Source organism: Haliotis rufescens, unplaced genomic scaffold, assembly GCF_023055435.1.
Source record: "Haliotis rufescens isolate VD_foot unplaced genomic scaffold, xgHalRufe1.0.p SCAF_7, whole genome shotgun sequence".
Classification (NCBI taxonomy): Eukaryota; Metazoa; Mollusca; class Gastropoda; order Lepetellida; family Haliotidae; genus Haliotis; species Haliotis rufescens.
The window spans coordinates 38,352,285-38,496,463 of NW_025964361.1; the positions used below are offsets into that span (position 1 = coordinate 38,352,285).

At 40.8% G+C, this 144,179-nt stretch overlaps 6 protein-coding genes across 12 annotated transcripts; 3 read left to right on the forward strand and 3 right to left on the reverse strand.

Annotated features, from left to right (window-relative positions):
- The first annotated feature begins 364 nt into the window (after positions 1-364).
- LOC124144163 (pirin-like) lies at positions 365-17,468 on the forward strand. Of its 4 annotated transcripts, XM_046513424.2 has the most exons (10): positions 365-488; positions 5,152-5,370; positions 6,166-6,258; positions 7,173-7,253; positions 8,553-8,762; positions 9,676-9,805; positions 10,037-10,110; positions 10,479-10,545; positions 14,764-14,913; positions 16,091-16,228. In XM_046513424.2, exons 1-9 carry the CDS (start codon positions 483-485, stop codon positions 14,883-14,885), a joined length of 1,002 nt encoding a protein of 333 aa, XP_046369380.1. In that variant the 5' UTR covers positions 365-482; the 3' UTR covers positions 14,886-14,913; positions 16,091-16,228. The 4 variants fall into 4 exon arrangements, with proteins under 4 accessions (XP_046369380.1, XP_048243762.1, XP_048243764.1 ...); XM_048387805.1 differs by lacking the exon at positions 14,764-14,913 and having other exon boundaries at positions 16,091-17,468; XM_048387807.1 differs by lacking the exons at positions 365-488; positions 14,764-14,913 and adding an exon at positions 2,351-2,439 and having other exon boundaries at positions 16,091-17,468.
- Positions 17,469-23,476: 6,008 nt separating this feature from the next.
- Positions 23,477-35,273, reverse strand: LOC124144164 (F-box only protein 8-like). Its single transcript, XM_046513427.2, has 6 exons — positions 35,140-35,273; positions 34,369-34,655; positions 33,171-33,300; positions 32,734-32,852; positions 31,494-31,678; positions 23,477-30,241 (listed from the first exon to the last, which is right to left on the reverse strand). Exons 2-6 carry the CDS (start codon positions 34,581-34,583, stop codon positions 30,036-30,038), a joined length of 855 nt encoding a protein of 284 aa, XP_046369383.1. The 5' UTR covers positions 34,584-34,655; positions 35,140-35,273; the 3' UTR covers positions 23,477-30,035.
- Positions 35,274-38,525: 3,252 nt separating this feature from the next.
- LOC124144166 (small integral membrane protein 20-like) lies at positions 38,526-43,078 on the reverse strand. Its single transcript, XM_046513431.2, has 3 exons — positions 42,777-43,078; positions 41,286-41,342; positions 38,526-38,758 (listed from the first exon to the last, which is right to left on the reverse strand). The coding sequence occupies exons 1-3, from the start codon at positions 42,934-42,936 to the stop codon at positions 38,718-38,720; spliced, it is 258 nt and encodes an 85-aa protein (XP_046369387.1). The 5' UTR covers positions 42,937-43,078; the 3' UTR covers positions 38,526-38,717.
- A 21-nt stretch (positions 43,079-43,099) lies between these two features.
- On the forward strand, positions 43,100-69,969 carry LOC124144165 (probable protein phosphatase 2C T23F11.1). 2 transcript variants are annotated; one of them, XM_048387668.1, is made up of 10 exons: positions 43,100-43,377; positions 50,400-50,504; positions 52,455-52,538; positions 53,014-53,079; positions 54,839-54,904; positions 56,127-56,200; positions 58,226-58,367; positions 58,743-58,826; positions 60,063-60,208; positions 61,483-69,969. In XM_048387668.1, the coding sequence occupies exons 2-10, from the start codon at positions 50,402-50,404 to the stop codon at positions 61,678-61,680; spliced, it is 963 nt and encodes a 320-aa protein (XP_048243625.1). In that variant the 5' UTR covers positions 43,100-43,377; positions 50,400-50,401; the 3' UTR covers positions 61,681-69,969. The 2 variants fall into 2 exon arrangements, with proteins under 2 accessions (XP_048243625.1, XP_048243624.1); XM_048387667.1 differs by lacking the exon at positions 43,100-43,377 and adding an exon at positions 48,140-48,260.
- Positions 69,970-74,577: 4,608 nt separating this feature from the next.
- On the reverse strand, positions 74,578-87,223 carry LOC124144168 (GH3 domain-containing protein-like). Of its 3 annotated transcripts, none has more exons than XM_048387670.1 (7): positions 86,793-87,093; positions 86,475-86,524; positions 82,798-84,008; positions 77,767-77,894; positions 76,790-76,944; positions 75,973-76,070; positions 74,578-75,182 (listed from the first exon to the last, which is right to left on the reverse strand). In XM_048387670.1, exons 2-7 carry the CDS (start codon positions 86,500-86,502, stop codon positions 74,961-74,963), a joined length of 1,842 nt encoding a protein of 613 aa, XP_048243627.1. In that variant the 5' UTR covers positions 86,503-86,524; positions 86,793-87,093; the 3' UTR covers positions 74,578-74,960. The 3 variants fall into 3 exon arrangements, with proteins under 3 accessions (XP_048243627.1, XP_048243626.1, XP_048243628.1); XM_048387669.1 differs by having other exon boundaries at positions 82,798-84,071; positions 86,793-87,089; XM_048387671.1 differs by lacking the exons at positions 86,475-86,524; positions 86,793-87,093 and adding an exon at positions 87,139-87,223.
- On the forward strand, positions 87,156-102,149 carry LOC124144169 (fucose-1-phosphate guanylyltransferase-like). The gene is made up of 3 exons (XM_046513435.2): positions 87,156-87,260; positions 98,296-98,469; positions 100,004-102,149. The coding sequence occupies exons 1-3, from the start codon at positions 87,194-87,196 to the stop codon at positions 101,578-101,580; spliced, it is 1,818 nt and encodes a 605-aa protein (XP_046369391.2). The 5' UTR covers positions 87,156-87,193; the 3' UTR covers positions 101,581-102,149.
- The last annotated feature ends 42,030 nt before the right edge of the window (positions 102,150-144,179 follow it).

Sequence of the window (144,179 nt, forward strand, 5' to 3'; positions counted from 1 at the left end):
ATCGCAGAATTAAGGCACATGTGTCATTCATCAACTGTCTTAATCTGTGAGATCAGGCGTAGCCTATAGTGGTTAAAACGTCCGCTCGTCGATTCCCTACATCGGTAAAACGTGTGGTACCCATTTCTGGTGTCCCCCGTCGTGGTTTTTGCTGGAATATTGCTAAAAGCGGCGTAAAACCGTTAGTCCCTCACTAAATCTATGACGCATTTTGAAATATCGCTGCATTTCGCTATTTACGCTTAAAGAAACTTACAAACTTACAATGCGAAGTGTGTGTAATTAATAGTCCCCTATACGCTCCCTGTAGGATGCCACAACATAGTTGAAAGTTCACTGTTCGTCCTAGCTGTACAAACGTGGACAATGACTGGTCCCTGTAATCAATACGCCAGGACCCCAGTACCTTGTAAACACTGCACCGTTCACATGCAGGTTGTGTCTACCGCTGTGACAAGTATATTGTAGCTGTTCTGTGTCTCATGCAGGTCAGTACAAGGTTATTAATGTTATTATACTGTCTGTCATCCCTGCTACACGTGCACCAACAATGACAGGTATTTACTGTATCAGTGTGTTTGTGTGAATGCGCAGTGGACGGGAACGCCTACAAATATGGATACCTGTTTTCGGCAAAATACCCGCTCGCCTCGCGTACCAACGCAGTTATAAATCGTTCAGTTCTACACATATAGCGAAAAGTCCACAATTACATAAACAAAAGCCATTTAGTGCGATATATATAATGCCTCCGCTGTTAGCACGAAAACAGATATGTATACATGTGTTGCCATGGTAACTTAATAGTGAACTATAGGTCTTCTTCAGGGATGCTAGTGGGTGTCGATCCAATGACAAGGGATCGAACATCTGCCCATCGATGAGTAAGGTTTTACACCGCTGATGACAATTTCACAGTGATATAACGTACCGCGAGGCACACAAAGAATGAGTGAATGAGAGAGTGAGTGAGTATGGTTTTACGCAGCGTTTGGCAATATTCCAGCAATATCACGGCGGGGAACACCAAAAATGGGCTTCACACTTTGTACCCATGTCGGGAATCGAATCCGGGTCTTCGGCGTGACGAGCGAACGATTTAACCACTAGGCTACCCGACCGCCCCCACATAAAGAATGAGCCAAACACATTGTAACTAGATGAGGAATTGAATCGTGGTCCTCGATGGGATGAGCGAACACCCGACCCACTGGGCTAATCTATGTCAACCCTCGTTAAGAACAAGCACGTGTTGGTATTTTACGCGAGCCCTGATCGAGTATTTGAATGAAAGACAACATTGGTATCACTGTTCGGGATAATTTACAGTATACATATAACATATAACATACATGTATAATAAACATATGAACAGTAAAACTGGAATCCATGTTCTGATATCACAAGCACGGCGATGACTGGAGACATACATGAGGTGAGGTAGCCCCAGGTCAAAGTTCGGGAGTATCCTTCGTGCAGCACATCCTGCTCGCTTCGTGCAGCACATCCTGCTCGCGGTCGTCCGACCACAGTCGGAATACCGGACTGACTGACGATCCACATGACGTTGGACACTTACTTCAGTTACACAACGACAACACGTGGACATAAATGTTACAATTGCTTATTCAACGAGTGAGGATTACGAGGATGAATTATGGGGATTGGTTGGTTGGTTGGTTGGTTGTTTTACGCTGCACTCAGCAACATACAAGCTTTATGACGGCGGTCTGTAAATAATCGAGTCTGGACCAGACAATCCAGTGATTGATATCATGAGCATCGATCCACCCAATTGGGATCGATGACATGCTTTAACCAAGTCAGCGAGCCTGACCACCCGATTTCAGATCAGAATTTATATGGCAATTACAATATCTTATACAAATAAGTCGAACATAGGCAATCTCTCAACAAAAATGTGTGTTACATGCACTGAGACACAATGTAACATTCGAAAATATGAAATTGACACAAGCATCATGAAAATACTCAATGTTTATTAGTCATTCAGTTCTAAATTTTATCAAATTAGAATGCTTACTTTTTCCACTTCAAAGGATATTTTGGGGGTTTTAAAAGTTATGTCGACCTATATTTAGATCAGTTTCCTGTACGCTTGCAACAATAATATAGATAAAACCACCTTTACGCCCTTTCAACATCGGGGAGTCCTTGGTATGACACGAATGTGTTTTATCTCATCGACAATAGATAAGATAGTTTAAGATATTAAAAGTTACTTGTATTACCTGTAAACTGTGTAAAACAACTTACAGAAAGCTTTGACGAGCTTGGCGAAACGCCAGATATATGTCCCTATCGGAATTCCATACTTGTAATTTCAAAACATGCTGAGTCATTGCTGTTACTAGTTGGTTGTATTTATGTGTTCCCTAAGTCCTGTGGCTATAAGCTGCGGAGTTTGTTTGACACAAGGTAAGTCCGCCATACACCTGGCTTGCTGGAAAACGCATTTACATGACAGCTGCACACGGACAGACAGGTACCCTCATTAACGACTGTCTGCATGGTTTTGGCTTGTTAAAATCCGTACTCAGCTATGTTGTTACGTACTTATTATATGTAATGGTCCGAATGGTGTGAGTGTGTGTGTGTGTGTGTGTGTGTGTGTGTGCTCCGAAGCCTATTACTATTTTGTTGTGGCATTTCTCCTTTTAACACTTAATTGATAATTGATAATCCAATCCCCCCAATCTCGGATGTGTACAGACAACAGCTCATACCTGCCGTATGTCAGATGTATCTGATATGCACCACTCTGTGTAAAACCATACATGTTTCTGTATTTTGCCATGTACCGTACATTTTCTGTACATTTTCTGAACATTTTGCCATGTGAGCGGTTTGATTGATCGAGAAAGATTATAGGTCGCATGTGACATAATGACTGTGGACGTCACCGCCTTGTCAGACATCAGTGAAGCATAACGAAGCCCTTACCCTTCCGTAGTGCTGGGCTGCTTTGTATCATTATGTTTCACAATGTAGAGGCTCGACTACCTGCAGTGTAGCTCAATGGACCGATTTGTGTGTGTCTGTCATATATCAACTGCGAAGCTATTATACTATTACTGTTGTTGTATAATGTATAACAATACATTAATCCTTAAAGGCGATTGGATGGCCAATTGATATGAAATGCCTTTAAAACACTGTCCTTACACGTACGATGATATATTAATGCACATATACTTGATACACACAATCATAACTGCATAACATACTTTATAATGTTAAAAATAGTATCTTGGAGCAATATTTCATTTTGAGAATGGAAAAAGTGGTTTCCGAAAGTTACCAGGGTCTCAAACTGAACATGTACATCTTCTTCATCATTATCCAGTCAACAACGGTTTCAGGGGAAATACAGTAATGTTTTTATTCCACTTCCAACAACATGTATGTAATGCTGTGAGTATTGAGGTAAACTTGTTTACCTAAAGAGCAACACTGTCGTGTATTTGTTCAAGGCAAGGTTCCCACATTGCAGTCTGGTCAGGTATATTTGCTGAATCATTCTCAACTAGCCATTAAACTGGCACAACCAGCACTCATCGCTTGTCCCATCAGGGGTAGACCCTGACACATGCCTGCTAGCCTGAGTCCATCTACCCTGACACATGCCTGCTAGTCTGAGTCCATCTACCCTGACACATGCCCGCTAGTCTGAGTCCATCTACCCTGACACATGCCCGCTAGTCTGAGTCCATCTACCCTGACACATGCCCGCTAGTCTGAGTCCATCTACCCTGACACATGCCTGCTAGTCTGAGTCCATCTACCCTGACACATGCCTGCTAGTCTGAGTCCATCTATCCTGACACATGCCCGCTAGTCTGAGTCCATCTACCCTGACACATGCCCGCTAATCTGAGTCCATCTACCCTGACACATGCCCGCTAGTCTGAGTCCTTCTACCCTGACACATGCCCGCTAGTCTGAGTCCATCTACCCAGACACATGCCTGCTAGTCTGAGTCCATCTACCCTGACACATGCCCGCTAGTCTGAGTCCATCTACCCTGACACATGCCCGCTAATCTGAGTCCATCTACCCTGACACATGCCCGCTAGTCTGAGTCCTTCTACCCTGACACATGCCCGCTAGTCTGAGTCCATCTACCCAGACACATGCCTGCTAGTCTGAGTCCATCTACCCTGACACATGCCCGCTAGTCTGAGTCCATCTACCCTGACACATGCCCGCTTGCCTGAGTCCATCTAACGTTAATAGTATCCTGGGTGCTGGGAGAATGTTTAGCTCACCTGACTAAACGCATCATGCATGTTTGTCTATCGTCCATCCTGCGTCGTGTGTCGTAAACTTCTTCTCAGACACCGCTGGACCAATGAAGCTGAAACTTAACGTATTTGTTCCCATCAATGATAACAGCCCACATTGATCAGGAGGTTCGGTCCGATTTTCAAAGGCAGGCATATTGAAACAGCTCTGTATGTTATTACTTGGACATTTGTGTTAAAAATGTCGATAACATGTGGTACGTGGCCTTTTTAGTAGGGAGGCTCAACAAAATGTATGTTCCGTTTGTATCCGATATTTTTGTCTTTACACATTAACCGTACTCAAAGCTTAAACACCTTATGGCCCTTACTCAGCCATTTTCCTCCAAACTGTCATGTCATACTAGCGAGGCTAGTAGCGGGGCTCCTCAGCTGCTCTCACTGAAAACATCATCTCCTCAGAAACCACTTAACCAGTGAAGCTGACACTTCACGTACTTTTTCCTACTAATGATGACAACTGAATTAGTTCAAGAGGCTCGAATGTGATTTTCAATATGGCCACTACGGCATTTCCTGTCCATGAGTCAACAGTGGTTTGATTGTTTTGGTTTGGTTTTGTTTGTGTTGTTTTTTTGTTGTTGTTTTTTTTTGGGGGGGGGTAAATTTTGCAAAAAATAATTTAATTTGGTACATGTGTAGTTAGCTCAAAATATGTACCGTTTGTTTTCAATATTTTATTTTTGGCCTTGTTTGACCATGCTCTTGTATTCTCCCAAAATGGATATTTGCCTCTGTAAATTTCTCCTCGGAAATTGCCATATTGAGGGAGTTGAATTTTGGCATGTTTGATTTTCCTTATGATAACATCGTGTTTTCATTTCAGATTGCTGTTTGTGTTAGCCCTCCTGCCTGTCTGATCATCTCCCTTCTCCCTGTGATCTTGGCGCATAGTGACCATTTTCAGTCAGGTCAAGGTCACTCGTTCATGTTCGCGTCCAACGTAACTTCCGGTATGTCAAGGAAGGTCATCCTTGGCGTGCTGAGCGTGGAGCAAGATGAGGGCGTGGGAGCGCGTGTACGGAGAAGCGTCGGAAGGAGCGAGGTGGGGGAACTTTCAATTTCTGTCACTGGAGGTCGTAAGGTTATGACCCTTTGGGAATTCCGGGTCAAAACAAGTCCACAGTACCCCGTGCGTGCCGTAAGAGGCGGCTAAAAGAAGGATCGGTGTTGTCAGATTTGGTTGCTGTTTTATTGTAACGCTATGGCGTGGATCGTTGTTCATGCTTTCATTGGCTTTCCGGGTCCACACTCGATTACTTGCAGCTCTCTTGACATGTCTGGAATACCGATGATTGGCGCTAAACAGCATTCCCTCACTCACTCACACAGTCGTCTCGTTACGTCACAAGTTCAAATGTTTCTGTAGGTTTGTTTATTTGTTTGTTGTTTAACGCCGCACTCAGCAATATCCCAGCTATATGGTGGCGGTCTGTAAATAATCGAGACTGGACCAGATAATCCAGTGACTGACATCATGAGCATCGATCCACGCAACTTGGATACGATGACATGCATCAACCAAGTCAGCGCGCATTACCACCCGATGCCGTTAGTCGCCTCTTACGACAAGCATAGTCGCCTTTTATAGCAAGCATGGGTTGCTGAAGACCTAATCTACCCCGGATCTTCACGGGTCTGATTCTGTAGGGAATACGTTGACATGTTTATGTCAAATGGACATGAGTCATTTGTTCTTGAGTTTCGATCAGGAAGATGTTACGATACTTATGACATAAAAACACTACGAATGGTAATGGGTTATGGCCGACAAGAAGGAAAGCAGCGAACAGGAAATGTTTGGAGTTGTTGATAGTTTGACCTTTACATGTTTCCACAGCTTCGGAACCTTGACCCCTTCCTGATGCTGGACGAGTTCAAAGTTGGCGCCCCTGCCGGTTTTCCAGATCACCCCCACCGAGGCTTTGAGACGGTCAGTGTCATGAGTAGTTTAAACACTATCTACTTAAAGTGGGTCTGTGCTCAACAGTGTTATGCCCATATAAGGTCAAGGTCAACATGTTTTAATCAGCGCCATCTGTACAACTGATGCATTGTATATAAGGTATTTACATCACGTGTGGCCCGGTCACCTTAGGCGATATAGATCCTTGACGCAGGATCTTATGGTAGTAAGTTGAAATCTCGTTTTCGACCAGCTCCGTGGTTTGTCGGTGCTATGTTCTCTGTGCGTCATCATTTTGGTAAACATCTAACACATGCATTTCTCCAACAATAGGATTCTACATGTTCAAAGGGGCTAAAGGTCGCGCAGTCATCAACCGAACTTCTAGATTGATATTTGAGTACAGAGCTACATATAAGCAGCGTATTTGCGTAAAATACCCCCCAAAAATATTCAAAACACAATTACTTTCAATTGACTTGCGTACAAAAACGCAAGCATTAAATTAAAAACTCAAATGTACAAAAACAGCACGCGTAAAAACCCAATGAACCTTTTAGCATGGGTACAACGGAGCTAATTTCAGGAACACAATTACGAGCTAATTTATTTACCGAGTTAAGTCTATATTTAGAACTGTTATCATGGTGAAATACATCTAAAACATTATTTCATATTTATTGAAATTTAAGAATGTTCACTCATTTGGGGAAATACCCAATAGAGTGATGAATAGATCAGTGAAAAAATATTGGTTACCCAATGAAAAATGTAATAACCCAATTAAAATAGAAACTTTTGAGTGAAAACTCAAGTGCTAAAAAAGTTATCTGGAGCTCTGGGAGTAGGTTTGTGTGACTTTGATAAACTGATCGGACTTGTAATAACTGTTCGAGCCCTGTCATGTTTGAACTAATGACTGTTTCTTTGTGGCTCCACAGGTGACATATATGTTGTCTGGCTCCTTCCGCCATGAAGATTTCTGTGGTCACAAGGGCACCATCAACGCTGGGGATCTGCAGGTGGGTGTCTCCAGGAGCACTGGGAGGAATCGCTCAGCGCATCTCCATCCAATAGGTCATCGTGGCCAGCATTCGGAGGAATCCATATTGGAATGAGATTCATTAGTTTCACTATTTCACGTGACTATTATTCAAGACAATATTCGTATTCTAAATATCGATAGACATCTAATTGTATGCCTTATTTCTATTAAACATAAGGAGTTCTAATTCAAAATCGGCGTTAACTTTGAACGAACTATTTGCGGAAGGATCGGAAGGATCGAAATTATGCAATATCACTACTCCCTTGCTTCCCATGGTAATTATGTTTGGAGCCGAATAAGCCGAGGGTAGCCGTCAATATACAACAGCAGACATGTGCAAGTCAGTAAGCAACAATGTTATGTAATGGGGCGGTGGGGTAGCCTCGTGGTTCAAGCGTGCACACGTCACGCCGAAGGTACATGTTCGATTCCCCACATGGGTACAATGTGTGAAGCCCATTTCTGGTGTCCCCCGCGCGATATTGCTAAAAGCGTCTTGAAACCATACTCACTCACTGTACAAAGAGTAATAATTTAATCTACCGCAGTCTAGGTCCGTGTTTCTGTAACATAGTTTTACCAAAGAGGTAAACGACTACGACCTGACAAAATATGTTAGTTGCAAGACGCATGCAATAATCCTCGGTGTCACCCTTTTAGAGTAGATCAGTAATGTAAACTCAGATCTATATATTTCATATACAACTAGCAATTGCTGTGGATGAAATGCCGTGATATAACAGAAATAGGCTTTAGGCGTTAAACTCAACACACTCACTCACAAGAGTCTAAATGAGTTAGAATCTTATGTCTGAGCTCTGTTAAAATGATTATTTCATGGATAACATTATTTCTTATAAAACCTGTGTATCGTGTTTACGGGTTGTTTTTACTCTCCCGTTGAAGATACCACTGTATAACAACTAGCTGGTATTACACAGTGTTTAATACCAAAGCACCTGCTCGGGTACTGTGGGAAGTAGATTTTCCAACAAAAATTTAAATCTCTGAACATACCTGGTCTTGCGTGTAGAGATGATAGATCACAGAGAGGAGCTTATCCACACTCTGTTGCTAGGCTGACGTCACATGGCATTGTTTCGCCGGTGTATCTTGCAACAAAGTTTCACAAATTTCGCTCGTGGGATACCAGAAATATTCACTCGTTTCATATATTGGTATCACATGGGAGCGAGTTTAGTACTCTATTTTTATACCTATATTTTACTTTACGAATTAGTTGTTTTTTGTGATGTTTGTATTGCCCGGGTAGTGGATGACGGCGGGCCGGGGTGTTGTGCACTGTGAGATGCCACACGGGGAACATGAAGGTCACGGACTGCAGCTGTGGGTCAATCTTGCCGCCAAGGACAAAATGGTGGAACCTGCATACCAAGAACTCCTGGACAAGGACATCCCAAGGTCAACCACAGATGGGGTCACGGTCAAGGTCATCGCCGGAGAATCTTACAACGGTATAAAGGTTGGTGTAAATCATGAATATTCCATTTAACACTCGAAGTTAAACATAAATTAAATGATCACAGAATCTTGGTTGTGTTTGATGTACGTCGTCAGTGACACCTGCAGTTTATGTAAGCTGTAAGGGGATCTGCCATACCATTTCTGATTCTAAATTTGCCTTGGATTTGATTGAACAGCCAATCCAAGTTTATATTTAGTTCATCTTGTTTGCATTCTTTAGTTTGACTTGTTATGAATGTCTTACCGTTTGCCGATTTCAATAAATTAATATCCAATTTACACGTTTAAGAAGAAGGCCTCATGTGCAAATTATTGTAGCTAAGTGTTAGCTACGATTTGTGAGTGAATATGATTTCACACAGCAATCATTAATAAACTGTAAATAATCACGTTTGGACCAGACAAACCAGTGACTAAAAGCATGACCAGCGGCCCACGCCCCCGGGGTATGAAGTCACGTTATCAGCAAGTAAAAGAGTCTGACCGCCCTGTGCCGACTTAAGTCGACACTTACGGGGTACTTGGGTCATATTCGGCCGAAGTCCCAACACTGGAGATGCCCTGGATGCCGCTGTACAAAGCAATCTTAGCGCCAGGGTGATCGTAACTCCCATACCTTAACATAGACTGATGTTGTTTAGTACAACGGCACCCTGACATTGTTTCCCTGTCACTTTATCTGCTGTGGTTTGGGTAGACCAGCCTTCAGAGTCAGAGGCCTATGATCTTGAGTTCGAATCCCGATTCGCCCTGAATATGTTAGCCAGGAATAATACCCATGCTCGTGGGTTTAACCAAACGACCATGACTTGCATCACCTCCGGCTTTCCTCCCACGTGAAGCTGAAACGCCGTGATATAACTGAAATATTGATCAAAGCATCGTAAAATCAAACTCACTCACTCTTGTAGTCACCGGTGTACACCCGCACCCCCACCCTCTACCTGGACTTCAAGCTGGACCCTGGGGCTTCAGTGAGCCAACCCCTCCCCTCCGGGTGGACAGCCTTTGCGTATATCCTGTCTGGTCAGGCGATCTTTGGTGAGGCTTTGGGTATTTGTATCTATTTTCTATCCATTCAGACAACGACTAGAGATTTATTGTCATTGTTATTAACATATTTATAAATGTATTCAGATGACAGTGCGTATTGTGCTATTGTCATCAACATAGCATTACAGTCACTATGTGGGTATAATGTAATATGTGTAATGATGCGCTTATCGTTACATATACCATGGTGATATATTATTCAGTAAATCTACCTTACAGGTGGGTCGGAGGGATTGCCTCATCACACCCTGGTTCTTGGCGCGGAAGGAGACAGAATTGATGTTGAAAACAAGGTGTGACTATTTACAACTGGTAAACCTGTCTCACTTAAGAAAGAATATACACTATGTTTCGCTTTAATTGTAACTTGTAACCTATTGAAAAATAGGCAACTGGTGTAATGTATGTTTAGGATATTAAATTTTCCAAACCAGCATGTGGTTAACATCCTTGGCCATATTTTTACATCACTATATAATATAAATATACTACTAAAAAAAAAGTTAAAGAGCAATAACCACCAGCCATGACAGACTAACTATAGTCATAAACCGGGTATTCTTTATTTTTGTTAAGTAGTTTATATGGAGGTTAATTGGTTTCAAGAAGGCAATTGATGGTAATACATTTGTTACATCTGTTTATTTCTGACATTTCCCAGGGCTCTGAAACTTGTCACTTTGTGCTGATCGGAGGCAGGCCTCTCAACGAGCCCATCGTGCAACACGGTACGTAGACCATCGTGCAACAGTGTAATAGACCATCACATGTTACGGAGACCATCATGCAACAGTGTAGTAGACCATCAAATGTTACGTAGACCATCATGCAACACGGTACGTAGACCATCACATGTTACGTAGACCATCGTGCAACAGTGTAGTAGACCATCACATGTTACGTAGACCATCATGCAACATGGTACGTAGACCATCACATGTTACGTAGACCATTGTGCAACACGGTATGTAGACCTTCACATGTTACGTAGACCATCGTGCAACACGGTACGTAGACCATCGTGCAACACTGTAGTAGACCCTCACATGTTACGTAGACCATTGTGCAACACGGTACGTAGACCATCACATGTTACGTAGGCCATCGTGCAACACGGTACGTAGACCATCACCTGTTACGTAGACCATTGTGCAACAAGGTACGTAGACCATCACCTGTTACGTAGACCATTGTGCAACAAGGTACGTAGACCATCACATGTTACATAGACCATCGTGCAACACGGTACGTAGACCATCACATGTTACGTAGACAATCGTGCAACACGGTATGTAGACCACCACACATTACATAGACCATCGTGCAACACTTACATAGACTATCGTGCAACACTTACATAGACCATATTGCAACAGGGTACATAGACCATCACATGTTACGTAGACCATCGTGCTACACAGTATGTGGACCTTCCTGCAAAACGGTATGTTGACCATCGTATGTTATGTTGACCATCGTGCAACACGGTACGTAGACCATCGTGCAACATGATATGTTGCCCATCGTGCAACATGGTGCATTGACCATCGTGCAACAACGTACATTAACCATTGTGCAACACGGTATGTAGCCAATCCTGCAACATGGTATGTAGCCCATTGTGCAACACGGTAAGTAGACCATCGTGCAACACGGCGCGAAGACCATCGTGCAACACCATACATTAACCATTGTGCAACACGGTACGTAGCCCATCTTGCAACATGGTTGTAGCCCATTGTGCAACACGGTAAGTAGACCATCGTGCAACAAGGCGCGAAGACCATGGTGCAACACCGTACATTAACCATTGTGCAACACGGTACGTAGCCCATCCTGCAACACAGCGCGAAGACCATCGTGCAACACCTTACATTAACCATTGTGCAACACGGTACGTAGCCCATCCTGCAACACGGCACGAAGACCATCGTGCAACACCGTACATTAACCATTGTGCAACACGGTATGTAGCCCATCCTGCAACATGGTATGTAGCCCTTTGTGCAACACGGTAAGTAGACCATTGGCAACACGGTACCTTGACCATCATGCAACAGGTTATGTAGACCATCGTGCAACACAGTACGTAGCCCATTGTGCAACACGGTACCTTGACCATCATGCAACATGTTATGTAGACCATCGAGCAACATGGTATGTAGCCCATTGTGCAACACGCTACATAGCCCATCGTCAACATGGTACGTAGACCATCGTGCAACATGGTACATAGACCATCGTGCAACACGGTACATAGACCATCATGCAACATGGTATGTAGCCCATTGTGCAACACGCTACATAGCCCATCGTCAACATGGTACGTAGACCATCGTGCAACACGGTACATAGACCATCGTGCAACACGGTAAGTAGACCATCATGCAACACGTTATGTAGACCATCGAGCAACATGGTATGTAGACAATTGTGCAACACAGTACCTTGACCATCATGCAACATCGTGCAACACGGTAAGTAGACCATCATGCAACACGTTATGTAGACCATCGAGCAACATGGTATGTAGCCAATTGTGCAACACAGTACCTTGACCATCATGCAACATCGTGCAACACGGTAAGTAGACCATCGAGCAACATGGTATGTAGCCCATTGTGCAACACGCTACATAGACCATCATGCAACACGGTACATAGATCATCGTGCAACACGGTACATAGACCATCGTGCAACACGGTACATAGACCATCGAGCAACATGGTATGTAGCCCATTGTGCAACACGCTACATAGACCATCATGCAACACGGTACATAGATCATCGTGCAACACGGTACATAGACCATCGTGCAACACGGTACGTAGACCATCGTGCAACACGGTACATAGACCATCGTGCAACACGGTACATAGACCATCATGCAACACGGTACATAGATCATCGTGCAACACGGTAAGTAGACCATCGTGCAACACGTTACGTAGACCATCGAGCAACATGGTATGTAGCCCATTGTGCAACACGCTACATAGACCATCATGCAACACGGTACATAGATCATCGTGCAACACGGTACATAGACCATCGTGCAACACGGTACGTAGACCATCGTGCAACACGGTACATAGACCATCGTGCAACACGGTACATAGACCATCATGCAACACGGTACATAGATCATCGTGCAACACGGTACATAGACCATCGTGCAACACGGTACGTAGACCATCGTGCAACACGGTACATAGACCATCGTGCAACACGGTACATAGACCATCATGCAACACGGTACATAGATCATCGTGCAACACGGTAAGTAGACCATCGTGCAACACGTTACGTAGACCATCGAGCAACATGGTATGTAGCCCATTGTGCAACACGCTACATAGACCATCATGCAACACGGTACATAGATCATCGTGCAACACGGTACATAGACCATCGTGCAACACGGTACGTAGACCATCGTGCAACACGGTACATAGACCATCGTGCAACATGGTATGTAGCCCATTGTGCAACACGCTACATAGACCATCATGCAACACGGTACATAGATCATCGTGCAACACGGTACATAGACCATCGTGCAACACGGTACATAGACCATCGAGCAACATGGTATGTAGCCCATTGTGCAACACGCTACATAGACCATCATGCAACACGGTACATAGATCATCGTGCAACACGGTACATAGACCATCGTGCAACACGGTACGTAGACCATCGTGCAACACGGTACATAGACCATCGTGCAACACGGTACATAGACCATCATGCAACACGGTACATAGATCATCGTGCAACACGGTAAGTAGACCATCGTGCAACACGTTACGTAGACCATCGAGCAACATGGTATGTAGCCCATTGTGCAACACGCTACATAGACCATCATGCAACACGGTACATAGATCATCGTGCAACACGGTACATAGACCATCGTGCAACACGGTACGTAGACCATCGTGCAACACGGTACATAGACCATCGTGCAACACGGTACATAGACCATCATGCAACACGGTACATAGATCATCGTGCAACACGGTACATAGACCATCGTGCAACACGGTACGTAGACCATCGTGCAACACGGTACATAGACCATCGTGCAACACGGTACATAGACCATCATGCAACACGGTACATAGATCATCGTGCAACACGGTAAGTAGACCATCGTGCAACACGTTACGTAGACCATCGAGCAACATGGTATGTAGCCCATTGTGCAACACGCTACATAGACCATCATGCAACACGGTACATAGATCATCGTGCAACACGGTACATAGACCATCGTGCAACACGGTACGTAGACCATCGTGCAACACGGTACATAGACCATCGTGCAACACGGTACATAGACCATCATGCAACACGGTACATAGATCATCGTGCAACACGGTACATAGACCATCGTGCAACATGGTACATAGACCATCGTGCAACACGGTACGTAGACCATCGTGCAACACGGTACATAGACCATCGTGCAACATGGTACGTAGACCATCGTGCAACACGGTACGTAGACCATCGTGCAACACGGTACGTAGACCATCATGCAACACGGTACGTAGACCATCATGCAACACGGTACGTAGACCATCATGCAACACGGTACGTAGACATAGACCATCGTGCAACACGGTACGTAGACCATCGTGCAACACGGTACGTAGACCATCGTGCAACACGGTACATAGACCATCATGCAACACGGTACATAGACAATCGTGCAACACGGTACGTAGCCCATCGTGCAATATTATTGATGTCATTGATTACACTAACGATAATCTACGATACACATCCCTTGTAAGAGAACCTGTGCTGCTCACCAGCCAGACTGTACACCTTGTGTTGTGAGCGCTCCAACTGTGAAGTCTCATTATTTGGTTTATGGATGACGTTTTGCTTTGAAGGAGGCCACATTTCATATTGAGGCAATGACCTTCACCTTTCAGGGCCATTCGTGATGTCGTCCCAGTCTGAGATTCGGCAGGCTATCACTGACTACCAGACAAGCCAGAATGGCTTTGAGAAGGCCGCTTCCTGGAACTCAGATTATGTCAAGAACAGAACATAGCTTACTAACAACACATCATGTCTACCTGGTACATGTAACACTCATTCATCTTGTTCCATCACGTCATCACTGTATACAGAATTGTACCCTAGCCAAATTAAAAATACAGAAACGTACCCCATGGTGAGTCCATTCCGCCGCGTGTAACCGGTTCATTGGGTATTCGTCACTTCCTGTATGTCAAACCGCAGTTAAATTCAACATGTCAGTTCTATCATACCGTTCAATGAGATTCATTCAAGAATATCATATAGGAAACGATCATTCACAGTGATGTTCGTACATTAATCTAATATTCCGGCAATATTCCGCGATGCAGTATGCACTCGTAGTCAGGAGAACCGGAACTGCAACATGAACCGGTTTCGGTTTCGGATTGGCGAATATGGACTCGTCCGCCGTTTAGGGTACCAGGTACGTTTCTGTATTCTAATTTTGGCTACGGTACATTTCTGTATACAGAAACGTACCTGGGGTACGTATCTGTAGTACCCGTGGCGACAACGACCCCTTCGGCATCACTGAGCTACTATCTTCCTTACATTCGCTCGTCACGCCGAAGACCCCGGTTCGATTCCCGACATGAGTACAATGTGTGAAGCCCATTTCTGGTGTCCCCCGCCGTGATATTGCTGGAATATTGCTAAAAGCGGCGTAAAACCATACTCACTCACTCACTCTTCCTTACACATTTCTGTTCAATTTAAGTGAGTGAGTGATTGATTTGGGTTGAATGCCGCTACGAACATTTTCCAGTCATATTACGGCGAATCAGCTTATTGTGGTGGGAAAGCTTGTAGCTCTTTGAGAACATTTCATGCATTTCTTTGATGACAATCCCAACCCTGGGGATTTCAAAGAAATCGGAGAAAATCGCCTGTTTATTGCATACAGATGATCACAAATAGGTGAAATAAATGTTTTAGTTTTAGCCATTAGTTTATCTCTCAGTTCATGATATGAAGAAACACTGCTTCACAAGCTACAGTAAGATAACAGGAGTCAGTAGAGTTGCATGGTCTGTAACTCATGACTGGCTAATGACTAAGTAGATACTCAAATCGCGAATTATGGGTAAGGATATTTAGTGTGTATTTTCCCAGGTCCAGTAAACTGTTTTCAGAATGTTCCAACCTCTGTACCAGAAAACGCTCGAATTTGAAAATGAATACATGTTCGTCCCACAGTTCCCGGTGTATTTACAGGGCCGTTCGTCATGAACACCGAGGACCAGATCCAGCAGGCCAAGGCAGACTACTTCCACGAGAGACATGGGTTTGAGGGAGCACGGAGCTGGAACTCATTTGTTGCGGAAGAAGACCCAATTACGTACTGATGACAAGTACTAACTAGCTCGAGATGGGCTGTCCTTATCGCTAAATATTAACCAGCAAATCTGACACTGAACATTGAACCATGACGTTTTTAACATCAGGACAATTCTCACAGTGTTCTTGGATACTTTTTGTCTTAAGGTTTTTGCACATTGCCTGATACATAACTAAAAGGCTATGAGTGAGTGAGTGAGTGTGGTTTTACGCCGATTTTAGCAATATTCCAGCAATATCACGGCGGGTGACACAAGAAAGGGGCTTCACACATTGTACCCATGTCGGGAATCGAACCCGGGTTTTCGGCGTGACGAGCGAACACTTTAACCACTAGGTTACCCGACCTCCCTAAAAGGCTATGAATGATCGGATGTAAATATATATGGAATAAAAGTAAATTTGCAAATATATATATTAGGCTTCTAAAATGTTACTTTCAAAGAAACATTACATTTTTTAGCAAAACAAATTCTACATTGTTGTTTATTTGTAGAAATTATTATTGTAATTATTATGTAGAGCATGTGTGTACGTGTGTAACATAATCAGAACACTAGTGCGCGTGAAGTGATATTTGCACTCGTTCTAATACGATTCTTTTGAACAGTTACTGTGTTATTTCGAGGTGGTGAGGTGAAATTGGGTTTAACGTCGTGTCCAAGATTGTTGCACTTATATAGCGACGTGCATGTCAGTGTGGCTGCTTGTACTAGTCCGGACTGATGCCGATTTATAGTGCTAGCTCACTGAGATACCATGCCGCACAGTAAACTGACTCAACAATGTTTGTTCCACGATTGTAGGATTGTAGTACCCGCACGACGATCCCTTTAAGCACCCGTGACACATGCATGTATATAGAGAGAGTAGGAAGGCAGACAGTTTCGTTACTTTAATCAAAACTTCGGATTTCTCTGATTCGATTCAGACTGTGACATTGCCTTCATGCAAAGTCTTTAACATGGGAGTTTCAATAGTCAATGCTTTTCGAACGAGACAGCTGAACAATTTGTCCGACCAAAAATAATCAAATCTTGACGACTAAAATGTGATAATTTTATTTTGAAATGAATTGTTAACCAGGCTTTTTATACGTGATGGACCTTACATTGTCGGTGAAAACACAATAGAACCATATCAGGTATCATCAGACTGATATTACAACTGTTAATTTTGATTTAATCTTTCCTTGATATGTTTGGACCTTTGATCTGAATGTGAATATGTATGCTAATAAATTATTTTTGTTATATTTAGTTTCTTACATGTTGTATCTTATATTGCCACGGTTACTCTGTACGTACACATCCAATGAACCAAGTACAGTGCTTCCAGCTGCAATCGGGGATAGAATGGTCCTAAGTACAGTATTTCTTGTAAAAGGCGACTAAATTGGCTCGGTGACTTGAAACATATATGTATCATCGTACCTCGACGATATCGACAACTGGTTTGTTTGGGACAGTCTACATTATTTGCAGGATGAGGTGATACGAGGGCTGTTAAAAAAGTTTAGGCCTGACGAACTTTCAACTATGGGCCATAACAAAGTGAACTAGTCAATGTAAGTACATTGTTTTAGTAGTTCATTGCAAGTGTATTTGGTCTGTTGAGGCCGTTTGTATAGTAGTGACAGCCAGTGAACGTGACAGGGGTCAACATGGACACAGAAATGGAAAAGAACGAGTACCAAGCAGTCATCAAGTTTTTGACTTGTTAGAAAAGTACTCCCCAAGAAATTCATGACCGAATGTCACAAGTGTATTGGGATAAGTGCCCTAGCTAGTCCACTGTTAAGCGTTGGGCAGCTATATATGTTTAAGGCTGGGAGAAGCCTTGATGATGACCCTAGGTCTGGACGTCCCTCAACTTCCATTAATCAAGATTGAATCAAGGAGATAGAAAAAACTACTGTCAGATAGATGTATTACCACTGCTCAACTTGAAGAAGACACAGATCAAAGCCATGGATCCACTGAAACTATTATTCATGAACATTTACAGATGAATAAGATATCCGCTCGTTGGGTGCCAAAGTTTCTCAATTCTGATCTTAAGAAAAAAAGAACTGACATTGCCAGAGAAAATTTAGATGCAAAGGGTGAGATCCTTGATGATAATGACTTAGAAAGTCAAAAGGTGAGGTGAAATTGGTTTAACGTCGCGTCCAAGATTTTTGCACTTATATAGCGACGTGTGTGTGTGTGTGTGTGTGTGTGTGTGTGTGTGTGTGTGTGTGTGTGAGGTTGTACTAGTCTGGACTAATGCCGATTATATAGTGCTAGCTTACTGAGATACCATGCCACAGTTTAACATGAATACCCCACTCAGACACAGTATACTGACTCCGAACCGACCAGTCCTTGTTTTAGCCCCATAATACTGATTTGCTTCATTCCCTGAGAGATTCTAGCAAAGAAAAGCGGCGATGAATGCTGACTGCAGGAGTTCTAATACTTCATGACAATGCTTCTTCTCACACCTCTGTCTTGTAAAGGGTTTTGTTCGATACTGGGTGTCCTCACTCTCCATACACGCCAGAGCTGGCACCAAGTGATTTCCACCTGTTTCCTAAACTGAAAGAACATAACTTCGAGGAAAGCGCTATGACGACCTGAAAGCTGCCGGGTTGGCTACAGAAAACTTCTTCCTGACTGGAATTTAGTTTGCTTCATTATCGATAAGAGAAGTTTATTAAAAAGGCAGGGAGATTATGTTGAAAAATAAAATTAAAAGCACTTTCACAATTCTTGGTTTTGTTTGTTAGACTTGCGTATAGCTGGAATATCCCTGTCGCAAAACAACAGACAACGTCAACAAACTAACAGACAACTATAAAACCCTTCTTGAGAGTGAATTAGGTTCAATGACCTACCTATATCAGGTCGAACCCACATTCGAACCCCTGGTCATAGGCAAGCTCACGGTGATAGCCCGTTCGCGGATTTGTCTATAGTATCGCTACCACCAGTCAAAACTCCCCAATGTGATAGGCGACCACAACCATGCTTGGAGGTGAACTCATCCGAATGACCTTTATGTTTTAACGAAGGTTGGCTGAACTACGAAGGTTGTACAGTACACCCACAACAGGATGCATGCAAGTATTAAACACAATACGTTCCATGCGTAATGCTGCGTTTGAACGAAGTACACAACCAGGCAGCATATTACTGAAGGCACCAAAGTGACTAGGTAGTATGGATAAAATTGGCTACTGTGCTGTCATCAAGTATCGCCAACTGAAAGGGCTAACACTAACGGCCGTCCATACTTCTTCCTTTGTCACTGATAAGCGTTTTGCAGCGGGGTGCAAAGGGGGAATGAAGAACCTACCACTAAGCAAATGTAGATAAAGACACATCATTATGGGTGATCAATGACTCACCACGCGTTACTTCGCAAATAGAGTAGGCGTCTCTCATCAGAGAGTTGAGAACATTCCGAGGAATGAGCTGGGGATGACAAAGATTTATGCACGTTGGGTTCCAAAGATTCTGATTCCTGATTATAAACGCTCCAAGTTCATCATCTCTCGTGAGAATGTACGTCGTTTTGAAGCAAACCCAGCTGATTTTGTTGAGCGATTTGTAACCATGGATGTGTCTTGGATTTACCACTAAGAGACTAAACAACAGTGGAAATATCTGAAGTCCCCTCCTCCGAAGAAGGCAAAGTCTTCGGGTTTCCTGGTATTCGAAACGAATACTACGGACGGACTACCTCCAGGGGTTTTCACAACCAGGAGGAAGCCTACGTCATTGGGATTCAGGAACCCCATTATTGTTGGACCAAGGACGAGATTATACCAAAGCAAAGTTAGGTTCAGCTTTGTTATAGTTTTCAGCCACTCCCAGGTCTTAAATGTTGTGCGGTGAATGTGGAAATAGGTGGGACATACAGGTCTTCATTGTTGTGTGGTGTATGTGGAACAAGGTGGGACATACAGGTCTTCATTGTTGTGTGGTGTATGTGGAACAAGTTGGGACATACAGGTCTTCATTGTTGTGTGGTGACTGTGAAACAAGGTGGTACATACATGCCTTGATTGTTGTGGGATGAATGTGGAACAAGGTGATACATATAGGCCTTGATTGTTGTGTGGTGTATGTGGAACAAGGTGGGACATACAGGCCTTGATTGTTGTGTGGTGTATGTGGAACAAGGTGGTACATACAGGCCTTGATTGTTGTGTGATGAATGTGGAACAAGGTGGGACATACAGGTCTTGATTGTTGTGTGGTGTATGTGGAACAAGGTGGGACATACAGGCCTTGATTGTTGTGTGGTGTATGTGGAACAAGGTGGGGCATACAGGCCTTGATTGTTGTGTGATGAATGTGGAACAAGGTGGGACATAGAGGTCTTGATTGTTGTGTGGTGTATGTGGAACAAGGTGGGGCATACAGGCATTGATTGGTGTGTGGTGTATGTGGAACAAGGTGGGGCATACAGGCCTTGATTGTTGTGTTGTGTATGTGGAACAAGGTGGGACATACATGTCTTGATTGTTGTGTTGTGTATGTGGAACAAGGTGGGACATAGAGGCCTTGATTGTTTTGTGGTGAATGTGGAACATGGTGGGGCATGAAGGTCTTGATTGTTGTGTGGTGTATATAGAACCACGTGTTACATACAGGTCTTGATTGGTGTGTGGTGAATGTGGAACAAGGTGGGGCATACAGGCCTTGATTGTTGTGTGGTGTATGTGGAACAAAGTGGGACATACAGGTATTGATTGTTGTGTGGTGAATGTGGAACAAGGTGGGACATACAGGTCTTGATTGTTGTGTGATGTCTATGGAACAAGGTGGTACATACAGGTCTTGATTGTTGTGTTGTGAATGTGGAACAAGGTGGGGCATACAGGTCTTGATTGGTGAGTGGTAAATGTGGAACAAGGTGGGACATACAGGTCTTGATTGGTGTGTGGTGTATATAGAACCACGTGTTACATACAGGTCTTGATTGGTGTGTGGTGAATGTGGAACAAGGTGGGACATACATGTCTTGATTGTTGTGAGGTGTATATAGAACCATGTGTTACATACAGGTCTTGATTGTTGTGTGGTGTATGTGGAACAAGGTGGGACATACAGGTCTTCATTGTTGTGTGGTATATATAGAACCACGTGTTACATACAGGTCTTGATTGTTGTGTGGTGAATGTGGAACAAGGTGGGACATACAGGTCTTGATTGTTGTGTGATGCATATGGAACAAGGTGGTACATACAGGCCTTGATTGTTGTGTTGTGAATGTGGAACAAGGTGGGGCATACAGGTCTTGATTGGTGAGTGGTGAATGTGGAACAAGGTGGTACATACAGGTCTTGATTGGTGTGTGGTGAATGTGGAACAAGGTGGGGCATACAGGCCTTGATTGTTGTGTGGTGTATGTTGAACAAGGTGGGGCATAAAGGCCTTGATTGGTGTGTGGTGTATGTTGAACAAGGTGGGGCATAAAGGCCTTGATTGGTGTGTGGTGTATGTTGAACAAGGTGGGGCATAAAGTCCTTGATTGGTGTGTGGTGTATTCGGAACATGGTGGGACACACAGGCCTTGATTGGTGTGTGGTGAATGTGGAACAAGATGGGGCATACAGGCCTTGATTGGTGTGTGGTGAATGTGGAACAAGGTGGGACATTCAGGCCTTGATTGTTGTGTGGTGTATGTGGAACAAGGTGGGGCATACAGGCCTTGATTGTTGTGTGGTGTATGTGGAACAAGATGGGACATACAGGCCTTGATTGGTGTGTGGTGTATATAGAACCACGTGTTACATACAGGTCTTGATTGTTGTGTGGTGTATATAGAACCACGTGTTACATACAGGTCTTGATTGGTGTGTGGTGAATGTGGAACAAGGTGGGACATACAGGTCTTGATTGTTGTGTGGTGTATATAGAACCATGTGTTACATACAGGTCTTGATTGGTGTGTGGTGTATGTGGAACAAGGTGGGGCATACAGGTCTTGATTGTTGTGTAGTGTATATAGAACAATGTGTTACATACAGGTCTTGATTGGTGTGTGGTGTATGTGGAACAAGGTGGGGCATACAGGTCTTCATTGTTGTGTGGTGAATGTGGAACAAAGTGGGGCATACAGGCCTTGATTGTTGTGTGGTGTATGTGGAACAAGGTGGGGCATACAGGTCTTCATTGTTGTTTGGTGACAGTGGAGCGTGAGCTGTATATGCCATGATCGTCATCGGGAGTATGTGAAATAACATAGGATATAAAGACCTAGATTGTCATCGGCAGTATGTTGAATAACATAGGGTATAAAGACCTAGATTGTCATCAGGAGGATGTGGAACAACATTGGATATGAAGACCTAGATTCTCATCAGGAGGATGTGGAACAACATTGGATATGAAGACCTGGATTGCCATCAGGAGTATGTGGAACAACATTGGATATGAAGACCTGGATTGTCATCAGGTGGATGTGGAACAACATCGGATATGAAGACCTGGATTGCCATCAGGAGGATGTGGAACAACATTGGATATGAAGACCTGGATTGTCATCAGGTGGATGTGGAACAACATCGGATATGAAGACCTGGATTGCCATCAGGAGTATGTGGAACAACATTGGATATGAAGACCTGGATTGTCATCAGGTGGATGTGGAACAACATTGGATATGAAGACCTGGATTGCCATCAGGAGGATGTGGAACAACATTGGATATGAAGATCTTGATTGTCATCAGGATGTGGAACAACTTTGGATATGAAGACCTGGATTGCCATCAGGATGTGGAACAACATCGGATATGAAGACCTGGATTGTCATCAGGATGTGGAACAACATTGTATATGAAGATCTTGATTGTCATCAGGATGTTGAACAACATCGGATATGAAGACCTGGATTGTCATCAGGAGTATGTGGAACATTGGATATGAAGATCTTGATTGTCATCAGGATTTGGAACAACATCGGATATGAAGACTTGGATTGTAACTGGATGTATGTGGAAAAGCATGGAATATGAACATGGGTTGTCATGGGTCATGTGTAGATCAACTTAAGATATATAGACATAGATGTGGTGCTGAGTTACCATAGTTCATATTGGGGGCATATCTGGGATTTGAACCCACAACCATCTGATCCTGGCATGGCAAAGGGATGTAACTCTGCACAGCAAACACCAATCACCTTGCCACCATATTTTCACTCAATAATTCCTTCCCGAGTAACTAATGAGCTATAACAATGTTACAACAGACAATAAACTATTACACAGTGTTAATTTTATTTTTATTATAAAAATATATTTACAAAATTTTGATCACAGCCTCTATTGAATACATTATATAACGTCTTTATATCATAAGAGCACTTCAACAATGTTAGAGAAGTCCATTACTCCAACCGTCGCCATGTCCACACACAAAGTCAAAGGAAGTGTGCATACCGATTTGGTCACACATCCAACCCAGCTGGCCTCATTTCGTTTTATTTTGTTTGCAGCATCATGCCACAGCATAAATATTGTTTACCCATTTAAATAAACCATATTAAATGTCTATATACGAGTGTAATTAAATATCTGGAAGTTTCTTAACCCAATAACATTTTTAAAAGATTATTTCCGAAGAAAACAACAAACTTGACTTTTCATACATGCTCCCAAGAAATAATTGGATGCAAAAATTAACCAAAGTTAACACAAATATGTTAGATGTTAAATATGTAAAACAAGAAATAAATGTAAAATGTCAAATCACAACATTCCAGCTCTGAGAACAACATCATGAAACAAATAAATAATTTAGAGATCTCGTACATGTGTGGGTCAAACTTCATATCAAAATGACAATGCTTCTTTATTCTTTGAAGCATGCAGCGTTAGAAACTAACAGTTTTAGTCCACTCGTCCTTATAATGATAGCATATAGCAAAACCCTTAATAATGGCTAATGTCTACTAGTCCTAATGATACCTTAACTATTGGGCAGTTTGGCAAGGACTACAGGACTAGTGCTAATTTCTAATGCTGGCATGTCAGCTCTGTAACAACTTGTGTCCTCGGCCGTCCTCACAACCAACACAAGATAGGAGCATTGGTCAGCATGGAGCCCTGGATTAGCCTTGTTCATGTCGCCAGACAAGAGAATCGGATCACCTCAACTGTTGTTTTATCTGAGGCTCAATACAATATCTCCTGCATAAATGCATTTGTTACATATACTGAGTGGGTGAGTTGGATTTAATGCTGCTTTTTACTCTATTCCAGTTATATCACGGCATGTCAGCTTAATGCAGGAGGAAAGCCCGAGGTGATCCAGGCCTAGGACGTTAACCACTTCGGTAAAACTCATGAGCAAGAGTATGCTGCTGACAAACCTAGAAACATATAATCGGGGTGAACCCGGATTCGAATCTACGAGCATAGGTTTCTGACATGTGCAAGGGATGCAACTCCACACAACGAACTGCGGCGCCTTAGACAACTGGGCCACCTGTGCCGCCTGTGCCCTGCTACCTATAGCAGTTATTATCCTTACTGCCACTGAACAGGGTCAGCAGTGGAGTTTAACATTGTGCAAGTGAAGTTTATCCTCTGTGTATTCATCAATTCTCCAAACTAACTCGACACATGTACTGTAGCCAGTGACCAAACCACACCGCCCGGCTCATGTTATTGACTGCACGAATTATGCAGATCTGCAGGTTCAACTGTCAGGTCATGTTGAATCAGTACAATTATTTTCCCCTCATAACATCTTCCCGAGGCAAGGAAGTTAACTGAGTATAAAAGTCCAGTTTCCAACCTTGCCGAAATAGGCTGGAATTACAAAGTTATATTTCATCTGGATTAACAAATCTATGCATAGTCCGATCAAAATCGTGTAATGAAATCAACATTCAGTTCATAAACATGAATTTCAACGGGTAGATTTCGGTGAACTGCAGGATTGCCAAAGGATGTGAACCGTCAACTGGGCATTGACAGATATTTTCCAAATCTTTTCATGTTTTTAATCAAGGTGCTCATATGATTTGATGCTCTTCACGAGGTAAGACACATTTTTTTACAAAATAGATCTTGATCATCGATCAGATCATCATGACTGGGCGCCGCCATTTTCTTTGAAGCAAATGCACGTGATATGAGAGGTGGAATCTGATTGTCAATAGGAAGGGCATAGAAGGGACATAACTTGTAATAGCCACTGGTGGTGCAACAATCGAGCCCAGAAACTGGACTTTTAGAGTTAACTCCCTTGCCTCAGGAAGATGCCCTCAAAGGGGAAGGTTGCCAAATTCTCTTTTACTTGAAACTTCATCAATATATTACCAGATGTTCCCTGGACAGTTTCTTAAGGCATGCTTGAAGAAAGATTTTAGTTTTCACCAATGCATGCCATGACAGTGTAACTATAGTAATATGAAAGAATTGGGTGGTCCTTAACTTCTTTTAAATAGTATACAAAGTTTCTGTAGCTGTTGTTATTTTACATGAAGACACTACTTGTTTTGGTATTGTCTCTACACATTGAGTAGTATACATCAGAAAATAGTAATTAATTATCATTTCCATACCACATTGTCCATTTAATATGCATGAATAACTATGCACCGATGATTTTCCATATGGAAACAGTATCATGGCATAAAGTGCAGATACTTTGGAAATTTCTTACAGCATTCTAACATTCTTAGCCATATTTCTTTTTGCTCATGACAGGGTATCATTATCAAGTGAATTGCATACTGTTGCACAAAGCAATGTGATGCTGCTATAATTTGGTGAATCATTACAGTCGAAGGATAAATTGTGAAATACTGTTAGCCTTATTTTCCCCAGTTCATTGCAGTAGGGAAACATTGTATGGCAATCTGAGGAACCAAACAGGTGACATAGCTTATAAGCCTTCTTAGAGCTCAAATGGATAGAATTATAATTAAACTGCCTGCATGTTATCAGAAATTAGCGGGCCACTGTAACCTGATAACGCCCTCATATTGCTTGACGACTAGCCATTATCACACCCTTTATTAGGTGACGTCATAGGGAGTCAGCTTTTGACGTCATCTGGTTTGTTCTATGACGTTTCCATGCTCGTAAAACTTTGGCAGTTACATTCGTTGTGTGTTGATTGCAGTAAATGTTTCAAAACCAATATTGTTGTTTAGTTTTATTTGATAACCAATTCTATCCTTTTTAGCTATAATAACGGTAACTCTATTTTTGCAGAAACCCTTGGTCTTTTCAACTGCCTTCCTTTGTTGGGCAGTCAATGGAAGACCTCGGGCTTTTGCAAATGATAATGCCCTGAAAAATAGTGTTACCCTTATATTATTTCAACAAAACCAGTGCCACAGTGTCAACAAAACAAGAGGATAAAATCCCTGTGTGTACATCTTAAACATACTAGACAACACCTTCTTTTGAAGAAAGCTGTGTCCGAAAACAGCACAAAACGCTAACAACATTTGCAAACATTCCATATAAATTAGTAATCAACAAAAACAAATTATCCACACCGGATAAGGTTTTAGGTTTGCATTTCACAACAATTAGCTGAGCTTATATCAGTATTAAATACATCTGGAATATACACAACTATGGGTGTGATTACGAAAGGTATCTAATGCTAGCATGGTAGCATAAACAACAAAGTAGTACATGAGGTCAAACCTATTAACTTTGGTTACATCAGTTCCAAACTCTTACAATGTACCATTTTCATCAAAACATTTCATAGAAACATGTGCATTTTCTTACAGAAAACTTATGGTGCCAAATTGCCTGGATTTTCTCTGCATGCATATGACCCAGTACACGATTCTTCAGCTACGTGGTAAAAGAAATAGGTAGAGGAATCAGAAAAAAACCCAGAAATATCAAGGCACAGGACTTACAAGTAAATTCATGCATATTCATCAACCAAACCTATGAGGCCTCGAAGGGTGGTTGGGCCCATGAATATGCATGATTTTCACTAAAAAGTCTTGTGATCAAGGCAATTTTCATACTTTACATGAAAATGCATTTGAGCCTTGATAACTGTGTCACGTGCTCCCAGCATTTTCTAGGGCTGCTAGATTACATCATTAACCCTGTTTAAATATGCATATCAAGCAAACATGAGACAAGAAATTGAAAGTCACACCTATTCCTCGGTCCTTCAAGGCTTTCTTTATAAAACAACATAAATTAATTATCATTCATGAAAGGCAAGATTTGACACAGATCCTCAACGAAATGCTTGGAAAGTATCACACGATTACAACACAGGTATGGAGGGCTCTTGACAGAATAAGACAAGATGTTCCATCAGTTGCATAGCACAAACTTGTAAGGTGTAGACAAGTAGTGTTGACATGTGGTGTTGTGTCAGTATCTCAACATCAGTGCCAAAGTGGCTGTTACAGAGGGGGGTGTATTCAAGATTCAAGCCCAGCAAGGGACCAACCATTTTAAGTTTCCGTCACAATAATTCGTCAGTTACACTTTAAACGCAAGCAATAATTTTCCCCTCATATGGGAAGATTGATGAATTATCTTTTAGATAAAATGTCATCAACATATATCTAAATGTTCATCGGACAGTTTCTTAAGGCATGCTTGACACAAAATTGCTTTTCACCTATTCATATGCTGGAATATTATTTGCCTGTGAGTATGGTTTTATGCCGCTTTTAGCAATATTCCTGTAATAACACAGCAACGACTGCTACACAGATGACAATAGCATGAAATTTTAGTCTCCAAGCATCTGTGTGATTGGTGCTGACTCATCACATATCCTAGGATATACCCAGTAGAAAGGTAGGTCAAAAGCTTGCAATCTATCACTATATCACAGCCTATCACAAAATGCACCATGTGAACACATGACTAGTTGTACTTTCGAAACGCAGGGATCTGTTCGTGTGCCAAATGACAAATCTTAAATGGTAAGGTTTAGTTTCTTCCTAAATGCGACGGGTACAATGTGTGAAGCCCATTTCTGGTGTCCCCCGACGTGATATTGCTGGAATATTGCTAAAAGCGGCGTAAAACCATACTCACTCACTCCTAAATGCAAGTTCATGCTATATCTGACACAAGTATACTACCCATTGAATTGAGATACTGTCCAACACAAACACATTATCAAAAAGTGTCTTGTGACCATACTCTCAACATAAAATGATTCTGGTCCTCCAAATTGCATATCTATCTATTTTCAGGGCATTGATGAATAATTCAAGGAATATTCTTCAATCAAACCACTTTGTCCATGATGAAAATATATATTTTGTGACCTTCACTGTAAGCGTGTTTGGTTAAATGTCACTTTGAACAGTATTTCAGTTCTATCGCGATGACCATCACTGTCATGGGCCCTGACCATGTTTCCATTATTATGTCCATAAATCTATCACGTATAGCTCTATTTTATCACCAACTTGTGAATTCTAATTAATATCTCATTCATGACCAGTATGTACTAACATGGTAATGATGAACTGACAAACAAAATGTTTACTTGACTCTCTACAACTCTAGATCTTACTTTAAGACACATTTGTAATTTTTTACAATATGTTTTTCTATACCCCCAAAAAGGCAGTAGGCAAAATTGAAAAAAATACCATTTGCTGTCAAGGTTCATTTTAGGTAAATATAAAAAACTCTAAAAATATAAGTTTTAATAATTATAATAGAAAGAGGCATTTTCAATCAAACACAGCATTATTTTTGTTTTATCGTGTACTTTTGCAAAATGTATCACAGACTTGTCCATGAAACAAGAAAATCTATAAGCCTGTCCTGAATATCTTATGGTTTGGTTGGTTGTGTAACGCCGCACTCAGCAATATTCCAGCTATACAACGGCGGTCTGTAACTAATCGAGTCTGGACCAGACAATCCAGTGATTGACATCGTGAGCATCGATGCATGCAATTTGGATTGATGACAGGCATTAACCAAGTCAGCGAGCCTGACCACCCGATCCCGTTCGTTGCCTCTTATCTAATGGATGAGACTTGAGTACACAAGCTAAACATAACAAGCACTTTAGTATACAAAATACTTCTTTTCCATAACAATTAAACAAGTATGAAAACCAAAAATACAAACAAAGAGCCACTCAAACAAAAAATGTGGTGGCCAACACAATCAGCAGAAATTAACTACACTAAAGAAATGTAAAATGGCACTGTTAACAGCTGGGTCTCAGCACTAAGTGGGTGACACAGCTTGAGAGGGAGGGTTGCCAAAATGTATCACAATGATATGGTTGAGGCCAGGAAACAATGGTACAGTTGAACAATATTTAGGGACAGGTCATTTCAAATAGGGAGAGGGAGGGTCATGAAAAAAAGCTCCAACAAGTGCCCCCTGACCTACTTCTTGACCAATCTGTAAGTTGTCTTTATATACGACCTCATATGAGACTGAAAGTTTACAAGACCATATTTTCTTGTGTATATTACACATCTCTCACAGAAAACATCAGCCCAGGAGTGCACAACAGCCAATATATAAAAAAGTTTGTTCTCTACTGCTTGATCGCTGAAGAGATATTTAACTTGTTGTGTATATGGTTTCATAAGCACCTGTGGTGCTTATTACAGCTTATGTGTTAACTGAATAGCCCAGATTGTTCCGTCAAAATTAAACGTTATGATTAATTAATAGTAATCAGTGATATTCTAATGTGAAAACACTTTAAATAACCACCCCTCCAAAAGAAACAGAAACAGAAGAGTAGCGATTCCTCTTGACGTCCTCACAAACTTGACGAAGGTACCGGTATTTGAAAGCTCTGTTGAGTATGTAGTGTTAGTATAAATCCCATCTATACTTCACAGTGTGAGGAAGGTGCCACATGACCTGCCAGATATATGTTGTCATAGAGATGACCTGCCAAGTCATTACTCACTTCGCCTGCAGCTCGACATGTGTTTTTGATAAACTCACGCTTGGACATCTTGTTCTTGATGTGCGGTGATGCTAAGTCCACAGACAGCATTATGAGAGAGAAACACAACATGAACACCGTGTCTGCAATGAAACATACAATGATTACAGTGAGTGAGTGAGTGAGTTGGGTTTAACACTGCTTTGAATAGTATTCCAGCTATATCATGGTGTGTCAGCTGTATGTGGGAGGAAAGCCAGAAGTGATGCAGGTCTCAGACGTTTACCACTTCGGTGAAACCCACGAGCACACAGGATAGCGCTGACAAACCTAGAAACATAATCGGAGCCAACATGAATTCAAACCAACAAAAATAGGTTTCTGGTGTGCACAAAGGAACGCGACAAAATGTGGTATCTTAGAAAACAGGGCCACCTAGGCCCACCAAGTATTACAAAGGAACAATAAGTTAATAAACCTACTGTATGACAAAACTATAAACCATATAAACATTGGTACATATATAAGATTATTGCACTTATATAGCGACGTGTGTGTGGTGCGTGTGTGCGTGTGTGTGTGTGTGTCTCTCTCCCTTGTTTTAGACCCTTAATGCCAAGCACCTGACAGGGTAACAACAAGTACCATCTTTTAATAACTTTTGGTATCGGGATCGATCCACAGACCTTTTCTTCTCCGGGTGGATGCTCCACTACTAGACAACGGAGGCGGTCAGCTTGAGCAGGGAGTAAAGCCCGAGGTGATGCAGGTCTTAGATGTTTAGAACTAGACCATGCTTGTTGTAAGAGGCGACTAATATGATCAGCTGGTCAGGGTCATAGCGATTTGGTTGATGCATGTAACAGTATCACAAATGTGTAGATAGATGATCATGATGTTAATCACTGGATTGTCAGGTCCAGACTCGATGACTAGTATTTACATAACACTGTCATACAGCTGTGAGAATGCTGAGTCCAGCATTAACAAACAAACAAACAAGCATGTATAAGAACTTTGTATTGCTGAAATTTGATTTCTCTGGTCCAAAGAGATGCATGATTAAGCAAGTGGTCATTGAGGTCAGAAAATCCATCAGAAATACAGGGCAAAACAATAATATTGTTATCTGACCTAAAATTTGATAAGCAACAAAACCTGAAGGTTTTTTGTTTGTTTGTCATTTAATGCCAGAGTCAACAATATTCCAGCTGTATCACGGGGGCCTATGGATCATAGAAACTAGTGATTGACATTTTGAGCAACATCCCATGCCATCAGGGTACGATGATCCAAACCCATATACACGTAGTCACCTCTAACAACGGGCAATGTTGATAGGCACCCACACCAAACGGTGAAACCTGACCTCCCACAGAGTAGAGAATTGTTTACCTTGACTGAGTCCGATCTGAGGGTTGCAGGCAAGAAACTGTTGGGAGAATTTCTCAATGACTTCTGTCAGGTAGTTCCCGCGCTGAGTAGGGGCAGAGAACTCTGTGAAGAACTTCCTTAAAGCATTGGGTAAAAACTGGCCTTGGAAATTCTGTAGTTTTAGTAAATTATCCAGAACATCTCTCCTGAAATACGAGTTGAAGGAAAATATTATGTTAGCTCAGGATCACAAGAACAAATGAATATTTTCTTGAAGCAATTTAAATGCACACACAAGCACAGGCACCTGTTGAACAATATAGAATATTATGAAAACAATACATTTCCTGTCTAGACTAACACCTATACAAGTCATGACAATAGATTAACAAAAAGTGTCCGAAATGAAAATCTTTTGAATCTTTCCTTTTTCAATAGTCTTTTAATACATAACAGAAAAGAGCCCAGAGAATCTCATCATTTTCTGAGATCAAAGAAATCTAGACTTGCTGACGGATTGTAGACTTGATGGAGTTTTTGGATATTTTGTTTTTGAGTCTGTACGAGAGATTACCATACAAATAAGGCTCTAATTTGCCAACCACTCACTTCCAAAGAATTTTTACAAAATTCTTTCCCAGTCCGGAGAAACAAATAAGTAAGCTATGATGAAAACAGGAGACAGGATACTCATAGGCTATTCTCTACCTCATTTCACAAAACTTGTAAGAACAAGATATTAAATTTACATTTAATACATAGAGGATATTATATGAGTGTTCATGTCATAATATGTTCATTACATAAGTGTCTAAATTCCGGTATTTTCAGAGCAAGAGCGAGTGTCATAAATGTGTATGTATAGTATGACATGAACACTCATATAATGTTCTATTTAGTACCGAAGAAGATGTCAACATACAGAGAAGAATTTTAGTGTTTACCCTATAAGGACAGCAAGTCGCAACAGCAGTGGAACCAATCAATGTCAGCAATCTTCAGCTATGACGTCTTTTCTATTGTGACGTCATTCAGACCTTATGTCACAATAAGATTTTAATGACGTCAACAGTGACGTCCAGATGACAGAAACAATACACTGATGTCTCGTGACACGATATGACCCTAGGGCACATATGATTTTTATGAACCCTGATATGTTTGCCCTCGTAGGTAACAAATATGTATATTTGTAATTGTACACAGTAGTCAGAAGCCGACACTTGCAACTCTTGGGAGCAAACAAGAACATAGTACTGACCTGCCATTGAGAAACTGGCGCTTTCGGACTGGCCATAGTTTCTTTGTGGTGTGAAGGAACCGGGCTATCTCTTCAGGGTCATCATCTAGAATCTCATGCTCAAACAAGTAGTTCATTCCCTGGTAACACAAAACATGAGTAACTTTAACAAGATGGGTCCTATCACATACAGTAATGTCATTCTGCAGTTGGTCAGCCCCCAAATAGGTGTTTTGGAAGCCGATTATGGAGCGTGTGAGTTCAGCACTTTCACTTGGACATTTAAATACTGTCTATGAATATTAGGAATTTTTCTCTCTCTCTCGGATATTGACTTAATGTATTTCGGAATATTGATATTCGCAACAAAATCGCCATCATGTTTTTCACCTGACTTGCACTTTAACAAACATGACAAACAGTCGTCACAGCTCTAAAGAAATGTTAATATAACTGACCTCATAAGGCTCCCCATTAAAAGTGAGAGAGGCTTCATCCAGCAGAAGAAATAATCTCTTAAATGAAAAGTCTGGAATGTTGCGAGCCCGCCTGTATACACTGGTGTATCCCCACTGACCCTTGCATAGGCTGAAAACAAACATTGTAAATGATCATCAGATACCGACATCACTAACTTGAAATCATTACAATATCTAGCATATTGATGATACAGATGTTTCATCCCAGGGACTGCCTGCAATAGATGGAACATTGAATGGTTTGTCTCGTGTGCTCAAACTGAGACAAAGACGATCATGAAATAACAACACCACAATAATAATTCACTTGTAAAGCACATAACTCCACATGCAATGTGTGCTTAAAGCACTACATCATGTACATTATTATTACCCCGGTCAACAGGATCAATGTGCACTTGACTTTCACTCTCATCTTCCTGGGGAGTATACAGCCCAAGCTGCCTGTAACTTATATCATTGATATCTTCATCAAAACTGTGTTCACTTTCATGTTTAAGTTACAACATTTCACCTTCATCTATGTAATATCTTATGCTTGTGTACAGTTTATGTTAAGACTGTTTTATTCAAGCCTGACTCTCTCATCTGTTTTTAATGATGATGTATTGCTTGATTAAATTGGAAAATCAGATTGGAATTCGGTTTCCACACATGTATAATGGCATTTGAAGATCTTAAATTTCCCAGATCAATAAATCAGTTGTGTCATCCAGTATCACAAGTTTGTCGTCATTGATGCTCTATGTACAAACTCTGCTACTTGTTAGTGTAACCGTCAATGATGTGAGCCTTGCCTAATTTAACTTATACAATGACAGAGGGCAAACAATATTCACTAGCCAAACACATCAGACATTAAGGCTGAGACAGGTAGAAAAACAAAGTTTAAAAAAGTGATGAGTGGTCATATTTTGATCTAAACAGCACACAAGAATGAAGTCATTTCTTTTTAACAGTTATCATTTTTAATATACACACATTAGCTAGCGTAAATGTACAGACTAATCATGAAGCCAATATATGCTCTAGTGAGGTTGCTGATTGGCTATATCACTACATGTACCATACAGTATGCAGTAACATCATGTCTTCATGTTCCAAGTAATCTGGTCACCTGACCCAGCCCTAGTCATTGCTTGTAAACATTGTAGAAATTATGTTATTCCATGCTTACCCTTGCCATAAGAAATCATCATTTCCAAGGTGTCCCCAAACACAAGAGGCTAAACAGAGATCAGTCGGGTTCAGGTAGGACAGAACAGCCAGCCCCAGTTCAGGAGGTAATGAGGCAAGGTCTGGGAACCCCTCACATTTCAAGATGCTCCGTCTCTTCACCCCGGCACAATCAAACTGATTCACCTCATTCAGGCGCCTGAGCATCTGACCCATGTCGGCTATCAGTGGACCTGTCTATTTGCCGAGACAATGAGTCAAGAGCATTAACACTTGTTAGGATTCCATCTGAAAATAATGGCAAAGTTAATGAAGTTGCCACTGAAAGAAACAGAATATAGGGTGGGTAGATTGTACTTTGAGATCCCTAACTTTGTCTATGCTACGTTACGACATGGCCTATATGATATTTTCTTATGGATTTAATCAATATATTTGTCTATGACTGGGATGAACTATGTACGGTAATGGGGTACATGGGGTATACTAGAGACATGGGGTACACTGGAGACAGGTAACATTTATACTTTTTACACATAGTCATAGCGTCATAGTTATCAAGTGCAGAGATCATGATATGCGCACACGAGACTTCATACACAAATAACATTTCTATAGAGCAATCTCTAAAATCAATCGATAGAGGTGTGTGGAATTCCAGACAAACTGTCAGACGGTTACAAAAATTTTCACAGTTCTTACACCGTTAGTAATCGTTTTTCGGGAAGATAAGCTTGGACAAGACACGACAGCGCTTCAGAAGTTTACATACTTTCCTAATCTTTTCGTTCCATGACTGCTAAGAGTAGCTGTGTTTGTAGAAATGCACACGATTCATGATTTATTTCCAGCTTTTGGTTTGTAAACATTTCCAACAACCTCAAATTGACGTGGAACAGTTCCGAAGTCGTAGGTAATACGTTTTTCCCATTGGTCAAAATTGAAGGGAGCAGTCATTGTTACTCCTGGTTTGTTTACATTTTCTTCACATCGTGAGGTAATACCAGTGTCGTTCTGAAGGAAATACTTTCATCATTCTGGTCACAAAATACAATTTTTAAGCATCCCCCCCCCCCCAACAAAAAATGCAACAAAGTATTATTTTATTTTAAACGTGTCTGTAAATATTGTTTTAATTTCTAAATTCTAACTGTGATAAAATACTGCAGTTTAAATCTTTAGAAAGACCAGATAGCAGTATATAAATATAGAGCTAGCTGTTGTAAGTAACTTCCCTGAAATGGTCATTTATTAAAGACATTTCAAATCTTTACTATCTTTCATCGAAAATAACTTTGTCCAGGTAATCTGGACATTTGTAGATTGTCCGAAAATATGTTTGATTTATTTCATTGATTGAATAATTCTACTTGTAGTAACTGGCAACCACAAATGAGATGAGTGTTGAAATGGGTTTATTCTGTCTTGTTATCTTTCTTAATTGTTATTTTGTCTAGGCAGCAATTTGTGATCGAGTTTTGAATAGATCCAATCAGTGTGACAAATAACTCAATGACATTTTCAGGCCATTTGTAAAAGACAGTTAAATGTTCAATTATTGTATATACAAAAGGACTGAAATCTAGACATAGCACGGAATATTTTCTGAAATGGCGTCTGCCCAACTTTAGAGTCTTTCAGTGAGATTTCCTACCTCTACAGCTAATTCCGTCATCTTCTCACCTTTCACTTAATTAAAGTAAACAAATCGTATCTCGAATTTTGTACCAGCCCGATAACTTTAAACTAATTGGTCCTCATAATTGTTTTAACAGGCATTTGTCAAATGGACCATGGTAATCGATATATTTAATTGTACATTAACGTGAACCTTTGGTTAAGGTAATGGAATCAGTGCAAGGTAGCTTACAAACGAAGTTATTCATAAGGAATCATATGCAAGTCGTTTATTAGTCTAAGGCTCACTTTATTAATGAAGCATTCCTCATTCGCGTCACTAGTTATTCAAACAGAGCAATTGGGCTTAAAGAAGATCTCGAACTTTAAAGTCTCGCATTTCTAAATTAGCCGGGCGCTCTACAAAGCGGTCTTGGCGCTGCGACTACCAGCAGTGCAAGATAATGTACGGGACAGAAGTTATATATTATTTGTTTTGTTTGTTTGTGTGTGTGTTATTTTATGCCGTATTCAGCAATATTTCATTTATATGACGGCGGTCTGTAAATACTCGAGTCTGGACCAAACAATCCAGTGACTGACATCATGAGCATCGATCTACAAAATAGGGATACGATGACATACATCAACAACGTCACCGAGCCTGACCAACCGATACCGTTAGTCGTTTTTTCACGAGTATGGGTTGGTGAAGACCCGGAGCTATATATATGATAGCTTCGTCGAACGAGACCCAGGATTATTGAACTGACGAAAGTGCGGACTGTCAACATAAGGCTAATAAGCTAATGACACTTGTTGGAAAGTGTGTGTCCATCGTATATAGACTGTAGGAATATAATTGGCCAAAACTGTATCGTATCAACGTGGTTTCAACCCGGAGGTGGAGAAAAGTATTACACGGAGCATGTTTTACAAAAGCATAAACACCATCGCACACAATAGCCGAAAGATTTTACGAGCGCTCTCTTAACTTACCTCTCGTCGAATAAACACGAGCAACACTGAACTGTCATTATTGTTTGTCACTGTATATATAGTATTTGATTGTGAGTGAGTATGGTTTTACGCCGCTTTAAGCAATATTCCAGCAATATCACGGCAGGGGATACCAGAAATGGGCTTCACGCATTGTTTACATGTCGGGAATCGAACCCGGGTCTTCGGTGTGACGAACGAACGCTTTAACCACTTGGTTACCCGACCGCCCTTGATTGTGAGTAACTGAGAAAAAACATCGTATTTCAAAAGAAACATCGTTCAATTTTAAGTCTATCACGTAGTACATATATGTCCTTTCCAGGTCATTATAGGTCGGGACTTAAATGACATACTGTTCAAAACGGCGTTAAACCACCCTCACTTGAGAACGTTCAGATCAATGTACATGTCTGGGAATGGTGCGTTGTCGTGTGAAATAAATTATTACATGCAAGGCATTAATGTTTTCTTTTCTTTTCTTGATATCACTTAATCCTCAATCACCTAGTGTGTTATATCTCCAACATATTTGCATGTCATCATTATATACAATAAAATTATATACCCTGGAACATCCAGGATGCCAAGACTTCTGGGAAAATGCATAAAGTCACATATATCCAAGTGGTCACTCCACATACTAGTATACTTCTTAAAATATGTTAAAGAACACCCAATTCTTTCATAACACTATAGTTGATCTGTCATTTAGTGGGTGGGCCTAGTTGTGGCATGTTTAAAGTCGATGTTGAGAACATCCTGTTACGAACATCTCAGGAATTGCTGGCGTGGTTTAAAATTCATGTCAGTTAGCAATCTCATTAAAATCAGATCTTAGTTCTCGCTGCCGCGGTTCAGCAGTATTGAGAACCAAGGTCTGAACTTAATGAGATTGTGTCAGGTAGTTAGTTCACTTTGGCAATACAACAGGGTGGCTCTTCTTTCCCTGGAGGTGAGGTTTAAGGTCGCGTGCAAGACTATTGCACTTATATATGGAGTGAGTGAGTGAGTTGGGTTTAACGCCGCTTATAACAGTATTCCAGTTATATCACGGTGTGTCAGCTTAATGTGGGAGGAAAGCCCGAAGTGATGCAGGTCTCAGACGTTTACCACTTCGGTGAAACCCACGAGCACGGGTATGGTGCTGACAAACCTAAGAACATAATAGGGGCGACCCAGGATTCGAACCCACAATCAGAGGTTTCTGGCGTGCCCAAGGGACGCAACTCTGCACAGCGAATCGCGGCACCATAGGCGACTGGGCCACCCGTGCCCCCACTTATATATAGAAGTGCATGCCTGTAGTTTGTGTGCGCCATGCTTGTAGTAGTCCGGACTAAAGCCGAATATATAGTGCTTGCACGCTTAGATACCATTCCGCAATATTGAATGGATAGTATTGGATACCCAACTCAAAGTATGCTTGACTCCGAGCCGACTGGTCATGTTATATCCCCTTAATGTCTGGCGCCAGGCAGGGTAACAAGAAGTACCATCATTAAAGTCTTTTGGCATGGCACTGGATTGAAGACAATTTTCTCAATTCATGTATAGTTTATTTCTTATTTACATTAAGATATAAATGTTCGTACAAAGCTCACACACATCTCTCACATATTTTACATCATTGTCACAACTGGGGTGGCACACTGAAATACACATCTCACAATAGTCTCCTTCATGTCCGGTGTCTCTTGCTCACAGCCTAAAATCTTAGTACTTGCAAAGCGCTTAATTCTTCTTGTCGAAAGGGTTACTCCAAACCTTCATTCCTGTAAATAGAAGATGAGGAATGAGAGAGTAAGTGAGTAGGGTATTAGCAATATTCAAGCCGTATCACAGTGGTAGTGCCGGTCCACTAGTCCTTATAATGATAATGTTGGGACTTGGTGATGTGTTCCAAGCAAATGTCGTGAAACAAAATTCAACAGCCAATTGCCAGAGACATTCCAATCGAATTCGCCAGCCCCCAAAGTGGCAGAGTGACTATCACGTTTACACTGACTGTATTTCAAGTGAAAATGCCTTTATTGGCATGTTTGACAATATGTAAATGCAATTAATTATAAATAGTGTTGTATTTGTAATTAACACATTCACCTGTTTTATGCTTACCTGTAAATTATTATCATCGGTTTAATCAATGTCTAATATCTTAGTATGTATGATTGTATCTGAGAGGGAGGAATGATGTAAGGGAGGTAACTCTAAACCCGGAAGAATTTCTATAAATAGAACGCAATGGAATGGTTATGTGAGTGTTGTGATGATGTCATCATAGTAATACCGTTGTGTTGACAGTTATGGTTTTGATCTGAACAAGTAAACATTGTTTTAGTTTACCGGCGACTTGAGTCTTTTTTCAATAACATATGGCAAAACCCTTAAAAATGGCAAATTTCTACTAGTCTTTATGATACCTTAACTATTGGGCTGTTTGGCAAGGACTACAGGACTGGTGCCAATTTCTACCACTGTATCAGGGCTGGGACACCAGAAAAAGGCTTCACACATTGTACCCATGATAGGAACTGATTCCAGTTTGGGGCATGACAAGAGAACTCTTTGGTTTGGGTTGGTTTGTTGTATAACGCTGCACTCAGCAATATTCCAGCTATATGAAATAATCCAGTCTTGACCAGACAATCCAGTGATCATGATCATCGATCCACGTAACTGGGTTGCGATGACATGCATCAACCAAGTCAGCGAGCCTGACCACCCGATCCTGTTAGTCGCCTCTTACAACAAGCATAGTCAGCTTTTACAGCAAACATGGGTTGCTGAAGACCTTTTCTACACTTGGCTACCCAATCACTGCTTTTACAGAATACTCCACATTGTGTAGCCTGTTCTACATGTCCTGTGTCAAGATTTGATGTTTCCCAATGATTTCCTTGTGCAGGTAGGTTTTATGGCCTCTTTTAACAGTGGTAATTAAAAATCAATGTGGCAGCTGTATAATGTTAATGTAGAATGCCCTGAATAATTACTAATAATCAAAGTGGCATAATCAGGGCAGTCTAAGGTTCATACCCATTTTCAACATATCCTTGCTTGTCTAAGGGACACAACCCAGCAATGCAAATTGTGGTGCTTTCCAAGTCAAGAACAGTGAGAGCATTCTAGTTTTCATACCTATTTTCAATGTATTTCGAAGGGACACAACTCGGCACAACAAATTGTTGTGCCTTACACCACTGGATGTCCATTGCCTTCCTAGTCGAGAGCAGTGATAGGATTCTAGTCTTCATACCTATTTTCATCTTATCCTGGCATCTCTAAGGGACACAACTTGGCACAGCAAATTGTTGTGCCTTACACCACTGGATGTCCATTGCCTTCCTAGTCGAGAGCAGTGTTGGATTCTAGTGTTCATACCTATTTTCATCTTATCCTGGCATCTCTAAGGGACACAACTTGTCACAGCAAATTGTTGGCGCTTATGCCACTGGGCCTCCAGTGCTTTCCTAGTTGTTGGCAGTGAGGGGATCCAACAATTAAGACCCTGTCTAGGTCTTGTTTTGACTGTTGGTCCCCATAAAGGCTCTCCACTAGTGCCTCCTTGATTCTACCAACAGCATTTTACGTTATATGACATGCCCTTAATTGTCCACACCCAAAAAAGCAAATTTACTATGCCTAAACATACAGTGACTTGTGTCACATTTTCGAAATTACACATTGCCTGGCAACATAGCTCAGATGAGATATGTAAAATGGTGATCATCAGGAAGTTGAACAAAAAGAACATCATAAAAACATGAAAGCCAACATAACCTGCATATTTGTTTAACTTTGTGACTTAAACAGTGTCATGGAATTTTTCCTGTGAAAGATTCATTTTGATTTCACAAAACCTAACACAAAAAGAGACAAAAATAATGATCAAAATTTCATTGAACTGCTAAATAAACCTGCATGTTTTTCAATTGGCAAAGACTATTAATACTAGAGAAGGTTTTGGGATACACTGTTCCAATTAATAATCATCATATAATGTTTACAAACCTGATGTCTATTTCATTTCGAGAGTTTGATTTGACTATGCATAGACTCATTAGTTCAGCCTAAATAGACTCCAGAATTCCAGCCTAGTTCGGCAAGGGTAGAAACTAGACTTTTATATGTAGAATAAAACATGTCAGACTTTTTTTATGAGATTTAAAACCCGAATCCAAGGGAAAACATCGTTAAAATGTTGTGGGTGAAAGTCTCTTGAATTCTGCTTTATCTAAATCCTATGATGTTAACGAAAATCAACCAATGTTACCATGGTAACACGAAACTTATATTCACCTCCAGGCTGTATAGACTCCCGGTCGATACCTGCTCTTGCAGTTTTCTGTATTTTCTCTGTAAAAATGATGATGAAAAATTAATTTACCACAACACTACTGCAGACCTTTAAATTTCATTAAATTATCACATAAGAAGTATTTTAATAATCACATACATAAGGATGGCTCTAAGCATGTTAAAAGGGAGTGAATGAATTTTGTTTATAGCCAGTCTGCTGATTTCAAGGCTTGAAAAAAAATTAAGTTCGGGCCAGACAAAGCAATTGTTGAAGGCATGAGTCACAGATTGTAAGCATATGACCCCGCTTAGTCAAATGTTAAGGCAAGCAGGGAGTATTGGGAACCTATTCTACTCACAAATCTCATTGGGACTGATCAATAACAACAATCCAATAAAAAATTAATTAAATTACACATACTACATATATTTGTTAGTCACTATTGTTTGCTTCATGAACTCAAACTTGATTAATTACCATCAATACTGAAAGATTACATTTTCATCCACATTTTCAAAAACTGTAAAGTCTAGGGCATTAAATTTTTTACAGTTTACTTTCCAAAAAAGGCAAATGAGCACATATACTTTTGACTGATGTGATACACATCAACAAGTCTATTCCAAATGCAGACACAATTTTGAAATGAGGATTGAGGAACAATGGCTTGTCTGATGTTTAGGGTACCGGGTATCTTTTGGTATTTTGATTTTGGCTAGGGTACATGTCTGTATACAGACACGTACCTGGGGTACATATCTGTAGTACTTGTGCCAACAACAACCCCTTCAGCACAAATAGACCATGAATGTTTGGTTGGACTACACATTCTGTAATGTGTTTCTTCAAGAGAGAAGGAAACACACCTAGTGACTTTCGTCGTATAGAGGTAATTTGGGGCAGTACAACAGTGTACAAGGACTTCAGGTCCGACTGATTCTCACTAAAACTGGTTGCTTGCTTTAGTGACATGTAAGATATAGCACAACTATTTCACGAAACATGTGGTGACGGATTTAAATTGTAAGAGCTAGTATCCTAAAAAATAGTCATTTTGAAATTTAATTTATGAAAGTGAAAGCGATTACGAATAAAAAAATGGTCTGAGTTATTGATATGCTTTGGTGCATACATTCAAACCGTGAAGATCAAGGTTAGAATATCGCTCTTTAGAAGCCCATGCTTGCCGTAAGGGGCCACTAAAGGAATCGGAGGTCAGACTCGCTGGCTTGGTTGATGCATGTCATCGTATTGCTTAGATCGATCTCATGATGTCAATAACTGGATTGTCTGGTCCAGACTCGATTATTTACAGACCACTGTAAAATACCCGAAATATTGCCGAGCAAGGCGTTAAACAATAAAAAAAACCATACGTTAAACCAAGGACACGCACAAAACAGTAACAGGTGCGCGAAATCCGAAGTAATTATGGCTTTCCACATCATTTTGCAAAAACCGGCACATCACTTTGGTTATAAGACACGTACGCCATTCTTCCGGGTGCATGAATGGTTGAACCATGATTGGATAAAGCGTAACACATATTCCGCCAACAAGGGCCCCCAGAACGAGCACATTTCGCACACGATATTTTAGCGTCATTTTGACTGACACTTGTAGACCGGAAGGAAGTGGCCTAGATGACATTTCGAAGTAAATGAATGTTGTCAGGCACAAACCTACAGACGTTTTTCACTTCAAAGTTTAGGGACTAAACCCCTATGTATCTTTTAATTCAGTTCAAGTTGATTAAATCATTTCATATGAATTGATGTCAACATCTCAAACCAAAACGGCTCGGAAGTGAATTTTTCATGCCTCTGTATATCCCTACGCAAAAGCTATTTTCACGAAATAGTGTAATGGTGTATGATCAAGTAATTTATAGTTATTAACTATTTAATGTATGATACATAATGTGTGTGTATACAATGGGGACTATACATGGCTTCCATAGAATTTACTGGGGTTAATGTGTGAAGAACTATTTGTTTTTGCGTATTAGTATCAATGTTTTGGAAGTGCTGTTAGGTCATGTAATCAATCGGCAAAGCAGAAGACGCAGTGTACGGTGCCAAATTGAATGAGGTATACATTGTTGTTACGCCTTGAATTGTATCTGAATAGAGTATACATAGGCCAGTTTTCGTATACAACTATCGTATTTATGGTTTAATGTTATTTTTATTTATTGACAAAACCTGATCGCAAAGGAATAGCCTTATTCAGCTAACCACCTGCCTCCTGAAGTCAATGTCATGAAATCTGTATATGGTGTTCACTTCTTGTCATTATATCACACGGATTTTATTAATGATCATTAGCATTTTTGGTCAGTTTGCGTGATTATGCTTGATACAGTTCACAAGTCTTCATGTAAAACAGCAATCAACAGTAAGTGGTATGTTTTGTTTGCAAGGGAACAATTCTTTCAAGTATTTGTCAAACACAAACACAGAAATGGATAGCATCATCGCAAGGGCAGTGGGCTGAGTGGTTTATTCTGATATCAAAGATGTGTAAGATTAAGTTGTTATATTTAAGTATCATGTGTATGAGCGAAACATATTGTTCATGTTACTTTTTTTTTAACATGTTCAGCACATGTCAGCGGTGTAGCAGTACACTGATCCTAAAAATGTTTCTTTCTTTGGTAAGAATGCATTTTACCCCATACCGACACCATTTCCACAATGTGCAACCTTTTCCAGCCACCAGATTTGGATGGCTTGCTTAAGTTTTGTCGGGGCATGTTGCCCACACAACAACTTCTAAGTGCTTTCTAAATAAATGAAAATTACTTTATTGTCGGGTCATAGGTTTTCAGACATCATACGTTTTCGGACGGCAGTGTTTATTGCGACTTCACATGCTATAACAAGGGGTGTGGCGTCACACAGATATTGTAATTCCTCAGATGATGACCCGTTTTTAAGATGAAGTCGCCTTTTATAACTGAGTGAGATGTTTTACAGTTGTTCTTGTGATAAGCGAGAAAATTACAAATGTTTCTTAAGTGTCCCATAACACTGGGATATGTACGTGTAAAGGGACAGGACGTAGACCATTCTGAAGCTTTGTTTGTAAACAATAGCCGACAACCCCCAAGCATACTCGGCTTCGTTCGCTTTGTGCCATGACAGTATATTTCTACTCCACTGCCCCCAGCGCGGGTGGACCTGATTTGCAGAATAGCGCATTCATAACATACCATGTACAATTTTTTCATATATCAGGGTCTGAGAGCAATGCTATCCTGTTTGCCCGATGTTAAACTCTTAGCGGTCCATGTGCATGTGTGCAAAAATCTTACCTAACTATCCAATTGAAAATAATTTACTTTAATAATCTTTAAATCTGAAAGCTGGGCTAGTGAATTGTCTTCAGGGCTAGTTAATTAAGTGAGTGAGTATGGTTTGACATCGCTTTAAGCAATATTCCTGCAATAACACGGCATGGGACACCAGAAAGGGGCTTTAAAAATTGTACCTGTCTGGGAAATTGACGCTCTTCGGCGTGACAAACGATCGCTTCAACCACTTAGTTACCCCACCGCCCCCAGTTAATTAAGAGTGATCACTAGTGTTTGAGTCTTGTGCAAGAAATATCCAGCTGTCATTTCCTGTATTTTGATTTCTAATTCAGCCTAAGATTTTTACATTCTTGATCACCAAGGTGAGGGGCGGTCGGGTAGCCTAGTGGCTAAAGCATTTGCTCATCATGCCATAGACCCAGGTTTGATTCTCCACAAGGGTACAATATGTGAAGCCCACTTCTTATGTCCCTTGCCGTGATACTGCAGCAATATTGCTAAAAGCAGCGTAAAAACCTACTCACTCACTCACTACCATGGTGAACTACATCTACTTTTGGTTTAATAGTTTAAGAAAAGATTGATCATGTCATATACATGTATGTCATTTATAAAAACTCAGCGTTAGAAATTGGCACTTGTCCTATAGTCCTTGCCAAACTGCCCAATAATTAAGGTATCATAAGGAGTAGTAGAAATTTGCCATTTTTAAGGGTTTTGCTAAATGTTATCATTATAAAGACTTGTATACTAAAAGTTACTTTCTACTGCTGGATACTGTAAAAAAATTACTTTTACTAGAGATGGGTTTTGAAGGTATTCATTCATCACCATATTTTACCATGCACAAGGCTGTATTGTGATACGAATCACACTATATTACATAATTCTAAATTTTGAATTCAGAAGACATTTGAAACACTATTGTGAATTGAAGTTCATAAATGGAACAAAACAAGATGCTGGAACAACATAATGTTTACTAATTCAATAAACATGCACAAATGCACTATCGGGATACACACTCTGGGTATTTGGCAAGTTCTTAACATGAAACACATAATAAAAACTGGTATTTGAAATAACCCGATATACCGAGCATTGAAAAATGATATTGTGATACAGTTGAAAGGGTGAACCTCAATATAAGGATACACTGGTAATACCTTCCACCCTTTACTTTTATCCAATCAATTTCACTTTTGTGAATAAAGTATCACATGAATATATGGTTGCTGATTATGTTCCTGTTACTGAATTTTGCCAACTACAGACTGTTCCAAGTACTTTTTAGAGGTTTTATTATAAACTGGGGATACACAATACATGTTGCAATATGCATGAGAGCTTGGTCACAATTGTCCAGATTCACAATATGCCATATCTTTTCTTCTTTCAGGGTAACTGGGTTAGTCCACTAACATTTCTGTATCTCTGTGTCCATCAGTGTTTGATATTAAAATAGACAGACAGTTTGATATGAAACTGACATCTTTATGATTTATGCATTAGTTTATTATAATTATTGGTTCCTTTTACTTGATATTGGCAATAGATTGATGTTAAAGCACAGTTTCTGTCTAATATGACAGCACGTTGCACAGTGAAACACAATCATAGGGTGTCATGGTTCACCGGTCAGGGATTTATCAGGATTCTAAACTAAGTGCCCATGGGAGACAAATTTGGGAAAAAACTTGTTTTGTTCAAGCCAAACATTAAAAGCCTCTTCTTGTTTATTGTCCCTGGTATCTGTGAAATGCACCTCTGCAGCACAATAAAATGGGTTACAAATTTATAATTCCAATCTGGGAATTGTTACTGACATTTGAACAGTCTTAGTGCTAAATATTTGCCTCTGAACAGGTCTAGATAAATCCCTGCCTGTACATTTGTGAAACTATTAATGATCATTAATTTGAATGTATGACAGTATGATATGTGATATGCTTTTCTATGTATTCATTCATATTCTAATTCTTTACTCATACATGATATAAGCTGCTGATAAGCAGTAATGACTGTTGACAAATACAGTGACCTTTCACCTCCACATTGTGTCCTGCTCCATCTTCCTGGGGCAAGTGAGTCAACTGACTATAAAAGTCCAGTTTCCACCCTTGCCGAACTAGGCTGGTATTATGGAGTTGCATTTTGGCTGGACTTTGCATAGTCCAATCAAAATCGCGCTCCGAAATCGAAATCCGGTTCGTAAACTGTCATGCAGATTTCGGTTGATTGCAGGATTTGCTAAGCAAACTCGCTGACTCGTCAACAGATATATTCTAAATCTTTTCATGTTTTTAATCAAGGTGCTCACGTGATTTGATGCACTTCACGATGTAAGACTCGTTTTATCACAATATATAGATCTTGATTATCGATCAGATCATCTTGACTGGGCGTCACAGTTTTTTTTGAACCAAATGCAAGTGATATGAGAGGTGGAATCTGATTGGTCCATAGGAGAGGTATAGAAGGGACATAACTAGTAATAGCCACTGGTGGCGCTACGATTGAGCCCAGGAATTCCAGCATAGTTCGGCAAGAGTGGAAACTGGACTTTTAAAGTCAGTTAACTCTCTTGCCTCGGGAAGATGGTCCTGCTCCAGTGAATCATGTTTTACTGAAACCACAAGACCCATGTCCTACAAGGGGTACATAAGTTATCATGTTTATGAAAATTGATATTTTATGGGCATTTCTTGTGGGCTTAGCTTGCTTTGAGACTTTCCAAATATGTGAGTTCCACTCTGACACTCCTGTCTCAAACACTGATGTTGAGATCAACTTGATCAAGTCATGAATATTTGTTTGTAGTAATTATGGTTATCATAGTTATAGTCACATTTCAGTGAGCTCAGTGGATGCTATTACAAATATGACATATAAAAGAAAATGAAATTCAATTTATCATGTTACACCAATTTGATAATCAAGATCATACATCATGACTTGACTTACAAATGCTAACAATTCTCATTATATATGATCATATCACTGCTAGTGCTTTTCAGTGAACTCTTGACATAGATGTTTCCTTCTTTTCAAACTCTGAAACTCATTACATCACAGAATGTTTGGGCCCCCAACACAAATGCCCACGGTACCCCTTTTTCTTACAACCACAGACAACTGACTTTTGAGTTACACAGTAGCTTTATTGTGCACATTAATTTACTAAAATCCATTATCACAAACTATCAGCAGGACTATCAGGAGTTTGATATTCTGATTTAAGGTGAGTCAATTCTCGTTGCCTTCAGCAAGTTCAGCAGATCACATGAAATGTTACCATTAGCAGCATGATAAAGAACCTAAGGGTACAATAATGGGTTTGTATGTAGTGTTCATGTAAACACCATAAGGCACTACCCACTGTTACTGTAGTCATAGCTGGGCCGCTGTGTGCAGAGCAAATTACATGAATCATATATAACTTCTACTAGCTGCCTGGTTCTATTCAGCATGCAGCAATTATTTGTGACCTTTCTCTTGTTTGATTTAATGAATAGCGATAATCATTCCATTGAGCAACAAGTTTCTGGCTGACACATACATGCATTTGTCTGCTTGAAGAAGACTATGTGGCATCAAGTTATTGTGATATATCATTTGTGAATTGGAAATATTGAAACAACAATGGGACAGTTTCTTGGTATGTTGTTTTATTCCTCTTGATCAGATCACATAGTGTTTGGCCTGGTGTTCCGCATATTTCTTGTATGTCGTGTGTCGCCATGTTTTATTTAATAATAGTAGTGTAATCATGGTAATGGTGATATTCACATAATTTGTAGATGGTCTGTTTCAGTGCTTTGTAATATTCCATCTTTGTTTAGTTTTAAGAATTACGCTGATTATACACAATATTTTTTGTTCATTTACTTGCTTTTCTGTTCAAAATAATTTTGTTTATATAGATAGGCATGTTAATGTTAGCAGTTAGATTTATAACCATATATGAGACTTACGTTGATGTAGTGAAATCACATAATCTCAAATTTGAAAACTTCACTACACATGGAATTAATGGTCCTGTTATATAAGTAGTCCCTTTCAAAATTGTGTCTCCTTACAATAGCTTGTTTGTCTGAATTTGACCACCACATTTGGCTGCCTCACTTGGAATTGAGCCATGTGCCATGAGCTCACTACACATACTTTATATTAATTATGATACTTCATACTCAATATACGTTTTGAGTACCTGTGACAGTTCTCTAAATTAATTTTGAAAAGCATGGATCCTCAACATCATGATCATAAGCCTAATAATCCTACGCTTAAATTTAGGGGGTTGCTAGATTCAGATATTACAGCAAGTTATCACAGAAACATGGATTCTTTGTGGTGCAAGCCATTCAAACACCACTTTATTTGTATGACACTTAATGTTTGTCTTACATCAATCTCACCGTTAATGGTAATCCTAATCATGCTAATTACACTGAGACAGTATCTCAGTTACACAAAGGCACTTAGTGTGACAAATTACAATGCCTCGACATATGGGCTGGAAATAGAAAACATGCAGTGGAACAAAACCTGTAAAAGATTTCAGACTTGTTGACTGGAAATTGGATAGGGAGGTCAGGCTCTGTGACTGGGTTGATTGAATATCATCCTTACCTGTAGGTATGGGTAATTACTGATTCTATCAGTCACTAAATGACTTGTTTGCCTGGCTGAGACACAGATTTTACATTGGCTGCTGTGATAGATGGAATATTGCTGATTTAGGCATAACAGAATAAACAGCATGGTTTTGCTTCTTTACAAGTTACCTGATGTATTCATATAAGTATGTGTTCATTTGCTGACACAACAAACTGTCATTTGTCTGAAGTTGTGGATCTGCAATGTACCTGATAACTATTTGCAGTAGAAATTGCGGAAAAAAGCTCAGACTGATGAATAATTGTGGGCTTATTTTATGCAAAAAGGCAGAATATGGGAAAGAATTAAGTTTACATGCAAAAAAAATAGTACACTACGTTAATTTTACCATTTTTGACATGTTACACTGTTGACTTGTAATTTGATAGATTGTATTGAACAGATGTCGTTTTGGGGTTGGTTAGTCAGTGATAATGAATATGTAAATTTTTTTTATGACAATAACTGGCATGAAATAATGACATGCAAACAAATTAAAGTAATTCAAATAATGATGCTTGCTATTGAAGTCTGATTTCTGAAAATGCCCCACTGGCATCAATGTTCTCCGTCCCAATTAACATCAGTATGGGGTAATGGATTACTGTGATTATACTTGTCATGAGCTCAATTGTTAAAAGTGAATTAATTAATCAATATGAACTAGCTTGAAACTAGGTAAACTGGAGCTGATTGTAATGAGAGAATTCCATTAGAGTATGAAAAAGGCTCAGTGTTCTGCATTCTGATCATTGTCCTAATCAATAAGCATCATAAGCCACTATTTGCAGTCATTTACAGGTTTGTTTTTACTATTTAATCTATAATCTCATTATCTCAACATGGTATATTGATCAGTTGGAGCTGATTTTCACACTTTCCTAATTCTGACTACCGTAGTAATAACATCTGAGATTTATTTCTGATTGTGTTTGTTTACGATCACATGGCTAGCCTGTATTGACGTGTTGACTTGATCGTGCTCATAGGTAAGTCAAACTAATCAAGCTTATCTTCATATTGGAATATATCTATACACTATTCATGTTTTATTTTTCATGTCAATAATGAGAGACATATATTGTATTAGCCACCAAACTAAGTTTCATTTGGACTAACAGGACATATTTTCTTGCAGGCATGGGTCAAACGTTATCAGAACCAGTGACTACCAAAGAAACATCTAAATGTGAAAACAGTTATGCCAAAGTCGCCTCATCATGCATGCAGGGATGGCGGATCAGTATCCTTTATAATGCACCGATTATTATTGGGCACAAATTGGATCCTGAGGTACTGTTCGCTTATCAATACACAGTCATGTAGTGCAATTAACAACAGTGACCAGGAGGCACAATCTCACATCTATTTATTTGCACCTATTGATTTTCTCTGTCAGATTGGTGTCGTGGAGCTAGAGGACACCATCTCTGAATATTTAGTGTTTGTTAAATGTATGAAAGTTTTACTGTGTTTTTTTTTGTATTGTGTTTACTTAACCTACCATATTCGCTCTAATAAGCACCCACGGCGATATTTGCTAATATATTGGCCAGTGAACAATCCCAATTAGCACCCCTTCCGATTGATCAATGTACACAAGACTTATTTATTCGCATATAGTACACACTCATGTGTTATGTGCACAGTTAATTATGGGCAATTAAATTCTGGAAAAATATATCTGTCGTACATAAACATTTCAGGCTGTCAGCATAAACCACGATATTTATCTTTCAACTCTGTTTTTTTCACTGAAATAATATTCCAATAAGCATGATAAGAGCCCCCTATTTCTAATTTTGAGAGCGCCCTGGGCCCTTATTACGTTGAATACGGTATTTAGAATTTTATATCATGGGATGGCTTTTATTACATGTATATGCTGATAATTAGATTATTCATACACAGAGCTGTAGATTGATTTGAATACCGGGGGGGAAATTATGGGCCTTATTAAGGAAATATAAGTCATGTAAAAATCAGAAATGAGGTGTCATGTGTTGTTTCTTCTGGGGTGGATGACCCAGACCCACCAGCATGACATGTTATCTGAAGCAATTCATTATCACCCATGAAAAGTATGAACACTGTGAAAAAAATGTAGCTTCTTACATATTTTTAATAATTGCCAGTGCTTATCATGTTTATGGACAGAGACAAGTAGATATGCTTGTACTTTTGAATTCATACTTATACAACTAGTCATGGTTGTCACTGTTGTGGTATGTCGAGTGTGAAAGACAGTTCTACCAACAATTTGAATGATGTTTGTACTACTCAAGTTGATCAAGATTTAGATACAATGTCCACACAGAAACCATAACTAAACAAAAGTGAGAAATCAAATGAGTGACTGAAAATTTGTTTTTAACTGTAGTCCACAATAACACAGTTATCCTGTCAGCCAATGAAGTAATCAAGTCTTTGGCTGACAAACCAGTGATCAATAGTTGTAAGTGGTTGTGCTGTTGAGTAGCATGTGGGAGCACAATGAGACACAGTCATGCAGATCACAGTTGAGAGTCTGTCCCAGTAACCACCAATGGAGCACGGGTCATACGCATCAACCATTGACCCCTTTTGGATTCTGGGTTAGAATTGGTCCCCAGCTACCTATTCTGGTCAGATGATGATCAAACTCGCTGACGAAGTTGCTTGCATGTATTAGAGTGGATCATTGCTCATAATATCAATCACTGAATTGTCTGGTCCACACTTCCTTATTTACCAGCTACCGTTATGGGAATGTTGCTTAGTGTGGCTTTAAACAACAGACAAACATGAACCGCAGTCACTGTTCTAGAACACAATCTTTAGGCATACCCATATTGGTAAGAACAGACTAAAATGGGACAAGCTGTGACCTGACTAGAGTGTGTCATTGTCATTGGTTTGATTCATTGTCATGCTGTCAACCACTGTTTTGATAAATTACTTTTAAGTCTATGTTAGTGTGGTAAAGCTGAAATATTGCTGACAGATCAAATAAGCATTCACTCACCAAATCAAGGCTTAGGCTTTGCATGTTTCACAATAATATATCTTTAAGATGCTGTGTTTAGCATGTTTTTGTGATGGCTCATGCAGAGATGCCAAGGTGCCTGAGTTAACTAAACAATGCCTCAGTGTAAATCTTTAGATAGGAGCACAAGTATGATATGTTAAAGGTTGTTGACTTTAACTGTGTAAGACATGGAAGATGCCCACATCCATCTCTTGTCACTGCCAGGAGACAAGGATTCCTGCTTCTTTGGGGTGTTCGATGGACATGGAGGTAAGATCTGAAATCATGAAACACTAGATGATGCAAACTGGTCTTGCACTATAACATGGTTTAGTACATATTAAATACCCACAATCCAAACATGTATGCATCCTGTACACAACACAAAAAAGTGGTACCATAAATCATTTCAGTCAGTTTTATGAGATAGTTTGTCAGTTTAATATATGAATGCATTGGCTGTAGATATTAAATTCTGATTTTGTAACTTGAAATGGATAACTGGTTGTATTGCTTTGACCATGTTGACAAAAGATGTTTTTGTGAAGATTGGACAATGATATACTTTTATTCGTGTTAACAAGTTATATCTGTCAATTTTTCCATTCACACTGACCACTTTGAATTTTTTCATGCTTTGGTTAAAAGATGCTATTGTGAAGGTGGTATTTTTTTTTTATGTTTAATCTGTGTCAATTTTTCCATTCAAACTGACCACATGGAATGTTTGTACTTGTGTTGGTAGGAGTGAAAGTGGCTCAGTATGCAGGCATAAACCTCCACAAGAAGATACTAGCACAATCAACATATGGTGAGTTATTATCCCTACAGGCACAATGGATCTTCTGTAGTGAGGGAAGCATTTTGTAGATAAGCTGTCAATTGACTGAGCCATTTTTTATCATATATGTTCTGTCATGACTACTGGTTGTACTTTATTCATGATTCAGCTGATATTGTATGTCATACTGGTAATTGATAAAAGGAAGGATTTCCACACCACTAGGTATTCATTCCATTGGTTGATCATATACCATGGTGGATGTATGAATCACTTCATAATATTTCATAGCCTATCATATTTGCATAATCAAGTCCAACAGTTTATATTTGAATAGAGTATAGAGGGAAATTTTAGCAATGTATTGATTCCAGGCAGCAGTATGTGTGCAAGGGGGTTAAGTAAGCAAAAGATCAGGTTACTGTTACTTCTGAATCTTGGCCGGTTTTGTTTTGTTACAAGGGCTGCAGTTAAACAGATTTAAGTAATGCATCATCCTTTGAGCAGTGAACTGTAATTTCATAAAGCATGAGTAAATAATGCAGATCCATGTCTGAGAGGCTTTTAAAAGATAGATAGAATAATGAAAAACTAGGCATGGTTTATTTCACGATTAAAAACCCCATTGTTGTTTACATAAGATGATTCGTAATCGTATATCTTACAATAAACAACAACAAAAAGTCATATTGTTCTTAGATAGAGATGATGCAGATTAAAATAGTAATACTCGTACACGAAAGATGTAAGGAACCTGCACATGATCATGGTAAACCATAATTGCTTCATATAGGGCAAAAGAATATCATATTTAACATTTATATGTGACTGATAGGTATGAATAATATATGTGAATAATTAACTTCTTTAGTTATCATAGTGGGGTGATGTTCAGTCATCCAACGAATGACACGTGTGGAGGAGGTTATTCCCATTTAATTAATAGAATCTTGTAATTTTTGCTACTAGTACCTGTACACAGAATGAATGAAGTTCCTCAACCCTATCTCGGACCATTATGCAGAAAGGTGTTTTGAGACTCATTGAATATATGTTTCGTGTACAGGGTAGTCTTCAGTTGGTCAGCCTGGAGGGTATCAAACTGATGTACATAGATTTGCTCACACAATCTGCCCTTGATAACATGCACACTGGAGGCTGCTGTAACTGAATGCTGGATTGAGGTATATGATTTTTGTTGTGACAGTTACAACTGTGTGCAGTGTCTGATCAGTACGCTCTTATTGAAATCAGATATGATACCTCTCTGCATGAAGATGTGATGATACCCCCATAGGTGGTCGCGTCAGGTGAACTTTTTAACACTGATGAGGCTTCTAAATTCTTAATATGAACCAATTATTGAGGCAAGCATATCTTACTTGTCTCTCAAAAACAAAAATAATTGTGGATTTCCGAATGCAAAAACATAAAGCCGTGCAGTTATATATTGTTGTGGATATCTTGTGTATCCTGTCATTTCTGAACAGTTTGCTATACCAAAGAAATTTTTTTGGTCTGTGGTAGTTGCTTGAAATTTCAAGATCAAGGTGGTCAAGAAATGAAGCCAAACCATTTTAGAAAGGTGACATCTGATTGGCTGAAGAACCCACACATCCACCGGTTAGACTGGGGTGGTCAAAGTTTTCCTTGGGTTCACCTGAGCACTGAGGTGACCTTCTATGGAGGTGCCATCAGATCTTGATGCAGAAGGGTATCTGTTAGGGAGTAAGAGATCTTACTTAAATGAGGTAGATATTATCAGATGTTAAATTGTTGAAATTTTCAGCTCAGGGTAATGTAGCAGAAGCTTTGCGGTCAGGCTTCCTCTCACTAGATGAAGAAATGATGAAAGGTAACTTCCACTAATTTGTGCTTGGACATCACTGTCATTCATAAGAAAAGTAATGTGTAGATGATGTACTTACAGCCTTAGAAATTGGCACTAGTCCTGTAGTCTTTGTCAAACTGGGGGGCACGGGTGGCCCAGTCGTCTTAGGCGCTGCGATGCACTGTGCAGGGTTGCGTCCCTTGGGCACGCCTGATTGTGGGTTCGAATCCTGGGTCACCCCAATTATGTTTCTAGGTTTGTCAGCGCCATACCCGTGCTTGTGGGTTTCACCGAAGTGGTAAACGTCTGAGACCTGCATCAATTGGGGCTTTCCTCGCACATACAGCTGACACGCCGTGATTTAACTGGAATACTGTTAAAAGCGGCGTTAAACCCAATTCACTCACTCGCTCACTTGCCAAACTGCCCAATAGTTAAGGTATCATAAGGACTAGTAAACATTTCCCATTTTTAAGGGTTTTGCTATATGTTATTATTATAAGGACTAGTGGACTAAAACTGTTAGTTTCTACTGCTGTACTTATCAAGCTGATGACCATCTAGTATATGTTATGATCCGCCTTAAAGTGGGAGGGTGGCTATAGGAATTGGCACATTCTGTCCATCCTACCATCCGTCATGTTTTGTTTCCAGAGTATAAATATTTCTGCCAAACTTTGCACGGATAGGGTTAGATTTGTTTCCACAGTATAACTCAAAGACCATTCAGCATTATGGACCAAACTTTGCACAGATATCAGTCAGGCCATGAACTTGTGCCTTTTGCTATTTACTTTTCCAGTTTCCATGACAAATTCCAATTAATGATTGAAGGGTTCATTTCCGGAGCATAACTCATGAATCATGTATACTTCCTCACTTATTTATCATATGGTCAACTGCTGATGTGTATGTTTTTTTAAAAGATTTTTTATGGGAATATCCCATGTATGCAATGATAGCCACTGCTCCCAGTGATCTGCTCATAGTAACACCACCCTAATGAGATGATGAAAAGTACTAGTAAGATGGCAGCATATTCATCAATGTCATTGACTCAAGAACAAGTCTCAGGCTGCTTTTGGGGTCAGGTTCTTGAGTCTTGTACTCAATAGAACATAGATGAGAGTATTTATGCTTGGTTTGCAATCCTTTGCATGCATATTAAATAAATTGCACTAACGTCATTTTCAGTGTTACACACATGCAAAGATTCATGGGCTGTTTTCTGTTTCTACTTTTACAGATGAAACTATGAAAGATGAGCTAGCTGGGACCACAGCTGTTGTAGCCTTGATAAAGAACAACAAGATCTATTGTGTAAGTTAAACAGCTTTTCATTTTCAGATATGTGCCATATGAATGAGGAACAGTTACATGTGTATTGATGTGATACTTTCATAAGTTCATGCAGTTTACTTGGTAATACGGTGACAACTTTATCTTGACCTTCCCCAAAACTGATGTTGAATTAATGGAACATATTTCCAATAGTGTGCCAACACATTTGGATCCTACTAGTATGAACTAGTTTTTGTGTTTTTTTGTGTTAATTGATTTTGATTAGCTGAGCATGCTAGACTAAAATCAGTTTTATTAGGCTAAAAAAAAAATACTCTTGGTTCTCTGGCACCGCTGCATCATCACAAAGTTTGCCTCACGTTTCGTTTTTATTTCCATTTTCAAAAAAACCCAAACCTCCTTAAATATTCTGCGTCCCAAACACACGACCCCAAAAGTGAAATGCTACAATACGTATAAACAATGCGATCCAATATAACATGCAGTTACTTCCCTTTCCATGAGCACTGCTTCACTGCGCATATCGTGTGTTATGGTCATGGCGGCAATAGGAGTTTGTGTGCTTGTTTTGCTGCAGATTTGGTCAATGAAAACATTAAATTTGCGATAAAAGATCTCGAGACATGATGATTTACAAAAATTCAATGGTATTTGTGTACTGTATGCGGGACAATGTTTCATGCGCAGGGTTTAAGATTTACAATTACATGTGTATTTGTCTCGTAAAATAAGCAGGAAATCGATGCTAAGTTATATACCTTGTCTATAAAGCGAATCGGAATGAAGCACATCACCAGTGCATACAAGGTCCCTACATTTGCAATAAAAATTGTGAAAGACTTTTCATCCAAACCATTTAGGAATTTAAGAAAAAAATACAAAATTCCTGGCAACAAGTTTGACTTGGACTCATAGTGGTGTGTTTGTCCAGACCTTATCTCTAAATAGGTATTCCTTCATGACACTTTGCACACACAAAGACCGGGTTGTCAAATGGTGCCTTTGCTACTTAGGGGTGTTTAGAATTTATATTTTTTCCGTTTCCATGGCAACAAGTTCTACTCTGACTCTGTTCATAGTGGTGTGTACCTGACACAAAAATACAAAGTTCTGAATCCCAATGCCATGGTATAATTTTGATAGCTCAATTATTACTCTTGTATACGGACACAGATAGATTAGATCAAGTTGGACTTAAAGTAACAGTCAGATGATTTGTTCTTTCGAATTTGTGGGGCCCGGGGGAATTTGTCATGTTTTGATGACTTGTGTAAATGATACGGTTATGTCCAATTATTTTGCATCCTTTTTCTCAGATAGCTTGTTACTGGTATTCGTCACTGTTGAACTTGAAGGGTGCTTATTCAACCAGTTGAATTATTATGCATGTTATTTAGGTCATCTGACACCTGATTGGATGAACCTCAATATATTTAGTGTGTAAGCATGGGAAGTATTCTTCTGCTTTCACATCTATTTCAGTCTGTGTGTGTGTCAATAAGGTCCGCTGGCACATGACAGGCTTAAATTAATTCCTATTTGTCAGTGTGTATGAAGCTGAACCCTTTGACATTTATCTAGTATCCCATTTCCTTTATGCTAGTATAGTGTTTTCAGTGACTGTACAAGCCTGTTTCTCTGTCTCTAATGGTTGCAAGGCATTAGCAATAGGTCAACTGCCATCTGAAATGTGTCTCCCTTGTTTCTCTTTCATGTAAGTCTAATAGGAAGAAAGTTGTGAGAATTCTGTAAAGAAGTCAGTGCATATCAGCTGAACAGCAGCCATGGTATTTCTTCATATGCAGAAAAAGTGAAATAGTGTTAAATAGTGATTTGCAGGTGGGCATATATCCCCTTGGCTTTCCACCTCTTGCAATCTTCATGTTGAAACACACTCTAGTAGTGATTAGTTTGTATCTCACATGTCAACATTCTTTCATTGCATATGTACTTTTGTCTTTCAAGTTTGGATTTGTTTTCCATTCATAAATGTGTATTTATTATTGGTAACATATTTGCCATGCTGACATTCTCTACATTCAGGCCAATGTTGGGGATTCCCGAGCAGTTGCTAGTGTTGGTGGGGAGGTGGAACAACTGTCTTTTGATCACAAGCCAGGGAATGAACAAGAAACTCGCAGGATCATTGCAGCTGGAGGATGGGTAGAGTTTAACAGAGTCAATGGTAATAACTTTACGTAGTAAATCACTATATGTTACACTGGATTTGTCTAGTTCAGATTATGCCAACATTTTTATAATTCTCAATATTCTCAACAATAAATTTGAAATGACGGAACATGTGTAAAAATATTGAGTGATTTAAAGGGTTTTTAAATACTTCTGTGCTATTTGTATTGTTGGAATTGATTATACTCCATGAAATTGATTAAACTGCAGCAGATGTGAGGCTTAGCAGGGTTTTTATAGACCTATCATTTGGTCAAAAGTGAACCATTTGTCCTTTGTTTCGGTCTATAAGTAACCAGATCTAGAAGTAGAATTAATACAGTTCTTTATTATCATTTTGTAAAATGGTGTTTTATGTTTCTTTCCACAGGGAATTTAGCTTTGTCAAGAGCACTAGGTGATTTTGTGTTTAAGAAGAATGACAAGAAGCGAGCAGAAGAACAGATAGTCACAGGCAAGATTGCATTATTGTTTCATGTAAATTGGGAACATGGGTTGCATGCCCTTGTTGTGCCAGGATCCGCTGGGTTCAAATGCCAGATGCTTCTGGTTATGATTGTTGTTTGTGAGCATCCATTCAGTGGCTTCACCAAAGTGGTCAGCGATTATGACACAGTCATATCATTGAAAAACAATACAATGTGGAGAACTGTGTTTCCTAGATTAAACGATGGGGCTCGTATAACCGCTGGGTAGCTTTCACCATATCTGCCTGACCATCATCTGTCTGTTTTCCGTTTCAGGGCTAGAACTAAAAAAACATTAGATATTTCTTTTTGAAAACTTGCTATATAGATCAGTCTAGTGGTGAACTGGTGCCTTTTGATGATTTTTTTTTTTTTTTTTTTTTTTTTTATGTTTTCATGACGACAAGTATGACTTATACTGAAAATGAGGGTAGTGCTCGTTTCCGGAGCAGAACTCCAAAACCATTGAATATTTCCAGATGAAATTTGCTATACAGATCAGTCTGGTGGTGAAATGGTGCCTTTTGATGATTTTGGATTTATTTTTTTTTGTATATTTTTTATGTTTTCATGACCAGTTGGACTTGCCAGCCCTGACCAAAAACTGCCTGCCCACTATAATCATATGTTTCTCAGGATAAGCTAACGGGATTTCTTTAAGGTTAAATTTTATCATTCATCTTTACATGTGAATTAATGATTATCATCGGGAAATATTTAGAATATTGTCACATATGAAATATAACCCGACCGTCGGGCAGGGGGATTTGAAAATCTGGCAGCCCGAGTTGAAATCAACCCGTCTCGGACGGTCGGGCAGGCAGGTATTTCGAACACTGTCATTACATGTCATGGTAATATATATAAGATAGCCTACAGTGATGTCATCTCAATGCTTTGAGGCCTCTAAATACCAAGTTTGATCTTGATTACAAATTTGTCTCAGAGCAATGATACATACCTGGAATTGAAAACATGTTGTTGTTGTTGTTGTAATTCCTTGTTCTTACACTTAGGGATATAAAAACATGGCAGTAATTAAGAATAATTTGTCTTTTGGTGGACGACCAAGTTAAGTGTATGACCAAATTAAAATTTTTGTCAGTTTAATGAAAAGATGGATAATTAAAGTTCTATAGCCATCCATTCAGTTATTAACATGTTTTTCACGTTGGAGGTCAATAAACAGAGGCAGTTTCATGTGCTGTTTTGTTTAATTTCAGCCAATCCTGATATCATAGAGAAGATGATTACCAAAGATCATGAATTCCTTGTATTGGCCTGTGATGGCATCTGGGACGTACTGACAAATCAGGAAGTTGTTGACTTTGTACGCGGCAGGATAGCACAGGGAATGGAGCCAGAAATTGTGAGTTTCAAATATCCCTCTATATTATGTGGTCCATATTTCTATTGATGATAATAACACAATGTTCGCTGCCTTTGAATTTCCTGTGAAAAGTACAATCAACTCCAAAAGAAACGTGAAGTTTTCTCTGAGACTTCAGTGGTGAACAGTAAAATGCAATAGAAATATATAGAAACCTTTTTCCAGTGCTTGTTCTGTCAATACCGAAGTCACTATGTCATATCTGATGTGTACGGTGATGATGTTAAGTTAAATGTAGTCTAACATACGGTTGATGGCCATTGTGATTGGCTCACTGATTGATCTGCTTTGAGCCCTATACTTCAGTTGTGCAGTTATGATTGCATGTAGTAATCTATCACGTAGATGTGACATCACCATGTACCAAACTTATCTCCCGAAGCAGTCAGCCACTTGGTGGCGATCACCTGCTCTGTTGGTCAATTGATGAGCCTGGAAGTTTGCGTAATGATGAACACCAAGGTGTCTGGCAGCTTATGGCATTCTTCATCCAGCTTCAATAAGACCTATTGCCCTCAACCAGTTTTCCCAAGTTAGACAGGTCATGTTGTTTTTGTGTCACAATTAATCAAACTACAGACCAGATGATAAGGTGCCCAGTGAATCAACTGAAACGTTCTCAAACCTTCTGGTAATTCAGAGTGAAACTTTGAAAGCTTTGAACTTTTTGTGAATGTTATCATGAGAAATAAAATGGAATAAATTATGAAATCATTGTCACTTCAGTTGAATGATATCGCCCATAAAACGTCTTCAAGTTTCTTTTGGTGTTGAGTATACTTACAATTCCATAAAATGCCTTGAAATAGCCTTGATTTTGGCAACCATAGTTAACTCTGCTTGTTAAACAAATATGTTACAGTTTTATTCTCTAAAATGCATGGTGACATCATGAAGAAAAAGAATATTGTCAAAGTCTTGAAAAGGCCTTAAAATGCATTAAATTTGGTAGCTCAACCAGGTCTTTCCATTTCCTGTGTGAAATGTGTGGTCTAAGCTGCCCACAATCACAGAACAGATATGGGGCTCTGATTTGTACCTGATCTAAATTAATCCATACAAACCCTGTTTATTTTCTTCTTCCATTGTGTTCTCTGTATGTGTATATTTTTGTTTCTTCCTGCCCCCTCACTGTAATAATATATATGTACATATGCTGTGATGCACTTTAAGCAGGTCCCACAGCGATGTGGAATTAAGCACTATAGAAATGGCCTTATTATTATATGTGTGTGTTTCTCCTTTTGCTACAGATATGTGAAGAGTTGATGACACGCTGCCTGGCCCCGGACTGTCAGATGGGTGGGCTTGGATGTGACAATATGACTGTTGTGTTGGTGTGTTTCCTCATGGGAGGAACATACGAGGACTTGGTGAGGAAATGTAATCAACCAAGTAGGAACGGTCCAGCATCACATCTCAGGGACTATCATGGAGTAGATCTTAAATAATGTTGTCCACAGCATGCTGCCATGACAAGGACCTGATGGTCTGGATGTTTGCCTGGTTCACACGAAGTCCTGCTGATCATACACAACATTGTGGACACAGTAAAGACGTGATGCCTCTATACCCTCAACCCTTTCTACCTGTTGTGCCAGTGCTCTACACTTCAAGGTTTCTCATGCCTACCATGTTAATTGTTACAGTAAATATGTATAGGAACCATTAATGATATGTCAGTTCAAAATAAGCTTTTCTGTTTCATTATGCTTCCAATATTTCACATTTGAACAAGCATATATGGATGATAAGTGCTGATTTATTTTGTCGGTTTTTTTCTGTTGACAACTACAACCAAAGAATTTTGTCACAACCTGACTTAAGGACAATAGTGGCTACAATTAAATCAGTTTTATACAAAATCTATTTTCAGAAATATTTCCAAAGCATTTGAATTAGAAATTCGTAGTTATTATTGAATAGCAAATGTTGGAATGTCAGTATTTACAAGTTGTATAACTACAAATGATGTGATGCAAGATTAGAAGAAACACTGACAGATCAGTAATATCTTTGAAAGTCCAAATAGCGAAATGACTGACTTTGATGATAAAGTTTCAGTTTTACAGTGTACAATTTGTAACAGTAGTATATACTGTAATTATTTTTAAAATCAAAAATGAAAAAGGTAGTATGGCATCATGTTGATGCTATTTAGCATTGGTACAAAAGGTATAAGAACATTGCAGGCAATCTCCCTTGGTACATGTTAAAGATGTGACAATGGCTGGAATCAGCCATATTTTTTGTTTAAATTAGTGTTCCTTTAACAAAACAAAACACACACATCAATATTGAAAGAATTTCAAGTTTAGTATTGATGTCATTTAGCAAAACGTAAGAAGAAAAATCTTTGTCTTCAATATGGACTTTTCTAATGCTTAATTTCAAGTATTAACAAGTCCTTTTTATGTGCTCATATTTGAAACCTATACATACATCATTTAACTTTGTTTGGTCTATGTATTTTGTGCAGTATTGTTACATTGTCCTGTTACCTCTTCACAATGTCACATGGTGTTACATTTGTTCAAAGAGGGATCTCCTGTTTCTTGGATTCAGAAGAGTAAGAACCAATTCATAAATCTGTTGCATTTCAGTTTATCAAAAACAGTTTACATAAGTTCTGGTTTTGTTTCTGTTTTAGTGTACAACCATTTTAGTGTCACTTTTAACAGCTGTCAAATGCTGGATGTTACTGGTATAGCTGGAGTCTGCATACACTACATCAGTGAAGAGAAACAAACCCTCTTTGTGTGGCCTTATAGAGAACGTCTCATTACCAATATACTCTAAGTATTTATATGTTAAGTTTCTCTATAACTTCCACATTGTATATACTCTGCTCTAGATATCTATCTTGTCACGGTCTTTTCACAGCCTTTGGATGTGTCATGACAGTAAAAAAACCTTTTTGGTGTACAGTTCATCATCACCATCTTCATCATCGTACGATGTATCATGTCATTCTTTGTGGTTTTGTTATCAGATTGTAAAAATGTGTGTGGTATTTCATTGAACAAGGATATTACTTGTATAAAACGTATTTTACTTTTAAAGATGAATTCAACCTTGAATTAAGGTTCTTAGATTACCATTATGAAACATGTCAAATACATGAAGCAAACTATAGGGAATTATAACATTTTTGAAGTCACAGTTTCTTTTAGAGAAATTTAATTGGAGCTTATGTTCTGCTTTAGGCAGTGTTAAAGTGGTGATGTTGCATCGACTTTTGTCAAAAAATGTCTTTGGAGTTTAGAGATCAGATCTAACCAACATGTATACAAAAACGAATATACATGACAGGGGCATTCATTTAATGTAGATTATTGTTTAGAAAAAGAAGATCTTAAAATGATGCATTTATTTCTTTTCACTTTGAGTTTGATAGGCTACTGCAACGGTATGTATGTCTCTTTTCATGTCAGAGAGCAAGCATGTACACATGAATATTTGAAAGGACAATATATATATATTCAGCAATATAAAGTTATTTCACTGGTTAATAAATGGATATAAGGCAAGACAAAAATTCAAATGTAAATGTTTTGATTATTTATTTGTGCTTTTAAATCACCATTATCACAATATTTACTATGATAAATAAAGTTAAGAACTGTTGCAAATTTGAGGCTTTCTACACATCTAAAATCTGTGCATGGTGATGATGCCTTGTTCCTGCTCTAAATCCATACTGTCATATGATTACCACATGTGAACATCCATAAGTATAGGTGTTGATGCATCACCACATTTTCTGTGAGAATTTCAGTATCATATGTCCATATTGTATCAGGCAGCTATTTATAAGGCAATAACAAATATAATTCTCATGTCCACTGCATAGATTCCACTCTATATGCTACTTGACTTATTCAGAGGAATAGTCCCAGCCATTGATTCAATGAATGCTGACTTCACTGTATGCATTTAAAATGTTTTAAAAAATATTGTTTTCTTTAAGTTATTATGCATTTTAACACAAGGCCATGTCAGACATTTGCTTGGACATGTTTCAAGTTTTAGATTTTTCAAGAACAGATAGAGTAAGTCAAACTCATTCATATTTTCATTTCATTTGTTGATTATGTCAATTAAACAAAACCATTGACACTGACATGCAGCTGAAATTGTTATTCTCAGGTGACTTTCATTTTCAGAAAAAGATAAGTTTATGTATATTCTTATCTTATGACCATTATGACTCAACATCATGAAATTCTGGTGTTGACAAATCCTGCTGTTCTGTATATGTGCAACTGGGACATAAACTACGGTGGAAGCTTGTTCATATTGCAGAACTTTTCTCTTATAAAAGTCACATTGTTAGTGCTTTTAGTCACCAAAACTTGCAGTGTATTTGTAATGTGTTCAATGATTCTTATTTATAGCAATATGAATTGGGAGTACTCAATGATCAATATAGATGGACTGTCATGTTCAGGATCAGTTTTGCAACTGTATTGGAGGTGATACTGGTAGCCTGAACTGCACACTGATCATGATTCATAGACAAGAGAAATTTGACAATGAATCCTTGATATGTTGTAACAATTTGGATGAGCAATGAAAATAAGATTGTATCATACCTGTGGCTTAGTGCTTCCTTCTGTGTTTGCAATATCAAAATACAGTGGAACCTTGGTGACTCAAACTCATTACTCTCTTTAGTACTTCAAAGGATGCTGATTCATGGTACCAGCACAATTGTTCTATATCAATATTATCCTGATGAAGTCACAATTACATGTTCGAATTATTAATCAAAACAGCCAATGTGTAGTACCATGTTTTCGGGTCCTCTGTATCAATATACATGGTAATTTAACCTCACTACCCCAAAGGATCCACTCTGACAGCGAGTACTTGCAGCAGTGATGGGGCCACTCAGAGACTGCCCCTTGCCAGCTTCCTTCATTCAGTTGAGATTGCTGTGTGATTTCAGTTTCAGTAAAGTTGCTAATCAGTTCAGGGGATTTAATACAAATCTAACTGGACCCAACAAGTTAATTCCCCTTGTAGTATGAATACCACTGATTATTTTTCTGAATAATATCAGTTGTTAGTGCATTAAGAAATGATACCACATTCCTTACATATTTTAGAATATCTGTGGGTGGTTATTTTGGGATTGTCATGCTTTGATTATGGTCTCTTTGGGAGAATTGATAATCAAGTCAAACATTGTTATATTAGGGTCACGTGTGGCCCAGTCATCTGAGGTATAGCAATTTGCTGTGCACTGTTGTGTTTAAGCATGTGCCATGGTCCTATGATAATGGTTTTGAATCTCAGATTCATTGTGATTATGATCCTAGGTTTTACCATACATGTGCTCATGTTAGACCAAAGTGGTCCAAGATCTGCATCACACAGAGCCTTCCTCATATAAAGCTGACATGTCGTGATATAACTGACATCCTGTTCAAAGCAGTGTTACAACCAACTCACACATTGTTATTTGGTTGTTCACATACTTGATTCAGTGAGCTGGAGTTCATGCCGCTGTTAGCAGTATTCCAGCAGTATCACGACAGGGCACACCTGACCTAGGCTTCACACATTGTACCCATGTGGGGAAATGAACCAGGGTCTTCAGCGTATTTAACCACTATTCTACCCCACATACTTGACCCCACATACTTTGACAACCCATCTCTCCCTCTAAATAACTGGATGTATCTCCAACTGTCTCCAGAAAGTGGAGTTACCAAGTTTTCACTGTACATGGTCCTTATGGATATGGTACATCTACAAATGTCAGATACAACACATAAAGAGCCATTTCTAGAAATGCCACCCACTATCAGTATTCTGTTTATGAAATATTAGTTGTCATATATAAGAATTGATGGTCAATTTTGTTTGTATATGCGCCGTTAGACATGTCTATATGGAGTTTGAAGTAGAACATGCTTTGTAATATGCAACTGTATCATAAATGTTTTTAGAGGTCAGAAAAAGTGATTAGAATGTTTTGCTAGTCAAGTATATTGTTATGCAAGTTGTTTCCTGAAGAATCTCTGTCATAGAGAATATATCCAGAAATACTAGTCCCTTATGAGTATATTTTCAAGAATTCCTATTCCATGCTGTATGCCAGTCCCCACATTATTTTGGCTTCACTGGTATACAGTAGATATTCTCTGCTATGTGAAACAATGTTTATTCTTACATTATGTTAGTAGTTTTCTTCAATTCTAACCAAGCGTATTTACGTACATGTCACTAAGCGAACCATCATCTACTAAGTGGCATGTAGAAACTGTAGTATCAAAGAACACAGGATTGACTTGTGGATTTCAGCGTCTTTATTCTTTTAATGCTATGTTTCGGTACAGATGCTAGTACCTTTATCAGGCAAGATATTCCTGTATCGAGACATCACCCAAAAAAATAAATTCATGGATCAATCCTGTCTTTAAAGTACTATTAAACATCAATAAGATTTTGTTCAGAGCTCATGTAAGTCCTGTTGTCTTTTTTGTTATGTGCCGTGTAAATGTTTAGCTGAACTAGATGCAAGGTCCATGGAAGCTGATGTCAAGGGTGTTGTCTATCAATCCATCTGCAGTCAATCTTTTTTCTGAACTACAAAGTCAGAGGAGCTGAAAAGTAGTACACATGATGTCATCATGCTTATCACTGAACAAGCCCGAACTGAGAGAAATAAGCTGTGAGGAATTTTTGTTTTCATATTATAGACAGCTGTTGTGATGATGTCAACATTCCCCAGATCCATGTGAGGTAGAAATTAGTTGATAGTGAACAAGAAGGTCTTAATTTTAATCATGGCAGCATTATTTCAATTTAGTGGTCATGAAAAGCATTATAAAAAATGTGTTACATGTATGAAGGAATCTCGAATCCATATATTTTTGGTGAGCTACATAACCTTATAGCCATTTCCTTGCTACCATAGAACATATGATCATGACTTGTGTATGTCATTTATAGTTAACCTATAATCAATCCAATTATTCAAAGAGACGATGTCTTCCTTTCAATGGAATTGTGATACTGAAATATTTGCATTGCAGTATTTAACCTTTCTGCAGCCAGTATTGTATTCACTTTACTTATTTACTTATGAAAATTTCTGTTGATATCATTAACGTTTGTTAGTAGGGTAGTCTTTCCTTGTTGTGATGTCAAGTTATACCCACTGAAGATTGTTAGTGTCATCGTTGCATCTAGCTTGTAGCAATATGTACTTTACAACTGACAGAAAATCAGGGAATTGACCACTGTAATCCTCTATATCACATTGGTTCATCCAGTCTCAAGAGCATGTGTGACCCATGGTCTGAGGTGCAAATATTTGCTGTACAAAGTTGAGACCTTTGCTTGTCATGTGTTTGAATCCCAGGTTAACTGGATAAGGATCCTTGGTTTGTTAGCACCAAAACATGCTGTGCTCATGGCAAGGCTTGTCGATTTTGCTTAATCCGACATTAAGCTGACATGACTGAAGCTGTGTTTAGCCATTTCACTCTTTCAGCTTCAGAACTACTTTGCCAGTCAATGTTGAGTATGCATGTTGTTGCATGCATGGCATGTTAAAGCAATGAATATGGTCAAGTAAAAATTTGGTCTCCCTTGGAATAGAGGCATCTCTGTTGATAAGATGCTATTGCAGACATATTTTAACACAGCCAGTTTGCCATCATCATATGCTACTCAACACTTGGTAAGGACCACACCTTTTGACTCAAGATAACTATTTTGGCCTTAGCTAATGTTGAATAGTGTAGATTTAAAGCCATTAATGGGGAAAGTACTTGTGTGATTTTTTTACTTTGGACATTTTTCTGTCTGCATGTGCATTTTACACTTTCTACTACCAACAGCTCTCGATTTCAAATTTTCAGTAAATTATTATTTTTGATAACCTTTTCTTGACATTAGGATTGTGTAATCTCTGCGGAAATGCGGAAAATCACACTTTTTAAAACAGTAAAAAAAACAGCGTAAAAATATAATCAAAGATTATTTTTTACAATTATTAGTTGTAGATATGTGTACAAATAAATGAGTTAGTGAAGTTAATAGGAATGTTCAAGAACATAGATATCAGATACAGTCAACTGGAAGATAAGCAATCCCTAATTATCTGTCACTTGTATAATTTTTGTTATCTTTGTGTGGTTCGAAACATTGTTCAAACTGGAAAATATCTAAATAGTACAACTACCATGACAAATTCCATCTTGGGTTCAAGTGCCTTCACATGAGAACTATTTTATAAAAATAATGACACTTGTTTATCCAATTCTGAAATTTTTGTTTGTATATTTGGCAGACATCGTGAACTTGGTTCATGTTTAACATGTCTTGTTTTCATCTTTTCTGAACCAAAGGCCTAAATGAAGTTATGATATTGTCTGTTTGCCTTGTTGTGCTTGAGGAAAGCAACAGCATCATTCATCGAACAGGACAAACGTATTGTCACCAAAGATCACACTTAGTATATTTCGTGGGTTCAATAATAAATTTTTGATATGACACTGTTGAATTAGACTTTGGTAAGTTGGGTTTATTTTGTTGTCAATAATTCTTTCAAGCCAAAATATGAAAGGCTCCAAATCTTTAAATATTATTGGATTTAAGATCTGCATGATGTATTAAAGAATGGTGAGCTAGAAGAATCTTTAGTTAAAATTTCTAATTAGAAAAGGACAGGTCATAAAACTTGTTACATGGAATTCTATTTTATTTCGATTTTAGTTTTTAATTAAATTAAATTTATATCCAAGTCTAAACAGCTAAGACCCAAATATAATATATGTGAAATTTAACCTATTGCAATTACCTATTTTCTGTTATATGTATACTGCTAAGAAAAACATAAGGGCAGACAGTCCGATTCTTTGAATGAATCGTGTGGGCCATAACGTTTTTTTACTATTGTATGAAGAGAGATAGTCTTCGGATAATGCATCAGTGTGCAGATAATGAAACTTCATAAAATATTTTTACATCACAGTCTCCAAACTTGCTCCTATGTTTATATTATGTGTATTGCAAAACAACTGTGCTCTATTTAACTATGATGTATTTATTGGCTTTCTGTGGTTCAACATCTAAGGGTTTGTTTATGTTTTTGTTTACCTATGTCATATAAAGTATGTAGGCATTGGACTCTACCTTGTAGACAACATTATTTTTCATTCTATATAATTTTAATATTGCGAGAGCAGTATTATGGGTCAAATGTTAAACATGTATTCACTATGTAAATGATATAACAGCAGACATGTTCTCACAATGTGGAACTTTGGTACAGGATAAGAAGGAGCTACAGACAACACTCTAATCACGCTCCCAGGTAAACAGACATCATAGACAGTTTGTTATCAGTGAGAAACAATGTTTAGTAGGGCAAAGGACTCAGGTCACATATATTGTTTTACACAGCAGAAAATCAGTTTTGTTTGATTGAAAAATCCCCATACATCCATCAGTTATAGAATCTAAGAAATATAGAATAAACCAATATATGTATATATGTTAATTTCCATGTCCTGTACATTAGATGAGCTAAATATGAACATATTACTTGTTATGGTTGTTGATTACCAGTTACACATTATGCATAGTTTGTGCTAATTTATGCTAGAGATAAGGAGATAAGTGCTGGGGGTACCTCATGCAACCATATGGTACACAGCAACTTATTTTCACATGGGGTTTATTCCAAGTTGAGTGATAATAAATTGTTTTATAAAAATAAATCTATTGGCTTTTCTTATTTGTGATATTTCAATTATATGCCAACTATTGTTGTGACTTCAGTTTTTTTGCGCTTTTTGTTGCCTATGCAGAGAAGATTAATCTGGACTGTACATGACTGGCAAGCACTTGAGATGATATCATCCTCTCAAGGCTATGTAGTTTTGAGATGGCTTCCTGAATTAGTCATCTTATGTAATCCCATTTGTTTCAGTGATAATGCTAAGCGGTCCACCATATTGTAAATTTGTTTCAGCTATTAACTTGATAGATAGCAGTAGGGATAACCTTTGTAATAGTATGTGTTCACGTCAGATGTATCTAAAGACAATGCCACACTCAGCAATATCCCAGCTACATCACAAGGACCAGTAACTAACCGATTCTGGGTATAACAAACCAGTGACTGAAACCATAAGGAAAGATCAGCGCCATATGGGGCACCATGACATGCACTCGGCCAGCTCACCGAGCCTTTCACCCAAAGCCTGCTATGACAATGGGGACCTTGCTTCCCTGGAATCCCACTGGAAAGAAAGTCTCAAGTGCTGTCTTGGATGTATGTATGTAAATTATTCACAGGTGTCCATGAACATATACTAAAAAAAACAACAGAAAATCAAACGCTGAAAAATACATTTATATCCCAAACATAAGTAGAAAACTATACAGTTGCAGCCTTCGAAATTTGCCTTTTCAAAAGCCAGTCATCAACGGTTGTAGTTAGTTCTGCTTGAACAAGACAAAAATGTTTATTCTGTTTTTATTTCTGTCAGTTTTATTCAGCTTCTAGCAAAATTGAAGCACTGAGAAGTGGTTCAGAATTATGGGCCTCAAATGCTGCTAGTCAACGAGGACTACTATCACTGGAGTTTTGGGCAAACAGACAAGCTTGAATTTCAAAGGCTGCACTTATATAAACTGATTCACATTCTTCAATAACAAAAAAGTATCTCAAACAAGATATGACACCTGAGATTAAGCTGAAATATGAGACTGGTCATATAAAAATTGTTTGTCAATGAAATGGCAGCAGAATACACAAACAAGATCTTTGTGTTTTATAGAAGAAATCCTGGAATGCAATTTGTGGGCATATTGCTCCCAGGATGGGTCTACATTGGTTAGGCCAGTCTGACCTATAATCCCCACAGGGAGACAAGCATGGGGTACTGGGGACCTACTTTGACCTTTAATCCCCACAGGGAGACAAGCATGGGATACTGGGGACCTACTTTGACCTATAATCCCCATAGGGAGACAAGCATGGGGTACTGGGGACCTACTCTGACCTTTAATCCCAACAGAGAGACAAGAATGAGGTATTGGTCCTGGGGGACAACCAACTCTCACCTACACTTCCCTTAGGGAGACAAGCATGGGATACTTGGTATCTACTCTGACCTATAATCCCCACATGGAGACAAGCATGGGATACTGAGGACCTACTCTGACCTAAATTCCCCACAGGGAGACAGCATGGGATACTGGGGACCTACTCTGACCCACATTCCCCACAGGGAGTCAGCATGGGAAACTGAGGACCTACTCTGACCCACATTCTCCATAGGGAAACAGCATGGGATAATGAGGACCTATTCTGACCCACATTCTCCATAGGAAAACAGCCTGGGATAATGGGGACCACTCTGACCCACATTCCCCACAGGGAGTCAGCATGGGATAATGGGGACCTACTCTGACCCACATTCCCCACAGGGAATCAGCATGGGATACTGGAGACCTACTCTGACCCACATTCCCCACAGGGAGACAGCATGGGATACTGGGGACCTACTCTGACCCACATTCCCCACAGGGAGTCAGCATGGGATACTGAGGACCTACTCTGACCCACATTCCCCACAGGGAGACAGCATGGGATACTGGGGACCTACTCTGACCCACATTCCCCACAGGGAGTCAGCATGGGATACTGGGGACCTATTCTGACCCACATTCCCCACAGGGAGACAGCATGGGATACTGAGGACCTACTCTGACCCACATTCCCCACAGGGAGTCAGCATGGGATACTGGGGACCTACTCTTACCCACATTCCCCACAGGGAGACAGCATGGGATACTGAGGACCTACTCTGACCCACATTCCCCACAGGGAGTCAGCATGGGATACTGGGGACCTATTCTGACCCACATTCCCCACAGGGAGACAGCATGGGATACTGAGGACCTACTCTGACCCACATTCCCCACAGGGAGTCAGCATGGGATACTGGGGACCTACTCTTACCCACATTCCCCACAGGGAGACAGCATGGGATACTGAGGACCTACTCTGACCCACATTCCCCACAGGGAGTCAGCATGGGATACTGGGGACCTATTCTGACCCACATTATCCATAGGAAAACAGCATGGGATACTGAGGACCTACTCTGACCTACATTCCCCACAGGGAGTCAGCATGGGATACTGGGTACCTCTTCTGACATATAATCCCCACAGGGAAACAGCATGGGATACTGGGGACCTACTCTGACCCACATTCTCCAAAGGGAAACAGCATGGGATACTGAGGACCTACTCAGACCCACATTCTCCATAGGGAAACAGCCTGGGATACTGGGGACCTACTCTGACCCACATTCTCCAAAGGGAAACAGCATGGGATACTGAGGACCTACTCTGACCTACATTCTCTAAAGGGATACAGCATGGGATAATGGGGACCTACTCTGACCCACATTCTCCATAGGGAAACAGCATGGGATAATGGGGACCTACTCTGACCTACATTCCTAACAGGGAGACAGCATGGGATACTGGGGACCAACTCTGACCTACATTCCCCACAGGGAAACAGCATGGGATAATGGGGACCTACTCTGACCCACATTCTCCATAGGGAAACAGCCTGGGATACTGAGGACCACTCTGACCCACATTCCCCACAGGGAGACAGCATGGGATACTGGGGACCTACTCTGACCCACATTCCCCATAGGGAAACAGCATGGGATAATGGGGACCTACTCTGACCTACATTCCCAACAGGGAGACAGCATGGGATACTGGGGACCAACTCTGACCTACATTCCCCACAGGGAAACAGCATGGGATACTGGGGACCAACTCTGACCTACATTCCCCACAGGGAAACAGCATGGGATAATGGGGACCTACTCTGACCCACATTCTCCATAGGGAAACAGCCTGGGATACTGAGGACCACTCTGACCCACATTCCCCACAGGGAGACAGCATGGGATACTGGGGACCTACTCTGACCCACATTCCCCATAGGGAAACAGCATGGGATAATGGGGACCTACTCTGACCTACATTCCCAACAGGGAGACAGCATGGGATACTGGGGACCAACTCTGACCTACATTCCCCACAGGGAAACAGCATGGGATACTGGGGACCTACTCTGACCTACATTCCCCACAGGGAAACAGCATGGGATAATGGGGACCTACTCTGACCCACATTCTCCATAGGGAGACAGCCTGGGATACTGAGGACCTACTCTGACCTACATTCCCCACAGGGAGACAGCACGGGATACTGGTGATCTTTCTGAGTAGCTAAGGATCATCTTGTGACCTAAAGAACTTTACGCCATCAATAATCTTTCCCTCAAATTACAGGTTCGTTAAGTACAAGAGACCAGATTAGCCCCAAAGGCAATGAACATGGTTAATAGCAGCGGGGCAAATCAGACAATTCACCTCAAGTACAGGTTTGTACAGACACAAAGGTTGTATGAATAAAATATAATAAACAACATTTCCTACAACTTAATATGGCCCTTTTTCCAAATTTTAACATAAGTATGAGACAAAATTAATATTATATTGCTTGTGTTCCACAGCATTAGAAAATAGTTATTTTTACATGAATTATTATTTATAAACTGATTGACCATGAGAATGTTAAATGAAACTATACTACTCCACTTTTGATAGGGATATTTTTATATTCATATCTGATTATCCCTATTTAAAGTTAAGTAATATACATGCTGATCCAGCAAGATCATACATTCTTAAAAAATATAGAACATCCAAATGCTTGCACACCATGACAGATTAACTATAGCAATATGAAAGAATAGGGTGTTCTGGAACTTCTTTTGAGCAGTATAGCTCTAGGACTCATATCACTCACGTCACATGACTGTACCGTGGAACATTGATACTTATGTCATTGTATTTAACCTAACAAGTGTCACAGACGCAAAATGAAGTACAAGGCAAGGGGGTACATATTAACATGCCACAGATGATGTGATAGGGTCAGTCTTGAGTCACAATTGAACAGTCATTTACAAAGATGTTCTCCTATATACTCTACAGTCCCTACAAAAAACATGAATGTTGGAAGTAGTCTTAATTTGGGTGAAGTGAGGTGAAATGGGGGTGAGGTGATGTGAAATTGGGTTAGACATCGCGTTCAAGATTATTGCACTAATACAACGACGGTGAGCGTGCATGCAACTCAGACACAGTATACAGACTCTGAGCTGCTGGGTCCTTGTTTTACCCCCTTGTGCAGGCAGTAACAACAAGTACCATATTTTAATGTCTTTTAGTATGAGTGAGTGAGTATGGTTTTACGCCGCTTTTAGCAATATTCCAGCAATATCACGGCGGGGGACACCAGAAATGGGCTTCACACATTGTACCCGTGTCGGGAATCGAACCCGGGTCTTCAGCGTGACGAGCGAACGCTTTAACCACTAGGCTACCCGACCGCCCCTCTTTTAGTATGAAGCGAATGGGGTTAGAACCATCGACCTTCAGGTCTCTGGAGAGACGCTCTGTTCACAAGACCACAGAGGTGGTATAGTCTTTGATGGAACCGTTGCTTTTATTGAATGTCTAACAAATAGTGTTGTATCAGTCGAACCAGTCTCAGAATGAAGCTATGATTGTGAATAGGCCCAGGATGCATATCATAATAGAATGTAGATCTCTGAGATGGGGACTACATGTACTGTGATATAACAGTTGTTGTAGACGCACTAGCTGATGACACGATCCATCATGAACTTGACTGCCTCCTTCTTCTTGAGGACTCGGGGCACTTTGTACTGCACAGAGGAGGCTGTGGTGTTCTGGATCATGAAATGCCGAAGGTCGGCAAATGAGCCTGGCCTGACAAGATGGACTTTCATTGGTCCGATGCTTCCCTTCTTTCGGAAGGAAATGTAAACATAAGACTGGCTACTCAAAGTCTCATCAATCTGAAATGAGATGTGTTGGAATATTTTACATGCATCAAGTCTGGATCTTCACACACACAAAATATAAATTGTGTTTGCATGATTGGAATGGATGTAAACTGGTTTGGATTTTCAGCATAGATACCAAACAAGTCCAGATGTTGGCATGAAGACGGAACTGGTAGGCAACTAAAGTAAGTGAGAGGATGGTTTTACGTCGCTTTTAGCAATATTCCAGCAATATCAGGAGAGGAACACCACAAATTGGCTTCACACATTGTACCCATGTTGGAAATTGAATTTCGGGCTTCGGGTACACGAGTGAATGCTTTTACCACTATGCTAACCCGTTGCCCGAAACCAAAGTTCAGGTACTGGATATGAATCATGTTAGGGTATATTGAATCAAATAAGTTGGGATTTTTCATTATGTGTGTTTGTTTTGTGTGTTGTTTAACGCCACACTCAGCAATATTCCAGCTATATGACGGTGGTCTGTAAATAATCAAGTCTGAACTAGACAATCCAGTGATTAACATAATGCGCATCGATCTATGAATTGGGATACGATGACATGCATCAACAAAGTCAGCGAGTCTGACCACCCGATCCCATTAGTCGCCTCTTACGACAAGCATAGTCGTCTCTTACAACAAGCATGGGTTGCTGAAGACCTATGTGCCACTATCAAATATTTGAGACTGTTTAATGGGACAAAGATAAATAGGCCCTCTACAACTCCTAGACATAAACTCATCCTTAGATACAAGTAATCCATGATGCTGATGATGAAGTATGCAGCCAGCAGTACCTTGTTCCTGTCTGTGTTAGTAACCGTGGCTGCTCCGCCCGACTTTGAAGGCTCCACCTCCAGAAACACGTGATAACACGGTGTGCTGCCAACTATACCTACACAGAACATATACACTGCAGTCTCGCAAACTCCTCACATCATCATGCCAGCTGCAAGTATTATCAGAACAACTGCAAACATGTGCTATTATCATTACAACTGCTCGCTTTTGTTTAGTTTGTTTGTTAACGCTGCACTCAGCAATATTCCAGCTATATGACGGCGGTCTGTAAATAATCCAATTTGAACCAGACAATCCAGTGATTGACATCATGAGCATCAATCTAGGCATTTGGATACGATGACATGCATCAACCAAGTCAGCAAGTCTGACCACCCGATCCCGTTAGTTGCAGAAAACCGATTCTTACCCGGAATCTTCATATGACCCAACTGCTCACTAATATCAGGTCAACTGAAGACTATTATCAAACAACTGCCTTTTACTATCAGAACAGAGAGAGAGGCTGAGACAGAGAGACAGAGAGACTGAGAGACACAGAGACCAGTACAAGTAACAGGAGAGTAAGAAATGTGTTATTTGCTCTTTGTTTCCCTCAACTCAAGCAGGCCAATGTAACCAGGCTAAAACGAAACTTATCCCAATAATATTTATGAAACAAAAATTACAAATTCATCAAAGGCTTTTATTTTATTATTAATCTCACCATCCAACTAATCACATATCGTAACTGCCAACATACAATAAAGACACCATTTTAGGCAACTACAACCTCAGAAACTACTAAATGGCATCAATGCTGATTGAACATACTTGAGAGTATCCCAGCGTCGTCGACATGGATGCTTTCAGCACAGCAGTAGTCCGTGAGGTGGACATCAGACCAGCGTGGCACTGTCTCACTAAGAGCAGAGTAGAAGGACAACTCTGAGGTCTTCTCCCCACGAACATTCAAGAACTGGCCTTGTCTGGAGGTTATATAACACGTAAATGAAATTAATGTAATTTTAAGCATTAATTTTGTTTACATTTTGATACATTTAATAACGCAGACAATCAAATGATTTTTTTTTAAATACACTGATTTTACATCAAGGGTTTCCATATTGAATGGGGTGTCTAGTTTATAAAAAAAGTAACATTCTTGAAATATACACATGACTCTGAAGCTCACCTGTATTATGGCGGTCATGTTAAAATCAGATCAGAACGATAAATGGTGACACCATAGTTGGATTATAGCTTTATATGCTTTGTAGTTTCCAATAAAATATCGGGATGGATGAGCAACAGACAATGCCACAACTAACCTCACATGACAAATTTAGAATTCTGAGGTTTTCACATTTAGGTCACATTCTAATTTCGTAACCTCAGTCGAGAGAATAAAGTTCAAATCAGACAAGGATGCATGGGATGCTGATGAGTGAGTGAGTGAGTATGGTTTTACTCCGCTTTTAGCAATATTCCAACAATATCATGGCGGGGGACACCAGAAATGGGCTACACACATTGTACCCATGTGGGGGGAATCAAACCCATTTCTTCGGCATGATGGAGTGAACGCTTTAACCACTAGGCTACCCCACTGCCCAGATGCTGATGAATTTTTATTTCAATAATCATGATAATACAACATGAACAAAGGTATCAGTTTGGGGTTTAATTCATTCAGGTCCCTATGCAACTTCCAAGAGCGTTTGTCAGAGCCCATGAACCAGCAATCCCCAGGACCCACCACTGGTATTGCCAACTGATACATAACACTGACAGCTATTGCACATTCCCACCTGTATTTGAACTCGATGATTGGACACTGATTGTAGAAGCCAGTCACCTTGACAACATCTCCGAACCTGTATCTGTAGACGCAGCTGAGGTTGGTGATGGCCAGCTCATACTCATGATCTGCTTCAACCTGGCAACAAATGTTCAACATCACACAGTTCCAATAATGAGCAAATATCTTATGACTGCTTCAAAGGATATTGTCAGCCATTTGTTGCTTGGAATGTTGCATCCTCTGTATCTCTCGGGCTCGCATCTCGGTAAACCTACACGAACCCCTGGATCCATTCCTGTGGTTCTCGCGATCTAATAAAAATCAGATCTTAGTTTTCGCTACGGCTAAACAAAGATCTGAGGACATCCCATTACGGGTCTCGTCAGAACGACCCTTCGCGAATTTTGACCGACCAATGAAATCGACATTAGCCAATCAGAAGGTGACTACGCTTCGAAACATATTTTGATGCATTCTCGATAAAAAAAATTAAAACTGATAAGAACATTCTGGAATGGCTTACAGATGGCCTAGATTGTATGGATATAATCATAAAACCTGTAACTGTCATTTGGAATACCCCATGTTAAATATTTCGTGGTTGCATGATTAGAAAAAACATTCCGACTGTCACTTTCATGATCTGACGTGACCCGTAATGGGATGTCCTCAGATCTTTGTTTAGCGATAGTGAGAACTAGGATCTGATTTTAATGTGATTGAAATTGAACAACCCTGATTTACATTAGCCAGTTTGATTTGCTACGATATTCAGTCTAAAGGACCAATCAGAATGCGAGGTACAAACCAGCCTCAATGTTGGGTTAGTGATATCAACACCATGACAACCAGTCCCATTGATTCAGAGTTTTAAGAAATTCAACATTAAAAAACTGACTCACATGCAAAAGAAAGCCCTCTTAAAAATCATTTTGATGGAAACTAAAACTGGCAGTGACAAGTCCTCCCTTAACCATTTCTTTTTCTTTATCTTGACATTTGATAGAAAAATGTTGATCCCTCCTCTCCCTTCTCTTCTTCCCTCACGCACTCACCTGATGTATAAGCAGTGGAACAGGCTGAGGCTCTCTCCTCCCTCACCCCTACTTCCCTCACACACTCACACACTCACCTGATGTATAAGCAGTAGAACAGGCTGAGGCTCTCTCCTCCCTCACCCCTACTTCCCTCACACACTCACCTGATGCATGAGCAGTGTAGCTGGCCGTGGCTCTCTCCTCCCTCACCCCTACTTCCCTCACACACTCACACACTCACCTGATGTATAAGCAGTGGAACAGGCTGAGGCTCTCTCCTCCCTCACCCCTACTTCCCTCACACACTCACCTGATGCATGAGCAGTGTAGCTGGCTGTGGCTCTCTCCTCCCTCACCCCTACTTCCCTCACTCACTCACACACTCACCTGATGCATGAGCAGTGTAGCTGGCCGTGGCTCTCTCCTCCCTCACCCCTACTTCCCTCACACACTCACCTGATGCATGAGCAGTGTAGCTGGCTGTGGCTCCCTCCTCCCTCACCCCTACTTCCCTCACACACTCACCTGATGCATGAGCAGTGTAGCTGGCCGTGGCTCTCTCCTCCCTCACCCCTACTTCCCTCACACACTCACCTGATGCATGAGCAGTGTAGCTGGCCGTGGCTCTCTCCTCCCTCACCCCTACTTCCCTCACACACTCACACACTCACCTGATGTATAAGCAGTGGAACAGGCTGAGGCTCTCTCCTCCCTCACCCCTACTTCCCTCACACACTCACCTGATGCATGAGCAGTGTAGCTGGCTGTGGCTCTCTCCTCCCTCACCCCTACTTCCCTCACTCACTCACACACTCACCTGATGCATGAGCAGTGTAGCTGGCTGTGGCTCTCTCCTCCCTCACCCCTACTTCCCTCACACACTCACACACTCACCTGATGCATGAGCAGTGTAGCTGGCTGTGGCTCCCTCCTCCCTCACCCCTACTTCCCTCACACACTCACACACTCACCTGATGTATAAGCAGTGGAACAGGCTGAGGCTCTCTCCTCCCTCACCCCTACTTCCCTCACTCACTCACACACTCACCTGATGCATGAGCAGTGTAGCTGGCTGTGGCTCCCTCCTCCCTCACCCCTACTTCCCTCACACACTCACACACTCACCTGATGTATAAGCAGTGGAACAGGCTGAGGCTCTCTCCTCCCTCACCCCTACTTCCCTCACACACACACCTGATGCATGAGCAGTGTAGCTGGCTGTGGCTCCCTCCTCCCTCACCCCTACTTCCCTCACACACTCACCTGATGCATGAGCAGTGTAGCTGGCCGTGGCTCTCTCCTCCCTCACCCCTACTTCCCTCACACACTCACACACTCACACACTCACCTGATGCATGAGCAGTGTAGCTGGCCGTGGCTCTCTCCTCCCTCACCCCTACTTCCCTCACACACTCACACACTCACCTGATGCATGAGCAGTGTAGCTGGCCGCGGCTCTCTCCTCCCTCACCCCTACTTCCCTCACTCACTCACACACTCACCTGATGCATGAGCAGTGTAGCTGGCCGCGGCCCTCTCCTCCCTCACCCCTACTTCCCTCACACACTCACCTGATGCATGAGCAGTGTAGCTGGCCGTGGCTCTCTCCTCCCTCACCCCTACTTCCCTCACTCACTCACACACACACCTGATGCATGAGCAGTGTAGCTGGCTGTGGCTCCCTCCTCCCTCACCCCTACTTCCCTCACACACTCACCTGATGCATGAGCAGTGTAGCTGGCCGTGGCTCTCTCCTCCCTCACCCCTACTTCCCTCACACACTCACACACTCACACACTCACCTGATGCATGAGCAGTGTAGCTGGCCGTGGCTCTCTCCTCCCTCACCCCTACTTCCCTCACACACTCACACACTCACCTGATGCATGAGCAGTGTAGCTGGCCGCGGCTCTCTCCTCCCTCACTCCTACTTCCCTCACACACTCACCTGATGCATGAGCAGTGTAGCTGGCCGCGGCTCCCTCCTCCCTCACCCCTACTTCCCTCACTCACTCACACACTCACCTGATGCATGAGCAGTGTAGCTGGCTGTGGCTCTCTCCTCCCTCACCCCTACTTCCCCTACTTCCCTCACACACACACCTGATGCATGAGCAGTGTAGCTGGCTGTGGCTCTCTCCTCCCTCACCCCTACTTCCCTCACACACTCACCTGATGCATGAGCAGTGTAGCTGGCCGTGGCTCTCTCCTCCCTCACCCCTACTTCCCTCACACACTCACACACTCACCTGATGCATGAGCAGTGTAGCTGGCCGCGGCTCTCTCCTCCCTCACCCCTACTTCCCTCACACACTCACACACTCACCTGATGCATGAGCAGTGTAGCTGGCCGCGGCTCTCTCCTCCCTCACCCCTACTTCCCTCACTCACTCACACACTCACCTGATGCATGAGCAGTGTAGCTGGCCGCGGCTCTCTCCTCCCTCACCCCTACTTCCCTCACACACTCACCTGATGCATGAGCAGTGTAGCTGGCCGTGGCTCTCTCCTCCCTCACCCCTACTTCCCTCACTCACTCACACACACACCTGATGCATGAGCAGTGTAGCTGGCTGTGGCTCTCTCCTCCCTCACCCCTACTTCCCTCACACACTCACACACACACCTGATGCATGAGCAGTGTAGCTGGCTGTGGCTCCCTCCTCCCTCACCCCTACTTCCCTCACACACTCACACACTCACCTGATGCATGAGCAGTGTTGCCGGCTGTGGCTCCCTCCTCCCTCACCCCTACTTCCCTCACTCACTCACACACTTACCTGATGCATGAGCAGTGTAGCTGGCCGTGGCTCTCTCCTCCCTCACCCCTACTTCCCTCACACACTCACCTGATGCATGAGCAGTGTAGCTGGCCGTGGCTCTCTCCTCCCTCACCCCTACTTCCCTCACACACTCACCTGATGCATGAGCAGTGGAACAGGCTGTGGCTCTCTCCTCCCTCACCCCTACTTCCCTCACACACTCACCTGATGCATGAGCAGTGTAGCTGGCCGTGGCTCTCTCCTCCCTAAACCCCTACTTCCCTCACACACTCACCTGATGCATGAGCAGTGTAGCTGGCCGTGGCTCTCTCCTCCCTCACCCCTACTTCCCTCACACACTCACCTGATGCATGAGCAGTGTAGCTGGCCGTGGCTCTCTCCTCCCTCACCCTTACTTCCCTCACTCACTCACACACACACCTGATGCATGAGCAGTGTAGCTGGCCGCGGCTCCCTCCTCCCTCACCCCTACTTCCCTCACACACTCACACACTCACCTGATGCATGAGCAGTGTAGCTGGCCGCGGCTCCCTCCTCCCTCACCCCTACTTCCCTCACGCACTCACCTGATGCATGAGCAGTGTAGCTGGCTGTGGCTCCCTCCTCCCTCACCCCTACTTCCCTCACACACTCACCTGATGCATGAGCAGTGTAGCTGGCCGCGGCTCTCTCCTCCCTCACCCCTACTTCCCTCACTCACTCACACTCACCTGATGCATGAGCAGTGTTGCTGGCTGTGGCTCTCTCCTCCCTCACCCCTACTTCCCTCACACACTCACCTGATGCATGAGCAGTGTAGCTGGCCGTGGCTCCCTCCTCCCTAAACCCCTACTTCCCTCACACACTCACCTGATGCATGAGCAGTGTAGCTGGCCGTGTCAACCTCCTCCCTCACCCCTACTTCCCTCACACACTCACCTGATGCATGAGCAGTGTAGCTGGCTGTGGCTCCCTCCTCCCTCACCCCTACTTCCCTCACTCACTCACACACTCACCTGATGCATGAGCAGTGTAGCTGGCCGTGGCTCTCTCCTCCCTCACCCCTACTTCCCTCACACACTCACCTGATGCATGAGCAGTGTAGCTGGCCGTGGCTCTCTCCTCCCTCACCCCTACTTCCCTCACACACTCACACACTCACCTGATGCATGAGCAGTGTAGCTGGCTGAGCCTCCCTCCTCCCTCACCCCTACTTCCCTCACTCACTCACACACTCACCTGATGCATGAGCAGTGTAGCTGGCTGTGGCTCCTCTGCCCTGTCAACCGGGATGAACTCAAAGAACTGTGATGTGGGAACCAGGAGGTATCGGCTGGGGTGCTGCTTTGGCCAGACATTCACACCAAGGAGTCCCTCAGAAGCTGCATAGATGGGTGAATACAGTGGAATGCCCTTCAGATACGTCTCACGCAACTTTGTCCCATAAAACTCAAATGTTCCTGTGTCTGCCCCAATCACAACTGAAGCATCCGGCCATATTCGTCTTCCTAGGCCAACAATCCCTTCCTTGTAAGCATCTCGAAGTTCTGAAGCACGTTCTGGGTCTGGCTTCATTAATGAGTTTAACTCCTTACAAATATGTTCCTCAATATTCAGGTCTGGATTGATTCTGCCTTTTTCAATATCATCAACCAATAGGTTCCATTTTTCTTCCATAGTCCTAAATGAATTGAAGATAAGGGAGGAGAAATTTGCCTCCAGCATCCCTAGCTTCTTCTCCTTAAGAGCAAACAACAGATGGAGGTACAGAGCCTCGGGTTCACTGAGAACGTCATATGCTATTTTCGGTGTGGTATAGATATGCAAGAGACTCTTTGACCTTGCTGGCGTTGATGAGTTTGGCCCAATCTTTATTCCCGATGCTGATTCCCTCCATTTAGGATTGTAAAACAGTTTTAAATTTTTCTGAAGGTACCTTGACGCTGGAAATGCTTCAGTCAAACAATTATACAGCACTGCTACTCCATCAGTCAAAAACAACATCGCCTGTCTTTTAACCATTGGCAGAATGTTACTTTTGCCTGAAGTTCCTGATGTGACCCCAAATATGATTGGCTGATCAGCTGTCAGTACGTTTGTCTCGCCTTTCACCATTCGGTCAATGTATGGTTCAAAATGACTGTAACGAGTTAGCGGATGAGCGTTAATGAATTCTTCAACAGAATGAATTGCTGAGAAGTCATATCTCTTCCCATATTCCGTCTCGGCATTAATTTTCACTTGCTTCAGAAGAGTTTCCTCCTGAACTTTTTGAATATTTTTGGTTGACTTTTCAAGTTTTCGGCGCATAAAGAATCCCAGCCATGACAGACTGGATACTGTGAGGTAATGATACAAGGCGGCGCCAAAGGACTGGTTTTCAAGTTTCCGTTTCCGCTGAACATCAACAACAAGTATTCCTGACCATCCAGCAACTACTCCCACCAGACCTGTGTAGGAATACCAGTATAGGGTGAGCAGTGACACCACCATCCCAATCAACAACATCAAACCTGAAAAAAACATGCAGTTGTGTTTACTTCAAACCAAAAAAGGCAAACAAAATTCAAAGCCCTTTTGGTTGGCCTTGTAGTGAGTGAGTGAGTATGGTTTTACGCCAGTTTTAGTAATATTCGAGCAATATTACAGCGGAGGATACCAGAAATGGGCTTCACACATTGTACCCATGTCAGGATTCGAACCCAGGTTTTTGGCGTGACGAGCGAACGCTTTAACCACTAGTGTACCCATGTTGGGAATCGAACCTGGGTCTTCGGCGTGACGAGCGAACGCTTTAACCACTAGGCTACCCCTTGGTTGGCCTTGTAGCTGTACATGGTCTGTTATTTATACCATACCATGTGTGTGTACTTCCAGCATGTCCATGGATTATGTCTGTGCTAAAACCTTTCAGCCTTCTAGCCCAAACCTGTATTTTAACATCGTTTTCATTTCATTAGCAAAGCTTACTAGGCCGAAAGGCATTTTACTAGAGTCGTCTCAAACTAGAGGCTACAGTCACAGACTGTTGATATTACAGTAGTTGGTTGTAAGTTTACCTAACATGCTTGAATATAAGATAGATGCGCGATAAATCACAAAAAGTACAATGCACAAAGAACAAGAACAATGAAGTGTGGTTTATTTCACGATAAAACATTGTTCTATCATGTCATTTCTGGAGGCTGTACATTATGTTGATATCTCATATAAGAAATAACGAGGGGAAGTTGTTTATTTCTTAAATATAACTGATACATAATTAAGTCAAGGCCTATTAAGAACTATCATACATTTCAGACCTTTTCAAAGAAGTGTTACTTTAAAAATCTTTAACAGTGTCCCAGCTGGTTTTTAGAAAATGACCTGTCCCACACATTTTTTGTCGGTCCTAACTTTGAAAATTACCTGGTTTTAATTTTTCAACATCAATTTCAATGCAGTGTACTTTCATGGCGGACTTTCAGTGATGACAGTAGTAACGTATGTAGATCTACACATCATTCACATATAGTTCAATCACAATTTTCTCTTTTTCTCTCAATATTTTACTTTAATTTCAGACTAAGTCACTACAAATAGATATTTAACATCGTCGCAAAGCAAAATATTATTTCCTTGCACCAACTATAGTCAACAGGAAATCCTGATGATAACAGACAGGCTGACTTTCTTTGAAAAATATACTTTTTTGACTATCAATGACGTTTTGTTCAACAACAAAGACATACAAGATACCTTATTTGCCAGTCAACAGGTTGGGACCTGAGTAGGGGAGTAGGTGAGTGAGTGAGTTGGGTTTAACGCCGCTTTTAACAGTATTCCAGTCATATCCCGGCGTGTCAGCTTAATATGGAAGGGAAGCCCGAAGTGATGCAGGTCTTAGACATTTATCACTTCTGTGAAACCCACGAGCACGGGTATGGTGCTGACAAACCTAGAAACATAATCGTGGCAAACCGGGATTCGAACCCACAATCATAGGTTTCTGGCATGCCCAACGGACGCAACTCTGCACAGCGAATTGTGGCGCCTTAGACGACTGGGCCACCCGTGCCCCCGACCTGAGTAGGACCCCGATACCTACAGGACTACCCGGACTAATGTCTGCTTTTCCTTCTGATTATGTACGCATTCCTTCTGACTTTTATATGACTGAGTTAATACATAGCCTCAGTCAACTTCAATGTGTGCATGATCTAAATAGTTTTTGCCAGGCCTGTTGTAAACAATTCCCATTCGGACATTTTGTACATGACTCTTGAGACCTATAGCAGCTACCCGGGAAGGGCCGGGTGATAGGGTCTCGGGTTGGGCTGGGACGGGTAACCTGGGTACCCAGGTAGGGTGGGTACTGAGAAGGACCCGGGTACCCACAGGACTACCAAGACCTGTGGCTGGTCATGTTATATATTGTTTTAATGACAAAAATGATCTAGATCTATAAGGTTACACTACAAGTCACTAATGTTCGCACTTCAACCAAGTCAGCGAGTCTGACCACCCGATCTAGTTAGTCATCTTTTACGACAAGCACAGTCACCTTTTACTGCAAGCATGGGTTGCTGAAGACCTATTCTACCCTGGATCTTCACGGGTCAGTAAATTCGGACTCGTCCCAGCCCTTTGTAGTTATACATCTACCAGTGTCACAGAAAAGTGTTTCACTGCTTGTAACATTAGTCTAGCCCTTACACTGCCGGTTGCAGGTAAAAGCTTCAAATAATTTGTATCAATGTCAGGAATTGAATCTGGGTCTTCAAAGTGAAGAGGCAACAATTAAACCACTAGCTTGCCCAACCATGTCCGACAAAAACAAATGTATTACAGATTGTACGCATCATAAGTACATAATGGAATATTGAATACAGAATAACTTGGAATATATATTTTGAAAATATAATCATTTAACTTACCTTTAATGGCAACTTTGAAGAAACCCATAATAGAATTCCAGCAACACGACCTGCAATGATTTTAACACCATACAGATAATACAGCGATACAAACATTAGGATAATCTGTAGCACACATACATGTAATACATTCTTATGTATATTCATCATGTTAAATTTAGCCTTCGAATCCTCAGTGTACTGTGTCGGGATAAATTTGTACTCGACATTTGATTTAGATTTAAACATGATACTTTAGATCTGACAATTTTATTCTTTGTAAAATGTGTTTATAATGGAGACATCCTCTTAATCTGGTGAAATTACAATTGCAAATACCTAAAATTTATTAAATAAAGACATTCATCAGAACGAATATCCTTGAAGCTTCCACCTGCCTCTACCAAGCAAATCGACAAGATATAGAGTTACCTCCCTTATCAAGGGGGGTCCAAGAGGTAAGTTGATTATTTCTGTCATGTGTTTCTCAAATAACAGGAAAATAATCTACTTTCTTAATACTAAAATTTATGTATATTCAGTATGAAAGACTAAAATTCACAGACAAAGGGTAAATTTGGCAAAATATGTTATTGTATTGTTCATTTAACCCCAAATAGGCCCATAGCTGTAAGGAAGGTAACTCCAAATTTTCTAAGAAGGGCGGGTAACTCTCGCACTTAACTTCCTACTTCCTTCAGAGGAAAGCTTGTTGTTCGATACCGGTTGCACTATCCACGATGTCAGTCACGGGGGGAATGATCGGTTTCATGAAACAGATGTTAGAAGAATACAAAAGTTTAAGAGGTAGTATAAATCAGATTTCATCTGTGCATGTCAGTTCTTTCCAATGTATTTTAAAACTAGCCGAAGTGAGGAGGTTAGACGTACAAAGCAAAACGTAGATTGGCCTATTTTAGACTCAGGTCGGGGATATAACATATTCACAAACATCTAAGATCGACCTATCGTCAATCGAAGTGTAGGCTAGCACACAGCCGTCTGTGGTTGATACGGTCGGTGTATTATACAATGCCAATTTGATTTGACTGAAAATGCAAACTGGAAATTATTGATTGCACCTATGAGGTTTACCCTGTGTTAATCAGCGTAAAGTAGGAGCATATTGTTTACTTTCAGGATAATGTTTGAGTAAACAGATCTGTTCCTCAACCTGAATAGAAACCACTCCAGTTGTGGTACTTTTCTTGTTGCACTTACCCACTCCAGATGGCACAAGCAACCATGTGTCGTCACAGGGCAATTTGTGTGTGTATATTGTAACAAAATGAGACAAATTATGGGTGTATATTGTAACAAAATGACACAAATTATGGCATTACGTATCCCCTTTTCACCTCTTTTCAGCATGACTTATACCCGGTAAGATTATACACATTCTAATAAAATCATTTCTTTTTTATCCTCCCGCATGTCACATATGTTAATCAGGTGTTGAAATGGTGCCTTTTGCTGTTTAAAATAGGAATATTAAAAAAACAAGTTTGACATTGACTCTGTTCATAGTGTTGTGTTTGTCCGGAACACATATCTGAAACTAATAAGTACTCTTTCTTGAAACTGCACACACAAAGACCAGGTTTTCAACTGGTGCCTTTTGCTATTTTGGAATTTGTAGAATTTATATTGTTTTTGTTTGATTTTGACTGTTCAAAGTGTTGGTTTGTTCAGGCCATATCTCTAAAAGTAATATGTATTGCTTTTTACAGATTTTTGGAATATATGTTCTTTCCGTTTCCATGGCCAAAAGTTTAACGTTGACTCTGTTCATATTGTTGTGCATCTGACATAGAAATACAAAGTTCCAAATCCCAATTCCGTATTGTTTTGATAGCTCAATAACTACTCTTCTATACGGACAGACAGTTTAGATCGTAATTCTCTCATCAAGTTGGACTTAAAGTAACAGCCAGATGATTTGTTCTTTTGAATTTGTGGGGGCCGAGATGATTTGCCATCTTGTCTATAATGTCACCAGACATCTGTCAAAGGATATTCACTCACAAAAGTTCACAGATTTACAGAGATACTGAGCATATATATCCATCAGTTCACTCAAAAAACACAAGCTGTGTTGCCTACAAGATCAACAGGTGAGGTGAGGTGAGGTGAAATTGGGTTTAACGTCGCGTCCAAGATTATTGCACTTATATAGCGACGTGCATGCACGTGTATGTGTGTGTGTGGCTGCTTGTACTAGTCCGGACTGATGCCGATTTATAGTGCTAGCTCACTGAGATACATGCTGCAGTTTAACATGAATACCCCACTCAGACACAGTATACTGACTCCGAGCTGACCAGTCCTTGTTTTAGCCCCTTAATGCCGAGTGCCAGACAGGGTAACAACAAGTACAATCTTTAAACGTCTTTTTGTATGACGCGGCCCGGGATCGAACCCTGGACCTTCCGCTCTCCGGGCGGACGCTCTACCACTAGACCACGGAGGCGGTCACAAGATCAACAGACTGTGATGTCTTTCTTTACAGTAACTTCAATATGAAGAGGGCATGTTGTATGATGACTGCCTCTGTAATCTCTTCAGAGCATTTTGTAGTGTGGTTTTATGGTCATGCCCTAGCTGTCAGTCAGATATCTCAGTCGTGAGACAGTGGAGAAGAGATAACTTGTCAACATGAGATTTACCTGTTGGGGTAATGGAGCAATCCTGAAAGTCTTCATGGACTTAGTTCTGTATAATTAAGACACAAAAAAGATAAAGACGTTTGAGAGTAATGCGTGAAATAATTGATCTACTCAGATACAACAGGATTTTATTTTGTTTTATTTTCTATGCGTATAGATTTAATTCATGAACCATTTGATCACGAAAAACAACATTAATTTGTAATTTATCACCATGCTCACCTCAGCTTCTTATGAGAATATTGAACTTTCTTTATTATAATTATTTATTTTATTTTTGATGGTGTTGATTGTTGTTGTTGTTGTTATTATTATTATTATTTACCGCAGGTATCCAGGTACTAGTATCTGCTCAAATGCGGTTTTATTTGTTCCATGACCAGTGGATCTGTTCGTTTTCCAGTTATCAATCTCAATTCCCTGGGGAGTATACAACCAAAACTGCCTAGCAGCGCGTTAGAAGGTTTTTACATCCACCTCACATATTGGGTACCCATTCCCTGCTGGGTGAACAGAGGCACATTTGAACTAAGTCACTTGCCCAGGGTGACTCCACAAGTTTGACACTTGTGTTTCGGGTGTATGTCCCTGTTCGTGTTTCCACCATCTGGTCATCTACCATCAGACGAGTCGGTTCTTTTGAGTGCACAGGGTGTTTGTACTGTACACTGGGGGTAGTGACAACACTGTAAAGACCTGTAAACATCGTTGGTCCCAAGGCCGAATAACAACCCGGTCACTAGCGGGATACGATCTCAGCACCTGGCACTTGCTAGCCTGGCACTTTTGACCACTTGCCCACTTCTCCCCCAGATATCTGAATGTGTCACAAACATGGCAGGTTTGCTGAAAGTTGACTTTGTTACATCGCAGAGAGGTACGCCCCGGGTACACTTTCAACATCCCCTCCACATCCCCTCCCCAGATATCTGAATTAGTTCTGCTGTAAGTTGCAATCTTGTTATTTAACAATTCCTAACATCGAGATTGATTGCATACTCAATACCAAAGGGCACACCAAGGTAAATTCGTTAAAAATTGTATAATGTACAGATTTCTAAAGTGTTTTGTTTTTATGAAATAAATAAAAAAATGTGTTTCCACAAAATTAATTTTGAACTAATAACATCCAAAATCCAGAATGAACATGAAAATGTGTATTTATGGTTTGATATATCCTATAGGTAGTTTTGAAACTGAAGTTAAAGGTTTTTTCATAAAGTTAGTGAGATGGTTTTCACCGCTTTTAGCAATATTCCAGCAATATCACGGCAGGGGACACCGGGAATGGGCTTCACACATTGTACCCATGTCGGGAATCGAACCCGGGTCTTCGGCGTGACAAGCGAACACTTTAATCATTAGGCTACCCGACCGCCCCTGAAAAGCAAGAGAATAGCATGTTTTAGTGACAGTGACAATTATCATAACTCTCATATTCTCATGAGATGTCTGACAAATGGAATGTAACAAGCACTGGCTATAGAAACAAGTTAACCGTGGCATTTGTGATTTTAAGGTGTGTGACAAATGGGGTGACACCAATTTTATAATGCTGAGTGCAGGGTGACTCACATATATCAGCTGCATTTACTCCATCTCTTCAACATGGGCAATCTGACTGTTTGTCATCATTGATTCTTTGGTGATGTATGGTTTGCATTTGAGCACTGTATGTTTGACAGCTGTCGTTCTCCATCAGGCATTGTGGGTAGCAGGGCCGGGCCAGGTTGTTGGTTGGTTGGTTTGTTGTTTAACGCCGCACTCAGCAATATTCCAGCTATATGACGGCAGTCTGTAAATAATCGAGTCTGGACCAGACAATCCAGTGATTAATATCATGAGCATCGATCCACGCAGTTGGGATCGATGACATGCATCAACCAAGTCAGCGAGCCTGACCACCCGATCCCGTTAGTCGCCTTTTACGACAAGCATAGTCGCCCTTTGCGGCAAGCATGGGTTGGGCCAGGAGTCAGGTGGATCCTGAGTAGGACCAGGTACCCATAGGATTACCCAGACCCATGGGTAGTCACATGACATATTCTTTAATAACAATAACAGACTCCATGGTTGAACTACACTTGTTTCACGTCTGACATTCCTGTCCAAGTTATATTTTCTGCTCAAAGACAAAACTAATGGTATATGGAAACACTGCATGCATATTTTTTCCATGTCCCAGAATGTAATGAAAGCTATCTTTTAAAAGTTAGCATGTTATCAAATGGTTAATGTTTTTATTTCAAATTATCTGGACACCTAAGATTACTCGTGGTGAGCTAGACAGTCTCTTGACCTTATTCCTGCTATTTTCGGATAACTGCCTCAGTCTTAACTTCAGTGTATTATTTAGGCCTGTAGCCATGGTAGCACTACACTTGGTCACCATGGTCACAGTGCATATCTTAATCACTCCAGTGCTTTATTTAATAACAAATGGCATAACAATATTTTTATGATTTTGTCAGTTGTTTGAGGGACATGCTTTATCATCAAGAAATTAAATTTTTTTTGGTTGACATTTTGGACAACAGTCAGTCAGTGTCGAAGAAAATGAACAATCTGAAACCCTGGATACACAAGAAAAACCCGACACTTTTCATGATAATTTCGCGGACCGCCGGCATGGTCTAGTGGTAGAGAGTCCGCCCGGAGAGCGGAAGGTCTGGGCAAAAAGACATTAAAAGATTGTACTTATTGTTGCCCAGTCTTGTTGCTACCCGCTCAGCATTGAGGGGCTTAACAAGGACTGGTCGGGTCGGAGTCAGTATGCTGTGCCTGAGTTGGGTATTCATGTTAAACTGCGGCATGGTATCTCAATTGGCTAGCACTTTAAATCGGCATCAGTCTGGACTAGTACAAGCAGCCACACACACACGTGCATGCACGTCGCTATAAGTGCAATAATCTTGGACACAACGTTAAACCCAACTTCACCTCACCTCTTTAAGGATGTTAGTAAAAAGTACACACAATATTTACCCCTATTTAAATAATGATGACTCCCTGAATAGACTCAGACCGCGGCAATGTCAGACAAGTCCACTGAATGCACAGGTGGGTATTTCCCATATATTCATACAATCATCATGTTGATTACCTGTACCTTTTCTCCCAATACCTAGTACAAGCAGCCACACACACAAGTGCATGCGCATCGCTATATAAGCGCAATAATCTTGAACGCGATGTTAAACCCCATTTCACATCACCCTATGATATGGTGGACGTGACTGTGAGCCAGGTTAGACATTCAGTGGACAGTGGAGTGGACACAACCTGAACATATTCTGCAAATTGGAGTCAATAGAAATAAGAGTAATTTGAGGTCTAGGTCCATTCATGTCTGACATGATAGAAAAACACTATTTCACTAATCACACACACTTGCATGCATGTAATTAAGTGTTTTGCTGTTAAGTTAGACATCAATAGACCTTTGTTTGTACAGGAGACCTCACGCATGCACACCATGCATACACGCACCCTCGCACGCAGCCACACTTGGGAGGAGATTGACTTAGAAAACTATGTAGATATTTCCCTTTGAGGTAAATGTCCACTTCCGAGGAGGCATTGTACTACAGAGCTCCAGATAACTTTTGGAGTAATTGAGTTTTTCCTCTAGGGTTTCTACTTTAATTGGGTTATAACATTTTTCATTGGGTAACCAATATTTTTTCAGTCATCTATATTTTAGAAAACTGCCATAAATCACAAAGAACAATGAAGAACGAAGTGTGGTCCATTATGTGAAGTCGTATAATGGACGTTATTTTTTAGAGGAGAGTGTCTCGTGCGTTGTTCCCCAAAGTTGTAGCTTGGCAATGCAGATAAATGCAATGGCCTAACTATCGCTTCCAAAATCTGGGAGATATGACCATAGGTATTGGGAGAAAAGGTACAGGTAATCAACGTGATGACTGTGTGAATATATGGGAAATACCCACCTGTGCATTAAGTGGACTTTCCACAGTCTGAGTCTATTCAGGGAGTCATCATTATTTAAATACGGGTAAATATTGTGTGTACTTTTTACTAACATCCTTAAAGAGGCTATGCATGATGTTGATATCTCATATAAGAAATAAACGACTCATGGTTTATCGTAGAATAAAACACTGCAAGGCGAATAAACCCCGAGGGGTGCTGTCTCCCCTGCAGTGTTTTATTGTACATCCCTCGTCATTTATTCTCCCTGCAGTGTTCTATTGTACGTCCCTCGTGGTTTATTCTCCCTGCAGTGTTTTATTGTTCGTCCCTCATGGTTTATTCTGCCTGCAGTGTTTTATTGTACATCCCTCATGTTTTTTTCTACCTGCAGTGTTTTATTGTACGTCCCTCGTGGTTTATTCTCCCTGCAGTGTTTTATTGTACGTCCCTCGTGGTTTATTCTCCCTGCAGTCTTTATTGTATGCCCCTCATGGTTTATTCTCCCTGCAGTGTTTTATTGTACGTCTCTCATGGCTTATTCTCCCTGCAGTGTTTTATTGTATGCCCCTCATTGTTTATTCTCCCTGCAGTGTTTTATTGTATGCCCCTCATGGTTTATTATCCCTTCCATGTTTTATTGTACGCCCCTCATGTTTATTCTCCCTTCAGTGTTTTATTGTATGCCTCTCATGGTTTATCCTCCCTGCAGTGTTTTATTGTATGCCCCTCATGGTTTATTATCCCTTCAGTGTTTTATTGTATGCCCCTCATGGTTTATTCTCCTTGCAGTGTTTTATTGTATGCCCCTCATGGTTTATTCTCCCTGCAGTGTTTTATTGTATGCCCCTCATGGTTTATTCTCCCTGCAGTGTTTTATTGTATGCTCCTCATGTTTATTATCCCTTCCGTGATTATTGTATGCCCCTCATGGTTTATTCTCCTTGCAGGGTTTTATTGTATGCCCCTCATGGTTTATTATCCCATCCGTGTTTTATTGTATGCCCCTCATGGTTTATTCTTCCTGCAGTGTTTTATTGTATGCCCCTCATGGTTTATTCTCCCTGCAGTGTTTTATTGTATGACCCTCATGGTTTATTCTCCCTGCAGTGTTTTATTGTATGCCCCTCATGGTTTATTCTCCCTGCAGTGTTTTATTGTACACCCCTCATGTGTATTCTCCCTTCAGTGTTTTATTGTATGCCCCTCATGGTTTATCCTCCCTGCAGTGTTTTATTGTATGGCCCTCATGGTTTATTATCCCTTCAGTGTTTTATTGTATGCCCCTCATGGTTTATTATCCCTTCAGTGTTTTATTGTATGCCCCTCATGTTTATTCTCCCTTCAGTGTTTTATTGTATGCCCCTCATGGTTTATTCTCCTAGCAGTGTTTTATTGTATGCCCCTCATGGTTTATTATCCCTTCAGTGTTTTATTGTATGCCCCTCATGGTTTATTATCCCTTCAGTGTTTTATTGTATGCCCCTCATGGTTTATTCTCCCTGCAGTGTTTTATTGTATGCCCCTCATGGTTTATCCTCCCTGCAGTGTTTTATTGTATGCCCCTCATGGTTTATTCTCCCTGCAGTGTTTTATTGTACGTCTCTCATGGCTTATTCTCCCTGCAGTGTTTTATTGTATGCCCCTCATTGTTTATTCTCCCTGCAGTGTTTTATTGTATGCCCCTCATGGTTTATTATCCCTTCCATGTTTTATTGTACGCCCCTCATGTTTATTCTCCCTTCAGTGTTTTATTGTATGCCTCTCATGGTTTATCCTCCCTGCAGTGTTTTATTGTATGCCCCTCATGGTTTATTATCCCTTCAGTGTTTTATTGTATGCCCCTCATGGTTTATTCTCCTTGCAGTGTTTTATTGTATGCCCCTCATGGTTTATTCTCCCTGCAGTGTTTTATTGTATGCCCCTCATGGTTTATTCTCCCTGCAGTGTTTTATTGTATGCTCCTCATGTTTATTATCCCTTCCGTGATTATTGTATGCCCCTCATGGTTTATTCTGCCTGCAGTGTTTTATTGTACATCCCTCATGTTTTTTTCTACCTGCAGTGTTTTATTGTACGTCCCTCGTGGTTTATTCTCCCTGCAGTGTTTTATTGTACGTCCCTCGTGGTTTATTCTCCCTGCAGTCTTTATTGTATGCCCCTCATGGTTTATTCTCCCTGCAGTGTTTTATTGTACGTCTCTCATGGCTTATTCTCCCTGCAGTGTTTTATTGTATGCCCCTCATTGTTTATTCTCCCTGCAGTGTTTTATTGTATGCCCCTCATGGTTTATTATCCCTTCCATGTTTTATTGTACGCCCCTCATGTTTATTCTCCCTTCAGTGTTTTATTGTATGCCTCTCATGGTTTATCCTCCCTGCAGTGTTTTATTGTATGCCCCTCATGGTTTATTATCCCTTCAGTGTTTTATTGTATGCCCCTCATGGTTTATTCTCCTTGCAGTGTTTTATTGTATGCCCCTCATGGTTTATTCTCCCTGCAGTGTTTTATTGTATGCCCCTCATGGTTTATTCTCCCTGCAGTGTTTTATTGTATGCTCCTCATGTTTATTATCCCTTCCGTGATTATTGTATGCCCCTCATGGTTTATTCTCCTTGCAGGGTTTTATTGTATGCCCCTCATGGTTTATTATCCCATCCGTGTTTTATTGTATGCCCCTCATGGTTTATTCTTCCTGCAGTGTTTTATTGTATGCCCCTCATGGTTTATTCTCCCTGCAGTGTTTTATTGTATGACCCTCATGGTTTATTCTCCCTGCAGTGTTTTATTGTATGCCCCTCATGGTTTATTCTCCCTGCAGTGTTTTATTGTACACCCCTCATGTTTATTCTCCCTTCAGTGTTTTATTGTATGCCCCTCATGGTTTATCCTCCCTGCAGTGTTTTATTGTATGGCCCTCATGGTTTATTATCCCTTCAGTGTTTTATTGTATGCCCCTCATGGTTTATTATCCCTTCAGTGTTTTATTGTATGCCCCTCATGTTTATTCTCCCTTCAGTGTTTTATTGTATGCCCCTCATGGTTTATTCTCCTAGCAGTGTTTTATTGTATGCCCCTCATGGTTTATTATCCCTTCAGTGTTTTATTGTATGCCCCTCATGGTTTATTATCCCTTCAGTGTTTTATTGTATGCCCCTCATGGTTTATTCTCCCTGCAGTGTTTTATTGTATGCCCCTCATGGTTTATCCTCCCTGCAGTGTTTTATTGTATGCCCCTCATGGTTTATTATCCCTTCAGTGTTTTATTGTATGCCCCTCATGGTTTATCCTCCCTGCAGTGTTTTATTGTATGCCCCTCATGGTTTATTCTCCCTGCAGTGTTTTATTGTATGCCCCTCATGGTTTATTATCCCTTCAGTGTTTTATTGTATGCCCCTCATGGTTTATTCTCCCTGCAGTGTTTTATTGTATGCCCCTCATGGTTTATCCTCCCTGCAGTGTTTTATTGTATGCCCCTCATGGTTTATTATCCCTTCAGTGTTTTATTGTATGCCCCTCATGGTTTATTCTCCCTGCAGTGTTTTATTGTATGCCCCTCATGGTTTATTCTCCCTGCAGTGCTTTATTGTACACCCCTCATGGTTAATTTTCCCTCTAGTGTTTTATTGTACGATAAACGACTTCAGACATCCTCTCCCCTCCCACATACACACAAAGTTCCCGTCACATTGTGACCTGTCACTGAAATTTCCTTCTGCTTGATTGCTGCAGATGTGCATCAGGTGTGATTCACAATTGATTCTACTATATCACAGTTATTTTAGTGTTTCTGTCCAGCATTTGAACACTGCACAGTGGGATGCCTGATTAGAATCTAGACACATGGTGATCCTAATGTTTAATGTTTGACTTGATTAATGCAAAATGTTTGCTAAATCTCCTGAAATGTCTTCCTGGCAACACCTGCCTCAAAATCAATCGCTAAATTGACCGTCAGAAATTTTTATTTGAAACGTGTGAGACTAGCGTAAGGGATGGAAGTTTAGATACCAGGTGTGTTTTCCTCATGTCTAGTATGTACAATAAGCAATTGTTGAGGATTTACTTCCATGAAATTCTTGCACATTATCTTTGGTAATTCCTTTAGCGCATGTCATGGAAAGCTCAAAGGTCAAGGCCATGAGAGAAAAACATTTTCTCTGAAAGAAATATTAATGCAATGTTATATGTGTTAAGATATACATTACCAAGGGGTTGGGGTCTTTAATAAGGTTTTGTCATTTAATCGAAGGGCAAGGTCAATGTTCTGACTTTTGTAAAACCTGGTTAAATAGTTGCTAGTTTCCAAGGCTTGCATTACTCTACAGGTGTGGGTTTTACCAGAACAGATGTAGATAGATCCGTGGTTTGTTTTGGTTCCTATCACTATCAACACTAGACATGGTACTTTCTGGTTTGAGTTTTAGCAGGGCGTGGAGTCAACACTATCAACACTAGACATGGTAATTTGTGGTTTGAGTTTTAGCAGGGCGTGGAGTCAACACTATCAACACTAGACATGGTACTTTCTGGTTTGAGTTTTAGCAGGGCGTGGAGTCAACACAATCAACACTAGACATGGCACTTTCTGGTTTGAGTTTTAGCAGGGCGTGGTGTCAACACTATCAACACTAGACATGGCACTTTCTGGTTTGACTTTTAGCAGGGCGTGGAGTCAACACTATCAACACTAGACATGGCACTTTCTGGTTTGAGTTTTAGCAGGGCGTGGATGTCATCCCACAGATGACATCCTTACCTTGTCAGCTTGCAGACGGGGTTAACCTCTTTGGTCATGTGGACAAGGCGTCCGACCTGTGGTTCGAATCCCATCACGGGACACGGAAATTTTATGGCCACTACATGTGGTAGGCATATGTTTCACCAAACAGGGAGTAATGTTATCGGACTAGAAGTGAATGGTATTATTACATGATTATTTTATTTATATGATTTGGGGGGATTTAGGAAATGGGGGATAACATGGTGAGGTGGCTACTTCGGTTTTTGCAAAAACTTTACATTACAACTGATTCACATTCCAGACTGCTACTGCAACTGATACACATTGCAGACTACCACTACAACTGATTCACATTGCAGACTGACATTAAAACTGATTCACATGGCAGACTGACATTAAAACTTTTCACATTCCAGAATGACATCACAATTGATTCGCATTGCAGACAACCTTTACACGTGATTGACATTGCCACTGTTACAAATTATTCACATTGCAGGGAGGACGAAGGACAGCGGTGTCAGGCCCTTCTGGGATGTGGTTGTCATCACAACGGCTGATGAAGATCAAAGGAAGGCCTTCCAGCTGCAGATTGATGACAAGGCAGGACGGAGGGAGCTACCCTTAGATCTACCTATACATGTCGTCACAGACCCACCTGGCACCAGGATCGGTGAGCCATTTGCAATACTGACTTAGTGAATACACCACAGGTACTGGGTGTCACTGGTGAGATGGCTACTAGTGAGCAGTGTCCGATATAACTACTAGTGAGACATGGTTGCTGGTGAGACATGGCTACTGGTGAGACATGGCTACTGGTGAGACATGGTCATGGGTAGACATAACTACAGGTGAGACATGATCAATGGTGAGACAATGCTACAGGTGACATGGCTACTGGTGAGACATGACTACTGGTGAGACATGACTACTGGTGAGACATGGCTACTGGTGAAACATGGCTACTGGTGAGACATGGGTACTGGTGAAGTATGGGTACTGGTGAGACATGGCTACAGGTGAGACATGGCCACTGGGGTCACTGGTGATACATGGCTACTGGTGAGACATGACTACTGGTGAGACATGGCTACTGGTGAAATATGGCTACTGGTGAGACATGGCTACTGGTGAGACATGACTACTGGTGAGACATGACTACTGGTGAGACATGACTACTGGTGAGACATGGCTACTGGTGAAATATGGCTACTGGTGAGACATGGCTACAGGTGAGACATGGGTATTGGTGAGACATGGCTACTGGTGAGACATGGCTTCAGGTGAGACATGGCTACTGGTGAAATATGGCTACTGGTGAGACATGGCTACTGGTGAGACATGGGTATTGGTGAGACATGGCTACTGGTGAGACATGACTACTGGTGAAACATGGCTACTGGTGAGACATGGGTACTGGTGAAATATGGGTACTGGTGAGACATGGCTACTGGTGAGACATGGCCACTGGTGAGACATGACTACTGGTGAGACATGGCTACTGGTGAGACATGGCAACAGGTGAGACATGGGTATTGGTGAGACATGGCTACTGGTGAAATATGACTACTGGTGAGATATGGCTACTGGTGAGACATGGCTACTGGTGAAATATGGCTACTGGTGAGACATGGCTACTGGTGAGACATGGCTACAGATGAGACATGGGTATTGGTGAGACATGGCTACTGGTGAAATATGGCTACTGGTGAGACATGGCTACTGGTGAGACATGGGTATTGGTGAGATATGGCTACTGGTGAGACATGGCTAGTGGTGAGACATGGCTAATGGTGAGACATGGCTACTGGTGAAATATGGCTACTGGTGAGACATGACTACTGGTGAGACATAGGTATTGATTATACATGGCTACTGGTGAGACATTGCTACTGGTGAGACAAGGCTACTGGTGAAACATGGCTACTTGTGAAACATGGCTACTGATGATACATGGGTACTGGTGAAATATGGGTACTGGTGAGACATGGCTACAGGTGAGACATGGCAACTGGGGTCACTGGTGATACATGGCTACTGGTGAGACATGGTCACTGAAAATAGATGTACACTGTTGATACAGCATTACTGATGTGAGATTTATTCATATAATTATACACTATATCAGTTTATAATAAAATTGTATGTTTCTATTTTTATTCCAAAGAATCATATGTTTATTAAATACCTTGGTCCTTTTTTAGGTAATGGGGGTTCTACCCTGACTGCCTTAGAGCACCTGCATGATGAATACGGGGCAGAGATGTACCAGATGAAGACCCTCCTGATACATGCCGGAGGCTGGAGCCAGAGGATGCCCAGCGCCAGTGTCCTGGGAAAGGTGTTTTCGGCCCTCCCCCACGGGGAGCCTCTGTACCAGATGCTGGACCTCAAGCTGGCCATGTACTGGTCACTCGTGGACAAGATGAAGCCTGGGGTACTGCTCGTCTGTGCTGATGACTTCCTGGTGTATAATCTTGGATCTGATTCGGATTGGTCTATTCCCGACACTGGGTTCACTGCATTTGCTCATCCTTCATCCATTGAGATGGGGCGCACACATGGTGTCTATGTTATTGCAGATCAGGATAAGATCAACAGACAGAGGCATGTTTCTATTGAGGAGTGTCTTGAGGTGTTGCAGAAACCCACGGACGAGAGGATGGAGAAACAGGGAGCTATACTTGAAGGTCAAGGTCCTTTTGTATTTGCAGATGATTTGACTCTTGAGGGCAAGGTCGTTTATACTGACAGCAGTTTCTACTTCGGGACTGACATCATGAAGAGTCTCCTAGATTTGAAGAAGAAGATTGGCCATATCACCTGTGAGATTGATGCTTATGGCGACTTCTTACAAGCTCTCGGTCCCAGGGCAACAGCTGAATATATTGACATGACGGGGAATATAAGTCTCATGACCTCTGACCTCAAGGACACCAGGATGAAGGTGTTCAATCATCTGAAAGGAACCGATATCCATCTTCTTGTGATGAATGCTTCAAAGTTCATCCACATTGGAACCACAAAGGAGTATATATACCATTTGTGTGAAGACAAAGAATTCCAACAGCAGCTTTCATTCTCAAAAGATGTCTTTAATGTTTGGACTGACAGCTTTCACCAAAATAATCACAAAAGGCCTAAAATGGAACATGAATCGTTTGGTTGTGTGATGCACTCGTCATTGCCAAAAACATCATCAACCCCAGTTAGGTCTGTGATGGAATACTGCCACTTTGACATCCCAGTGTCAGTTCAGCCCAACACCATCCTCAGCAACTGTCAGTTTCTGTTGTCCAAAGTGTCCAATCCTCCCATGGTCCTCACTGTACCGAAGGGATGCTTCCTCCATACTGTGCCCATCTGTGTCGACAACAGCACAGAGTTTGTTACAATTTTCCTGGATATTTTTGACAACATCAAGAAGTCATGTTCCTCAGAAGAAGTGACTTCTTTGTCCTTTCTTGGTAAAACGATTGAGGACTTTTGCTCATCGTCAGACTTGACTGTGAAAGAACTCATCCCCAAAGACTCGTCTGGAAATGCAGCTGACAAAATTAGCCTGTGGACTCTGAAACTCTTTGCTGCTCAGTCATCTATGACAGAATCATTTTACTTTTCCCTCACCGAAATGAAACATCTTATTAGTGGGAAGAAGACAGCAGAACCTTCAAGCTGCAGACGCCTCTCAATGGCTGACCTTCTCAAGGTGAAGGATGTGGCAGCCATGTTGAAATATCGGAGGAATCTCTTTCAAGCCATCACAGCTGCCAAGAACTGATCTAGTTTATTGCTTTAGACATGGGGAATGTATAAAGATCTTGATTTCAGTCATGCTTTTAGGTTTATGCAAATACTGTGGTTCTTTCAGGGTGAATGTTAAGGTACATATTTTATCAGCTTTTTGTGCCAAAAATGTTTTTGCAAACTTTGCGCATATCATCATGATCATGTTCAATGATGACCTATATTTTGTGTCCAATAAATCAGGCCACAATATTTTAAGGTTTAGCCTTTCTCTGTGGGATACATGTTTATCATCATGATCATGTTCACTGGTGACCTATATTTTGTGTCCAATAAATCAGGACACAATATTTTAAGGTTTAGCCTTTCTCTGTGGGATACATGTTTATCATCATGATCATGTTCACTGGTGACCTATATTTTGTGTCCAATAAATCAGGACACAATATTTTAAGGTTTAGCCTTTCTCTGTGGGATACATGTTTATCATCATGATCATGTTCACTGGTGACCTATATTTTGTGTCCAATAAATCAGGACACAATATTTTAAGGTTTAGCCTTTCTCTGTGGGATACATGTTTATCATCATGATCATGATCATGTTCACTGGTGACCTATATTTTGTGTCCAATAAATCAGGACACAATATTTTAAGGTTTAGCCTTTCTCTGTGGGATACATGTTTACTGAGTATTTACCTAATATTATAAGGTTTAATATGCATCTGCTGCCAATTGTGCCTTCAGCTGATCACTTGGAGGATTTCATTGATTTGTACATGAATATATTTTACCTCGGGTCCATGGAATGAGGGTTTTACTTCCACCATTTGTTTTTAGTTGTTGCCATGGTTATGGGTCATTAACAAAGCAATGATAAATGGAGGAATATATGCAGCAGGTTCAACTAAGTGAGGTGAGCTACAATGGCCTAGTTTAAAGCATAGCGGAGTTATGTCCCTTTCCTTTGTTTACCTGTATCACCTCACTGTCATCTTTTGATGTCGTTGAAGAAAATCATTTTCCTCAAATATTGCAAGCTATTTTTCATATGGAATGTATAATGTTATACATAAGCATACAAATACTTTCGTTCAGGTATTAGGCAGTGTTTTCTTCACTCACAGTTTCCATAAAGCTGTTAGATAAAAAAATGGTATGACAGAAATTTTATCGGTGTACGATAAAAATCGGCAGAATTTATTGGGTTTTTACCAGTGACAAAATCTTAGACAACACTAAGCAATGTCTATTTTTCAAACCAGTTTAATATTTGAGGTATATTTTATCCCTTCTGATAGGAAATTTATTATTGCACATCTCTTTCGAAAGTTTATAGTCAGAGGTAAACCCAGTGCCGCAATTCTCTCGCTATATTCAATTTTCAGAACTTGTAAAAATATTCGCCAGAAAAATAACTTGGCAGCCAGGGGATTAAAGTTGTGACTTCTTCTCTGAAGTGGCCGATGAATTGAACTTTTTGGAAGATGTCTAGGAATAGAGATTAGATTTGTTCATGATAATAGAATCAACATGAGTTTTGTTTTGTATATCTTAATTTAAGGAATTGGTGCATGTTGACATGAAAACCAAGCTGCACCAAACAAAACTAGGTTGCACCCTGGTCACATCAACTCAACAAGGTTGAAACAGAGGCTGGTCTGCTGCCAGTGTCACATATATTTGTGACGCATTGCAGTAAAACGTAATAGGACTCTTGAAGTACCCAGTCTGATTGGCGTCAAGCTTACAAATTACACGTAACACAGGGTTTTGTGATGCAGTATGGTGAAGAACCATTGGAGTATTGAATGTGTTCAAATATTGATTTTGTTGGACAAGTAAGGGTTGCCCTCGCACAAATATAACATTTTTGACATGCACTTGGTGCATGTAGACATAAATATTAGGTTTCATTTTTCAATAATAGGATGTTTGTGGGTTGGTTGGTTTGTTGTTTAACGCCATACTCAGCAATATTCCAGCTGTATGACGGCGGTCTGTAAATAATTAAGTCAGGACCAGACAATCCAGTGATTAATATCATGAGCATGGATCCACACGATTTGGATAGATGACATGCATCAACCAAGTCAGCAAGCCTGACCACCTGATCCCGTTAGTCGCCTCTTACAAGCATAGTCGCCTTTTACGGCAAGCATGGGTTGCTGAAGACCTATTCTACCCCTGATCTTCACGGGTCGGATGTATGTGTTATATAGCTAAATGATCCCTTATAACATTTATTTCACTTGTAATATATCAGTTGGGTAACAGTGTCTTGGCTCCATTGTGTTCTTGCAAAGACATATATACCATCCATCCATCCATCAATCCATCCATCCATGGTTCTTGTCAAATTGAGGTTGTGTTAATATGTGAAGCATATATGGCACTTCATCAAGCTGTGCGCAGAGTTGCATCCCTTAGTCCGTTGCAGAACCCCAATTCACCCTTATGATAATCACTGTTGTTGTTTATTAGGATCATTGGTTTTGATATAACTGCAATACTGTTCAAAGTGGCATCTAATCCAACTCACCCACTGTCAAAATTCCCCAAATGTATCCACAGTATTCAGGTTGTTGTATGGAAGAGTGTTGTACAGTATTCAACTGATTAAAGTTGTTGCATGACAATCTCACTTTCAACTATATCTGAAAGCCTGGTAGAGGGTCCATTGGTTATTCTAACAACCCTTTTGGAAGATCAGTTGTGTGGAAGATAGTGTTGTTAAAGTGGTTGTATGGGAGAAAGTGTTATGTATGATGGAGGTGGCAAAGTTGGATAGGGGTCATGGCTTGGACTTGTTCTATAAACCGACCATTGGGACATGTTGAAATAATCAATATTCATTATTATCATGATTGTGATGAATATTCATTATGATCATGATTGTGATGAATATTCATTATGATCATGATTGTGATGAATACCGTATTCGACGTAATAAGCGCCCCGCTCTAATAAGTGCCCACGACGATGTTTGCTAATATATTGGCATGTGAACAATCCCAATTAGCACCCCTTCCGATTGATCAATGTACACAAGACTTATTTATTCATGTATAATACGCACTCGTGTGTTATATGCACCCTTAATTTATGGGCAATTAAATTCTGGAAAAAATATATCTGTCGTATATAAACAGTTCAGGCCGTCAGCATAAACCACGAAATTTATCTTTCAACTCTGTTTTTTCCACCAAAATAATATTCTAATAAGAGCCCCTTATTTCTAATTTTGAGAGCGCCCTGGGCGCTTATTACGTCGAATACGGTTCATTATGATCATGATTGTGATGAATATTCATTATTATCATGACTGTGATGAATATTCATTATTATCATGATTGTGATCAATATTCATTTCATGATTGTGATCAATATTCATTATCATGATTGTGTTCAATATTCATTATTATCATGATTGTGATGAATATTCATTATTATCATGATAGTGATCAATATTCATTATCATGATTGTGATCAATATGCATTGAAATCATGATTGTGATCAATATTCATTATTATCATGTTTGTGATCAATATTCATTATTATCATGATTGTGATCTATATTCATTATTATCATGATAGTGATCAATATTCATTATTATCATGATTGTGATCAATATTCATTATTATCATGATTGTGATCAATATTCATTATTATCATGATTGTGATCTATATTCATTATGATCATGATTGTGATCTATATTCATCATTATCATGATTGTGATAGTGATAATTCTTGTTTTCAAATATGTTGGTAGTTGATACAACTTATGCAAATCCACATATTTTATTATGCAATTTATTTAATATCAAGTGCAATATGATTGTAAATTGTTTGATCGGTGTTCCTGTCTTGGTTATTGCGGAGACAGGGAGGGGGCTGATATTTCAGGGATGACCGCCTCATTGTTCTAGTGGTAGAGCGTCCACCCAGAGAACGGAAGGTTTGGAGTTCGATTCCCAGTAGTGTCATACCCAAAGACGTTTAAAGATGGTACTTGTTGTTACCTTGGCATTACGCTCAGCATTAAGGGACACACACACACACACACACACACACACACACACACACACACACACACACAAGTTATAGCCTACGTTATAGTATGGGAGTAATTTTCATCTTAGCGCTTCAACTATCGTAAGGCTACCTTATAGTATTGGAGTAATGATCATCTTAGCGCTATAACTATCATAAGTCTACGTTATAGTATTGGAGTAATGATCATCTTAGCGCTATGACTATCATAAGTCTATGTTATAGTATTGGAGTAATGATCATCTTAGCGCTATGACTATCGTAAGTCTACGTTACAGTATTGGAGTAATGATCATCTTAGCGCTATGACTATCATAAGTCTACGTTATAGTATGGGAGTCATATGATCTTAGCGCTACAACTATCCTAAATCTAGGTTATAGTATGGCAACGTCCAACCATCTCTGACATAGATCAGAGTATTACAGAACATACACATCACAAGTACATAATTGAATATTGCCTTCCACTAAATAACCAGACAGACGCTTACTCACCCAATTCTATGGTCTCACATGTGATAATACTTGAGATTTTGAATCCCTTCCTTATACCTGTACAAATATTATTTAATCTACAAATTATGGATTCTCTGCCCCAGTGCATTGAAATGGGACTATGCTTTGGTATATACTGGTAATTAAGTTAATTTAAAGTGGGTGAAAACTGAACTTGACTATCAACATTAATTGGGAGGGCAGAGGAAGGGAGAGGTGATCCATAATTATGAGTAGCGAGTGGGATGTTGTCATTTGTTTAACTCATTTTTTTGGTAAAAAAATGTAGAAAAAACTTGGTTTGCTCTGTGTGTTTTTTAAGACTGGTGACCTTTACTGGAAGATGAGTGAGTGACTGAGTATGGTTTTACGCTGCTTTTAGCAATTTTCAGCAATATCACGGCGGGGGACACCAGAATTGGGCTTCACACATTGTACCCATGTCGGGAATCGAACCCGGCTCTTCAGCGTAATGAGCGAACGCTTTAACCACTAGGCTACCCGACCGCCCCTAGTATTGGAGTAATGATCATCTTAGCTACCCAACCGCCCCGACTTGAAGATGAATGGTATCTTTCCACAACTAGTGGGGATGTTACAGAAAGATATGCATGTATATGATGATGATAATAATCATCATAGGCATATAACTTATGTATTGTCGTATTATTTTCATTAAATTGTGTTATTTCATTGTTATGTTTAACAATGACTGGGTTTAAATAAATATATTTTTGGTATGAAAATCTGGTGTGAGTATATTTTACGACCGCTTCTAATTCCAAGTCAGTGGGATCATCGGGACACCGTGCCTGGTTGTTGTTTAACGTCGCACTCAGCAATATTTCAGCTACATGGCGGTTGCCTGGGTGTGGACCAAACAAACCAGTGATTGATATTATGCGCAACCATCCACGCAGCCTAGGTACATGGACACATTATCAACCAAGTGAATGAGATCTTGAATGGCATTTAGAAGTGATACACCTATTAAGAGAATTTATGGATGCCAACTTCTTTATTAAGAGAAAACACAGCATTTCGGAGTATATACTTACTCCATTCACCTGATGAAGGAGTAAGTATATACCCCGCAACGTGTTCCTCATAATAAAGAAATTGACATCCATAAATTCTCTTCCTCAAATGAATGAGGCCGACCATCCGATTTATGAAGTTGAACGACAAGCATAGTTTGCTAGGTGTCAGTTCAACGGGGTTCACCATGGATTCACCACGGGGTACTGAAGTATCACCTGCTTTAGCCATGCTTGTAATAACAGACACAAATGGATCGGGGGGCACGGGTGGCCCAGTCGTCTAAGGCGCCGCGATTCGCTGTGCAGAGTTGCGTCCCCTGGGGACGCCAGGAACCTATGATTGTGGGTTCGAATCCCGGTTCGTCCCGATTATGTTTCCGAGTTTTGCTTCACCATGCCCGTGCTCATGGGTATCACCAAAAGTTATAAACGTCTAAGACCTGCATCACTTCGGGTTTTTCTCCCACATGAGGCTGACACAGTATTCCCGGATGCGTCATATCAAAAGACGTTAAAATATGGTACTTGTTGTTGCCCTACCTGGCGCTCGGCATTAAGTGGCTAAAACAAGGACTGGTCGACTGTGTCTGAGTGGGTATTCATGTTAAACTGTTGCATGGTATCTCAGTGGGCTAGCACAATAAAATCGGCACTGGTTCGGACTAGTACAAGCAGCCACACACACGCACAAGCTGCAAGCACGAAACTTTTTAAGTATAATAATCTGAACGCGACGTTGAATTTCATTTCATATCATCTGACTGGCAGTGCATTAACTGAAATGCTATTACCCGTTACACACACACACACACACACACACACACACACACACACACACACACACACACACACACACACACACCTCCGACGGTGCGCGACTTCCACATGTCACGACACAATTATGGGACTGAGCCAAAAATATCTGTTACCCATTTTGCCCTTCATTCGACAAGGGTTTCGACCTTTTAGGTCACATGCTACTCTTGTAATGTCCCTCTATTACACACAGTGAAAATGCAACACATATAATAGATACATAGTAAGTGTACATGTCCCAAAACAAGTTTTAACACCATTTCCCAAAACATTATCTTATTGGAAGGGAGGTGACAAATATCAATCAGTCTGGTATGTGTATTGTCAAGCGAAATGTATATAGAATACAGCAAACATTTGCAAAAGATGTTCCAGATGAACGTCGGGTAAGATACAAATGTGTCAGGCATTAAACTACACGGATTATAGTCTCGTACGGATTTGGAAACGCCATTTGCTTGAAACCATCTGAAGAGGTATGAGGTGTGTGCGTGCGTGCGTACGCGGGCATGGCTGCCTATACTAGTCCGGACTAATGTTGGTGCTATAGGCCTACACCACTGAGATGCAATGGCGCAGTTTTAACAGACACCCCTCTTAGACACAATATACTGACTCCGAGCCAACCAATCCTTGTTTTATCCTATTCAAGCCGAGTGCCAGGCAGGGTAACAACAATAATTATATCCTATCGTCTTATAAAGCGACGTGCATACACGTGTGCCCCCACACGCTCAACCACGATGTAAGACATAATGATGGTGGCAACTATGTCCAGGCGGGGAGCACACCATGGGCTTTCACACATGGGGAATCAGACCCGAATATTCGGACTCACCAGGAAAACGCTTTCACCATAACCCACCCCACCGTGCCTAATTGACTCAGTCCAAGCGCTTCACACGTTGTACACACATGTGGAATCAAACCCGAATATTCGGATTCACCAGGAAAACGCTTTCACCATAACCCACCCCACCGTGCCTAATTGACTCTGTCCAAGCGCTTAACACGTTGTACACACATGGGAATCAAACCCGAATATTCGAAGTCGCCGGCAAACGCTAACCATTAGACCACGTCACTGTCCCTAATTGACTCTGCCCATGAGATGGGTATTGCAGTTGATTTTTGCAATTTCGCATTTTCATATTAGCTCTGACATCGTCTGGACATTTTGCGTCTAGGTCTTGTCGGCAGTGAAAAAGCTGATTCCATTATCGGTTGAGACAAGGACATACATAGATATCAGAGATTATTTCCATAAAGTGTCAGAACATGTTCTATCTGGGTGGCAAAGTCATGGGACAACGATAATAAAGGCAGAGGTTGGCGTCTTGTTGCCCGTCAGCAAGGTTGATTCATAAAGTGCGTAAACGCAAATGAAGAGATGAGGTAGTGCTTATTTTTTGTTTTTTGTTCAACGTCGCACTCAGCAATATTCCAACTATATGACTGAGGTCTGTAACTTATCAAGTCTTGACCAGACAATCCAGTGATTGGCATCATGTAGTTCGGTTCCATTTTTTGCTGGGTGCAACCAGGCCTTGACTGACCCAAGTCGTCAAAAATATATATTGCTGCTGCTGCTGCTGCTACTACTTCTTCCACTACCGCTACTACTAGACAACCGCCACCACTACCACTACTACTAGACACCGCCACTACCACTACCACAACTACGACGACCACCACTACTGCTAGACACCGCAACTACCACTACCACTACCACTAATACTAGACACTGCCACTACTACAGCTACGACTTTTGGGTATTTATTCTCACAAACATACATTACTATAGTCTGCGCAATATAGTTTATTTGTTTTGGGTTTTTTTCAAGTGTGTTTTTTATATTCCATTTAGACGTACAGAGTCACATTATAGTGTACATGGACAGTGATATTTCAGTTAAGATTTGTTATTTTTATCAGAGCTTCTTTTGAAGTCAGGGCTGAAAAATTAAGTTTTGACATAACTTCCTTGGATCATGGCCTACATGTATATGTGGGGAATTAAAGAAAATCCTTAACTTTGTCAGACAGTAATATTGCAAAAAACACGATTCAAATATCCCTATTTAGAAATGATCCAGCCTTGTAAATTAGTATGTACAAACTATTGATTTAATCACGAAAGCTCAAATATATTGTTTGACTTTGTAATGCTACTTTACGAATAACGAAATGACAATGTTTGCTCAAAATATCGAATTCTTCTTAAATATAAAGTGCAAAAAGAATTTACAGTTCATCCAAAGCACACAGAATTTCGAACCCAGCACCTTTCTATCGACTTGTATTTCTACCTATCGACGCGTAACATAATAGAGTTATGTCCCTTTGATCTCATCTCCACACATTCAAGCCCGGTTTAGCGCTGGGGACGTTCGCGGGAAGCACAGCTGATGCAAGATTAATTATGACAGACAAAACTGTAACCCGTTCTATGTCTGACAAATATTTACAAGCAAGCTGAATGAATGGCTTGTTTTGTGAAATGGGATGACCTTGATCAGCTGTTGCGCTTGATCTACTATTGTAGTTGTACTGCAATTAATGCCGGTAAATATTGCTAGCCCACTGAGATACCATACCACAGGCAGGGTAACAAAACCCACCATCTGTTAACGTCTTTTGGTATGACGCAGCCGGGAGTCGAACCACTGACTCTCCGCTCCCCACTACACCACGGAGGTCTTACTCAGGTATGAATTCTACGGTGGCCCATAAGGGACATGGAGTCTGTTTTTCAACATTTTGATATTTCACTTACTTTTATCGTAACCTTTTGCAAATTAACACGATTTGTCATACAAATATGTGATAAATCATGTATAAAGAAGATATTGAATCGCTGAAAAGTGAAGCGAAAATGTCAAAAACTAAAATGAAAATGGCAAAAACAAAAACGAAAAGGTCAAAAACTAAAATGAAAATGGCAAAAACAAAAGCGGGCCACCGTAGAATTCACATGATAATACACATTCTTGGGGAACATGCAAATCACATGCCTTTGCCTCGACACTAGAAAGATGATGCAATATTAACCACTATCAACGGGCAATGGAAAGTATTTTCGTTTCGTGATTTCCAACCTTAATACTCAAATTATGTAACATAACTTCATAGAGTGATAATTTAAGCATTGCCGAGTAAATAATGAGACAGTAATTTACACCTGTCCGAAGCTCTGCTTTAGATTTTAAGACCTGCTCATGGGACCCGTGAAGATCCGGGGTAGAATAGGTCTTCAGCAACCCATACTTGCCGTAAAAGGCGACTATGCTTGTCGTAAGACTAGGTTGATGCATGTCAGACTCGATTATTTACAGACCGCCGTCATATAGCTGGAATATTGTTGAGAGCGGCGTTAAACAACAAACAAACAAACCTGGTCATGGAATACATAGTGTGAGTATGGTTATACGCCGCTTTTAGGAAAAAACATATTCCAGCAATATCACAGCGGTGAATGGAAACCAGACATGGGCATCACACATTACACTCATGGGGAATAGAACTCGTACCTTCTGCATGACGAGCGAACGTTTCAAGCATAAAGCTATCCACCACCCCAATATACATATAAAGACACCTGCATTCTTTAAAATGACAAAAATGCAAGCACCTGTTTTTATTGATACGAAGTATATTTGTCTTATGAATGTCAACAGCACCTCTACAAACAACACGTAGCTAGTTTGAACCAGCCGGAGCTGTTTGGCAATGATAAGGGAGTACATTTATAGATATATTGTAGGTTACAAGGCTGTATCATTTCCTTATCTATTTGAGTTGGGACTAATGTCGTATATATACATGAACAGTATATGTTTATCCCATGAACACATATTGTTCGCAGTTATATTTAACAAATTTATTATTAAACATATATCTCAATATATTCCATTAAGGAAACAGGAAAACAACTTTTGGCGTCAGTCGGGTTCCGGCGTTCGAATGAAACGGACAGAATCAATGAATGATGAAGACGAATTATCGGTTCCTGTTCAAACATAGCTTGAAGACAAAGGACGTAGTTTTACAGCGTCAAACCCAGAGTACTGTAATTGATAAAGGTATTGCCAATTTTATCAGTATCTACTAAAGTGATTCTTCTAAAATGGACAATGGAATAAAGACCAGATAGGACCGCTGTACTACCACCATTGAACCAGTTAAAGAGTGAATGTTGTGTAATGGCGCAGCTTATATACTGTTACAGCTGTAATACGGTGGCCTGTAAATAAGCGAGTCCGGGGCCACGCTAATCTGTATCTCAAAGTATGCACAACGACTGAGAAAGATGAAATGCACTCAGCCAAGTAGGATCCTAGCAATGTGTGTGTGTGTGTGTGTGTGTGTGTGTGTGTGTGTGTGTGTGTGTGTGTGTGTGTGTTTCCGGGGGTCGATTCCCCACATGCATGATACAATGCTGGACTAAGACCTAGTCCATAAAAACATATAATATTGTTAGAAACAAGCAACTACATATAAATTATAAAAGAGTCCTGGCGAGATGGTACCTTGGGGTAATCTAGACTTGCTCTATTTAGGGCTTTAGCATTACAGTTAGGGCTGGTCGAAAGGGAACATAATATGGTTAAGGGACTGTGAGACAATATAATAAAGTATTGCCCATTGGTACAATATGTGAAGCAAATTTTGGTTATCCCCCGACGTGATATTACTGAAATATGTCTGAACCGTCTTAAAACCACTTTCCCTCACTCACCCCTCCCGGACAAGTGCCTAGTGCTTATGGCGTCCATTATAGCAAATGACTTCCGTTCCGTTATACTTTACGATGCCACTAGATTTACGACAACCGCTTGATTGAACGAGATTATGTTCGTTGATTGTCAGTAATACAACTTTGACGCACTTAAAAGCTTAAAAAACAATCTATCATAAATTGTGCGCTGACACCAAGACAGAGGGTTCCCAGAGACAGTGCATCTCTTGTGTAGCTGGCTGTCACACAATGGCAATAACTCTACAGACATGATAATGTTAGATTTAAAATGAGACGTGTAATGTGACTGACGACTTTATCACAGATCTATTAACGTAAACCTGAAACAGTTGTCAGACGCTACAACTACACTCTTTGTTCTCATTATACTGCCCGTGCTCCAAAATGACTCTACAAAAACTATTTTCAAACAACCGCTTGATTTATCATCATCGACTTGTTGCCTTAAATAAATGACAATACAGTAATTATACATCGTCATCACCGCTGTCGCCGCAACACTAACGCTACCAGCAGTAACGTTAACGGCCTTGGACACGCAACACCAATGTTAAGCAATAACAACTGATGGGATACTCTGATTGCACCTGTGTCCGACAACAGCGGCGTAATGTGACATGGCGTAATGTTGACAACGGTGATGTTATGACTATCATCAACATGACTACAACACAGTTACGACATGAACGCGACGACGTGCTGCATTGAGCATATCATCTCCTTAAACGTTAACGTTATTCGGCGGTAAATGCATTCATTACGTTCAAAGCAATAAAGTGTATTTGCAGCCTGCATGATGAATCCTGCTCTGTTTACCTGTCTCACCTGGAGCTATGTTTAGAAACTTACCTGACAGGTAATATTACCTGTACGTTACAAAACTTGGGGTCAGTGAGTGCACGTACATATTCTGGCCTACGAACTAACGTATGTGTGCGCTGTGGAAACGCCTCGCTTAAACACACACAGAGAAAACAGTTTTATTTACCAGTAACTCAAGCTAGGGAACGTGCTAGAAATTAAATGTACCCTTCTCGGTAACGACCCGCTGTTTGATAGGGAAACAAACTCCACACAAAACAGAGAGTATTTATGTGTCGCGCTGAAAGTGTATCAACACTTTTGTGGTTTATTTGCTTTTTAAAGAGAACATTTCTGATTCAGACGTTGTGAAATATGTAAATGATTTTAGTGCTCACACACCGAGTATTCATCGAGAGCTTTCTATTTTTACTGAATACACAACCTTTGTGTATTTTAATGCATTTGTATTATGTAAACACTGTTGGTCATTCATTGCTACAGGCACGAATATTAGTTGTGTATGATGTCACGTACACGGCTCGGAATAGACTCTGGTGATATTGGAACATATTTATGACATTAAAAATATATTTCCATGAGATATGCGCGACCACATGCGGAGCCTTCGCCGACTCAAAAGAATAAGGCAAAAGAATTTTTTAAAAACGATCGAAACGGAAAGGTTTAAGATAAATTCACGATCATTTTGTTATCAATGAAAATCGTTTATTTTAAATACAAAGAAAATATTCTTTAGCGGAGAATTATTTATGATATATACTGACGGCCAAATGCAGCTTTATCCTAGTTATAAATCACTCCAGTAAAAAAGTCCTCAAAAGATGACATGAAGTAAACTGGATTGAAAAGATAAAAATCTCAACCACGTCAACATTTACATTACAGTCATACAGCATCCGATATTGGTATGACTTTTGCCCCAATTGAGGTGGGGTAGCCCACACAAACTTAATGGACATAGGGCACACACATCTAAAACCGCTGAAGCGCAATAACACGTCACGTTATTAGTGTGTATGACCACCCCCTGCTACAAGAAACGCAAAAACTCTCCGCCGAACAGAAAAAAATCAGTCGTCTGATGTCGTCACGTGGGATACGTCGCCATTCTTCTTGGAGGGCCTGGATCAGTTCTTGTCGGTTGGCTTGATAATATGGTCGCTGTCGAACACGACGATCCAAGACATCCCAGAGGTGTTCTATTGGGCCACGGCAGCACGTTGACGTTGTTGGCTGCCATGAAGTTCCTTACGATTCGGGCAGTATGGGGTTGCCATGCTTATAAAGGGCGTGGCAACTGTTGTTGTAGAAATGGTAGGACAATCGGACGAAGCATGTCATCCATATAACGCTAAGCTGTCAAATGTCCGTTAACGATGACCAGTGGTGTTCTTTCCTGCCCAAAAATTCCTCCCCACACCATAACACCCCATCCCCATCCAACTCCAGAACGCATCATGCCGCCTTTCGTTCTCCCTTTCGGCGGTAAACACGCTGCCTTCCATCTGCTCTGAACAGACAAAAGCGGCTCTCATCAGTGAAGACGACCCTCTGCCGGTCACGTCGCTGCCAACGACGTACAGTCTAGTAATGTGGGCATGGGTGGCTCCTGTCTGTATCATACCCAGGGCCCGCTCGAGTTGTTTGGGTGTTTTTATTTTTTATCAGTATGAGTGTCTGACATGTCGTCTGTATCATTTACATACACGTATTTCACTTCGGCTGCTTTTTTTGCATCCCGTGTTTGTTTGTTTGTTTGTTTGTTTGTTTGTTTATTCCTTTTTTTGGCATTTTCTACAAGAAACGCGTATCACGTTCTGCATAGAGCATTGTTGTGTTTGCACGATGTGTTTTGCATTTATTTAGTTTGAACTTGTATTTTTGAATTTTTGCAATTTCATTTTTAAAGATGTAAAGTTTCTTTTGGCCGTCAGTTTTACTTAGTTAAAAAGGAATCATTTAAACATCAGTGGGAATGTACTTGTAGTACCTTATCAATTGAACATTTCCTTTCGAGGTTTCGATCCACTTTCACACTAATGACTGAATCGTATAATTAATCATTTACGAGTATATAAGTTTTAAATCCGACTAATTACTTGGGTCAGTTTTTTATAAGTTGTGACTCATCTGGCCACACTGACCCAGCGTTATAACGGATACTCACAATTAACCGACATTAACAGTGTGTGAGACGCAGTACGGCAGTAGGTCGTGGCGGTAGCGTTGCCATTACACCGCGCCAAGTGACTACCCTACCAGCTGATGCGGCGCGTGCGGGGCTGCATCAAGTGTACGGTTTATATATACTTATGTAATTATGCTTATCTTTGTTGTGGTTTCCACTGTGTTGATAGGCTTACTCTGTGTCGACCCATGGGGATCCCGGGTAACAATAGCTCCCCAGCAGCCCAATCTTGTCGTTAGAGGCGATTGAAGGGATCGGGCGGTCAGTGAGTGAGTGAGTGAGTGAGTATGGTTTTACGCCGCTTTTAGCAATATTCCAGCAATATCACGACGGGGGACTCCAGAAACGGGCTTCACACATTGTACCCATGTCAGGAATCGAACCCGGGTCTTCGGCGTGACGAGCGAACGCTTAAACCACTAGACTACCCGACCGGGCGGTCAGGGTCGGTGACTTGTTTGATTGCATGTCATCCTTATTGTTTGTTTGTTTGTTTGTTGTTTAACGCCACACTCAGCAATATTCTAGCTATATGACGGCGGTCTGTAAATCATCCAGTCTGGACCAGACAATCCAGTGATTGACATCGTGAGCATCGATCCGCGCAATTGGGATCAATGGCATGTATCAACCAAGTCAGTGAGCCTGACCACCCGATCCCGTTAGTCGCCTTTTTCGAGAAGCATAGTCGCCTTTTACGGCAAGTATGGGTTGCTGAAGATCTGTACTACCCCGGAATCTTCACGGGTCTCATCCTAATTGCGTGAATTGAAGTTCTTGATGTCTATCACTGGAATTTCAAACAAACAAACAAAACATTACCCTGTGTCATCGCTGATATGACCTAATTTAAATGCTATATATAGTATACATACCATTCTTTTTTCGTGTTACAAATTGCGTTTTACTTGTATGAAAATTATCATACTCGCGGGTCAAATGTTAATACAGTAAACTACGGTTATAGCGAACTCAAAGGGACCACACATTCTAGTTCGTTATAACCGTAATTCGTTATAAGCATATATACAGCATATATACAGCAAATGACAGGGACCTAAAACCCAGTTCGTTATATCCGCCAGTTCGTTATAAGCGTGTTCATTATAACCGTAGTTTACTGTACACAGATAACAGAAGAAACGGAAGAAGAAGAACATAAAACAAAAGCGACAAAACCATTTCCATAATCATAAACAAATCTGTTGAAAGCAGAGTCTATTGTGAGATTCCGACTATGTCATAAGCATGTGTTTATGACTATCAAATAGTGACACATTTTCTAGATTGAAGGGAGCGAATGAGTAAGTGACAGGTCTTTATGTAATCAAAAAAGCCACAGAAAAAGGGCAATGGAAACATCCGTTTCAGAAGGTGAAAGAAAGAAAATAGGAGCGGCAAAACCATTTCATTGTATGATTCCGACCATATCATGATCATGTGTTTATGAATCACTTTAAATCAAGATGATACGAGGTGTTCACGAAAAGGAGAGCGCATCCTGCCCCACGGGTGGCACCCGCATTAAGCTCCAAGACAGGCGTATGGGAAATCTAAAACTTTAGAACCACTGTACTTCAAATATGTATATACCTAGAAACTAATTAAGCACCACTGACTGTATATTTCACATATACAGTTATGTTTAAAAACCGTATCCTGTTTCTGATGAAATCAGTTTTATTTGCTTTGGAAGGCGATATCCTCATATTGAAATACAGGAATTGATTATGTAATTAATGTTTATGTAATTATTCAACGGCAATAGTTAATAGACCACCCTTTCCATTGCTTCCTCTGTTTCATATCACAGAATAATGGCCCAGTCCTTATTCCATTGTGCCAATCTGGAGAAAGATACAGGGTTTTGGTACCTACTTCTCATCAGGTATCTAACATTTTTTGGAAAACAAGGCCAACGTAGATGCACGGAAGTTCGGAATATAAAAAAACACAGGAACCTTTTCGATGTACATGTATAGAAATGTTGTAATGAAGTACCTGCTTTAGCATTTTATAACATGAGTCCACGTTTTGTTTTGTTTGTTTGTTGTTTAACGTCACACTCAGCAATATTCAAGCAAAATTACGGCGGCCTGTAAATCATCCAGTCTGGACCAGAAAATCCAGTGATTGACATCGATCCTCACAATTGGGATACGATGACATGCATCAACCAAGTCAGCAAGCCTGATCATCCGATCCCGTTAGTTGTCTCTTACGACAAGCATAGTCGCCTTTTACGGCAAGCATGGGCTGCAGAAGATCCTATTCTACCCCGGATCAGTCCACGTTTTGACAACATCGAAAACATTGGTAATACTCGGTACATGTTAATGTACATATTGCACCTGAGGATTGATCGCCTTAAAGCAGGCTTTATCAACCCTAAAAATAGACTTAAATATTCGAACTTTTCGAATAATTCAGTGTTTAAATAGCAGTACTAAATGTCAGTTTCACCTGTCATCCGGGCACTTGCGTTAAGTTTACGGATGTCAGTATCACCGGGCGGTACCGTGACATTTGTATGCGCAAACACGCATGCATACTCACGGCGGGGGCAACACAGTGCATGGCGTATATAGTAACATGGATGGGGGAGTATGTGGACAGGGGTGCATTTAATCAGCGTTATATTTTTTTCCTGTTCATACGTGCTGTGAAACTGCCATGTCTTCTCGCACTGCTGTGAGTGGTGGGGCCATATGCCAGTAAGCACGCAACCTGATAGAGCGATCCGGTTGTTCCGTGTTTTAGTTACCGGTATTGCCCAATTCTAATATTCTATATCGCCCAAGAGGTGACTCGCGTTCCGTGCCCGGGGTTGTAGGGGAACGATTAATGGTCAGTAACAACGCAATAAATAGTCACGGGCAAGACACTAACAGCGGTGATCGTCGCGTATGACTGCTTATCGATGCGACCATCACTCTGGAGGAAGTTCCTGTGGTTGAAACCATGCAGAATGAAAGCACCACGGGGCCTTGGGTCACGGGGATGTTCCTGTTGTCGGCGGGTCGCAGACATGGGTTTATACATCACGCAAGAGTAGACACTTGATTCTGTTGTTACATGTAAGATAATGAGCTGAAACGTGGCTTGTGGTCTTTGAATAGCTGAGGAAAGCATGATCCAAACGATAGACCAGGTAAATCTTTTACCAGCCTGTCCCTTTGTTTGGTTATCACTTGTTTGGGTGGTAGAGATATTGGCTGCATCAAACCGGGATCTCTCTTGTTTGGGTGGTTGAGATATTGGCTGCATCAAACCGGGATCTCTCTTGTTTGGGTGGTAGATATATTGGCTGCATCAAACCGGGATCTCTCTTGTTTGGCTGCATCAAACAATCACTTGTTTGGGTGGTAGATATATTGGCTGCATCAAACAGGGTTATTCCTTGTTTGGGTGGTAGATATATTGGCTGTATCAAACAGGGTTATTCCTTGTTTGGGTGGTAGATTTATTGGCTGTATCAAACAGGGTTATTCCTTGTTTGGATGGTATCGTAACGAGATTGTCCATGACCGTATTACTGATTGCCGTGTCACCTGTACTGTATCCGACAATGGTGGAGGGTGGTGATGATGATGATGATGATGATGATGATGATGGTGGTGGTGGTGGTGATAGTGATGGTGATGATGATGGTGGTGGTGGTGGTGGTGGTGTTGGTGACGATAATGATGGTGCTGGTGGTGGTTTTGGTGATGGTGATGATGAAGATGATGGTGGTGGTTTTGGTGGTGGTGGTGATGATGATGATAATGATGGTGGTGGTGGTGATGATGGTGGTGGTGGTTATGATGATGATATGATGATGGTGGTGGTGGTGATGATGATGGTGGTGGTGGTGGTTATGATGATGATATGATGATGGTGGTGGTGTTGGTGACGATGATGATGATGATGATGGTGGTGGTTATGATGATGATATGATGATGGTGATGGTGGTGATGATGATGGTGGTGGTGGTGGTGATGATGATGATGATGATGGTGGTGGTGGTGTTGGTGACGATGATGATGATGATGGTGGTGGTGGTTTTGGTGGTGATGATGGTGGTGGTGGTGGTGATGGTGATGATGATGATAATGGTGGTGATGATGGTGGTGATGATGGTGGTGGTGATGATGATGGTGGTAGTGATGATGATGGTGGTGGTGATGATGATGGTGGTAGTGGTGATGATGATGATGATGATGATGATGATAATAATGGTGGTGGTGGTGGTATTGATATTACGAGAAAGATGGTAAGGTAATGGCGATAATGATGCTGATGGTTGTCAATGGCGGCGGTAGTAATGATAAACATCGAAGACCTGTGGCCTAGTGGATTATAACTTACTTATTACATATACATATATTTAATTAGTCTGGTGTTACATACAGTACTGAAATATCAAACATAGAACAATGCACTTGTTTTTTACGATAGTGAGGTTATACTTTTCTGGGCGCCATCAAGCTCTACTAAAGGCGCGAGGGAATCACTTTTTGTTTTACGTAATGCACTTGAAATTACCACGTTTTTAGTTATAAGTTCAGACAGGATCTGTCACATCAAACGTCAATGCAGTTTGAGTGACAAATGTGTCAAGTATTTTGCCCTCTCGATTCCTAACTACAGAACTCCAAATTCTCGCATCAGCGATATTACACATGGATCACGTTACACATTTATCAAAAGGTCAAACTGCGCAGTTTCGCGCGTGCGTGACGTCACTCCGACAGCTGGTTCACGTGCAGGGTAGTATAGAGCTGTCAAATGGACTCTTGAAATTTATTCCAAAAGATCTCGGTCATGCGGTCACGTGATGTCTGCACCGAGTAACACGGAAATCGCGTATGGGTTGAGGTTGGAAAATGCTAATCCGATCACTACATCCATTAAAGCGTTATATGGGGAGAGCGCAATACTCATGATGAAGAGATCTGTGTACCTTTGTTCATTCAGTTGTCTACATGCTTCATTGATTTGTTTATTTATTGAACATTTTATGTTATCAATTATTTATTTAATGTCATCAGGGAAACGTTATTTGTTTGTTATTTATTCATTTATATATGTATATTCCATTATTATGAGACGTTTCTCCTGACCGAACCACATGTTGACTATTTATTTATTTATTTATTTATTTATTTATTTATTTATTTATTTATTTTATCATTATTATTTTTATTTTTTTTTATTTTTATTTATTTAGCTATTTATTTATTTAGCTATTTTCATTCCATTATTTTGAGACATTTCTTCTGATTGAACCACATGTCGTGTGTGCCTTTTTATTTCACCGACACACGCAAAATACTTCGGTCGGCCACTAACTGGGTAAAGACTTGGGACATCATCTTAAAACTCCCATCTGCAAGCTTGTGCTGTTGAAGTAACATCTGCTCTACCATTAAATGCTACTCTCTGATAAACAAACTTCAAAACAAACTTTTCGATACCCAATTGTGGCCCAATAGGACTCACAAATCACTACCGCCACGGGATGCCAGGCGCCATCTTGCAAGCCGCCACTTATCATTCAAGGTCATTTTTATATGTTCACTACAGCAGAAAATCTCCACATTTGTTTAATTCAATGACCCCCATAAACGCCCACCCCTTTTTGTTGGTCTCCAGGTGTTTGCGTGGGTGGGGTGGTCGCCTTGGTGTCTGTCTACCTCCTTCTTACCTGGCCGTACAGGTAATTAGCGTTTACCTGTATCCACTACAGGTGATTAATGCCCAAACAGTAATCCACTTGACCCTTGAAGGAGAAAAGGTCATCTTGCTGACCGGAAGGTGGCTTAAATGTAGTGAGGTAGTTCCACAAGAATACCAGAAAAGTCGTAAAGTTATACCTCAATTATTGCCCGCTCTCGTTTTGGAATTACGGCTGCTTTAATCCCAAAACAAAAAAACCATAAATGTCGTGATAGATGATTAAATATTTGAAATGTTAAATATTTTTAAATACTGGCAAAACGTAATAAGCGGCTTTGTAATATTAGGATTGACATTTCTGCCTGTTCCCTGTCGGATACTCGGGGAGTGTATATAGGTACACGCAGACACCACTTACTACTGTAGTGTGACACAGTCTGTATTCTGCATAGAGCGTATATTACTGGATCAGAAATTTATACTTAGAAAAATTCATGCAATTTACCTGTCATTTGAAGTGAAAAACAAGGTACGCTTGATGTGCCCGTAAAGGTTAAGAAATATATGTTAGTATATAGACGGTGAAACAGATGTGTATGCCACAGAGAGACAGAGAGAGAGAGAGAGAATTTATTGTCTCACTTTACGTACGGAGATATAAAACAGCTAATTTGAGATGTTTAACACATCAAAATAACAATGAAATACTGAAATGTACAAAAACTATCAGGAGTTATGAGAGTGAGTGAGTGAGTTGGGTTTAACGCCGCTTTTAACAGTATTCCAGTTATATCACGGCGTGTCAGCTTAATGTGGGAGGAAAGCCCGAAGTGATGCAGGTCTCAGACGTTTACCACTTCGGTGAAACCCACGAGCACGGGTATGGTGCTGACAAACCTAGAAACATAATTGGGGCGAACCGGGATTCGAACCCACAATCATAGGTTTCTGGCGTCCCCGAAGGACGCAACTCTGCACAGCGAATCGCGGCGCATTAGACGACTGGGCCACCCGTGCCCCCTAGGAGTTATGAGAGAAATTAAAATCTATTACACATTTTGATATTGCATCATTATGATCACTGTAAAGATTTGGCTTCAATTTCACCCCCAGACAGAGGGTTGTGGTTGAATTTCTATGTTAACAAAGCCGATGATGTCCGGTTCGGCTTATATGTCACTCAAAGGAGGAGTTATTGTTCGAATTAAAATTTCAATAAAGCCGCTCCTTTATTCAAAATCAGTGTTACGGCTTGTAAATATTAACGACTTATTTGGTAAGGAATGCTAACCGGCTACAATACTGCGTATTACATCCGCCAATAATCACAGCAGTAGATAATTGGTCAGGTTAGCTACACCTTAAGTAAAATCGGACGAATTTATTTCCGTTCTTTCGAAACCCGCGAATCCGGCAATTAAAACACCTTCTTATGTTTTCTGATTGGTAGAATAGCACGTGTATGTAAATACGTCTTCAAACTATCCACTGCAGTTGAACAAACACGCGACAGTTTGTTTTTTTCTGGCGGCGGTAGTATTCGGTAACCGGTCTTACGTCGCTTCACAAATACCTACGTCGTACATGATGTTGATCACGTTGGCGGGAGTTGATGCGCATGTGCAGTGTTACGTCACAAAGACGGGTCAGCAGGAGATCCACGCAAGCCGCCTACATGATATATTTGTGATGTCATGGTAAATAACAAGCTCGACAAGAGTCCCCCTTGCTGTACCCCTGTTTTAAGCAGAACGGGTGGCGAGAGGTCGCTGGGTGGAATCGCGTGGATGTCAGGAAGAGACGGGTAAACAAGATTAAAGATTGCGTTAGGTTTATTTTTGTCTACAGGATCTACGTCTCTTCGAGAAAGATAACGACTCCGCGAGCTAAAGCCTATATATATAAAGCAGGTTTTATCCGCCTGCTTTTTAATACGAGAACGTGCAATGATATAATAGCCTATTGGTTGTCTTGACAATCTTTATGAGACACTGTTTGATTTCAGGGCCGGCGGGGTAGCCTAATGGTTCAGTCGTTCGCTCGTAACACCGAATACCCCGGTTCGACTTCCCGCACGGGTTCACGTGAAGCCCTTCTCTGGTTTACTCACTGATTTGTGAAGACGCCATGTGTATATTTCTCCAGATCTGATATGGCCTCCAAAGTTCAAATTACAGCGTGAATAAGTTTCGATATCTCACAGACCCCATTCATTAAAACAGTCACCCCCTTTCTTCCCATCCTTCAACCCTACTCAACCCTATCACAACTCTATCAGCTTTTACTCCACCCATTCTCAGCTCTTAGTCTGTCTCCTAGGCCCTTGAGAAAAAAATGTGAAAGAAGACAAGAATGTTTGGGCAACTCTAGATTGTTCTGGTTTCCACTTGGATATTTTTATTTTAGATATATATATATATATATATATATATATATATATATATATATATATATATATATATATATATATATATATATTTAATAACGATAACTGTATATGGGACTCAGTCGACTCAGCTCTGTCAGCCTATACTCAGCCCCTTCTCAGCTCTACCAGCCTATACTCAACCCATTCTCAGCTCTATCAGCCTATACTCAACCCATTCTCACCTCTATTAGCCTATACTCAGCCTCTTCTCGGGTCTACCAGCCTATACTCAGCCTCTTCTCGGGTCTATCAGCCTATACTCAACCCATTCTCACCTCTATCAGCCTATACTCAGCCTCTTCTCGGGTCTATCAGCCTATACTCAGCCCATTCTGACCTCTACCAGCCTATACTCAACCCATTCTCACCTCTATCAGCCTATACTCAACCCATTCTCACCTCTATCAGCCTATACTCAGCCCATTCTCACCTCTACCAGCCTATAATCAACCCATTCTCACCTCTATCAGCCTATACTCAACCCATTCTCACCTCTACCAGCCTATACTCAACCCATTCTCACCTCTATCAGCCTATACTCAACCCATTCTCACCTCTATCAGCCTATGCTCAACCCATTCTCACCTCTACCAGCCTATACTCAACCCATTCTCACCTCTACCAGCCTATAATCAACCCATTCTCACCTCTATCAGCCTATACTCAACCCATTCTCACCTCTACCAGCCTATACTCAACCCATTCTCACCTCTATCAGCCTATACTCAACCCATTCTCACCTCTATCAGCCTATGCTCAACCCATTCTCACCTCTACCAGCCTATACTCAACCCATTCTCACCTCTACCAGCCTATACTCAACCCATTCTCACCTCTACCAGCCTATACTCAACCCATTCTCACCTCTATCAGCCTATACTCAGCCCATTCTCACCTCTACCAGCCTATACTCAACCCATTTTCAGCTGCTGAAATTAAGGGTTTATATTTAATTAACTTTAGTAACATTATTTCAAGGAATACATGCATATGTTAGTTTTGGCATGAACCTTTATATATCCAAGCCGTACTTAACTATGGCCTTTCTACCTTGACTGAGCTAAATACCAGCTCACAAACTAGGGTAAGTTCAAGTTTAGACGGAAGAAGTATCTGAGTAGAAACAAGGTTAGGTTATTGTAAACCCTAATTACAAACACTGTTTCGGTATGATCACATCAGCGGAAAATGCAACACTTAGCGTATTATAATTATATATCATGACTTCTCAGATGACTGACATTTACGGTACGATCCATGAATCACTTAATATAATCCCATCGTTGTACTGCTGCAATGCATCTCCTGACTGTTAAATGCGACGCGACAGTCTCTTTACGACCTGTTTTCTTCACAACTGACTTCAGATTCCACATCTTCGTGCATCCTCGCACTGACCTAGGAAATCGGAATGTGATAGTCTAGCTGGTCTGTCAGAAACAAAACTGTATTCATCCTCCAACAATCGGCCTACTGCCTCGAATTACTCGAATACATTAATCAAACCATAAACCACTCAGAAACATACATACATTTCCGTCACATTGTGACTGACATTGTCCTGAAGTGAGGATGTGATACAGCTAATGATTTCTTAAACTTGGCTATGTGCTCCGGGCACTGACAGTCATAGCCGCCTCGATCTTTCTCCGCTAGCATCGCATTATCCTGCGACCATGTACTCGTCTGTGTGGAATAAACTTGGCTGGTAGACAAGCGAGTGAATGTTGTTTTACGCTGGTCACCCATATCCAAGGTAAATCACCTAGTGGCGTTCTGGGAATTTTGTGAAAGCAATAATTCGTTAAAGAAAATAAGTATGTGTTAATAGAATTGGTCGCTGGATATGTCGGATGTGTCAGAGAAAGAATTGTATGTTTACAACCTGGTTGACACAGTTATATGGATAACAACTTCTTTAATACTGTAAAAAGCGACGTTTCGGTATAGATCCTTATACGGTTGTCAAACAAGACTTGCTTGACAACCGTATAAGGATCTATACCGAAACGTCGCTTTTTACAGTATTAAAGAAGATGTTATCCGTAAAATTGTGTCTACCTTGTCATCCGTCAACTTCTAAGTAATGCCTATCAAACAATTTGTTTTCAACCTGTAAGCGAAATGATGAAATGGAGTTTTAACGTCACCTCTTCATGATTATTGCACTTATATAGTGACGTGCCTGCAAGTGTGTGTGTGTGTGCGTGTGTGCAAGCGTCCGTCAACATCTGTGTGATACTATCCCGGTTTTATAGTCTTTCCCCACTGAAATATCACACCGCAGTTTAACATGGAAACCCCACTCAGACACAGTATACTGACTCCGAGCCGAGCGTCAGGTAGAGTAATAACAAGTACAATCTTTCAACGTCTTTTGGTGACCGGGGATCGAACCACCGACCTTCCGCGCTGCGGACAGATGCTCTTTCCACTAAACTACAGAGGCGATCCGTGTCCAACAAAATCCCTGTCCCGCTGTGTCCGTATGTCTGCCATGGGAACGGACACCAACAAAATAAACAGAACAAATTCGTGAACTCACAGTAATTGTAGAGTGTAAGTGATGACACCAGATGTTCACGACGGAGCATGTCCTCCCAGAAACATGAGTGAAGGTCAAGGTCGAGAATATACTCCATTAGTAGGTGTCCATGCTGATTGGATATCTTTTACTAGTTTCCTACACGTTTTTGTTTCGTTAATGTGTTTTGCGATCGTTAATCAAATGGATATGTTATATTACTTGGGTTTAACTACTAAACGATCGGATCCTGTGACTATTAACGATGTTTTACTTTCCTTTAGGAAAGGTGTTTGAAAATATATATTGTGCATGATATAATTTCTATGTAAAACAATTATGGTTCTATTTGCAACAACTAATTTAATCGGTATCTATTATTTACGAAGTTTTAAGGCATCGTGAATGTGTCAGTGAATAGTTTCGTTCACTATACATGAAACTGATTCTGTCTACATGAGTTCTGTTGTTATTACTAAAATAGTCTCGCGTCTGTCTCTCGCATGTGCGAAACCACGAGACTCAGTGTCAACAGATCTCGCCAAGTCTCATTTGTTCACGGCATTAGACGTGGATTAGTGCTAATGCTGGATAATCTATGCCACAAAGCTATGTGAACAATATGAAATTCGTTGGTCTTCTCCAATTGTGGAATTAATCTACAGGAAAACAGTATCCGTGGCCAACGCGTATGAATTCCTTTGTACCAAAGAATGCCAGTGCACACGTCTGTCTGCTAGTACGTTACACGGGCAAAATGTTTCTCGGAAAATAGTTCTAAGAAAATCGGTTTTGTGAAGATTGTGTTTTGTTTGTCTGCACTTGAACTTCACTTGGGCTTCTCTGAAAACCTCGGGTCAAAGATGCCAGAGATGACAGTAGGGTGATGACAACTCTTCACTGAATGTTAATGATCTATCGGTGTACTAACAACGGGTAGAAAAGGTCGTGAAATGTTCCCGGTTTACTCAAATTTGTTTGTCCAGGGAAAACGTACCAGAAATATACCCGTGTTATTTGGACATGGGTCTAGTGATGACATTCGAGATGTTATTTTGTACATATGTAGACCGTTGCACAGTTTAGCCTTTTGGAGTCGGAGTATATCTCCTTGCCCCGCGTCACGCTGTTGCTAGAGTTAGTTTGACGAACGCCTAGTCTCTAAAATATATAATCTTGAAAGAAAGAAATAACTGCGTTTAAATTCAAAAGGAGCCCAAGTGAGATGGGAGGGGGATCCCTGAACCTGGGGAAAATCTTGACTTGCTTTATTTAGGACAACGGCATTACGGTATGGGCTGGGGGAAAGGGGAAATAATACGCTGGGGGAAAGGGGAAATAATACCATTCAGAGACTGTGAGACAGAATAAGTGTTAGTCAGTGTTAAAGTCTGAGACCTGCATCACTTCGGGCTCTCCTCCCACATTAAGCTGCCACGCAGTGATATAACTGGTATACTGTTCAATGCTGCTCACTCACTCTTAACTTAACTACTTACTAATTGTATAGTTATAGAATCTCTACTCCCATAGTCAAAGTAGAAATCGATACTTACCATAGTCAAAGTAGAAATCGATACTTACCATAGTCAAACTAGAAATCTATGCTTACGATAGTCACTGTAGAAATCTGTATTTACCATAGTCAAAGTAGAAATCTGCATTTACCATAGTCAAAGTAGAAATCTGTATTTACCATATTCAAAGGAGAAATCTGTACTTTCAATATTCAAAGTAGAAATCTGCATTACCCACAGTCAAAGTAAGAATCTATACTAACTATAGTAATAGTAGAAATCTATACTTTCCATATTCATAGCAGAAAACATGTTACCGCGGTGCTCTTTTTCATTATGTAAGATTGTATACGTTTTAATTATTCTATATAGCTTAAATACTAGTATTACTTTTATTTTCCTAAATAACATATGATAAATACGTTGTCGATAATAAGGAACGTCAATGGTCGTGTTGGTGTGTTTCACAAGATGAATATATTAGTCAGTGTGTATCTATTCTGTTGGGTGCGCTGCAGGTGATGATAAACAAAGACAAGAATATGACAAAGGTCTATTTCGGAGTTAACAATTAACTACTTGTGATAAACATATACCAAAATATATCCGCGATGCATGCAGATAAAACAAGATATTAGTGCGTAAACAGATAAGTTCGCGCCTTCGAAACAAATTTATTTTATACATATCTAACAAAACCAAAAAATTGAAAAAAAAGTTCAAACGAAAGTTACCAGTTTTGAGAATATTCAACACTGTTAACTGACCGTTTGACATCCCGAATTAAGATAAACTGCCGGGCAAATGAAAGTAAACACCCATATCTGATGGAAGCGAACACTGAAACAAACAAGAAATGGTTATTCGATGGTGATGTCCATGTATTTGAATCCGGTATCATATTTGTGTTTTAGGACCTTAATTTTGCAATGTTTCGGCGATCGTTTTCAGCCTAGTAACGGACCGCCTCCGTGGTCTAGTGGTAGAGCGTCCGCCCGGAGAGCGGAAGGTCCGGGGGTCGATCCCCGACCGCGTCATACCAAAAGACGTTAAAAGATGGTACTTGTTGTTACCCTGTCTGGCGCTTGGCATTAAGGGGCTAAAACAAGGACTGGTCGGCTCGGAGTCAGTATACTGTGTCTGAGTGGGGTATTCATGTTAAACTGCGGCGGGGTATATCAGTGAGCTAGCACTATAAATCGGCATCAGTCCGGACTAGTACAAGCAGCCACACACACACACGTACATGCACGTCGCTATATAAGTGCAATAATCTTGGGCGCGACGTTAAACCCCATTTCACCTCACCTCACCTCACCTCACCTCACCTCACCTCACCTCACCTCACCTAGTAACGTTTGGCCAAATCCAGTTTTCAAATGTATACTTTCTGTTGCCTGGTAGTTTATCCCCAGTTGGTCGCCCAGTATAGTGACAGTTTATCCCCAGTTGGTCGCCCAGGATAGCTGCCATACTCGAATGTATTCAGCACAACTACACCTGGTTTCGTGACATTCGAATTTTATCTGCCAAGTCAATTTTCGTCCGTCAATTTTATGGCCTAGCTAGTTAGTAGCCATTAACAGCCATTATAAAGGGACATAACCCGTCTAGTTAGCAGTCTCTATAATTCCTACTCAGCCTATGAATGAAAAATTGTGCCGGAACCAAACAAACTCCATAAAAAAAACACTTCACAAAGAAAATGACTTTGATTACAAATTGCTGGAGTGTTGCTGAAAGCGGCGTACCAACCACACTCACTCACTAGAAATTCAAGCGTCCCAGGTTGTTATGCCGTTATACATACCAGGTGTACTCAAACAATGACGTCATGTCAAACTTAAAGTGACCATTTAGGCTAACGTTTTAAATGAGAAATCAGAACTTAAATATCCCTTTTATCAAATGGAAATTTGTTGAAAAGCAAGTCGAGTATTTTCGGTATTGCATGCTATAAATAATACGTGAGAATTTATTTGTTGACGAAGCCGAGAATATTGCAGTTGACACCACAACCCCCACCCATACCCCCACCCATACCCCCACCACCCTTATACACACACGGAGATCGTGATATAGACATGAAATTAAGAGAATATTCATAGAAAAACAGTATTGTTTGCATGCTGCTGGAGACAAACTGTAGTTTTAAATGTCTACGCGACGCCAGACAGATATATATCCCCTACCTCCTGGCGAGAAAAGCCCGCATCCCTTAGAAATCGTTTATTCAAAATAGATATATTTGGTATATGTCATTTGGAATTTAATGTACAATGTTTTTAGTACTGTTAAGTAACAGTTTTACTATTCTGGTTCTGGTAACCTGTTTCTGTTCATTGATCCCCTGCTAACTCGACATCAGGCACCTCAAGTTGTCCAACATGGACAGTTACGTACATATATACAGTTATATTAATATATTGCAGACGTGAAATGATTCTTTGAAATTAAATTGTCAGATACGTCAATCAATTTGACTCTGTTATAAATATGAATATTACCCTGTGACCTAGCTGTGAATAGGTTCCCTATTATGACTTGTGTCATATGTTACCGTGTTTCTTCAGGTGAACAATTGACTTGCCTTTGCATGTGTTTGTGACGATTCGATGGTTGGGGCAAGATACGCTCACCTTTTCGCACCTGGTACTATTACTATATGATTGTGATTCATAAACACATGTTTATGATATAGTCGGAATCGTACAATCGACTCTGCTTTTGACAGAGGTTTCCTATGAATATGAAAAGGGTTTTGTCGCGTTTGTTTTTAAGATTTCAAAGATCGTCTTATGACTCTTTTTCCCAAAGTTGTGTCACCAAGATTACACCATTCAAGACCCAAGCCTTTTGGTGAACACGTGGGGGACATTTCCAAATTTGACACATCCGTGTCCAAACTGATTTCCGATGCATTTCCAGATAATTCCCAATTGACATGCCTTTGCGTGTGTTAGTGAAGGGTGGGGCAGGATACGCTCACCTTTTTGTGAACACCTGGCACCATCACTATTTGAAAGTGATTCATACACACATGATTATGATAAAGTCGGAATCGTACAATAACCAATGCCTTCAGCCTTCAGCAGCGATTTTTAATGAAAATGAATATGGTTTTCATTTTTTTCACCTTCTCAAACGGATGTCATTCATGCTGAAAATGCGGTTTCCATTTCCATTTTTTTAATGTTTCTTTGATTGTATAAACATTTGTCTCTCTCACATACTTGTTGCTCACTCTTGAAAATATGTCCATAATTTGAATATTTGAAACAAATATGACAAACAAAAAACTAAAATAAAATTTAAGAATATGAACTTTAGTAAACGTAAACAAAGCCCTGTCACCGTGACTTAAACACAGACAACCCGGAAGAAGACCTGCCCTATAGTAGCCATGGCAACCAAGGTGCTAGAACAACACGGAACACATTTCCTGGACGCTTTGACAATAAACCACGTTCCATCAACTGCCTAACGAGAAATCCCAATACAAAGTAACTTGGCGTGTACTCTTTCAATTTGTGGGGCAACAACGCCATGTTGACCCTCTCGATCGCGTTACCTGGACATTGTCGTAACTTTGTGTCGCTATGCTGGCAAGAGTTTGGCAAATTGGAAAAACAATTAAACTCATGTGAACCTTTCTCTGTTAGCATAGCTGGCAAATTAATATTCTGGGGTGAATAAGTTTCACGCTCACAGTATATCTTGGATTTTAATAAAGTTTACTTGTTTACAGAAAAAAGATACATTTTGTGGGTATTTTGGTAGATATGGTTTCTTAGTTGTCTCGTTTGAAACTTTCGTTTGCAAAGACTACTAACAACGCATAGACGGGTTGTTTATGCAGTCATAAATAGGTACTAGTAATTAAGTTATTTTATGACGAATTTCAGGCTTTGTATACCCATTCGCTGCATTACGTATTTACATTATTATAATCTATAACATCTTGACATGATACTTTCCTCAAAACAGTAAATTACACTCAAACAAACCCCGACACTAACAGCAACACTGGCTGGCGTTCCCGAATTATCAACCAGTATGGGTAGTGGATAAGTCCTATATTGACATACACCAGTTGTCATAATATTTAGCAATTAATACACATATATATGTGACTTAATAACGTAAAAGGAGCTATCTATAACATCCAAGTAAACGATATAGACACGCATGTGAAGGATGGGTCATCGTATCGGAAATGATCAGGGTCCACTTGCACAAAGCGATCTTAGCGCTAAGATGATCGTAACTCCCATACTTTAACATAGGCTTACAATAGTCGTAGCGCTAAGATCGCTTTGTGCAAGTGGGCCCAGGTCTCCCAGGAACAATTACTAGTTGGACCGATAAACCAAGCCAAGCGAAATGAAATGTCTTTCAATTGGTGATGAAATATACATGCAATTGACAATGACCAATGGGCATTTCGTTTTGACTGAAACTAACACCGACTGAAAACCAATACCCGCTCCATTAAAGGGAATTGGATATTATTGTTCAATGAAGCTGTGTACGCGTTAATGGTCAGCGTATAGAATGAAATAAATTCTTAAGGCAAGTGACAGTTGATGACGGGCTGTACCTAGGCCTGTCCCTGTGGGACCAATATTTGTTATGACATTAATTTACTTTTTATTATTCGCCGATCTCGCTAGCATGGTGATGTCTGACGAAACATAATGTCACCGTCTGTTTAGGCGATTATTCATGGAACAAAATGTCAGTGTATTTTTAGAAGTCTATTAATGTGATGGTTATCGCTCATATCGCCGTGGTCCGCTTATTTATATACGCTGTGTCGGTTATATGTCAGCCGCTGTTATTTTTCAGTTTGTTTGAAATTATTTTGGGCTAGATGCCCTCTGAATCAGAGAAAAGTGCAATTGCAAATGTAACCTCTTCCTTACGCGTTAAAAATATTTCATCTAACTTTAGCATGAGAGTGCCGTGACGTTTTAGTGTTGTTGTTTTTTCAACATGCCGCACAGAGAATTGCGTCACCTTCGTCAACTTGGATATAAAGGATTTTGTTTGTTTTGTTGTTTAACGCCGCACTCAGCAACCTGCCAACTATATAATGACAGTCGGTAAATATTACGTCTCGTAAATGACATCAGTGTGGGTACGAATGCCGGACGGGACTCAACCCTAAAAAGAACGCGGATCTGTTCTTTACTAAGAAAGTGTTATCCGAAATATAGCATTTGTTACATTTGACCACTTTCTAAATGTCATTGTGAGTTCACCATGAGCATCGGTCCACGCAAGTCGGTTATGATGACATGCATCAACTAAGTCAGCGAGCCTGACCACCCGATCCCGTTAGTCGCCTCTTAGGACAAACATGGGTTGCTGAAGACCAATTCGAACCGGATCTTCACGGGGGACACGGAAGATCAACTGTAACACGGATCTTCACCAGTTTGAACCTAAAAGAACTCTAAAAGAATTGAATAACAGCTGGGAACGTATACCTAAACAATAAATGACTTGTTAATCCACTGGTAATATTGAAATGAAGCTGTCTCGAAGGATCTCAGCCGGCATACGGTGAGATCACGTCAATAGACCGGTATTTGCTTGCTCACAGCCAGATGTCGAATCAAGATTTGTTGTTTTTTAACACCTTAATGTTAACATTAAATCCAATAAATAGTAAATTACAATTACTTTATTATTCAATTTTCAATCATCGTGAAGTCTATTTCAATATTCCTGGAATAATCCGAATTGTTTATTTTGGCCCAGTGTACATCTCGATGTGATGGCGTGCGAGAATCTCGTGCCACGTGCAGCGCTACACGACGTTCGCAGACATCGACTTTAATCAAAGTCTTGGGTGAATGTTGCAAGTACTTACTGCCAAGTCCCATAGTGGGATACTTCACGCGATATTTTCACAACTACTGTTTCAAGAAATGTTTAAATATTTACGACATCTTCGCGGGAGGTGTTCGCTTCAATGCAGATAGCATCGTCTGCTTCATGGTCGAGTGTGCAGACGGATATTGTACGAAGGGGGGTGGTCTGCGGGAGGGGGTGGTCTGTGGGAGGAGGGGGGTGGGTGTTAAGATGGCGTGTGTACCCATGTGTACCTGTTATGTTCCTTGACCGTTGCTATGGTAACATACCATCTTGACATTGGTTGGCAAGGGTTCGAAGATTAAATTATCGATGTATTTGCGTATAGTGAGTGAATTGGGTGAATACCGCGTTGAACAGTATTTCAGTTATATCACGGAGTGTCAGCTTAATGTGGGTGGTAAGCCCTAAGTGATGCAGTTCTTCTTCAGTTCTTTCTTAACCCACGAGCACGGTTATTGGGCCGATAAACCAAGAATCTATATCATGGTGAATCTGGGATTCTAACCCAGGATAATAGGATTCCAGCACACCTAAGAACGCCACTCTGTACACTCTTCGGCACCTCACACGCTGGGCCACCCGTGTCCACGTACTTCTAACAGAAAGTCATTTCATATGGTCCCTGCTATTAACGAGAAACCTTTTTATATTACCATATGTTCCAGTTGCAGATATTACAACTGACAAGCCAAAGACATTATTTCCCCGTAGCTGACATCGAAGAGACTTTTATAGTCGGCCTTACAGACCATGATACAAATATATCCAATACAGCCTATGCAAGTCTATAATGTTTGGCAAATCTAGTATCTGAAAATGAAGAGACTCTCTGGGCTCGTTTGTATTATATTTTTATCAAGATAATTTAACAACTGTTTGTGTCTGTAAAATATGTTCATTTCAGAGACTAGATGTAAGTCTAGGACTTTTAGTCCCCTCTGAGAAACTGTTCTTTCGAACATAATACCATGTGTTGCTATTTGGCCATATCGTCCGGAGACAGTTTAAATACAGATGTTTTAGCGATACATTGAATATTCAACAGCGTCATTATTATGGAAATGGCAATGCAGCCCCAATGATGTGCCACACGTATAATTATGATGGAGTTGAAGATAAATACTTCCCTTTAAAATGGCTATATTGTACAAATAGCAGTGAACCTCTCGTGTATCCATCTGAAACCAAATACCATCAACTACTATCAACTCATAATGCAAAATATATAAAGTGTCTTGCTCTATACTTAAAAAAATGACATCTGCCCGTATAAGGACTATTCAAATGTTATGTGATATTGTACATATTTGTTCAACCTGACCAAGTGCACGTAACATTTGTACTCTTGGCCATAGGGCCACTGATACCAAATAAACACCATGTCTTCTCTACGTGACCACTCATTGGACGCAACCCAATAGGAACACAAACGAGCTCATTACAACCAATGGGATCCATCTATATATTGTTATGGCACAGGAACTTTCAGGTTGTATACACCCCAGGGAGTTGAGAATCAAACTCGGGTGCATACTGATCCACTGCCCTGCATATAAATAATGTAGCACCATGAGCATTAACGTTGTGAATAGAATTGGACGTATTATAAAGGGACTTATCATAATTATTTCGTGAACGGACAATACGGAATTCAAACGCTCTTGACGTGGAACAAAGGTTAAGTCAGCTGCAATCATGGACAACTTGGATGTGACACCACTGCTAGCGAACCTGTGTTCAATAGTTACGCTATTATACGCTGCAGATGTTAGATTGAACTGTGTTACAAAATGGACCTACCCGTGGAGATCCGGGTTAGAATAGGTCTTCAGCAACCCGTGCTTGCCAAAAAAGACGACTGTGGTCGTCGTAAATGGCGACTATGCTTGTCGTAAAAGGCGACAAACGGGAACGGGTGGTCAGACACCTGGTTGGTGCATGTCATCGTATCCCAACTGCGTGGGTCGATGCTCATGGTATCAATCACTGGATTGTCTTGTCCAGACTCGATTATTTACAGATCGTCGTCACAAAGCTCACATAACCCTGAGTGCGGCGTTAAACAACAATCAAAGAAACAAACAAACCAAAATGAACCAACGCATCCAAGATGGATAGATTAAAAAAGGGATATTTCAAATATTCCATTTCTTGTAATTTCCCAATCGGTCTACACATATTGTGTCAAAGTCACACAAATGGTCTTCAAAAGGTTGTACTCGCAAGTAAGCATCACAGTTAACGCTGCACGTACGCCAGTACCAACCCTTGAATGGGCATGAGGCTCGAATCAATTGGCAAGTTTGATTTTAGTCTTTCAAAAACCACTCCATTTGTCTGCAAATTCAATGGTTGTTATGTTTATCAATCGAGCAATAATGGTTGCCATAACGACACACAGGTATTGTCTCAGTCTCACGTGCCACAACACACAAGGTCCATACCACAGAAGAGGAGCACGCTCCCACTTTAACACTTATCTTTATTGCTTATGATCAAAATTAAGTTATTGGGTTCATGTTTCAAGAAATAAATAACTGTTTTGTTTTTAACATATGTTATATTTGTATTCGGTCGGGTAGCATAGTGGTTAAAGTGTTCGCTCGTCACGACGAAAACCCGGGTTCGATTCCCGACTTGGGTAAAGCCCATTTCTGGTGTCCCCCGCCGTGACATTGCTGGAATATTGCTTAAAGCGGCGTAAAACCATACTCACTCACTCACTCACTCACTCTTAGTAAAGTTCAACCCCCCAAAAGTAACAGAATTTGTACTTATAAAGTGTGAGTGAGTGAGTATGGTTTTACGCCGCTTTTAGCAATATTCCAGCAATATCTCGGCGAGGGACACCAGAAATGGGCTTCACACATAGTACCCATGTGGGGAATCGACCCCGGGTCTTCGGCATGACTAGCGACCTTTAACCACAAGGCTACCCCACCGCCCGACTTTATTAAGAAAGCGTAATCCCAAAGATCACATAATAATTTTACATTTAACCACATTCTAAAAGGCATTGACGATTCACATTTTGTGTTTATTTTTCTTGTTTTACTTTAAATCAGCAGTTGGTGACTGGTTCCTGCTCTAAACACACTCGTTGTCAGCCCGTGGTCTCCACACTGTAGACCCCTGCTCTGTCAGCTTGTGAGAGCCTTGTGAATGTAACAAATCAAAATCTTTCCAAATCCTCTGGGACTTGAGCTGTTTACCCTCTCCCCGGCTTGTGTGTGATCTTACTGACTCGTGAAGTGTGGCCAGCGTGTTTACACAATAATTGCCACTGTTGACAAATTTTCTTTTTTTGTGCAGAGACAATGGAAGCCATGTTTACATCGCCATTAGAGAGTTTGCCCCGTCAACACCAACATGGCCGATATGACCCGCGTGTAGCGGGCACGAGACTTGAACTGCCGGTTCCACGAGACCGCTGCGATACGCAACCTCGCTAAAGTGCAGTACGGGCACAATTGAAATAGTTTAAAATTTCTGACATTGTGAAGATTTGTTTCTAAGGTCTTTGTCAATTGTAGATGTGATTACGTTTTCTTTCAAGGCGGTTTTTTTTTTAAAAAAAACAGAGGGAATCTGCTGTAGAATAGGACATATCTCCAATAAGTTCTTGAATGTGAGTCAATGTTTCTTACGCTGCAGAAACCAGTAACAAGCCAGCGGGTACGACGCCATCGGGTTAGTGTGGGGGATCTCCTGCATTCTTACGACCCGTGAAGATCCGGGGTAGAATAGGTCTTCAGCAACCCATGCTTGCCGTAAAAAGCGACTATGCTTGTCGTAAAAGGCGACTAACGGGATCGGATGGTCAGGCTCGCTGACTTGGTTGATGCATGTCATCGATCCTAATTGTGTGGATCGATGCTCATTATATCAATCACTGGATTGTCAGGTCCAGACTCGATTATTTACTGACCTCCGTCATATAGCTGGAATATTGTTGAGAGCGGCGTTAAACAACAAACAAACAAACAAACAAACAAACCTGGCCATGGCATACATAGTGTGAGTATGGTTATACGCCGCTTTTAGGAAAAACATATTCCAGCAATATCACAGCGGTGAATGGAAACCAGACATGGGCATCACACATTACACTCATGGGGAATAGAACTCGTACCTTCGGCATGACGAGCGAACGTTTCAAGCATAAAGCTATCCACCGCCCCAATATACATATAAAGACACCTGCATTCTTTAAAATGACAAAAATGCAAGCACCTGTTTTTATTGATACGAAGTATATTTGTCTTATGAATGTCAACAGCACCTCTACAAACAACACCACGAGCTAGTTTGAACCAGCCGGAGCTGTTTGGCAATGATAAGGGAGTACATTTATAGATATATTGTAGGTTACAAGGCTGTATCATTTCCTTATCTATTTGGAATATTGCTGAGTGTGGCGTAAAAAACAAACCAACCAACCAACTAATCCTGTCACTTCTACACAATCCTTTTACCCAAACCACAGGTCTCAGAGCAAATTAAACTCAGCGTACAAATTAAACTTTAAAGTTGCATTAAAAACTTCAAAATGCCTCATCCTTGTTCCTAAGCTGGAAATCGCGTGCATGGTGTGTTGTTTTAGAGAAGCCGGAAGCCTTCGGAACACGAAAGACAATGGTTTGTTTTCGAGACGGACAAAACATAAACACAGTTCCCCGGCTGCTCCAGTCTGAAGGAATGGGACGGTTCTTTGACAACAAATTCTAAAAATATCCACACACCTCTTAGAGACCGACCATTCCATATTCTTGGAGGGACTGTGATAAGAAGTCGGTTTCTTATGATTTCGGGTCACAACAGTAAGAATATTGCCAGCCCACCCACCCCAACCCCTCCATTCCACACGCTTGAATACACACACGTACACATACGACGCGCACACGCACACACGCACACACGCACACACACACACACACACACACACACACACAGATGACATATTACCTAAAGTTATATATAACGAAGAGAATTTATGGATGTCAACTTCTTTAATATGTGGAACACAACGTTTTGGAGTATATGCTTACTCCGTCATCAGGTGAATGGGTAAAGCCCCTATCTCACATACACGATTTAAGAAATTGCGAACACGATTTAAGAAAAGTTGAAAAATCGTGTTGATTCGTGCTCGACCTTGTGGTTTATGCAAATTTCTTAACTAAACACGACCCTCATACGACAAAAAACGACCCTCATACGACCATCATACAACCTTCATACGAATGAACACGAGACTCATACGACCGTCATAAGATATTCATACGATACAACACGATTTAACCTCATTTAATACGACTGTCATACGACCAAACACGACTGTCATACGACGCCCATACGACTTAACACGAATCAACACGACCGCCATACGATTAAACCCGAATCATTACGATGTCCATACGACTACAAAAATAAACACGATGTCCATACGACTGAGCAAGACCTTCATACGACATATTTTTGTTTATTTTGGTAACGTGGCTCATGTAGTATATAGCTGCATTGCAACAGCATTTCTGTGTCAGTCTTCACCATGTTCAACAACGAACAAGACCCGTCAAGAAGCAGCTTTGGAGGAGGAGGAACTACTTCTGGTAGCTATGGTTTTGATGGTGAGGGGTAGGTGAGGGGTAGGAGGCAGCGTGAGGAACAGGAAGAGATTCTGGGTTAGACCATGGTTTTTGAGCTTCCGTTTCGGTCGCATGAGGTTTGGCATGGCTGTAGAATGAGCTTTCACTTTCAGGGAGTTTCCCTAGTTCTCACTCAGTCACGTGATGGGCTCTTCCGGTCGTATGGCAAACGCATGGACTGAACGCGACTGAACACGATCTTCATACGATTGAACACGACAGTCATATGACCTTCATACGACTGAACACGGCTTTTCAGCTCGTCTTAAATCGTGTTATAAATTTTACGAAAAATGTATAACACGATTTAAGCCGAGCTGCGACGTCCATACGACCGCGCGCGACCGACCACGACTTGAACACGAATGAGTGCGCGACATTCATAGGTTCTAGCACGATTTAAGGAAAAAACGTTAAATCGTGTTCATTCGTGTTCAGATTCGTGAATGTGAGATAGGGGCTTAAGCGTTGTGTTCCTCATAATAAAGAAGTTAACATCCATAAATTCTCTTCCTAATGTGTCTCACTTCTAAATGCCTTTCAAAAACCTAAAGTTATATGCTTCAGAGAAACTAACAAGTACGGCTGTGTTTCAAGTTCAAACAGAGAGATTCGGGATTTGAACCCAGGGCCACCTGTTCTGTATAACCAACTCATATCCTGGAGGGGGCGGTCGGGTAGCCTAGTGGTTGAAGCGTTCGCTCGTCACGCCGAAGACCCGGGTTCGATTCCCGACATGGGTACAATGTGTGAAGCCCATTTCTGGTGTCCCCCGCCGTGATATTGGTGGAATATTGCTAAAAGCGGCGTTAAACCATACTCACTCACTCACTCATATCCTGGAGGAAAACCCCGCAGACATGTGTTATAAACCACGTGTGGACATCCCTTTACTGGATGGTGGCAAACCAGGCCACAAAACAAAGTACCCGGATGGTGACACGCTGTAATCAAATGTACAATAAATGATTTAGCACGGATCATACCGGGCTTAGGTTCATGTCTCCTCTGAATGGGTATAATTGATCCACGTGCGTGGTACACTTAACGAGTGTCCATCCTCACTGACCGGTCTACACTTTCCTCTGTCATGCAACCAGTACACGTGTACTCTACCGCGAAGTAAGGTCGATCTGACAGACATGGCGTGCTGGCTGCATGGCTACTGGTATCACAGATGTTTTTATGTCTTTTTATTAGCGACCGTTCTCCATAGTTGTTTGACCTAACTCATCAGCCTTTAGTCACGGTGGTAGACTGTCTCACAGTCCCCGAACCATATTACCCACCCACCCGACCCCACCCCCACCCCACCCAACCAAACCCCCCCCCCACCCAACCACCTCCCCAAGTCCTTACTGTGACGCTACAGCCTTTAATGAAGCATGTCTAGATTTTCCGCAGGTTCTGAATCTCCCATCTCACTGGGGTTCCTTGTAAATTTTAAATGGAGTTGTTTGTTTCTATCTAAATTATTTATCTTCAGGGACTTAGCTTTAGTCTTGTCATCGTGGCTTCAGTTCAGCCTTCTGGGTGAGTGAGTGAATGTTCTTTAACGTAATTATCAAGCTATATCACGGCGGGTTTTTTTGGAACCTTACGAATTCGGTTTTCGAAGTTGTATGTTTATGTAACCCGGCCAATGATGTGGGAATGCTTGATTGAATTAGAAAGTGTGTGAGCAGCATTGATAACATGAGCATACATCCACATAGAATTGGGTTTGTGGAAGCTTTGAAAAGTATTTTAGTTACATCACGGAGTGTCAGCTTAACTTAAGATGAAGCTCGAAGTAATGCAGGTCTTAACGTTTAGTACTTAAGTGAACGTAACCAAAGAGAGTCGGCATGCCTGCTACATTACTGAGGTATACATGCATATTTTATTCTCGTTTTCTTAACAAGATAAGATGAATTAATCACGGCAAGTCTAGACATGACATCAGCATAGGTTAAAAAACTAGTTTAAATTTTTCAGTCAGGGGAATTCATTGTGAAGAAAGATTCTTAGACTACAATTTGTACAGTCTATGCTGTCGCACACTTCTTCACGACGGTTAATAGTCTGCATGATTGTTCCTGATCTGAGTCATTGAAGCCTAGCCTTGCTCAAAGGCTGTCTTGAAAGAAGTGCATGGATGTGTAGTAATTCTATCCTCCTAATAGATAAGTCTGGACATGAGGACAGTCCAGTCTCTTATAGGGACAACTTGTTTTTATTATTTACATAATTTAGAAAATTTGATTTGAACTAATAATTATTGCCCCAGAGACCTGTGCAAGTCTACGTGAAATCTTACGCGGATCTACACAGCATAAAGCTTTAGTAACAACATTCAGGTCAAAGTAAGAGGATGTGTCTGTGAGATTTATTCACACATGACACACGTGACTACAGAACCAAGTATTTGATAATGCATTACAAGGAAATGAAGGCTTTGGGTAATTTGTATCTGTGGCGTTCACGGCAATGCATTATTTCCCCGGGATATCCTAAAGGATATATAGAAATGCTGTCAAACACATAAATAGCAACAGTAGAAACATTTCCTTATCAAACGCCAAGTGTAATGATACATTTAAGCATCCTAGACCATGTCGTAACAAGGAAAAGGCAAGGACAGCCTCTTTATCCGCCGTGTATACCTTTGTCATTTGTGTTCCTCTTTGTCTGCTATACTTCTCTTTGTCTGCTATGTCCCTCTTTGTCTGCGATACTCCTCTTTCTTCTCAATGTTCTTCTTTCTCAGTGATATTCCTCTTTGTCTGCGATACTCCTCTTTCTACGCAATGTTATTCTTTCCACGCAACGTCCTCTTTGTCTGCGATGTTCTTCTTTCTCAGCGATGTCCCACTTTGTCTGCGATGTCCCTCTTTGCCTGCGATGTCCCTCTTTGTCTGCGATGTCTCTCTTTGTCTGCGATGTCCCTCTTTGCCTGCGATGTCCCTCTTTGTCTGCGATGTCCCTCTTTGCCTGTGATGTCCCTCTTTGTCTGCTTTGTCCCTCTTTGTCTGCGATACTCCTTTTTCTCCTCAATGTTCTTCTTTCTCAGTGATATTCCTCTTTGTCTGCGATACTCCTCTTTCTACGCAATGTTATTCTTTCCACGCAACGTCCTCTTTGTCTGCGATGTTCTTCTTTCTCAGCGATGTCCCTCTTTGTCTGCGATGTCCCTCTTTGTCTGCGATGTCCCTCTTTGTCTGCGATGTCCCTCTTTGTCTGCGATGTCCCTCTTTGCCTGCATTGTTCCTCTTTGTCTCCGATTTCCCCCTTTGTCTGCTATGTCCCTCTTTGTCTCCGATGTCCCTCTTTGTCTGCGATGTCCCTCTTTGCCTGCTATATCCCTCTTTGCCTGCTATATCCCTCTTTGTCTGCTATGTCCCTCTTTGTCTGCTATGTTCCTCTTTGTCGTCGATGTCCCTCTTTGTCTCCGATATCCCTCTTTGTCTGCGATGTCCCTCTTTGTCTGCGATGTCCCTCTTTGTCTGCTATGTCCCTCTTTGTCTGCCATGTCCCTCTTTGTCTGCTATGTCCCTCTTTGTCTCCGATGTCCCTCTTTGCCTGCATTGTCCCTCTTTGTCTGCTATGTCCCTCTTTGTCTGCTATGTCCCTCTTTGTCTGCTATGTCCCTCTTTGTCTGCGATGTCCCTCTTTGCCTGCATTGTCCCTCTTTGCCTGCTATATCCCTCTTTGCCTGCTATATCCCTCTTTGTCTGCTATATCCCTCTTTGCCTGCTATATCCCTCTTTGCCTGCTATATCCCTCTTTGTCTGCTATGTCCCTCTTTGTCTGCTATGTTCCTCTTTGTCGTCGATGTCCCTCTTTGTCTCCGATATCCCTCTTTGTCTGCGATGTCCCTCTTTGTCTGCGATGTCCCTCTTTGTCTCCGATGTTCCTTTTTGTCTGCATTGTCCCTCTTTGCCTGCTATATCCCTCTTTGTCTGCTATGTCCCTCTTTGCCTGCTATATCCCTCTTTGTCTGCTATATTCCTCTTTGTCTCCGATGTCCCTCTTTGTCTGCGATGTCCCTCTTTGCCTGCATTGTCCCTCTTTGCCTGCTATATCCCTCTTTGTCTGGTATGTCCCTCTTTGCCTGCTATATCCCTCTTTGTCTGCGATGTCCCTCTTTGCCTGCTATATCCCTCTTTGCCTGCTATATCCCTCTTTGTCTGCTTTGTCCCTCTTTGTCTGCTATATCCCTCTTTGTCTGCTATATCCCTCTTTGTCTGCTATGTCCCTCTTTGTCTGCGATGTCCCTATTTGTCTGCGATATCCCTCTTTGTCTGCGATGTCCCTCTTTGCCTGCTATGTTCCTCTTTGTCTGCGATATCCCTCTTTGTCTGCTATGTCCCTCTTTGTCTGCTATGTCCCTCTTTGTCTGCTATGTTCCTCTTTGTCTCCGATGTCCCTCTTTGTCTGCGATGTCCCTCTTTGACTGCGATGTTCCTCTTTTTGCGCGATGTTCCTTTTTGCCTGCTATGTCCCTCTTTGTCTGCTATGTCCCTCTTTGTCTGCTATGTTCCTCTTTGTCTCCGATGTCCCCTTTTGTCTGCGATGTTCCGCTTTTTGCGCGATGTTCCTCTTTGTTTTCGATATTCATCTTTGTCATTTCTCTCCTTTGCCTGTGTACCCCTTTTGCTGGACATACTGAAGAGACACTGCAAACTTAAGGTCTAAATTATACCTACTATACCCGTATCAAATACATCACAATCGAATAACCATTTCTTTTTTTTCTATTTTATCCATCTTTAAACATGGTTGTATGCTTTCTTTTACCGGGCAGATCA

Excerpts from the sequence above, each read along its gene's own strand:
- LOC124144163 (XM_048387805.1), top strand. Across the intron at positions 5,371-6,165 it reads GAAGCGTCGGAAGGAGCGAG|CTTCGGAACCTTGACCCCTT; the intron begins GTGGGGGAACTT and ends ATGTTTCCACAG. Across the intron at positions 10,111-10,478 it reads GAATTGATGTTGAAAACAAG|GGCTCTGAAACTTGTCACTT; the intron begins GTGTGACTATTT and ends GACATTTCCCAG.
- LOC124144164 (XM_046513427.2), bottom strand. The coding sequence starts at position 34,583 with ATGGGTCAGATGCTCAGGCGCCTGAATGAGGTGAATCAGTTTGATTGT. Across the intron at positions 32,853-33,170 it reads TTAATGGGGAGCCTTATGAG|GGAATGAACTACTTGTTTGA; the intron begins GTCAGTTATATT and ends TTGTGTTACCAG. Across the intron at positions 30,242-31,493 it reads TCAGATCGGACTCAGTCAAG|ACACGGTGTTCATGTTGTGT; the intron begins GTAAACAATTCT and ends GTTTCATTGCAG.
- LOC124144166 (XM_046513431.2), bottom strand. The coding sequence starts at position 42,936 with ATGTCATCTAGGCCACTTCCTTCCGGTCTACAAGTGTCAGTCAAAATG. Across the intron at positions 41,343-42,776 it reads CATGCACCCGGAAGAATGGC|AGAAAATACAGAAAACTGCA; the intron begins GTACGTGTCTTA and ends TCATTTTTACAG. Across the intron at positions 38,759-41,285 it reads GGAGTCTATACAGCCTGGAG|GAATGAAGGTTTGGAGTAAC; the intron begins GTGAATATAAGT and ends TTCTATTTACAG.
- LOC124144165 (XM_048387667.1), top strand. Across the intron at positions 50,505-52,454 it reads CATGCAGGGATGGCGGATCA|ACATGGAAGATGCCCACATC; the intron begins GTATCCTTTATA and ends TAACTGTGTAAG. Across the intron at positions 58,827-60,062 it reads AGAAGAACAGATAGTCACAG|CCAATCCTGATATCATAGAG; the intron begins GCAAGATTGCAT and ends GTTTAATTTCAG.
- LOC124144168 (XM_048387669.1), bottom strand. The coding sequence starts at position 86,502 with ATGGGTTTCTTCAAAGTTGCCATTAAAG. Across the intron at positions 76,071-76,789 it reads CGACGCTGGGATACTCTCAA|GTATAGTTGGCAGCACACCG; the intron begins GTATGTTCAATC and ends TGTTCTGTGTAG. Across the intron at positions 75,183-75,972 it reads CTAACACAGACAGGAACAAG|ATTGATGAGACTTTGAGTAG; the intron begins GTACTGCTGGCT and ends ATCTCATTTCAG.
- LOC124144169 (XM_046513435.2), top strand. The coding sequence starts at position 87,194 with ATGTCAGTCACGGGGGGAATGATCGGTTTCATGAAACAGATGTTAGAA. Across the intron at positions 87,261-98,295 it reads AGAATACAAAAGTTTAAGAG|GGAGGACGAAGGACAGCGGT; the intron begins GTAGTATAAATC and ends TTCACATTGCAG. Across the intron at positions 98,470-100,003 it reads CCCACCTGGCACCAGGATCG|GTAATGGGGGTTCTACCCTG; the intron begins GTGAGCCATTTG and ends GTCCTTTTTTAG.